Source organism: Salvelinus sp. IW2-2015, linkage group LG26 (assembly GCF_002910315.2).
Source record: "Salvelinus sp. IW2-2015 linkage group LG26, ASM291031v2, whole genome shotgun sequence".
NCBI lineage: Eukaryota > Metazoa > Chordata > Actinopteri > Salmoniformes > Salmonidae > Salvelinus > Salvelinus sp. IW2-2015.
In genome coordinates, this window is record NC_036866.1 from 37182805 (window position 1) to 37309180 (window position 126376).

At 42.6% G+C, this 126376-nt stretch overlaps 2 protein-coding genes across 3 annotated transcripts; one reads left to right on the forward strand and one right to left on the reverse strand.

The window, feature by feature from the left end:
* Positions 1–52770: 52770 nt before the first annotated feature.
* Positions 52771–97964, forward strand: LOC111952555 (protein arginine N-methyltransferase 8-B-like). Its single transcript, XM_023971366.3, has 10 exons — positions 52771–53751; positions 55512–55745; positions 56652–56807; positions 65161–65224; positions 79487–79629; positions 79855–79942; positions 81412–81527; positions 89296–89446; positions 93740–93861; positions 95394–97964. The coding sequence occupies exons 1-10, from the start codon at positions 53683–53685 to the stop codon at positions 95475–95477; spliced, it is 1227 nt and encodes a 408-aa protein (XP_023827134.1). The 5' UTR covers positions 52771–53682; the 3' UTR covers positions 95478–97964.
* Positions 97965–98078: 114 nt separating this feature from the next.
* On the reverse strand, positions 98079–119828 carry cracr2aa (calcium release activated channel regulator 2Aa). 2 transcript variants are annotated; one of them, XM_070435280.1, is made up of 18 exons: positions 119755–119828; positions 115119–115541; positions 111090–111201; positions 110672–110873; positions 109310–109456; positions 108300–108390; positions 108091–108186; positions 106788–106975; positions 106607–106678; positions 106285–106333; positions 106058–106146; positions 105269–105623; positions 102926–103055; positions 101855–101936; positions 101417–101531; positions 100890–100991; positions 100321–100397; positions 98079–99761 (listed from the first exon to the last, which is right to left on the reverse strand). In XM_070435280.1, the coding sequence occupies exons 2-18, from the start codon at positions 115332–115334 to the stop codon at positions 99674–99676; spliced, it is 2211 nt and encodes a 736-aa protein (XP_070291381.1). In that variant the 5' UTR covers positions 115335–115541; positions 119755–119828; the 3' UTR covers positions 98079–99673. The 2 variants fall into 2 exon arrangements, with proteins under 2 accessions (XP_070291381.1, XP_023827135.1); XM_023971367.2 differs by lacking the exon at positions 119755–119828 and adding an exon at positions 119258–119461.
* Positions 119829–126376: the final 6548 nt, after the last annotated feature.

The window sequence follows — 126376 nt, forward strand, 5'->3', positions numbered from 1 at the left end:
TTTCCATACACACAACAGCTGTTAGATACTGCTACCCGAGAGATAGCTAGAGGCTAGCTAGGGCTGAACTGGCTGTGATAGCTACTAGCTTGCTAACTAACTGCTAGTAGTTAAGTCACTTCAGTCGAGAGGGGATGAAACATTGGCTAACGAAACATGTAATTTACACTACTAGCATTAATTTACACTACTAGTCATTCTCAAAACTTTTGGCCACAACTGTACATTGCAATATGAATGTCAATATGCACAATCGGCTGACTGGGGAGGTGATTTCCCGCAATAAGAGCTATGGCGCTAATATTTGTGTAAACTCTTCACAGTTGTGTTCTGTGGGTGTCACCGAGTAGACCGATACCCCATTTCATTTCACCACATTCCAACACTCCAGCCTTGTTTCACATGATCTAGTCTAAATATGGTATGATTCCATCAATTGTAACTATTTGTGCCACTTTCAAAGATGGACTTTTATTTTGAAGGTGAATCGCAAATTCCACTATTGTGGCTTACCGGTCCGGTCAAGCCTCACTAGCCAGATTAAGCTAGCTGGCTGCTTATAACGTTAGCTACAGTAGCTAGTTGGCTACAAATGATATAATCATGCTAGCATTTTTTTATGCACCTTCCAAATGTGAAATTAGAAGACAAAAGGACACTTTCTTAAGCTGTTCCCCTATGTCCTCTTGGTTGTGAAGGTAAGGAAGCTAGCTAGCTAGTCTCGTTCCCAGAGACTTCCGCCCAAATGCACACTTTATGGGGGTCTAGAATATGAAGTAAACAGGGACTTCAATGCTTCCCACAGTTGTGCCAAGTTTGCTGAATGTCATTTGGATGGAGGACCGTTCTTGATACACATGGGAAACTGTTGAGCTTGAAAACCCCAGCAGCGTTGCAGTTCTTGACACACTCAAACCGGTGTGCCTAGCACCTACTACCATACCCCATTCAAAGGCACTTTAATCTTTTGAGCTAGAAGTAAAAGTAGAAATTTGCAGAGGTGGGACCAAGTCATTGTTTTACAAGTCACAAGTAAGTCTCAAGTCTTAGCACTCAAGTCCCAAGTCAAGACAGGCAAGTCCGAGTGAAGTCTCAATTCAAGACTAACAAGTCTAAAGTCAAGTCTCAAGTCCTAAACTTTGAGTTTCGAGTCCTAAACAAGTCATAATGTGCTCTTCACCAAATGTAATACCACTTCATATTTTTGACAAGAGTAATAGTTAGTATATTACATTTACACAAATCATGAATGCTTTTAAAAATATATATATTTATTACTTTCCAAATAAACTTTATATTTCCATGGAAATACATGGGTAGCCATGAGAGAGACCCCCCCCCCCCCATAGTGATCAACTATCGAGGATCTTTGGGGCGCAATCAGGCGATGTAGGCTTGTACACAATCGCCCAATCTTAACACACACACATGCACACACACCCTCTCTGTGTGTGGTTACAGTAGGCTAACGTATGTCAATGGTTTTAGGAACAGCAGTAACAGGCAGGATTTAGGCTACCAACTGCCTAGCCAGTTGTAGCTCAATCTTGGGTGCAATGATCACGCTACCACACTGACTGACTGTGTGGAAGCTCGTTGATTTAAAGCTACGTTAGCCTACATGCTACACTAGCAAAGTTATAAATTATATAGCTGTCGGCTATACTATCCACGACTTACCGTTCTTTGTGCAACTTCAAATGTCAAACAAAGTTGGAGGTTGATGCGCCTCCGTCTGTCATTTTCTTCCTGCATGTTTTGCAATTTGCAATCCGTTGATACAGCGTCTTTATATCTGAACATAATCATTTTGGGTATCATCTTTCCAAGGGCTCCATCTGAATTCACCCACCGACGTTTCTCTGCAATGCCATGCTCAACTTTTTCTCAGCTGGCACAATTTGATTGGCTGCTGTCGGATTCAAACTGTAATCCGTTAAATGAAGAGTTGATGCGCTGCACGCTTTTTTAAATAGCATAATTTTAAATATTTGGGCTTGGGGAGGGTATCAAGTCAGTTCGAGTCAAAGGCTCAAGTCCAAGTTAAGTCATGAGTCATTGGTGTTAAAGTCAAAGTCGAGTTTCAAGTCATCATATTTGTGACTTGAGTCTGACTCGAGTCCAAGTCATGTGACTCGAGTCCACACCTCTGGAAATTAGCATTTCAGTTGTTAGCGGAGCTGTTTTGCAAGAAAATGGCTGAGATGACAATGTTATTGGAGTTAGAATGTTAGATTTGTCTTTTTAATTTTAAGCTAACTGTAATTGAAGTTGGTGGTTACTATTGGTTTCAGATCTGAGGCAATAGAAAAACTATCCATCATGTTTTGTGTTTTGGCAAGGAGTCGGTGTGACGTCACGCATCCAAGAAGCCTCAACCAATCACCCAACAGATATTGCTGACTTTGCCTCTGGGTATCCACCGAAAGGATATTTTGCGAACAGATATGTGATAACCCAGCATCTCCCAAAAACATATGTTTTATGGTGTCTGACAGAGTTTACATAAATCAAATGTATTGCATTTTATAAAAATAAATACATACATTTCTTTACATGGTGTGATAGCTGATACTTTTTCTCTAACAAAATATATACAGGTAATTGCCATAATAAAGAAAACACTTGAGTAAATGAGGGATTCATAGTATATTGAAAGCAGGTGCTTCCACACAAGTGTGGTTCCTGAGTTAATTAAGCAATTAACATTCCATCATGCTTAGGGTCATGTATACATTTTTTTTATTGGCCATTATTTTGGCTCCCATGGCCGGAAGAAGAGATCTCAGGGACTTTGAAAGCGGGGTCTCAAAAGAGCATAGGGAGTTGAAAGGGTGTGTGTGTGTCTCAGTCACCAGAGCTCAATCTAATTGAACACTTATGGAAGATTCTGGAACCACCTGAGACAGCCTTTTTCTACCAACCTTAACAAAACACCAAATGATGGAATTTCTTGTGGAAGAATAGTGTCGCATCCCTCCAATAGAGTTCTAGACACTTGTAAAATCTATGCCGAGGCGCATTGAAGCTGTTCTGACGGCTCATGGTGGCCCAACACCCTTTATTTTGTCAGTTACCTATTTTTCAAATGTTGTTAATATTTAGAAAAATATTTAGTATTTGAGTCCCATCTTTCCAGAATCCCTGAAGTACATCCACTTCTCTTGCATGGGTACTGGATGAGATAAGACACTCAAAGGGCTGTTCCTTGACCATGTACAACAACACACCACTGTCCAGAAGCACATAACGCCTGTATGAGCCCATACCAACATCCTCTAGTAATGTACAGTATGTGGATGCAGTGAAGTAGAGGGAGGTGGTGGTGGTGTGGGAGGATTAAGAGGAGGAGAAGGAGCAATGTAGTTCATCTAACTCCAGTAGGCCCATGTCAATTAACACTAAGTGTAACTCTATTCTTGCCCATGTCTCCAGTTGTGATGTCTCAGCCTCATGACCGACCAGGCCAAATTTAGAAACACATCCATAATGTATTCCAAGCCCTACCATACTGTAATGCACTGTTGATTGCCCCATTAATGATGTCAGCAATGGAAAAGTCAATGAATGCTGATCGTCCTGTGTTTGTGTAAGGCAAGAATGGAGTGGTGTTTGAATACAGAGCTCTGTATTCCTTGGCACGGGCTGGCTCAATATTCACACCACTGGTCTGTTAATCTGGCTGCTCCTAATGCCTCTCTGAGAAACCTCATCAGGCCATCTGCAGAGGAGGCACCATGAGGCAGCCATTTTGGATCTGTGTGGTCCAGTGACTGTATTTGGTTGTCTTCACTCTAGTGCTGTAGACCGCCAAGCCATTAGCAAAGCAATGCACAAACTGAAGTGAATAATGCAGTGTTCTCTTCATCCAGGCATTTCAATGGGCATTTTAATGGTGGGGTCCTCCTCCGCTCCAGTAACAGTCTGCTGAAACAATCCTTTAAAAGGGCCCCTTTAGAGTGCTGGAACCACAGCCTGGCAGCTAGGGAGAGGTCAGCAGGAATTCCCGCTGGGATCAACTTTTAATGCCTCCCCACATCTACCACACAGGCTTTTACGGGTCAGACAAGCCTTGTTTCCTGTCCGCGGTGGAAAGATATGTTTTCAGCCTGCCGACAGGGCCCCTGCGCTTATCTCTGCACACGCCCATCCTCTACCATGATTTATTTCCAAGTGAATCTGATTGATTGGTGGCAGGGGTCTGTGCCTACATACTTGGTGCAAAACTATGGAAAGGGTCCCCACACTGGCCACAGATCTCCGGCGTACATTGTTTTTGATCATGTCCATATTGGAATCAGGCTGAGGAATTGCACACTTCCATCTCTCATTGGTTTTACCACAGCAATGCCTCCCCATGCCAGACAGAAGAGAGTAGGGAGAGGGATATGGAAAAAGGCAGTTGACATTAAAGGTTCTCGATTTCAATCAGAGCGCTCAACGAGGCTGCGGTTCGGTCCCCCAAACACACTGTAGTAACCTGTCAGTGGTCCACAAACTAGCATACTCACTAACGACATGACTGAACCACTGCTTTGATGAATTTAATATGCAAACAGTCATCTCAAATCACCCCCAGTCTCTGATGATCATTGCTGGGAGGGACTTTTTTCCCCCCAGCACAACAAAATAAGATAGAGGCATGCCCAGTTCTATGCACCCCCACCCCCCAATCAAGGGTTTTAAAGTGGGTGTATGATGGGTGGGGAGTGGTCAATCTCGCTTTAACCAACTTGTTGAACATCTTGGCCATGTTCTGTTATAATCTCCACCCGGCACAGAAGAGGGCTGGCCACCCCTCATAGCCTGGTTCCTCTCTAGGTTTCTTTCTAGGGAGTTTTTCCTAGCCACCGTGCTTCTACACTTGCATTGTTTGCTGTTTGGGGTTTTAGGCTGGGTTTCTGTACAGCACTTTGTGACATCAGCTGATGTAAGAAGGGCTTTATAAATACATTTGATTGATTGATTGTTAAGAATGAGGTGTCGGAAAATGTCCATTACAACTTCTTCTGTGTCATTGTGTGTGGTGTAGTGGCTGTGACCTGTGAGTGTCAGCTGTGGAGGAAAGGAGGGGGGGAGACAGAACTTGATAAAGATGATCGCAAGGTAAACATTTCTCATTTGAATTTATTGAAGATATATGATGTATGCAGAGCTAATTGCCACTGGAGACAGCTCCAGGGTCATGTCTGTAGGCGGCAGATAGAGCTGTGGGCAAAGAGAGGGACTTTAGGAGAGCTGCTTCACACCCTGCTACTGGGGGAGGATGACAGGGCCAAGTCTCCCAGTTTGGCCAGATAGACCACAGAGAGGTACATTTATCTCAGCCTTTAGCCTAAAAGTCCTTTAGAAACAATGAAGGAAGCACAACAATGTGAGAAATCTTGTCCTGCAGCATCAAGGTAAACCTCTGAGTATCTGTTTGACAAAATGTGATGAAAGTATCTACTTTTCCAGGACAGGTAACAGCACTTTTCTGTTCTTAAAGAATGAAAAAAATCTAAATGATTCACTTTCAAGCAAGCTTTACCTATAGACAGTTACTTAATTATACCCGTGTGGCAGTAGGCAGGTGTAGAGGGTTGAGACGGGAAGATATTTAGAGGAGGAAAGAGGCTGAGACTAGTCCTCCAGAGCAAGGCAGACAAGTGGACACACTCACTGAAGCACATTTCATTCTCCCCCAAAATCCTTAGCTACTCCTGCGCCCCAACCTCCCCCCAGACCCACCATCCACTCACTCCCATTCCCCTTGCCCCGACTCAAGTGAAAACACATCTGTCATCTCCTTCTTAGGTTTCCAGCTCCACTCCCTCTGTCTGCCTCTCTCTGTGTTTATTCAGACTATTCTGTCTGGGACAGTGAATGGAATAATAATCCTGTGGTCCCATTTACACTGTGACTTCTGCACTGTGTGTCACTTGCGGTGGCTGAGTCACTCAATATGTTACTTCTAACCCCTTGATGATTGGAACTGCTGTATATTTCACAAGACAGATGGCACATACAGTAAACCATGTTTGTTATTTCCATGTTAAACTTAAGCTCTGCTTTGTTTGAGATTGGGTGGGATGAACATAAACCGTTTTTTTGCATCCCACACGCCCATTCTCTCTACTGAGAGCGATGGGGATTGATTTATAAAAGTGTATGGATAAACAAAGCGATGGGTTATATGTTTAAGAGGAGGCGCGGGATTCGCTGCATGTGCCCAATAAAAAGTACACATTACTGACTTGTAATTGGAACCAGTACAAATGATGTTCCTCTGCTTGTCTATGGGCTGTTTTCATTTCCAATGTTGGATGCTTCCCTCTCTGAGGTTATCTGTGATGCTGTCTAATTACTCCAGTGATAAAAGTGATGTTGGATATTGAGTAGGCCTAGGGCTGCAAAGCTACCGGTAATTTACCAAAGTTAGCAGCATCTTCAGTAAGTTTGTTAATTGACAGGTCATCTATGGCGATATATGGTAACTTTTATACTTGAATAACTTTTATTATGATTTTTCAACGCTGATACCGATTAATCGGCCGATTTTTTAAATATTTATTTATTTATTTATTTGTAATAATGACAATTACAACAATACTGAATGAACACTTTTAGTTTAACATAATATAATACATCAATAAAATCAATTTAGCCTCAAATAAATAATCAAACATGTTCAATTTGGTTTAAATAATGCAAAAACAAAGTGTTGGAGAAGAATGTAAAAGTGCAATATGTGCCATGTAAAAAGCTAACGTTTAAGTTCCTTGCTCAGAACACGAGAACATATGAAAGCTAGTGGTTCCTTTTAACTTGAGTCTTCAATATTCCCAGGTAAGAAGTTTTAGGTTGTAGTTATTATAGGAATTATAGGACTATTTCTCTCTATACCATTTGTATTTCATATACCTTTGACTATTGGATGTTCTTATAGGCACTTTAGTATTGCCAGTGTAACAGTATAGCTTCCGTCCCTCTCCTCGCCCCTACCTGGGCTCGAACCACGAACACATCGACGACAGCTACCCTCGAAGCATCGTTACCCATCGCGTCACAAAAGCCGCGGCCCTTGCAGAGCAACTACTTCAAGGTCTCATAGCGAGTGACGTCACCGATTGAAACGCTATTAACGTGCACCCCGCTAACTAGCTAGGGAGTTGATAGGCTTGAAGTCATAAACAGCTCAATGCATGAAGCACAGAGAAGAGCTGCTGGCAAACGCACGAAAGTGCTGTTTGAATGAATGCTTATGAGCCTGCTGCTGCCTACCACCGCTCAGTCAGACTGCTCTATCAAATATCAAATCATATACTTAATTATAACATAATAACGCACAGAAATACGAGCCTTAGGTCATTAATATGGTCAAATTCGGAAACTATCATTTAGAAAACAAAACGTTTATTCTTTCAGTGAAATACAGAATCGTTCCGTATTTTATCTAACGGGTGGCATCCATAAGTGTAAATATTCCTGTTATATTGCACAACCTTCAATGTTATGTCATAATTACGTAAAATTCTGGCAAATTAGTTCGCAACGAGCCAGGCGGCCCAAACTGTTGCATATACCCTGACACTGCGTGCAATGAACGCAAAAGAAGTGACACAATTTCCCCAGTTTAATATTGCCTGCTAACCTGGATTTCTTTTAACTAAATGTGCAGGTTTAATAAAATATACTTCTGTGTATTGATTTTAAGAAAGGCATTGATGTTTATGGTTAGGTACATTCGTGCAACGATTGTGCTTTTTTCGCAAATGCGCTTTTGTTAAATCATCCCCGTTTGGCGAAGTTGGCTGTTTTTGTTAGGAATAAATAGTCTTCACACAGTTCGCAACGAGCCAGGCGGCCCAATCTGCTGCATATACCCTGACTCTGTTGGACAGAACGCAAGAGAAGTGACACAATGTCCCTAGTTAAAATAAATTAATGTTAGCAGGCAATATTAACTAAATATGCAGGTTTAAAAATATATACTTGTGTATTGATTTTAAGAAAGGCGTTGATGTTTATGGTTAGGTACACATTGGTGCAACGACAGTGCTTTTTTCGCAAATGCGCTTGTTAAATCACCCGTTTGGGGAAGTAGGCTATGATTCGATGATAAATTTACAGGCACCGCCTCGATTATATGCAACACAGGACAAGCTAGATAAACTAGTAATATCATCAACCATGTGTAGTTAACTAGTGATTATGTTAAGATTGATTGTTTTTCATAAGATACGTTTAATGCTAGCTAGCACCTTACCTTGGCTCCTTGCTGCACTCGCATAATAGGTAGTCAGCCTGCCACGCAGTCTCCTCGTGGAGTGCAATGTAATGATCGGTGTACAAAAATGCTGATTACCGATTGTTATGAAAACTTGAAATCGGCCCTAATTAATCGGCCATTCTGATTAATCGGTCGACCTCTACTTTGCATGGTTACTATTTCGGCTCATTTCAGTTTATGTGAAAAACAAGCAAGAATCATTTTACCAACTGAACCGCTGTGAAATATCTTTTCCATAACCAAAAATATTGTATTTTCAGCTGTTGAAGCTGGAGTGCAAATTTGAAAAAGACGCAAAAACTCAATGTAAGAACAGGAAGCATAGACATATTGTACATAGAAAAGATCTACCGCTTCTTAGACTTGCTTTCAAAGCCCGACGATCCCGCTGAGGCGTGGGAGCCTGACGAGCTGACTGAGGCATAACATGGGATGTGAGCCTGATGAGACAGCTGAAGCGTGGGAGCCTGACGAGCCGGCAGAGGCATGACGAGGGATGGGAGCCTGATGAGACGGCTGAAGTGTGCGAGCCCGACGAGCCGGCTGAGGCATGACGAGGGATGGGAGCCTGCCGAGCCAACCGAGGTAAGGAAACCTTTCGAGCCACCTAAGGCATGGAAGCCCGACGAGCCAGCTGAGGCACCCCCGGTTCCATCGGCGACGGCAACCGGACCCGATGTTACCTCCAAAAACAAAAACCACGAACTCCCTGATGCTTCAAATAATGGTGTCAGCATTCTAAGGACAGACGCTGGAGACGAGAAGCAAGTACTTGAGTGGCGCAGCGGTCTAAGGCACTTCATCTCAGTGCTAGAGGTGTCACTTCAGACACCCTGGTTCTAATCCAGGCTGTATCACAACTGGCCGTGATTGGGAGTCCCATAGGGCGCCGCACAATTAACCCAGCGTCGTCTGGGTTTGGCCAGGGTAGGCCGTCATTGTAAATAAGAATTTGTTCTTAACTGACTTGACTAGGTAAATAAAGGTTAAATAAAAGTACAGGGAGTGAATGTTTAATGAAACAATGGACATATAACAAAACAAGAACAGTGTCTGGACAGGGGGAACAAAATGACATTACGACAATAATGCTGACACGGGGAACAGACAGATATAGAGGGGCAATCAACAAAGTGAAGGAGTCCAGGTGAGTATTTTATTTTTTAAATAGCTGGCTAAGGCTAGCATGCTAGCTAGTTACATTGACAGCTGTCAGTTAGTGCCCTATTTGTTGTTATTTCTCTGCTACACGTGGAAATCACCCCAATGCCTTTAAGGTGGAGCCTCACCTATGTGCCAGCCATTCCTGCTGCATGTGACAGAGTACTGTGGGTCTTGCGAACAAATGAGGGTGCAGCTGTACATGAACCAGCAGCTCTGCTCACAAATGCTTGCCTGTCTCCTGGATGATGTATTTGTCTAACCAAGCAGAAATACACCTGAGCGGAAGGAGCATCTTCAAACCAGAACGTTCTCAGCATAAGGGAGGAGGATCAGTCCGATGAAATGGCATACTTTCATCGAGACAACAAGGCTGCTGGGAACGTTGTTCTGGGAATGTAACATTTTAGGTTGCAGGCAGGTTCTGAGAATGTTTTACTATGGTTCCTTGAAAGTTTTCCTGGGAGGTTTTATTAACGTTCTGAGAACGGAAATTATAGGTTATTTGAAGGTAATTCTGAGAACATTCTCAAACATGTTGTGAATGTTTTGAATTAAATTGAAAGGTTATTTGCAGGTTTTCCAATAACTTCCTTAAAACTAAACATTCACACTGAGCTAAAGGGTAGAGCTGCCGCCTTCAAGGTGTGGGACTGTACCGACTCTGATAACGTATCCCGAGTGAGCCATGTTTCCGTGAAACAGAGAATGTTACAATCTTTGATGTCTCTCTGGAAGGCAACCCTTGCTCGGATTTCGTCTACCTTGTTGTCAAAAGACTGGACATTGGCTAGTAGTATGCTCGGGAGTATGCTTACCAGAAGACCGCTCAGTCTGCCCCTCCTGCGGCGCCGTTGTTCTGGGTCGCCTGCTGGGATCCGATCCATTGTCCTGGGTGGTGGACCAAACAGAGGATCTGCTTCGGGAAAGTCGTATTCCTGGTCGTAATGTTGGTAAGTTGACGTTACTCTTATATCCAATAGTTCCTCCCGGCTGTATGTAATAAGTCTTAAGATTTCCTGGGGTAACAGTGTAAGACATAATACATTAAAACATCAAAATTCTGCATAGTTTCCTAAGAACGCAAAGCGAGGCGGCCATCTCTGTCGGCGCCAGATGTATTTATTCGGTTCCTCAATGGTACCGACTGAATCGTCTTTGTACCTACCTGGACCCAATAAATGTAGTCTAATCTTGGTTGTCAAAAGAATAAGTAGATAAAAAGTCTCACGCGAGTATAATGAATAAAGGATTCACACGCGTATAAACGAGAAAAGGATTTACATACAAGTATACAGTATGAGTCAACAGTTGCCATGTGCTTTCTGTAAATATACAGCCAAGCGCGCTCGCATCGGTGTATTCAGTTGCTAAAGTTTGTCCCATTTACAGCACAGCAGAGAAAAAGTGCACAGACGTGCTGCAGTCCTACTAAAATGTTTCAGTTTGGCTTCGTTTTTAAAAACTTGACAATTAATATTCAAGAAACTAAAACAGCAACAAAAAAAAGAGTTTCTGAACCAGTGTTAAATTGAAGAACCGAAACCGCCCGGTACCATTCATAAGTCCTACCCAGTCATCTTTGGCTGAGTACAGGGGTGGAGGAGCAGAGCAGACCAGAGAAGAGGGTGGTAGATCAGGGAGTGATAGCCAGCCTAGGTGATATGATGCAGGTGACCCAGGCAGTGGCGGTTCTAGCTTGTATGGCTCCCTGGGCGAACCCCTACCCACAACAAATAAAAAAGAACCACTCTGCACTGACTGTCATTTTTATTCAGACATTTAGAACAACACAAATGAATAATCGTAACATTTAAAACGATATAAATCTAAATATATATACAAAAATAAGACTCATAAATATCAAAAAGAAGTAACAAAGACAAATAGAAACAAATTGTGGTATATAAATACAAATAACACTATTACACTATTACCCTATTGCTAACAAAAAGCACACAAATAAAACTAAATTGCACAAATCCTATATCACACAAATACACAAATAGAATAACACACTTATAAAGAAGAGAAGCTGATTATTACACTATTGCGCTTCAAACAAGAAACACACAAACTAAATTGCACAACTAATTTCATTACTAATTGCATTAGAACTGTACAAAGTTAGAGGTGCGCTATTTGATAGATTCCCCCGCTCCCCCTACCTCGGGCTTCCAGTGGGGAGACCTGAGGTCAACCTACCCCCGCCCCCTCCCCATCTCGTACTTCTGAGTGGGAGACCTTCCCAGGCAGTAGCCTGCCTAGCTCACAAACTAGAATCAGGGCACCCACTCCGACAAGGTTAATTGACCCACAGTTCCACACAGTGACATGATATCAGTGACATGACGTGCAAATAAGCGATAGATAACTGATCATGCAAATGTCACCATTCGGAATATATATATATTTTTTTGTGCGGGCACCCCATGCCGCCCCCGGCAAGATGCCGCCCGGGGCGGCTGCCTATGTCGCCTATGCCTAAATCCTACACTGCCCCCAGGGAAACCTTTAGAGCGGCAAATCTGAATTTGGAAATCTAAAGAATCCTGGTGACACAATTCTTCAAAGGAAACCCCAGGCCAAACCGACTGTCATTGGGTATAAGGATGAACTGGCAGACGAGCAGCTTGGTAGTTTCACTTCCTCATCACCGTCACTGACAGGCAGACGTTCTCACTGTATGTGTACTGTTGCATTTATTAACATTGTCTAACCAGCTGTGAGATGATAGAGATGACTGAATGGATATAGGATATGTATTGGATATGCCAACAGCAAAACTAAGAAAATAACAGCATATAAATCAACCTTGCACATATAGAAACAAGACATTTCACTCTTCTGATATGGAAAGAACATTTAGGCCTGTTATTCATATCCCAGGCAGAGTCATATTTCATTCAAGAAGATTGTGTCACCCTTGTGTCGAGAGAAACAGTTCTAGTTTCACTGCAATGCAAAAAAGGGAGAGGATGAAAGATGAAAGTGCCCCCCCCACAGCCAAACACAGATAATAACCAGGATGATCAGGTGGGATGTTACAGTGAGGCACACAGGTGTCCTATTCCCAGGCCCAATCTGAACACCGCAAAATGATTAATGACTGTATGCACCTGGCCAGATAAGGGCCAGTGTCTGCCTCTGCAAATGATCAAAACTCAGTAATGACAAAAATGTATTTAGGAGACTCGCATAAGAAATCCCTTCCTCTTTCAATAGATAAGACATTCCCACTAGACTTTGCTGATAGTTTTCTGAGACACATTAGAAGACTTGCCTGTCTGTTTAGCAGTCAGTACAATCGCTCTAGCCTGTATTCAACTGTGAATAGTCCCAGCTTGTCAGAAGGTTGTCATGGTAGTACCGCAAAACATTGCTATTATAAAAACAATTCAACACGAGATTTGTCGAAAGTGTTTTACAGGTCATATCTTTTCCAAATAGGAGAATGGAACTACAATAATGTGGCAAATATGTGTTAAATACTGTTACAGTACATGATGTTAGGGGTTTGATGCCTAAATGGGCTAAATATACTGAATGTACTATGTGCGTCTCTGTGAGAAGTCTTCAAAGGTCATCACCTTCATACTGAAGTTGAAGGTTTTGGAAGTTGCTAGAAGCTGGTATTTGCTTTAAATAAGTGTTTGCTATATAACTCCTATTCTAACCCTGAAGGAGAATATTGGCTAAAGATACACACAACAAAACTATAAATTCATAGAAATGACATTCATAGAAATGACAGACAACCGATTTCATCCTCAAGAAGTTTGGTGACATTAACCTGCCTTTGACATTGACCTGCCTTGTTTAAAAAGTGTACCAGCAAAATGCTGTACTCTCTGATGCTCTGAGAGGCTGATCTGTACTACTCACAGCTAATGCCCAACATTGTCATCATATTACCTTCTCAGTAGCGAGCGAACCACATCCCTTTTCCTAGTTGACCAGGAAGCCCTTAAAATGTCACCAGGAGAGGAAATATTAACCATCAGAAGTGCTGATATTTAGCCATTGGATGCCAGGCGGCCTTGATGCTGCTTCAGCCACTGCAGCTGATTGTTGGGGTGTGGGTGAATTTTATTTTATGAGACTGCTAGATGGGGGAGTCTTAGCTGCGTGAGACGTTTATCATTGGGGCCCAGATTGCACAAGATCAGGTTTAAGGGCTCTAACCTTCCGAAGAAGCACCCTAATGCCCCTTGATGGATGATAACGTCAGAGAAAGTCACTGCTGTCTGAGAGAAGTGCTGTCTGAGAGAAGAAAGATGGAGACAGAGAGACAGACAGTATTACTGCCATAGCTGTACGGTATTCTGACAGTGTGCACTTTCTCATTCAATTCATTAACTTTTAATGATATAATGCCTAGTATAGATCATCATCAAAGGAAAGAAAGGGAGACAGAATGTTGAAATAGCAAACTTAATTCCTTTAAATAATATTTATCCTGGACCTTCTATCAATATTTCAATTTATTGAAACACTGTAACAGTAAGCTACAGGGTGAAGTTATGCAGATAAGCCATCCTTTTTTATTGCTCAGAGACTGTTTTCCTTTCCATCCCTGGTATAAGTCTTAGACAGACAGACCCTCTCAATCCCTTCAATGGCCCTCCTGGGATGGCTCTGATTTGTTTGATCTGAATTTCAATTCCTAATCCCCCCCATCATCCCCTGTCATCTCTACCCACCAAACCCCATAGGTTACCTAGCCTAGTTCTTATCTCTCAGAGCCACCGTTCAGCTTAGACGTCCCCCTCATCAAATCAAATCAAATCAATTTATATAACCCTTCTTACATCAGCTGATATCTCAAAGTGCTGTACAGAAACCCAGCCTAAAACCCCAAACAGCAAGCAATGCAGGTGTAGAAGCACGGGGGCTAGGAATAACTCATCCTGCTCCACAGACACACACACTGACAATCCCATCAATATACACATCAGTGGTGCCGTCTCGCTCCTGGATCTATCTTTCTGTGACAAAAAGGATGTAAAGTCTATAGACCTGACTTTCATGTCCTTGAATATAGCCTAGACAGGACTTGGAGTTTCAGTTTGTTACCTTTACACTACATTCAGAATCGTTATAGGTACTGCATTTGAATAACTAGCATCAATACCCTCTATACTGAATCTCTACTTCGAGTAATTGGGAGAGTGGTATCACCTTTTATTTTCTGGGGGCTAATGAAACAGCACCCCCTCTGACTCAGTATTTGTAGCCTATCTATCTGATGCTGTTTGGTCAAAAAGAGTATGAAACTATTGTTGCCCGTAGAATTGAATGAAAGGGAAGCCAGCGAGCATTTGGCCTCCCTTGAAAAAACAAGTATAAAATAATAGCCAATCAGCATTGAGTTAAACTGAGTGAGCTTTGGTCCTGTCGCAACAAATAAAAGTGTCTAGATGTTGACGGCTAATGTTAACTAGCTGGCCTGGCGCATCCTTAACCATGAAAGTCAACATGTTTTTGAGTCAATATGTTTTTGAGTCAACATGTTTTTTCTACTACACACACACACACACACACACACACACACACACACACACACACACACTACTGTAGAGCATGTTGAGATATAAAGACTGGGCCTATAGCTAACCTTCTAATTCCTCTACATCCTTATGGCCACNCACACACACACACACACACACACACACACACACACACACACACACACACACACACACACACACACTCGCACAATGTTGAAGTTAAAATGGTACTGGAATAGTGGAGGCAGCGCCTGTTTTCTTTGCGACTTGCGGTAACTTCCATGGATCTAAGTCAATAGTTGTTTAGTAGAGCAAAACAGTTGGCGACATTCATTTTCTTGACCATGCTGCAGGTCATGTAACTATTTGTTACATGCAATATGTTTTGTGGACTTCACCGTACAGATGTTGCTCTCCAGTTTTGTGATGAAACAAAGGTGTGGTTGAATTTATTCTGCCACTGTGTCTTCTTATTGTCTCGGCCTTAAGGCATCAGCATGCTTCAGTTTGGGTGGCGCCTAGTCGAACTCAGTTAGGCGAACCGAACGATTGTGCTCGCATACTCCCTTAAAATACCTAGTACTGGTTGTCCATTTTGAGACACCGTAGCCAGTATACACTTCCTCAAAATAGTCAGAATTAATCTAAGATAACTCATACGTTTTTACGTTTTTGCCCTTGGAGATCTTAGTCGCACAATTTTACATCTAACTAAGATGTTTGGTGCAGTATTTCTCCATGAAAAAAAATGCATGATAACAAGTCGTTTTCATTGAATGACAAACAAAGACTTTATTGAAGAATCCCTACTTTTGACCAATTACCGACGAAGAGGCATAGACTTCGGCTACCGACTTCGGCTTTCGGCTACCGACTTCGACTACCGACTTCGGCTTGCCTCGAGAATTTTTGTGTGCCCGAACAGCCGACAAAACCCTTACGGAAGTCCAAAACAAACAAAAAAGTCACAAAATGTCATCATAATATACAGCATGCACAAACTCTTCCAAACTGTCTTCTGTCTGGGAAGCATGAAAACGCCTTTAGGCCTATATATCACATTGTCAAGGCACATGCACTAACAGGTTATAGAGCAAATTACGCAAAAGGTTGTAATATGGCTTTTTTTCAGCCTTGGCTTCCCTGGTGATTTTACCTACTGCTACTGATAGCATTTGAAATAACTTCAAGTAGCATTTGAACCCAGGCCTGCTATGGACGAATGTGCTTGCTGACGCCTGTTCTCATCCTCACCCCGTTCTTACTCTGATCCCCAGCAGTTGGTGCTCTGCTCCCGAGATCGCATTGAGAATTCATTAGCTAAGTCACATAGGAATGCAATCACCCTGATGGGAACTTGACAAATGGCAAAACACGGGTCTGTGTGTTTTGTTCGAATGTAATGGAAATGAATGGGCCACACAAAATGAATGAAGATTTCAGCTTCATTCCAAGGTGTCTGACTAGAAATGAGCAGTTTTCCAGGCTTTTCATCGCAGCATAGACCCACCTACTGGACCATCATCTCAGGTTGAATGTTCATACTGACCTGGATCTTTTCATTCTACTATGTGTTGACACAGGCAGCCCAATTCTGATATTTTTTCACTATTTGATATTTTGATCTGCTCGAAAAGATCTGATGTGATTGGACAAAATACCAATTAGTGGAAAAAAGATCAGCATTGGGCTGCCTGTGTAAAACCCTAAACTTCCTGCAAAATCCAATCAGAATAACTTTGAAATTAATAGTCAAAGCTACACATGGCATGGCCAGTACTGATGACATTCTGTCTAAATTTGTGTTGGTGCATTTAACCTTGAAACAAACATGAAGGGGCCCAGGACATGAATTGGCCAGTTTTAAATCATTATAATTGTTACATGACTCTATAGTGAGTCATAGCAAACACGGGGAGTGCCTGGAGCCCAGTCAAGCTCTGATGAACATGTGATTTCAGTTTCACTGAGTGGTTTGGATTGTTAAGGGGGTTATACCAACGGAAAGTGCCACCATTATTCTTGTATAATGGCACTACTTCCAAAAAACAAAGCTCCCTTCCCTAATGTTGGGTTAGGACTCATTGGTGGCTCATGGCTCCTTCTCCCATGTCTCACGGCAAACAATGGTTTCTGGCAGGCTAGGAATGTTTTTTCCCCCACTGGGTAGTTCCAGTACTCTGAACAGCATGCTAACCAGGGCCTCGTTTCCCAGAGACTTTGTATTAAGATCTTTGTTAGACATCTCAATTGTACATCTCACCTCCAAGATGGCAGAAGTTTGGCGTATTGGCAAGCGTTTTTAAAAATCTACGCTTTTATATGAACGTTTATAGATACTGGCCCTTTTTGTACATGAAGTCGATGTCCTTTTGACAAAGTATGCGGTTTTAATCAGAAGATCAGGTTCGAAGACCAGATAGGCACTACTCATTTTGGCCACAGGAAATACACCCTATTTAACACGTTTGTATATTCCAGCAGGCACTGTCCCTCCAAAAGGGCGTTTTTTGGTCGGGGGAAAACGCCAAATAGAGGGTGGAAACCTAATAATTACACTATGCCTGTTGCTGTTTGGAGATGTCCATTAGTGCCCCGGCCTGTTGTCTAGCGATAAATCCATTCGCTATAATAGAGAGGGTCAGAAGGGAAGGAGCAACGACCATCTCTCTCAAATGCCAGCGCGAATCCTGGAAGGAGCTTCATTGCGGCGATTGGACTGCACAGAGTCAACACTCATCTCAAGTGAACAATTTCAGCTGACAGTTCCAACAGAGACCTTGACTCTAAAACAGGTGTTTTCCAAGTCTTAGAAGTCTTCTTCATAAGATTGAGGATATTCGCCTACTCTCTAGTAACTGTAAGGTGGGAGTGCTTTGCTTTACCGAAACATGGTTGGATGGTTGGATAAAAAACGCTGAGATTGAAGTTGAATATGATGTAGTAATTACAGGAGACTGCAGTCGCAAAGGCGGGGAGTTTGTATTTATGTAAGATCAGATATTGGATTCAACTATAGATCAGGTTTAAACCATGACGCGATTAAAGCTGTGTGGTTGGACATTTTTAAATGTAAACCTATTATAGTTGGAACCTGTTATAGACCACCAGATCAGTACAAGTTTTATGAGTTGTTGGAGGAGACTTGTTCCAACTGTACAGACTTTGGTAAATCAGAGGTTATTGTTACTGGTGATTTTAATACAGATATGCTCAAAAAGGGCCATGCTACTTTTAAAGCTCTTAAGAATTTAAAAAATATTTTTTCTTAATACCAGCTGATTAATGAGCCCACCAGGGTCTGTCCTTCTACCCAAACCCTCATTGACCTTGTGTTGGTGTCGGATAGATCAAGGATATCAGACAGTGGGGTTGTAAACTATGGGCTCAGTGATCATTCCATTATTTTTTGTAGTAGGAAGGTTCAGAAAACAGTTTTTAATTGTCATAACTTAATAAAAATTAGGGCTATGAAGAATTATAGTGCAGATATTTTTGTTAATTGTTTGAGCAAATTGGACTGGTCTGCTGTATTGAAATGCAATGAGGTAGAGAATGCCTGGGGCCATTTTAAATCATTGTTTTTACATGCTGTAGATAAGCAGGCTCCAGTTAAAAAGGTTAGAATTAAGCAAAGAACTGAACCATGGATAAATTATAACATTTTAAAGGCAATTAAGCGTAGAAATGAACGCTTTCTGGAGTTTAGGAAATACAGGGCAGATAATATATTTATAGACTATAAGAAATTAAGAAATTAGGTCAACAGGATGATACAGAAGGCCAAGAAATAATATTTTAATTACAAAATAAACTAAAAAAGAAATGTCCCTTTTTCAGGACCCTGTTTTAAGATAATTCGTAAAAATCCAAATAACTTCATAGATCTTCATTGTAAAGGGTTTAAACACTGTTTCCCATGCTTGTTCAATGAACCATAAACAATTAATGAACATGCACCTGTGGAACGGTCATTAAGACACTAACAGCTTACAGACAGTAGGCAATTAAGGTCACAGTTATGAAAACTTAGGACACTAAAGAGGCCTTTCCCACTGACTCTGAAAACAACAAAAGAAAGATGCCCTGGGTTCCTGCTCATCTGCGTGAACATGCCTTAGGCATGCTGCAATGAGGCATGAGGACTGCAGGTGTGGCCAGGGCAATAAATTGCAATGTCCGTACTTTGAGATGCGTAAGACAGAGCTACAGGGAGACAGGACAAACAGCTGATCGTCCTCGCAGTGGCAGACCACGTGTAACAACACCCGCACAGGATCGGTACATCTGAACATCACACCTGCGGGACAGGTACAGGATGGCAACAACTGCCAAAGTTACACCAGGAACGTACAATCCCTCCATTAGTGCTCAGACTGTCCACAATGGGCTGAGAGAGGCTGGACTGAGGGCTTGTAGGCCTGTTGTAAGGCAGGTCCTCACCAGAAATCACCGGCAACAACTTCGCCTATGGGTACAAACCCACCGTCGCTGGACCAGACAGGACTGGCAAAAAGTGCTCTTCACTGACGAGTCGCAGTTTTGTCTCACCAGGGGTGATGGTCTGATTCGCATTTATCGTCGAAGGAATGAGCGTTACACCGAGGCCTGTACTCTGGAGCGGGATCGATTTCGAGGTGGAGGGTCCGTCATGGTATGGGGTGGTGTGTCACAGCATCATCGGACTGAGCTTGTTGTCATTGCAGGCAATCTCAATGCTGTGCGTTACAGGGAAGACATCCTCCTCCCTCATGTGGTACCCTTCCTGCAGGCTCATCCTGACATGACCCTCCATCATGACAATGCCACCAGCCATACTGCTCGTACTGTGCGGGATTTACTGCAAGACAGGAATGTCAGTGTTCTGCCATGGCCAGCGAAGAGCCCTTATCTCAATCCCATTGAGCACGTCTGGGACCTGTTGGATCGGAGGGTGAGGGCTAGGGCCATTCTCCCCAGAAATGTCAGGGAACTTGCAGGTGCCTTGGTGGAAGAATGGGGTGACATCTCACAGCAAGAACTGGCAAATCTGGTGCAGTCCATTAGGAGGAGATGCACTGCAGTACTTAATGCAGCTGGTGGCCACACCAGATACTGACTGTTGATTTTGACCCCTCCTTTGTTCAGTGACACATTATTCAATTTCTGTTAGTCACATGTCTGTGGAACTTGTTCAGTTTATGTCTCAGTTGTTGAACCTTCTTATGTTCATACAAATATTTACACATGTTAAGTTTGATGAAAATAAATGCAGTTGACAGTGAGAGGACATTTCTTTTTTTGCTGAGTTTAGTTGAAAAATGGGCACAATCAGAGTAAATGATGGAAGTGTCTGAAGCTGTTAGGTTACAGTAACAGATTAAAGACCAACTTGTAAGTCGCTCTGGATAAGAGCGTCTGCTAAATGACTTAAATGTAAATGTAAATGTAAGACCAAAGCTCTCAATCTCTGCTTGGACATTGGAGGAAAGGTTACATCAGATAAGACCATGGTTGCAGATAGTCTGAGTAGCTATTTTACAACTATAGCTAATACATTAGTTAGCAAGTTACCTTATCAACCAGGTTGCTATGGGGAGAGTCATTTCCAGCAGTTTTACTCACAGCAGGCTATTCAAGTAGATGATTTTTCATTTGAAAAGGTGTCTGAGTCAACTATGCTAGAGAGGCTGAAAGAACTTGACCTTTCCAAAGCAACGGGCCTTAACAACATTCCTGACAGATCTCTAAAGGATGCTGCGGTAATAATCACCCCCTGTGTAACACACATTGTGAATCTGTCTATTGAACTAGGGTGTTTTCCCAGTGAATTAAAACTTGCAAGGGTCATTCCTTTATATAAAAAAGGGAATAAGTTAGGTCATGGAAACTTTCGGCCTGTCTCAATCCTGTGTGCTTTATCGAAGGTCATGGAAAAGATTATATTCAAGCAGATTGACAGTTCTATTTCCTTACATAACCTATTATATGAGCTCCAATCTGGCTTCACGAAATCCCATTCCACTAACACCTGCCTACTATATATGACTGATCACATAAGGAAGGAAGTAGACGGAGGGAAATTTTGTGGTATGGTTATGTTAGATCTCCAAAAGGCGTTCGATACAGTGGATCTGTCACGACTTCCGCCGAAGTCGGCTCCTCTCCATGTTCGGGCGGCGTTCGGCGATCGACGTCACTGGCTTTCTAGTCATCGCCTCTCCATTTTTCACATGTCCATTTGTTTTGTCTTGTCCCATACACACCTGGTTTTCATTCCCCAATCAATCTACATGTATTTAGCCCTCTGTTTCCCATCATGTCTTTGTGTGTAATTGTTTATTGTTATGTGGTTTGTCAGGCGCATTACTTTTGTTATTTCCGTGGTTTTGGCACTTAATGACTTGTGCTGTCATTAACGGAATTAAAGTGCGCCTGTTTGCTACACTCTGCTCTCCTGCACCTGACTTCGCCTCCGCTACACACGCTTAACAGGATCATGAGATTCTGTTAATCAAACTAAGAGCCATGGGCATTAACAATGTAGCAGTAAAATGGGTAAGCTCTTACCTGCAAGGAAGAAAACAGATGTTGGATGTGGATGGGACCCTGTCTAAACCCAAAATCTTGAACTGCGGGATACCCCAAGGGAGTGTGCTGGGTCCACTTTTATTTATATTGTATATAAATGATCTGAAATCTGCCTGTACATGTGACCTTTTCCTATATGCAGATGATTCTGCACTGTTGGTTTCCCACAAAGACCAAAATGTGGTTGAGAAATCCCTCAGTGATGAACTTCTTATGTCATTAAATGGCTATATGACAATAAGCTGTCGCTTCACCTTGGAAAAATAGAGTCCATCTTGTTAGGGTCCAAAGTGAAACTGAGGAAATCACCAGATTTTAAGGTGGTGTAGGTGACATAGTAGTCGCAGCAAAACAAGTATCTTAACTATCTTGGATGTGTGCTAGATAACCATCTGACAGGAGTGCATGGCACAAAATGTTATTGCCAAAGTAAACCATAAAATTAGGTTCCTGGCTAAAACCTCCAAATATTTGGATAAGAATGCAATGGGGACATTGGCAGGGTCTCTTGTTCAGTGCCACTTCAACTATGCATGCTCTTCCTGGTACAATAGTGCCCCCAAGATATAAAAAAATTAATTGCAGACATCTCAGAACAAATTAGTCAGGATTATTCTTAAACTTCCAGCACTTACGCATCTTGACTACTCCCACTTTGAAAGCCTTAGATGGCTTAAAGTGGAGCAGAGAGTTGCTCAGATAAAATTGTGTCTTGTACATAAGATTGTGCACAGTATGGTCCCCAGGTACTTATGTAACTACTTTAACTTAGTAAGGATAACCATAACTATTCAACTGGAAGGAGTGAAACTGACATGGTTCCTTTTAGATTTAAAAGTGGTAAAGGGAAAAAAAATGTATACTCGGCTGCCGTTCTTTGGAATAATCTTCCAAAGAATTTTTAAATGTATAAGCTCCATAGGTAGTTTCAAGTTCTCACTGAAAATAAATGCTTAATAGTAGTATGTCTCAAAAGTGAGTGGTAAGATTAAAGTAGGTGTCAGAGGGACATGCCCAGGATAGCATATGGTCTGCCTTTTTGGTGCCTGTGTGGTGTGTGTTGTTGTGTTGTGTGTGTGTGTGTGTGTGTTGTGGTGGTGTGTGTGTGTGTGTGTGTGTGTGTGTGTGTGTGTGTGTGTGTGTGTGTGTGTGTGTGTGTGTGTGTGTGTGTGTATAGACAGTTGAAGTCAGAAGTTTACATACACCTTAGCCAAATACATTTAAACTCAAGTTTTTCACAATTCCTGACATTTAATCCTAGTAAAAATGCCTTGTCTTAGGTCAGTTAGGATCACAACTTTATTTTAAGAATGTGAAATATCAGAATAATAGTAGAGAGAATGATTTATTTCAGCTTTTATTTCAGCTTTTCACATTCCCATTGGGTCAGAAGTTTACATATACTCAATTAGTATTTGGTAGCATTGCCTTTAAATTCTTTAACTTGGGTCAAATGTTTCGGGTAGCCTTCCACAAGCTTCCCACAATAAGTTGGGTGAATTTTGACCCATTCCTCCTGACAGAGCTGGTGTAACTGAGTCAGGTTTCTAGGCCTCCTTGCTCGCACACACTTTTTCAGTTCTGCCCACAAATGTTCTATAGGATTGAGGTCAGGGCTTTGTGATGGCCACTCCAATACCTTGACTTTGTTGTCCTTAAGCCATTTTGCCACAACTTTGGAAGTATGCTTGTGGTCATTGTCCATTTGGAAGGCCCATTCGTGACCAAGCTATAACTTCCTGACTGATGTCTTGAGATGTTGCTTCAATATATCCACATCATTTTACATCCTCCTGATGCCATCTATTTTGTGAAGTTCACCAGTCCCTCCTGCAGCAAAGCACCCCCACAACATGATGCTGCCACCCCCGTGTTTCACGGTTGGGATCGTGTTCTTCGGCTTGCAAGCATCCCCCTTTTTCCTCCAAACATAACGATGGTCATTATAGCCAAACAGTTCTATTTTTGTTTCATCAGACCAGAGGATATTTCTCCAAAAAGAACGATCTTTGTCCACATGTGCAGTTGCAAACTGTAGTCTGGCTTTTTTATGCCGGTTTTGGAGCAGTGGCTTCTTCCTTGCTGAGCGGCCTTTCAGGTTCGGTTGATACAGGACTCGTTTAACTGTGGATATAGATAATTTTGTACCTGCTTCCTCCAGCATCTTCACAAAGTCCTTTGCTGTTGTTCTGGGATTTATTTGCACTTTTCGCACCAAAGTAAGTTCATCTCTAGGAGACAGAGCGCGTCTCCTTCCTGAGCGGTATGACGGCTGCGTGATCCCATGGTGTTTATACTTGCGTACTATTGTTTGTACAGATAAACATTGTACCTTCGGGCGTTTGGAAATTGCTCCCAAGGATGAACCAGACTTGTGGAGGTCTACAATTTTATTTCTGAGGTCTTGGCTGATTTCTTTTGATTTTCCCATGATGTCAAGCAAAGAGGCACTGCATTTGAAGATAGGCCTTGAAATACATCCACAGGTACACCTCCAATTGACTCAAATGATGTCAATTAGCCTATCAGAAGCTTCTAAATCCATGACATCATTTTCTGGAATTTTCCAAGCTGTTTAATGGCACAGTCAACTTAGTGTATGTAAACTTCTGACCCACTGGAATTGTGATACAGTGAATTATAAGTGAAATAATCTGTCTGTAAACAATTGTTGAAAAATGACTTGTGTCATGCACAAAGTAGATGTCCTACCGACTTGCCAAAATTTGTTAACAAGAAATTTGTGGAGTGGTTGAAAAACAAGTTTTAATGACTCCAACCTAAGTGTATGTAAACTTCTGACTTCAACTGTATATATTAGCGATTGATTGTTTATATATTAAGGGTATGTGAGACAAGGAAGATGTACCTGTCCATAGTTGTTTATTAGGAACGGAAATTGTATTAATTATCGGATGTTGTGAAACAAACAACCATTGTGTTTGTCATTGTCTGTTGTCATTACAATCCCCGCCTAACCTTGTTGTATTCCCCCTTCCCCTTTCCCTCTTCAAAAGGACCAGGCTATCTGTCTGACTGTGGCTGCCGATAACTTCAGAATGAAGTTGACTACAAATACAAAGTTGCCAAAGTATTTGCAATTGTTACAAACAAGTGAAGGATAAAATGATGCTTCAAATGAAAACCGAGATGACTGCATTGAAAGATACGTAGGCAATTTCAATCACATTGAAATCAATTATATGTTCAATCCATTAAGTTCGATTTTGCACATACGCTACTATCTGTAATTTTTGCCTCTATGTGTTTCATGATGTGTGACATGATGTAATGCATTATTATTGTGTTAGTATAATAAGCCACCTCAAAAGACTATTTGCTGCCATAGGTGGTAATATCGCTCCAGGCGCTGATCCGCAACTGGGAAACGAAGACCTGGTCAGTTTAGGATAGATTGACTTCACTCATGGGGCCATCCTCTTTTTGAGTTCACCTACCAAACTGTCTGTGTCTGAACTCAATCCACACTGTGGGCCTGCTGATACCGGTAACACTGTACTTGAAGAGGGTATACAACAGTAATTCATATGAAACCATTCATAACACCTTTATGAGTGTTGCAATCATTCATTCAGTATCATTTGTATTTTTACAGCCACAGTACCCAACGTAGTTGCCCTAAGAACACAAGAACACATGTACACTGAGTTTACAAAATATTAGTAACCTTTTTTGATGTCACTTGTTAAATCCACTTCAATCAGTGTAGATGAAGAGGAGGAGACCGGTTAAAGAAGGATTTTCAAGCCTGGAAGAGAATTGAGACATGGATTGTGCATTTGTACCATTCAGAGGGTGAATGGGCAAGACAAACTATTTAAGTGCCTTTGAATGAGGTATGGTAATAGGTGCCAGGCGCACCGTTTTGTTTGTCAAGAATTGCAACGCTGCTGGGTTTTTCAAGCTCAACATTTTCCCATGTGTATCAAAAATGGTCCACCATCCAAACGACATCCAGCCAACTTGACACAACTGTGGGAAGCATTGGAGTCAACATGGACCAGCATCCACATGGAACGCTTTCGATACCTGAGGGCACAAAGGGGTGCAACTCAATATTACACTCAGTGTAAGAGTTCAGAATTTAATAAGATCGTCTAAGTCTTGATCATTCGTAAGACTGTTCAACCAGTGGCTTCCCGACACATTGAAAGATCACAAGAGGGAACAGAACACTCATGTTCTTTGACACAAAAAATGTAAGTGTCTGTTCCAAATGTTAGTCTTGCACATTCTGCTTCTATGATCCTTCTTATTCCCTGGTTGAAGTGACAAATACACTATATATATACAAAAGTATGTGGACACCCCTTCAAATTAGTAGACTTGGCTATTTCAGCCACACCCGTTGCTGACAGGTGTATAAAATCGAGCACACAGCCATGCAATCTCCATAGACAAACATTGGCAGTAGAAGTCAGTTCCTCAAATTTCTGCTCAGCCAAGAAGTGGTAGGCCACACAAGCTCACAGAACGGGACCGCTGAGTGCTGAAGAGAATAGCGCGTAAAAATCAAATTTGTCATAATTCTCAGTTATTTGATTGAATGGGATAAATACTCTCTCCTCCCTTCAAAACAACAGGTTTGTGATCTGCGTGTCTATGGGACCAATGCAGCATACGGTAAGAGAGCACTGTTGACAAATGTTGACATTTTCAGTGGGTGCTGCTCTGTTTTCTTAGAATGAGCTGGTGGTTTCAGTGTAGGTACAAATAGGTCACGTGACGACTGCACAGGAAAGTGGTTTAACAAAAATAAAAGCATTGGTATGTATGTTTAAGGAAGATCTGCATCCCAATTCAGAGGGACTGAAGCACACTGCACCTCAGAAACGATAATTGTAGTGGGAGTGTGTAAATGTGGCTGTGAACACCTTCAGACAAACTGATGAGCCTGGCTATGGGACTCTCAAACAAAATAATCCAAAGGTCAACAACAACAAAAAGTTCAGACTTCAGCTAAGCTAGAGAAGGGAGCTGATGGGTGACTGTCGAACAGAAGTCAAGTCAGACTGTTCAGATGTGGTAGGAAACATTGTTCCCCGTTTTGCACTCGAGGACTCCACCTTAAAAAAAAAGTTATGCTATCTAGCTCCCCTCCTTTGTGTCCCTATGGAAATAGAGCTGCATTATTAATACAACTCAGCATAGCTCCTCTGTAAGTTGTAGCATTAAAGGAGCCAGTGGTGGGTTTATGCCCAGATTTGTTCTACTACAGCGGCCCATTTCCACGCATGCAGCTGGTTCATGAAATATGGATAGGGGGCTAAAGCACGGCAAGGGAAACACTAACTGGGAGGGGAAGCACTAACTGGGAGGGCTAAAGAACGGCAAGGGAAGCACTAACTGGGAGGGCTAAAGAACTGCATCAGTGTGAATTTCATTTTACTGGGAGGACTAAAGAACTGCAAGGGAAACATTAACTGGGAGGACTAAAGAACTGCATGGGAAACATTAACTGGGAGGACTAAAGAACTGCAAGGGAAACATTAACTGGGAGGACTAAAGAACTGCATGGGAAACATTAACTGGGAGGACTAAAGAACTGCATGGGAAACATTAACTGGGAGGGCTAAATAACGGCAAGGGAAACACTAACTGGGAGGACTAAAAGAACGGCAAGGGAACACTAACTGGGAGGGCTAAAGAACGGCAAGGGAAACATAACTGGGAGGGCTAAAGAACTGCAAGGGAATCACTAACTGGAGGGCTAAATAACTGCAAGGGAAACACTAACTGGGAGGGCTAAAGAACTGCAAGGGAATCACTAACTGGGAGGGCAAAGACCGACAAGGGAAACACTAACTGGGAGGGCTAAAGAACTGCAAGGGAAACACTAACTGGGAGGGCTAAAGACCGACAAGGGAAACACTAACTGGGAGGGCTAAAGAACTGCAAGGGAAACACTAACTGGGAGGGCTAAAGACCGACAAGGGAAACATAACTGGGAGGGCTAAAGAACTGCAAGGGAAACACTAACTGGGAGGGCTAAAGACCGACAAGGGAAACACTAACTGGGAGGGCTAAAGAACTGCAAGGGAAACACTAACTGGGAGGCTAAGAACTGCAAGGAAAACTAACTGGGAGGACTAAAGACGCGACAAGGGAAACACTAACTGGGAGGGCTAAAGAACTGCAAGGGAATCACTAACTGGGAGGGCTAAAGACCGACAAGGGAAACACTAACTGGGAGGGCTAAAGAACTGCAAGGGAAACACTAACTGGGAGGGCTAAAGAACGAAAGGGAAACTAACTGGGAGGGCTAAAGACCGACAAGGGAAACACTAACTGGGAGGGCTAAAGAACTGCAAGGGAATCACTAACTGGGAGGGCTAAAGACCGCCAAGGGAAACACTAACTGGGAGGGCTAAAGAACTGCAAGGGAAACACTAACTGGGAGGGCTAAAGAACGGCAAGGGAAACTAACTGGGAGGGCTAAAAAACTGCAAGGGAAACATTAACTGGGAGGACTAAAGAACTGCAAGGGAAACATTAACTGGGAGGACTAAAGAACTGCATGGGAAACATTAACTGGGAGGACTAAAGAACTGCAAGGGAAACATTAACTGGAGAGGACTAAAGAACTGCAAGGGAATCACTAACTGGGAGGGCTAAAGAACTGCAAGGGAAACATAACTGGGAGGGCTAAAGAACTGCAAGGGAAACATTAACTGGGAGGGCTAAAGAACTGCAAGGGAAACACTAACTGGGAGGGCTAAAGAATGCAAGGGAAACATTAACTGGGAGGACTAAAGAACTGCAGGGAAACATTAACTGGGAGGACTAAAGACTGCATGGGAAACATTAACTGGGAGGACTAAAGAACTGCAAGGGAAACATTAACTGGGAGGACTAAAGAACTGCATGGAAAACATTAACTGGGAGGACTAAAGAACTGCATGGGAAACATTAACTGGGAGGGCTAAATAACGGCAAGGGAAACACTAACTGGGAGGACTAAAGAACGGCAAGGGAAACACTAACTGGGAGGGCTAAAGAACGGCAAGGAAACACTAACTGGGAGGGCTAAAGAACTGCAAGGGAATCACTAACTGGGAGGGCTAAATAACTGCAAGGGAAACACTAACTGGGAGGGCTAAAGAACTGCAAGGGAATCACTAACTGGGAGGGCTAAAGACGACAAGGGAAACACTAACTGGGAGGGCTAAAGAACTGCAAGGGAACAACTAACTGGGAGGGCTAAAGACCGACAAGGGAAACACTAACTGGGAGGGCTAAAGAACTGCAAGGGAAACACTAACTGGGAGGGCTAAAGACCGACAAGGGAAACACTAACTGGAGGCTAAAGAACTGCAAGGAAACACTAACTGGGAGGGCTAAAGACCGACAAGGGAAACAAACTGGGAGGGCTAAAGAACTGCAAGGGAAACACTAACTGGGAGGCTAAAGAACTGCAAGGGAAACACTAACTGGGAGGCTAAAGACCGACAAGGGAAAACTAACTGGGAGGGCTAAAGAACTGCAAGGGAATCACTAACTGGGAGGGCTAAAGACGACAAGGGAAACACTAACTGGGAGGCTAAAGAACTGCAAGGGAAACACTAACTGGGAGGGCTAAAGAACGGCAAGGGAAACTAACTGGGAGGGCTAAAGACCGACAAGGGAAACCTAACTGGGAGGGCTAAAGACTGCAAGGGAATCACTAACTGGAGGGCTAAAGACGCGACAAGGGAAACACTAACTGGAGGGTAAAGAACTGCAAGGGAAACATAACTGGGAGGGCTAAAGAACGGCAAGGGAAACTAACTGGGAGGGCTAAAAAACTGCAGGGAAACATTAACTGGGAGGACTAAAGAACTGCAAGGGAAACATTAACTGGGAGGACTAAAGAACTGCATGGGAAACATTAACTGGGAGGACTAAAGAACTGCAAGGGAAACATAACTGGGAGGACTAAAGAACTGCAAGGGAATCACTAACTGGGAGGGCTAAAGAACTGCAGGGGAAAACATTGCTGGGAGGGCTAAAGAACTGCAAGGGAAACATTAACTGGGAGGGCTAAAGAACTGCAAGGGAAACACTAACTGGGAGGGCTAAAGAACTGCAAGGGAAACATTAACTGGGAGGGCTAAAGAACTGCAAGGGAAACACTAACTGGGAGGGCTAAAGAACGGCAAGGGAAACTTAACTGGGAGGGCTAAAGAACTGCAAGGGGGAATCACTAACTGGGAGGGCTAAAGACCGACAAGGGAAACACTAACTGGGAGGGCTAAAGAACTGCAAGGGAAACACTAACTTTGAACCGTTGCTTCACCAGTAGTGATTTTCACATTTGAATGAGGACATTATGGTAAATAACTATCCTACAAGTCATATGTTGTATCATTCTATAGGTTTTGTCTCATCCAGGCAGAACTGTGTGACTCACTTGATGGATTGTCAGTAGATATTCCCGAACATCATCTGTAGATTCTCTCCACCACCTCGGCCTTAACTTGAGGGGAGTCGGTTAACTGGACTCTCCCAACACCCCAAGCCATAATGAATGTAGTGTGACAGGAGCACCAGCGATGAACGAGAGACTTAATTAGCAAGCCTGTTCATCACAGCAAGAAATTAGGTTTTGTTTAGGAAGTGTATGTGTCTATTCTGGGGTCACAGCCATTCCTGCTTCCTGCAGGATAAGCAATTATTCTGTGTGTCAGTGGTGCTTACGCTCAAAGGAAACTCAACTCAGGCAGCGTGGCCCTTGGCAAAAGTGGTTATTGGCTGTGTGTGTGTGTGTGTGAGTGAGAGAGCACACCTGTGTGCATTTCTGTGAATGTCTGTGTGCATGCATTTCCATTAGAGGTCGACCGATTATGATTTTTTCAACGCCAATACCGATACTGATTATTGAAGGACAAAAAAAGCCGATACCGATTAATCGGCCGATTAAAAAAAAAGATGTATTTATATATATATTATTTATATATATCATACACACACACATTTTTGTAATAATGACAATTGCAACAATACTGAATGAACAATGAACACTTTTATTTTAACTTAATATAATACATAAATAAAATCAATTTAGTTCAAATAACATGAGAACATATGTTAAAACGAACCACCAGCTTTCATGGGTCTTCAATATTCCCAGTTATGAAGTTTTAGGTTGTAGTGCAGAAAGCAGAGCTTGTCTGCATGGTTCCCTGTCAGTCTGCTCCTCCGCGAAACACAGACCTTATTTGAAGTAGATCAAGACATTCTCTATGGAAGCATGAACGGTAAAATAACGAAGGAACCCCTTTCAAGTTCAGCCGCAAGTTATTACAGGAATTATAACGCGTCGACTATTTCTCTCTGAACCATATACCTTTGACTAATCGGAAACTATCACCTCGAAAACAAAACGTTTTTTTCCGTTCCGTATTTTATCTAATGGGTGGCATCCATGACTCTAAATATTCTGTTACATTGCACAACCTTCAATGTTATGTTTAATATTATAAATTCTGGCAAATGAGTTCGCAAAGTACCAGGCGGCCCAAACTGTTGCATATACCCTGGACTCTGCGTGCAATGAACGCAAGAGAAATGACACAATTTCACCTGGTTAATATTGCCTGCTAACCTGGATTTCTTTTAGCTAAATTATGCAGGTTTAAAAATATATACTGTGTATTGATTTTAAGGCATTGATGTTTATGGTAAGTACACATTGGAGCAATGACAGTCATTGATTGATTGTTTTTATAGATAAGTTTAATGCTAGCTAGCAACTTACCTTAGCTCACTGCATTCGCGTAACAGGCAGGCTCCTCGTGGAGTGCAATGTAATCAGATGTTAGAGCATTGGACTAGTTAACTGTAAGGTTGCGAGATTGGATCCCCCGAGCTGACAACGTTAAAAATCGTTAAAAATCGTTAACGTTAAAAATCGTTAACGTTAATACTTAAGTAATATTAAAACCAAATACTTTTAGACTTTTACTCAAGTAGAGTTTTACTGGCTGACTTTCACTTTTACTTGAGTAGCTTTCTATTATCTCTATACTTTTACTGAAGTATGACAATTGTTTACTTTTTCCACACTGCATTCGAGTGACTCCACAATAATGATTTAAATGACAGAGTGAAAAGAAGAATAAAAATACTCCAAAAACATGCATCATGTACGCAACAAGGCCCTAAAGTAATACTGCAAAAAACCCAGCAAAGGAATACACTTTTTGGCCTAAATACAAAGCCTTATGTTTTGGGGCAAATCCAATACAACACATCACTGAGTAACTGTCTCCTTATTTTCAAGCATGGTGGGAGCTGCATCATGGTATGGGTAGGCTTGACATCAGCAAAGACGGGGTTCTCAGGATAAAAAGAATGGGATGGAGCTAAGCACCGGCAAATCCTAGAGGAAACATGCTTCAGTCTGTTTTTAAGGGGGGGGTGGGGGTGGGGGTGTAAGTTGAGCCATTTCTTTACTTTCAGCATCACTCCATCGAGGGAAATATATAGTATTATTTCTAACGAAGATCTATGTCAATGCAACATGTAAAGTGTTGGTCCCATGTTTCATGAACTGAAATACGTACAAAAAGCTTATTTCTCTTAAATGATATACACAAATGTGTTTACATCCATGTTAGTGAGCCTTTCTCCATTGCCAAGATCCACCTGGCAGGTGTGACATATCAAGAAGCTGATTTAAACAGCATGATTACACAGGTGCACCTTCTGCTGGGGACAATAAAATGTAATTCTAAAATGTGCAGTTTTGTCACACAATGCCACAGATTTCTCAAGTTTTGAGGGAGCGTGCAATTGGCATGCTGACTGCAGGAATGTTAGTCAAAGCTTTTTCCAGAGAATTTAATGTTAATTTCTCTACTGTAAATAGCCTCCAACGTTGTTTTAGAGAATTTGGCAGTATGTCCAACCGGCCTCACAACCGCAGACCACTTGTCACCATGTCAGCCAAGGACCTCCACATCCTCCATCTGCGGGCTCGTCTGAGACCAGCCACCCAGATAGCTGATGAAACTGTTGGTTTGCACTACCGAAGAATTTCTGCACAAACTGTCAGAAACCGTCTCAGGGAAACTCATCTGCGTGATCTTGACCTGACTGTAATTCGGTGTTGTAACCGACTTCAGTTGGCAAATGCTCACCTTCGATGGTTTCAACTGTACCGGGCAGATGGCAGACAGCGTGTATGGCATCGTGTGGGCAAGCGGTTTGCTGATGTCAACGTTGTTAATAAAGTGTCCCGCCAATATCATGCAACTTCGCACAGCCATTGAAAAGGAGTGGGACAACCTTCCACAGGCCACAATCAACAGCCTGATCAACTCTATGTGAAGGAGATGTGTTGCGCTGCATGAGGCAAATGGTGGTCAAACCAGATACTGACTGGTTTTCTGATCCACGACACAACTTTTTTGTCTTTTTAAAAATTTTAAGCATATTTTAACACAGGCTTAACACCTTACAAACGCTTTGTACTTTTTAAAACACATTTAACATAGGCCAGGCTCTGTTGTTACCTCATATCCCAGCGATAATGACTTGCACTATGTCTGAAAAGAAAACACTTTCATTTGCTCAACTTGCCATTGGTTCAACTTACCCCACGATTTTAACTATATTAGCCCACACAACTACAAGGACACACTTTTATGTTATGTTTAGGACCTCGTGTTGAAGTTGATCTACTTTGGTTTAGATACAAGCATCATGAAACCTCTAACACAAATGAATTTGACTTGGTGAAAATCTGTTTTTTGGACCTAACATGCTTACCACTTCTTCCATGTGGTTTATTCCTTCACAGACTCCATGAAATTACCTCTTCCTAAATATTTGGTCAAATGATTCATTTTGTGTATGGTTTCCTAGAAACAAGGGTCGCTCAACTTACCCCTTTGACTGAACTTACCCTATTCTCCCCTACACCAGACACTCGGAGAGGAATTCACCGTTCAGCAGGACATTAACCTACAACACAAGTCCAAATCTACATTGGAGTTGCTTACCAAGAAGACAGTGAATGTCCTGACTGGCCAAGTTACAGTCTTGTCTTTACATCTGCTTGCAAATGTATGTCAATACTTGAAAATTGCTGTGTAGTCATGATCCCCAACACCTTGACAGTGCATGAATAATAATAAATAAAATGTGCAAATATTGTACAATCCAGGTGTGCAAAGCTCTTAGAGATTTACCCAAGAAGACTCACAGCTGTAGTCACTGCCAAAGGGGATTCTAACATGTATTGACTCAGGAGGGTATAGTAGTGTTATAGTAGTTATAGTAGTGTTCCATTTTTCATTAATCACATTTTTTATTTTTTATTACTTTGACAGAATATTTTGTGTAGATCATTGACAAAAAATGACAGTTAAATCCAGTGTTGCAATGCTTTCACTCCATCTGCACTGAAACCTGTATTTGTTTGATTTAATTGTTTGTATTGTTTGATGTATCCTCCCTCCATTTTGTGTTGAGCTAAAGCTAACGTGGTTCATGGAAACTGAGATTGGGAGAAAAATATATGAAGTTGTGACCTGTCTGTGACCTGTCTCAGAACCTCCCATGTTCTTCCACTCAGACCCTAAACTAAAATAACCTGTGTTGCCTATGGTACAGTAGAACTGTTATTCATATCTCCCTATGCTCTAGGGTGTGTGTAGTCAGATCTATGGTACTGAATTAAGTTTAATCACAGCCCTCTCGGCCAGGGTGTACCATTTGACTTTGTAGGCAGGGTTTGGGAATTGAATGGAAAACATGGAATGGATACATACACTCGGGCTCCCGAGTGGCGCAGCAGTCTAAGGCACTGCATCTCAGTGTAAGAGGTGTCACTACAGTCCCTGGTTCGAATCCAGGCTGTATCACATCCAGCCATGATTGGGAGTCCCATAGGGCGGAGCACAATAGGCCCAGCGTCGTCCAGGTTTGGCTGGGGTAGGCCGTCATTGTAAATAAGAATTTGTTCATAACTGACTTGCCTAGTTAAATTAAGATTAAATTAACATATGTCTGGTATATATGCCCAGATTTCACCTATACAGAGCTGATTATTTCCTTGAACTCTGTAACAAATCGAAAGGAGGCGGTGTTCGCTTCTACATCATTTAATGATGTCACAACTTTTGAAATCATGTTCTTTCGATCTGGAATCCTTTTTCATCAACTGCAAGCCCTTCTATCCACCACAGGAATTTGCCTCCGTAATCCTGGCGAGTGTTTACATCCCGCCCAACGCATGCGAACACACAGCACTACGGCTACTTGCTGACCAGATCACAGAGGCGGAAGGGAAATACCCGGATTCAGCTCTTACCATCCTGGGCGATTTTATTCGTACCTTTTTGAGAGATGAGCTGCCCAGATACAAACAGCTGGTGAAATGCCACACTTGAGAGCAGAATACCTTGGATCGTGTATACAGCACAATTCCCCCCTGGGGAACTCTGATCATGTGATGCTCCAACTCATCCCCACAAAGAGAGGCTGAAAACCGCCACGCCTATTAAGAAAACAGTGAGGAAATGGACTAGTTAGGCCATAGGGGAGTTAAAGTACTGCCTGTACTCAACTGATTGGGACATACTCTATTTATAAACCCTGGTTCACTGCTGAACTTAGAGCTCTGCGCTCAGCCAAAGAGGTGAAACATAGGAGCAACAACAAAGAGGACTATAGAACTATCACAAAGGGCCCTCAGCCATCAAGATTCTCCTCAGCCATCTTGCCCCTCAGCTGGCAACACCCTCAGCCATCAGGTCGCCACCTCCCCTGCTGCCATCCTGCCCCAATCCCATCTACTTCTTATTCCCCCTCCCCCTTCCACCTCCCCTTCCCCCGTCATTACAGAACATGAGGTGAACAAGCTCTTCAAGAGGAAAAACTGAAGGAAGGCTGCAGGCCCGGACCGGGTCTCCTCAGCCACACTAAAGCACTGCACTGTCCAGCTTCCCCCTTTTCACTGTCATATTCAAGTCTCTGGAACTATAAACTGTACCAGACTGCTTCAAATCTTCCACCGTCATCCCCATCCCGAAGAAACAAAAGGTGACCGGCCTGAACGACTACAGACCTGTAGCACTCACCTGATGAAAACCTTTGCGCACATGGTCATGACCCATCTCAAAACCACCACAGGCACCCTCCTTGACCCCATGCAGTTCGCCTATAGAGCCAATAGGTCAGCTGACGATGCTTTCAACATGGGCCTTCATTACATCCTCCAAAACTTCGACAACCCAAGGACATATGCAAGGATATTGTTTGTGGACTTTAGCTCAGCCTTCAACAAAATCATTCCGTACCTGCTACAGCACAAACTCCCAACATCTTTCAGACTCCCTATCACTCAGCAAGGGGGTGCCTCATGGTTGCATGCTCTCCCACAGTGGCAGATTTAGGCATAGGCGAAATGGACAGCTGCCCAGGGCGGCATATTTTTGGGGGGCACCCACACCCCCAAAAAATATTATAAAATTAAATAAACGTCACGTCAATGATATCATGTCACCGTGTGGGACTGTGGGTCAATTAACCTTGCCGGAGTGGGTGCCCTGATTGTAGTTTGTGAGCTAGGCAGGCTACTGCCTGGGAAGGTCTCTCACTCAGAAATACGAGGTGGAGAGGGGGGCGGGGGTCGGTTGACCTCAGGTCTCCCCACTGGAAGCCCGATGTAGGGGGAGCGGGGGAATCTATCAAATAGCGCACCTCTAACTTTGTACAGTACTAATGCAATTAGTAATGAAATTAGTTGTGAAATTTAGTTTGTGTGTTTCAAGTTTGAAGTGCTATAGTGTAATAATCAGGTTCTCTTCTTTATAAGTGTGTTATTCTGTTATTCTTATTCTATTTGTGTGATATAGGATTTGTGCAATTTAGTTTTATTTGTGTGTTTTTTGTTAGCAATAGGGTAATAGTGTAATATTTCGATTCTCTTTTTATTTGTATTTATATACTACAATTTGTTCCTATTTGTCTTTGTTACTTCTTTTTGATATTTATGAGTCTTATTTTTGTATATATATTTAGATTGATATAGTTTTAAATGTTATGATTATTTATTTGTGCCCAGGGAGCCATACAAGCTAGAACCGCCACTGCTCTCCCCCCTCCTCTACTCACTTTACAGCGCTGGAGGTGCAAACATTGTCAAACAACTCAAGTTTGCTGATGACACCACCCTGGTCGGTCTCATCTCGGACGCTGACGAGTCCAAGTACTGAGGTGAGGCTGACTGACTGGTGGCCTGGTGCAGTCGCAACAACCTGGAACGCAACATAGTCAAAACCGTGGAGATGGTGGTGGACTTCAGAAAACGTCCCACAACATCTCTCCCCCTCTAGATTGATTTCTCAGCCGTCAGTACGGCCAAGCCATTCAAATTCCTGGGGACCATAAATCTCTTACGACCTCAGGTGGGAGGACAACATGACAGCGGTGACCAAGAAGGCTCAACAGAAGATACTATCTGCACCAGCTGAGGAAACTCAAACTCTCTCAGACAATTCTTGTTCGGTTCAACACGTCAATCCCCACCTTTTTTATCACTGTCTGGTTTGGGTCTGCGTCTGCCCACTGCAAGGGCAAACTGCAGCTCATCATCTGGTCTGCGGAGAAGGTCATCGGCTGTCACCTACCCTCGATCAAGGACCTGTACGCCTCCAGGACAAGGAAGAGTGCAGGTAAGATCATTGCCGACCCTGTCCACCCCGGACATTTCCGCTCTGGCAGATGGTTCAGGTCAATTATGAACCATAACCACGCGCCAGCTGAACAGTTTCTTCCCCCATGCTGTGACCCTCATAAACAGGCCATCGAGCTCCTAGGGTTTTAAGTGACTTTGCATTGGGCCCATTACGGGAAGTTGTCATCAATGACCTCAAATACTAATCTGCACAACACTGTATATGCTCTGTAAATATTTACCACGGCAGAATCCCTCCCTCTGCTTATATCCCCTCTGTAAATTGTATATTCTTACTGAGTGTGATGTTTTTGGTCAGTGAAATATGCAGTGACTTCAGTCTTTCCATCCTCAGCAGTGGCATGGTGACACAGCAGCATACATTTTGGGCTGGGCTGTAATAATCTACATAGTGCTGTGGATGGTCTGGCCATTCTTTTGGACCGTGCCATTTATCTCAGCAGCGACAGCCTCACTCCACAAACATACAGACCTAATTCTGGGAACTTAGGAGGCTACTAATAATTAGCCTTTTCAATTAATGCTCCCGAAGAAACCAGACTAGCTTTACATCAACAGGAGATGAAACCCAAATTATTTTAAGAGTATGCAATGATATGGGCTTCTAAGGCAACTACAACATCCGTTGCTGTGAAAGTCAACATCACGTTGACTCATTTCAATGGCGAAGCACACACACTTTATCATTAGCTCTAATCACAGATATTGGACGGATGCCAGTCCATGCCTGCAGGCAACAACTGTAGCTAAAAACAGACCTGTAATTAAAAATGTCCATGTATCCACAACACACAATGAGATCTCCAGACAACTACTTTGTTCTGTCAAGCTCAGCTATCCTCCAGTGGGACTGAATGACAGCTCAATCCAGTTTTAGCTAGCTACAGTCTACACTGAAGAACACTGTGCTCCATTTAACAACAACAAATGACCACAGGGATTTACCAGAGTCCCAAAACTCAGAGGAGGAAGGGGAGGACCATCCTACTCAGTGAATTTCATAAAAAGTGTATAACATTAATGTTATCCTTTTTAGATACACTATACTGAATATATTCACATCACCAAATAACTGATTAAAACACAATGTTTTGAAATGGTCTGCAGTAGCATCAACAGCGCCCTCTAGGGTATCGCCATGGTGTACCCGGAGGACAGCTGTGTTCCGTCCTCCTCTGGGTACATTCTTCAATACAAATCCTAGGAGGTTCATGGTTCTCACCCCCTTCCATAGACTTACACAGTAATTGTGATGACTTCCGGAGGACGTCCTCCAACCTATCAGAGCTCTTGCAGTATGAACTAACATCTTGTCCATCCAATCAAAGGATCAGAGACTGAATCTAGTACTGAAAGCATAAACTACAGCTAGCTAGCACTGTAGTGCATAAAGTGTGGACAGTTTTGAACAAATTATTTTCTCCCAAAATGAAGGTTCAGCAGAGAGAGAGTTAGCCATTATTTCATTGTATTTTTTTTCTTAGTTTACCTTTCACTTACTTGTCTAAAGCAGCTTATTTAGCCTAGTCATCAACCTGACTCAAAGAGTGAGAAATGCTATTTATGTTAGCTAGCAGGCTAAGGCTATTTAACACCTGCATCTGTTCCAAGTCAAGGTAAGAGTTTGGTTTTATTAATTTATTGCCACCGGGGCAATAAACTGTAACTGCTAAACTGCACTGTGTAATTGTACTCATGGATTGGATTCTAGGTTTACTAATGGGTTAGTTCTAGTTTGTTGACCATAACATTAATATGATATTAATATGATGTAAGCTGTGTACCAGTTTAGGCTGTTGTGGTGACCGTATTATTGCCACACCGGCAGTCATGAGTCATGACCGCAGCCAAATTCAACGTGACCATTGAGCCACGGTAATATCCTTTTATGCACTCTGGACATGCATTGGTAGTACCCAACTAGCTAATGACCAAAATTAAATAAATTCTAGTAATCACCTTTGAGTGTGGACTGTATTATTATGCATACTAGATGGACTGCTTACCTTATGCTCCAAACGTTCTAGTCTGGGAGAGAACGTATAGGCCTAGGCGATGCTGTTGGTTCATTCATTGTGTAAGGCGGCTTACAGAGTTAGCCAACAATGATAGGGAATTTATATTTGATTTTGAATAGCCTAGTAATAGGGAGAAAAAAAATCATAATTAATAGGCTGACACATTACCTTTAGCTACAGAATTTCTCACCACCGTGCGTTTCCATCTCCTCCTCTTTTTCCTTCATTGCTTTCTCAAGCATGCAGAGATGAGGGTTGTTAATTAAATATGTTTTGTTGTGAAAACATGTTACTGTCGATGTTCCTGAACAGATTTCACTTGGTTTCCAAAATTAAGCACTAGGTAGCTGCAGGAACATGGTTTGAGAGCCCATTGCATACAGAGTTTGTGCGGAATATCACCTGTCACACAGCGAGAGTCTGCATGCTCCTCAAACAGTGGTTGATGCATGAAGTGAAATAAGTGTTGTTATAAGCCCAGACATTTCTATATGCAATCCCGAGTGAAAGCAGAGTTTTGATGGTTGCCACTAAAAAGAGGAGGATCCCAGCAGCTACTATAGTTCTCAGCTGCACTGCTATAAACCGGAGTAGCTTCCCGGCATGATTTAAACTGCATACGGATTACATTTATTTTCCCCCTACCCCTGTTCTTACCCATTCTAAATTGAAACGAATTTGACATATTAGTAAAGACAAGATTCAATTGAGAATAGTCTGATGGGTGAAAATATGATCACTTGATGAGAGAACAGAGTGTGCAGCCTGATGCAAGGAACAGAGCGCCAGCTTTTTTTGCGAAATTATCAAATAGTCAATAGCCTATAGTCTCATCGTGCATTTTTGATTTCCTTAGTCATTCTAAGGTTTGTATCATTCACAACTACATTTGTCAAATAACTCAATCTAGTGTTTCAAATCATCACTTTTACACTCAACATAGCCCTTCATATTCACATTCGCGCCGGAATGGGAATAATATATTTTCTTTATTTTATATATATTTTTTAAATGTATCCCTTTTTCGTGATATTCAATTGGTAGTTACAGTCTTGTCCCATCGTTGCAACTACTGTGCAGAATCGGGAGAGGCGAAGGTCGAGAGCCATGTGTCCTCTGAAACACGACCGTGCCATGCTGCACTGCTTCTTGACACACTGCTCGCTTAAGCCAGTTGCACCAATGTGTCGGAGGAAACACTGTACAACTGCCGACTGAAGTCAGCAGGCATGCGCCTGGCCCGCTAAAAGGAGTCGCTAGAGCACAAAGACATCCTCTTCCGGCGCCGAAAAGAGATGGCCGCCTCGCTTCGTGTTCCTTGGAAAATATGCAGTATTTTGTTTTTTTACGTGTTATTTCTTACATCGGTACCCCGGGTAATCTTAGGTTTCATTACATACAGTCGGGAGGAACTACTGAATATACGATTAACGTCAACTCATCATCGTTCCTACCAGGAATATGACTTTCCCGAAACGGATCAGCTGACTTTTGTATCTTCTCCCACCAGTATACAATGGATCTGATCCAGCCGCGACCCTGTGCGACGCCGAAAAAGGGGAAACGTGCGGTCTCGTGGTCAGGCTTCGGAGACGGGCACATCGCGCTCCACTCCCTAGCATACTACTCGCCAATGTCCAGTCTCTTGACAATAAGGTTGATGAAATCCGAGCACGGGTAGCATTCCAGAGGACATCAGGGATTGCAACGTGCTCTGCTTCACGGAAACATGGCTAACTCAAGGGACGTAACGGAGTCGGTGCAGCCAGCTGGTTTCTCATGCATCGCGCCGACAGAAACAAACATCTTTCCGGTAAGAAGAGGGGCGGGGGGTATGCCTTATGATTAACGAGAAGTGGTGTGATCATCATAACAACACACAAGAACTCAAGTCGTTCTGTTACCTGATCTAGAACTCCTCACAATCAAATGTCGACCGCATTATCTACCAAGGGAATTCTCGTCAATCATAATCACCAGCCGTATACATTCCCCCCAAGCAGACACATCGATGGCCCTGAACGAACTTTATCTGACTCTTTGTAAACTGAAACACACACCCTGAGGCTGCATTCATCGTAGCTGGGGATTTTAACAAGGCTAATCTAAAAACAAAACTCCTAAATTCTATCAGCATATCGATTGTGCTACCAGGGCTGGAAAAACACTAGACCATTGTTATACTAATTTCCGCGACGCTTATAAGGCCCTCCCCCGCCCCCTTTCGGAAAGCTGACCACGATCCATTTTGTTGATTCCAGCCTACAAACAGAAACTCAAAACAAAAGCTCCCCCGCTCAGGTCTGTTCAACGCTGGTCGACCAATCTGAATCCACGCTTCAAGACTGCTTCGATCACGCGGATTGGAATATGTTCCGCATCGCGTCCACACAAATATTGACGAATATGCTGATTCGGTGAGCGAGTTCATTAGGAAGTGCATTGACGATGTCGTACCCACAGCAACGATAAAAACATTCCCAAACCAGAAACCGTGGATTGACGGCAGCATTCGCGTGAAACTGAAAGCGCGAACCACTGCTTTTAACGGGCAAGGTGACCGGAAGCATGACCGAATACAAACAGTGTAGTATTCTCTCTCGCCAAGCAATCAAACAGGCTAGTCTCAGTACAGAGACAAATCGAGTCGAAATTCAACAGCTCGACACAAGAGGTATGTGGCAGGGTCTACAGTCAATCACGGATTACAAAAGAAACCAGCCCCGTCGGGGACCAGGATGTCTTGCTCCCAGACAGGCTAAACAACTTTTTTGCCGCTTTGAGGACAATACAGTGCCACTGACACGGCCCTACCAAAACCTGCGGGCTCTCCTTCACTGCAGCCGAGGTGAGTAAAACATTTAAACGTGTTAACCCTCGCAAGGCTGCAGGCCAGACGGCATTCCCAGCCGCGTCCTCAGAGCATGCGCAGACCAGCTGGCTGGGTGTTTACGGAATATTCAATCAATCTTATCCCAGTCTGCTGTTCCCACATGCTTCAAGAGGGCCACCATTGTTCCTGTTCCAAGAAAGCTAAGGTAACTGAGCTAAACGACTACCGCCCCGTAGCACTCACTTCCGTCATCATGAGTGCTTTGAGAGACTAGTCAAGGACCATATCACCTCCACCCTACCGGACACCCTAGACCCACTCCAATTTGCTTACCGACCCAATAGGTCCACAGACGACGCAATCGCAACACCACTGCACCTGCCCTAACCCATCTGGACAAGAGATACCCATGTGATGACTGGTTCATCGATTACAGCTCAGCATTTAACACCATAGTACCCTCCAAACTCATCATCAAGCTCGAGACCCTGGGTCTCGACCCCGCCCTGTGCAACTGGGTCCTGGACTTCCTGACGGGCCGCCCCCAGGTGGTGAGGGTAGGTAACAACATCTCCACCCCGCTGATCCTCAACACTGGGGCCCCACAAGGGGTGCTTCTGAGCCCTCTCCTGTACTCCCTGTTCACCCACGATGCGTGGCCATGCACGCCTCCAACTCAATCATCAAGTTTGCGGATGACACTACAGTGGTAGGCTTGATTACCAACAGCGACGAGACGGCCTACAGGAGGAGGTGAGGGCCCTCGGAGTGTGGTGTCAGGAAAATAACCTCATACTCAACGTCAACAAAACAAAGGAGATGATTGTGGACTTCAGGAAACAGCAGAGGGAGCACCCCCTATCCACCGCCGGGTCAGTAGTGGAGAGGTGGAAGTTTTAAGTTCCTCGGTGTACACATCACGGACAAACTGAATTGGTCCACCCACACAGACAGCGTTGTGAAGAAGGCGCAGCAGCGCCTCTTCAACCTCAGGAGGCTGAAGAAATTCGGCTTGTCACCAAAAGCACTCACAAACTTCTACAGATGCACAATCGAGAGCATCCTGTCGGGCTGTATCACCGCCTGGTACGGCAACTGCTCCGCCCACAACCGTAAGGCTCTCCAGGGGTAGTGAGGTCTGCAGAACGCATCACCAGGGGCAAACTACCTGCCCTCCAGGACACCTACACCACCCGATGTCACAGGAAGGCCATAAGATCATCAAGGACAACAACCACCCAAGCCACTGCCTGTTCACCCCGCTATCATCCAGAAGCGGAGGTCAGTACAGTGGCATCAAAGCAGGGACCGAGAGACTGAAAAACAGCTTCTATCTCAAGGCCATCAGACTGTTAAACAGCCACCACTAACATTTAGCGGCCGCTGCCAACATACTGACTCAACTTCAGCCACTTTAAAAGGGAATTGATGGAATTATGTAAAATGTACCACTAGCCACTTTAAACAATGCCACTATGGAATACTCGTGATTCATACATCACCCAGTGTTCGCCTCTATAGTTCAGATCTTTAAATTAATCTTGTAGCTCTCTCTCAGTCCATATACTGACATCTCTGCCATCTTATCATGCGAATTATATCGTACCCACTGAGCGCATATTTACGACGTTTATGCCACTTTCAATGTTTATTCATACACCATACCATACTGGATTTCGGATCAACTGTATCCAAGCCTAATATACGCTACTTCCCAACAAGCGGGATGTCAATACACATCCTTGTCATCTTGCACATGCCGTTCTGTACCACCACTCATTCATATATCTTTATGTACATATTCTTTATCCCTTTACACTTGTGTGTGTGTGTAAGGTAGTAGTGTGGAATTGTTAGGTTAGATTACTGTTGGTTATTACTGCATTGTCGGAACTAGAAGCACAAGCATTTCGCTACACTCGCATTAACATCTGCTAACCATGTGTATGTGACTAATAAAATTTGATTTGATTTTGATTTGACATCCAGCCGGCCAAACGCTCCCCTAAGCCAGACGACACTGGGCCAATTGTGTGCTGCCTCATCAGTCTCCCGGTCACAGCCGGCTGCGACACCGCCTGGGATTGAACGGGGGGGTCTGTAGTGATGCCTCAAGCCTTAGATGGCTGCGCCACTTGGGAGGCCCTCCTTTCTTTTTTATTAATTTAAGTTAAATCATATTATTGTTAATAAAATCATATCATATAAATTAATGGCACTGAACATATTCTTGTCAGTTAATAGAACTAGCCTAGAGCCTATGGATGGCGCATAGCCAGATAACATACAGTAGGAAATCAATTTTCTTCATATCATAATATTTCTTTAGACCTGCATAAAATAATTAATGGACTCATTACGATGTTGTATATTAAATGGATTTATTAGTATTTTTAAATACAGATGTTTGCATCAGCGGCTTGTATGAGTGGTGGCCTGGAGATGCAAAACATGTTTATATGAATTAACCGTCAATTACCGTGAGACTGGTAGTCGTTTGCAAGACAATAACCGGCTGACAAAATGTTATGACCGCCACAGCCCTAGTAGTGGTTAGCGGTTATGGTATGAAGGTTTGGCTTGGAGAGGTTTTTGCCCCACAGACAGCTGTTGTGTTGTGCACTGAAGTCCACAAGCAAAGGGAAAAGGTGAGAGGAGAGCACGTAGATGCGAGAAGGAATTATTGGCTACAATGAGCAAAGTGATGATGCTGTATGTGGCTGCTACGAAAGTGAACTATGTGTGCGGGTGACACATTCCGCCACTTTTGTTGCAAAACGTTTCTTAAATGGAAGCAAACAGAACAAAATTGGGAGGGACCTACCTGAACTCGTTTTAGATGCAAACCGGAACGTTTAGCAACTGTTTGACTAATGATTACACCCCAGATCAGCTAGATGCAGGCAAAAGTGTATAAAGCTGTGCCACTGTCTGTCACCTTGACAATTCAAATTTGTCTCTCGGCCTGTGTTATAAACTGTTGTTATAAACTTTAATTTGTAGGCTAGGTTGTAGCAACCTCATGATAGGTATAGGGAAAATGTGAGTATCATGTAGTAGCCTAAACCTGTCAATTGTGGAGTTAGGTGAATAGAATATAAATGACAGTCATCCAATATGCAGTAATAAAAATCATCCTCTCTAATCTTGAACGGCACGAACCGCTACTGGTGTGTGAGCATTTTAAACTAAAGCTAGCTTCATCTTTTTTGGAATCCTGTCATCTTTTTAGAAGGGTAGCTCTCATTGTAGATGTGTCCATGCAAGATGAATGAGCCGGGTAAGAAACGCTATAAAAAAATAAAACTATCTGTATCTGTTCAACTATATTCCACTGACAAACAACAACAATATGAGCACCATCTGAATGAGCACCATCTGAAGAACCAAACTCTCATGACTCCTGCTCTCTCTCCTGTTTAATATGGAACACCTCTGCAGCTGTCAAACAGTGCAGGGCTCGCTCCCCAGTGAATGACATGGCTGAGTGAGGACACATGGAGAACTAACTCTCACAGAGAGTGCTCATGAATAACAACACTGTAGAGGCCCTTTAAGTTTCACCCTTTGACCCACCACATAATGTCCTAGTTAGCAAACTTGCCCCTCTGTGTAATACACAAGTTAGACCAGTAAGGGTGTATCAGGAAGTACCCCAGAGGGCTTGAAGGCGGTGCTAGCAGATTTCCCAAGGAGGGGCGAAGTTTGCAGGCTTTCTTTACTGTATTTACTGTAGGTCTTCTCATCTGGAGTTATGGTTATAGTGCTAGAAATGTGAAGATTATAACTGGAGATAATATAGTGTCACCACAAAATACATAACCAGATTACTTTATTCCAAGAATGTTCTAAGACAAAATATAAAAATATGTATTTCCCCCCCACCCCTTAGCAACAGATGAAGTGAAGCCTAACCACAATGACGTGACAGCATAGCGTAGCTAGCGTAGCATATCATCGGTGAAGAGCTGCTATTTCAAACCTGACACACACAAAAGGCTTCTTATTACTTTATGAAGGTCCAATCTTTCATTGGGATTGATACTGACCACCATTTTCTGTCCATTGTAAATGGATGGTTCCTGATTGATGTGTAAAATAACAAGTGGAGCACAAACCTATGGCAAGAGTGAGTGAGAGAGACATGAGTGACGTAACTGTTGGTTCCAAGCCAACCGTTGCTTGGTACCAGATGGCAACGCCTACTGTATCTGTTGGTCAGCAGTGTGTGCGTGTGTCTCTGCGTGAGTGTGTATGTGTACTTGATGCAGGACGGGGGATGGCACCCTTAATCACAATGTAAGCTCTCTTTTCCGTTAAGGCAGATCAGCAAGTGCATTTATTAGCCTTGAAAAAGACAATGGAATAAGTTGGAAAGAAGAGCTTATGTGTGAGACTGCTTTGATAATGCTTTGATATATAGGCAGGAAACAACAAATGTATATATGATCAGTTGTTCACAAATAAATAAAAAGAACAATAAACTGCAGTCTATGTGCTTCCAGACAGCTCCCATGCACCCTGGGATGCCAAGTAAAAAAAATGGTTCTAACCAAACTAGTCTAATGTCTCTAATTTGCTCATATTTTCTGTCTTTGTATGCGGCAGTCACACACCACTCTGTGCTATTGATCTTGAGTCATTTGAACAAACAAGCCATACACCTCAACCTAGAGTTTAGCAGTCATATCTTTGTATCAAGAATGTCAAGGTCGAGGTTAGGCATATGTAGGTAAAATACTGATCACAGATTTGGCACATCATTGTGCACGTGTTGTTAAACCATTACATATATTGAGGCAAAAATTACAACCAGTAGCCTACAATTAGCTAAATAAAACTAAATAAATTAAATATATATGCCTATGTAGACTATATCCTATAGACCTACTGTAGTATGTACAGTTGAAGTCGGAAGTTTACATACACCTTACCCAAATACATTTAACCTCAGTTTTTCACAATTCCTGACATTTAATCCAGGTAAAAATTCCCTGTTTTAGGTCAGTTAGGATCATCACTTTATTTTAAGAACGTGAAATGTCAGAATAATAGTAAAGTTAATGATTTATTTCAGCTTTTATTTCTTTCATCACATTCCCAGTGGGTCAGAAGTTTACATACACTCAATTAGTATTTGGTAGCATTGCGTTTAAATTGTTTAACTTGGGTCAAACGTTTTGGGTAGCCTTCCACAAGCTTCCCACAATAAGTTGGGTGAATTTTGGCCCATTCCTCCTGACAGAGCTGGTGTAACTGAGTCAGGTTTGTAGGCCTCCTTGCTCACACACACTTTTTCAGTTCTGCCCACAAATGTTCTATAGGATTGAGGTCAGGGCTTTGTGTTGGCCACTCCAATACCTTGACTTTGTTGTCCTTAAGCCATTTTGCCACAACTTTGGAAGTATGCTTGGAGTCATTGTCCACTTGGAAGACCCATTTGCGACCAAGCTTTAACTTCCTGACTGATGTCTTGAGATGATGCTTCAATATATCCACATAATTTTCTTCCCTCATGATGCCATCTATATTGTGAATTTCACCAGTCCCTCCTGCAGCAAAGCACCCCCACAACATGATGCTGCCACCCCCGTGCATCACAGTTGGGATGGTGTTCTTCGGCTTGCAAGCCTCCCCCTTCTTCCTCCAAACATAACGATGGTCATTATGGCCAAATAGTTCTATTTTTGTTTCATCAGACCACAGGACATTTCTCCAAAAAGTATGATCTTTGTCCCCATGTGCAGTTGCAAACCGTAGTCTGTTTTTTTATGGCGATTTTGGAGCAGTGGCTTCTTCCTTGCTGAGCGGCCTTTCAGGTTATGTCGATATAGGGCTTGTTTCTGTCTATAGGCTGGGAGCAACAAAATGGAGTCGTGGTCAGCTTTTCCGAAGGGAGGGCGGGTGAGGGCCTTATATGCGTCGCTGAAGTTAGAATAACAGTGGTCTAGGGTTTTGCCAGCTCTGGTAGCACAATCGATATGCTGATAGAATTTGGGGAGCCTTGTTTTCAGATTAGCCTTGTTAAAATCTCCGGCTACAATAAATGCAGCCTCAGGATATGTGGTTTCCAGTTTACAAAGAGTCCAATGAAGTTCTTTCAGGGCCGTCGATGTGTCTGCTTGGGGGGGAATATACACGACTGTGATTATGATCGAAGAGAATTCTCTTAGTAGATAATGCGGTCGGCATTTGATTGTGAGGAATTCTAAGTCAGGTGAACAAAAGGACTTGAGTTCCTGTATGTTGTTTTGATCACACCACGTCTCATTAATCATAAGGCATACACCCCCGCCCTTCTTTTTACCAGAGAGATGCTTGTTTCTGTCGGCGCGATGCGTGAAGAAACTAGGTGGCTGTACCGACTCAGATAGCGTGTCTCGAGTGAGCCATGTTTCTGTGAAACAAAGAAGGTTACAGTCTCGGATGTCTCTCTGGAATGCTACCCTTGCTCGGATTTCGTCTACCTTGATGTCAAGAGACTGGACATTGGCGAGTAGTATGCTCGGGAGCATGTGTCCGTCTACGGAGCCTGACCAGAAGAACGCTCCGTCTGCCCCTTCTTCTATGGAGTCGTTGTTTTGGGTCGCCGGCTGGGATCCGATCCATTGTCCTGGGTGGTAGGCCAAACATTGTCCTGGGTGATAGGCCAAACAAGGAAAGTCGTAGTTGACGTTGCTCATAGGACATCTAGGACATGACAAAACAAAAGCTAGTATGAAAACTTAGCTAGCTACCAAATGAAACTGGATGCTGTGGGCAGGTTAGCATACATGGCTAGAATAGCCAGGACAACTATATACTGTAGACTATATGCACGTGTGAAACTATTACTGTATGCAAAATGGCCCCTGGCCTCTCTCGGGACTGTTTTCCACTGAGGTATAATAACAACTGGACACTGCGTCCAAGATGTCCGCCTGTTGTTTTCAAGGTAATCTACTCACGTTCGCAATGGCGATTGATTCATGGACTGTCTACAGTGCATTCGGAAAGTTTTCAGACCCTTGACGTTTTCCACATTTTGTTACGTTACAGCCTTCATCTAAAATTGCTTAAATTATTTTTCCTCTTCATCAATGTACACACAATACCACATAATGACAAAGAGAAAACAGGTTTTACGATTTTTTTGCAAATGTATTAAAAATTAACAGAAATACCTTATTTACATGATATTTCAGACCTTTCGCTATGAGACTCAAAGTTGAGCTCAGGTGCATCATGTTTCCATTGATCATCCTTGAGATGTTTCTACAACTTGATTGGAGTCCACCAGTGGTAAATTCCATTGATTGGACATGATTTGGTAAGGCACACACCTGTCTATATAAGGTCCCACAGTTGACAGTGCATGACAGAGCAAAAACCAGGCCATGAGATTGAAGGAATTGTCCGTAGAGCTCCGAGACAGGATTGTGTTGAGGGACAGATCTGGGGAAGGGTACCAAAAATGTCTGCAGCATTGAAGATCCCCAAGAACACAGTGGCCTCCATCATTCTTATATGGAAGAAGTTTGGAACCACCAAGACTCTTTCTAGAACTGGCCGTCCGGCCAAACTGAGCATTTGGGTGAGAAGGGCCTTGGTCAGGGAGGTGACCAAGAACCCTATGGTCACTCTGACAGACTTACAGACTTCCTCTGTGGAGATGGGAGAAACTTCCAGAAAGACAACCATCTCTGCAGCACTCCAGCAATCAGGCCTTTATGGTAGAGTGGCCAGACGGAAGCCACTCCTCAGCACATGACAGCCCGCTTGGAGTTTGCCAAAAGGCACCTAAAGACTCAGACCATGAGAAACAAGATTATCTGGTCTGATGAAACCAAGAATGAACTCTTTGGCCTGAATGCCAAGCGTCACGTCCGGAGGAAACCTGGCATCATCCCAACGGTGAACCATGGTGGTGTCAGCATCCTGCTGTGGGGATGTTTTTCAGCAGCGGGGACTGGGAGACTAGTCAGGATCGAGGGAAAGATGAATGGAGCAAAGTATGATGAAAACCTGTTCCAGTGCGCTCAGGACCTCAGACTGGGGTTCACTTTCCAACAGGACAACGACCCTAAGCACACAGCCAAGACAACGCAGGAGTGGCTTTGGTACTAGTCTCTGATTGTCCTTGAGTAACCGAACCAAAGGCATCTCTGGAGAGAACTGAAAATAGCTGTGCAGCGATGCTCCCCATCCAACCTGACAGAGCTTGAGAGGATTTGCGGAGAAGAATGGGAGAAACTCCCCAAATACAGGTGTGGCAAGTTTGTAGCATCATACCCAAGAAGACTCAAGGCTGTAATTGCTACCAAAGGTGCTTCAACAAAGTACTCAGTAAAGGGTCTGAATACTAATGTAAATGTGAAATTTCTGCTCTTTTTTTAATACATTTCCAAAAATGTCTAAAAACCTGTTTTTGCTTAGTCATTATGGGTTATTGTGTCTAGATTGATGAGGGGAAAAAATTATTTAATCCATTTTAGAATAAGGCTGTAAAAATGTGGAAAAAGTCAAGGGGTCTGAATACTTTCTGAATGCACTTTCTGAATGCACCCGGGTTGCATCCGGTTTATACGAACCAACATCATATGAGCAGCGCAGGAGCAGGAGCAGCGCAAGCAGCGACGACGTCATCCAAAAACATGGCAGACATTGGATGAATATAAAATGTTAATATCTTCAGCGATGAGTGATGAAAAAAAATGGCCTCAGCAACAATTATTTGAATAATTCAATGGATTTTGTTTGTGCACAAAGGTGATGACTAAAGTGTCTTATTAGGAATTTTCAAATCTGACTTCTCTATGTGGCCATGTATGGAAATTCAATTTTTTTCCACACCCCAGCCCAATTCCTCAAAGCTGATTAGTCTGTTATGGTTTTAGGTAGGTTGTGAGATTGATATTCAATCTCATTTTTACCACTCGGTTACATCTACATAGAAGAAAGTACATTGGATGTGGGCCATCTATTCTATGGCACATAATCATTAACCTCAAATCACTGCAGACTAAAACAACCGTGTTCTATGAGCAACCATTTTGTTTTAGATCATAGCATCTCATAAAAAATGACTTATCACCAAACTCCAAATTAGGTTACATATCATTATCAGGCCTAAAAAATGTATAGCCTTAGAGCCAGGCCAAATAAGTGCTGTGTAGGTCAATTCACAGTTCACTGAGCTGGAATGAACTCGCTCACAATTCACTCTGTTTAAACAGAGTATACTAAAGCCAGCCTGGGTCAAGCCAGCCAAACAGAGGAAGAACGGAGCAGGTAAAGAAACAGAGCGAGAGAGAGAGTGGGACGAGAGAGAGAGGTGAATGACTAAATTTGAATCCTCTTTTCAATATTTGTTCAATAGAATGTATGCTTTACTATAGGCCTACACCTGTTTTGCATACTCACAAGATAAAAAGAATAATGTATTACACTATACAGAATAATCTCAGTGCATAATTTTTTGAAAAAATACAGATATTAACAAAATATACAAAAAACTAATAAAAAATGGACACATCTATCTATAGATCTGCAAGGTGCAATCAGTGACTGTATGCCAATTGTTTTTGGGGGGTTTCCACAATCGTTGATGGCGTGCAGCATGTAGATTTGCACAAAATGTCAGTGAGCATTACAGAAATATCCCCCTGTTGTACTCTCCTACACGGGTACTCCCACTCCCTCCTGTGAGAGTGCAATGTTCTGGGACTACCACGCAAATGTGGAATATTTTGGAAATATCTCTAGGGACTAGGGGGAGGTGCTCTAAATTTCGGCATAAAAATGTCACTGTTAAATGGGAGGGAACACTTCTCCAATCAGAACATCCTGCAGAGGTAACTGTGAGACAACAGCAGGAGTCAATAGACAGCTCTGAGCAATGTCAGTAAAAAAGAGGCTAATCATTCAAACTCATTGTTTTTCATCATTGTCATTCCTTGTTACTTTGCTTTTTTATCAGACGAGACGATATGATATTTTCAGTAACAGTCGTTTGCTAATGAAAAGGCGGGTATATAGATCAGGGGAAAGAAGAAGAGGTAATTGAAGCAATTTCAGCGCATCACTTTTAATGTAGCCTCTTATGGGGAGAATGGAGGACAGCTGACACAATGAGACTGTCTGTCCTCTGCTGAGAACTGTGTTCAGAGAAATAGACAGTCAGATGGACAAGACACTGATCTAGCATCAGATCTGAGGAGCAATAAGACTTAAGCCAAAGGGCTGGCCACCATTTGAACACAATCTGTCCCCACCAATCGGTTCGATAGTCAAACATTTTTCAAGGACCTCAAGTGCGTGGGTGTGCATGTATAGTTGCAGTATCTGGGTTTCAGGGTGTTTTTGCAGGCTTTAGTACACAATTTCTGTGCTCAATGCATGGTGTGTGCAGGGGCCGTGAGTGGTTTTGGTGGCAGAGGTAGGTATTGCCTGAAAAGAAACAGCTTTTACTCAGTCAAATTGCACACCAAAAAATCCAGGAAAGCTCAGTCTTGAGCAGCACCACAATATATACTTGCAAAGGAATGGAATAGCTGAATAAAAATGAAAGAAGTAGCTAAATAAAAAATTGAAGAGGGCAAGCAAAATGTGTCATCCCTTACTTGTCTACACAATCATTTTGCCAAGGGGGGGGGGCTGTCTCTTATACACATCTAGATGTGTATAAGAGACCAGTTGTGGGGAGGGAGAGGGAGCAGGAGAACCTCACTGACTAGACACCTATTCTCTCACTGAGGGGTTTGAACTAATCTCAAATGACAGAATCAACTGAGAAGGTGAAAAACCAAACCCGCGAGCAGCATGCACTGATTTCACACGCGCACTGAGGTGGTGGTGCCTTCTGTTTCAAGTATCAAGGCTTTGAGCATCCTGTCATATCTTCACATTCAAACTGAGAGTAAAGTTCAATTTTCCATATGAGGCTGCCTAGCAATTCGACAAAGTGGAAATTAGATCAAGCAAAGCGTGAGCCCTTCTATGTTTTGGAGCTGCCTGCGCTGAAATGGACTCTTCTACAGTAGTTATTGCGTTATTCATATGCTTAAATAGGCAATGCTTGCAATATAATCTCGTGGAAAATAAAATGGCATGAACATCTGTAAGGGGTGATCAAGAGTTTGACAACCCAAAGTTAAGGAAATAACATGGTGCCTGCTTTTCTCCAAGACATCACAGCAATAGGGACATGGGTCTCTATTTTTAGACACCAATGTTCCGACCATAAATTAACAACTTGCTCCTAAATGTGATCTAATAGTGTGCGTTGCACCTGATCTAGAGTAGCCTACATCGCTGGAGAACATGGAATGCCGTTTACCTTATTCATTTTCCTCAAGTATTGCAAAGTGATGAGAGGTTTGCCGTATACTCTCCTAGAAAGCGACATGGGAGACATATAACTTTTGCACAATGGAATCCAGAACACTTTTATCTGCTAATAGAGGTCGCTACTCCTGTGAGACTATGTCGTTTTTTTGTCTTATAAATATAATTTCACAGCAATTGTGTCTGTAAATTACAAGTTGAGGAAAAGTGTGGATAAAAATAACTCCGACGAAATCCTTTCAAAAATAATAATTTCATCCTATCGAGACCAAATCTCCTGGGCTTTTATGGGAATTAAACACTCCTCCCGCTGTATGCTGCTCAGGGGGAAAATGGCGGAGTCTGAGAGCACTGAGGTAGGTGTGCAATCTTCGATTAATTCATAGGCAAAGCTACACAACAACGTGAGTGATGAATAGTTCACTGCGCTGTTACTGTCAGGTTAATTTCTCATTTCAAGCATGGAATGCACATCGCGCACAAGTGTATGCTGGTACTTCTGCAATATATGTGTTGGTATTCTTTGGGTCCACTTTTGTGCAACATAGTCTATGCCCTGTAAAATGTCTGTACCAAATGGCACGCTCCACTCATACAATATTTTTTATCCTAAGCATACAGTGACTTCAAACTGTTCATTGACCATTAGTTGAGTTCCGTAAACGTAATTGTTTCGTGTGACACTCTGTTTAATAGGAGCTACCCTAATGATAGCCTACTCGTGTCTGGCACTAATTATTTTGTCTGGTTCGTAATCCAGAGAAAGGTTGCATTCGGTCAGTCACAGGTCAAGATTCAGAGAAACGTGATTTAAGGCGCGAAGCTCGCGTTTATAGCTCGTGCGCTGTCCTTGTTGCTGTAGCAACCTCAAACTGGAACGGCTATCTTTGGCTTGCTCCTTTGAGTGGACCATCCGGCGAAACGCATAGCCGCGGATTGTAGGGGTGCACCCTCTGATAAATCACAATAAAAAACGAATTTATATACATATTAAACATTCCACCAAATTACTGCACTAGGCCTTTATTACTCCCTGCATGAGCATAGAGGAGAAAAATTATCATCAGCAGAGCCGAGAGTTTACTTTAGATGTAGTTAACATGAGAATTGTAGCATTCTCTGCTTGAGAGTAAAAGTTTGAGGAACAGAAGATAGGTGGTGAAAAAAGATGACTGTGCTACCCATATAGTTTTAATACCCTTTTTTCCCCCCTTGTCTCTGTCTCTGTGTTTGTTTTTGTCCATCTGTGAAAGTAATGTTTGTTGCCATGTAGCTTTCTGCTTACCCAGTATGTGAATAGGTTATTCTGTGTGAATGGAGCCAGTGTTTGGAGCTGCCTGTTGCTCCGCCCCCTGTTGACAGACCATCCCCATTACTAGGCAAAACAAGGACAAAGACAAAGCTGCACAGTCAGAGTGGCTGCCGAGCACAAGACTGAGGAGAAGGACTGACTCTCTTTAACAAGGCCAGATCAATATCACTGATAGCCATGAGAGTGAAATCTAACTCTTAAGATATATGTGCACCAGGGAACAGAACATGACATGGGTTGAGTTGAATGCTCAAATGAGTTTTTCCCCTTTTTCCTCTCTTGATAATATGTCTGGAAGGGAAGGAAATCCTGGATCCTTTTTCTTCCGCTGAGCTATGGGCTGATCAGACAGGCTTCTGTCTGTGCTCTCCCAGCAGGCATTAAAGGTGACAATCAGAGTTTTACAGGCACCCCTTCTGTGTAGAATTCTGTATCTTCTGCTTTCCTCAGACAGACTGACAGACAGACATCCTGTCAATACTGTTAGTGTTGTCTCTAGACACATACGCTTGATCCACTCACCTCTGGGGCTCCATGGGAAAGCCAATGACCGTTGAAAGAACAAATGAGAGAGGAAAATAGCAAAGAATATAAACTGCTGCAAGATCTGTTCTTCCCACAGATTGTGAGGTGAATGCAAAGAGTGTTGTCCTAACACAAAATCAATTCATTGGGTTTTACAGTTTTATCATCATACAGTATGTCCTTCACCCACTATTTCTCTGTAGAAGACCTGACTTTTAGAAATCTGCTCCGGCCCCATGATGTCTTTATTGTGTGTTACCATTCTCTAAAAACCCTTAGCAACAGCAGCAGCCACAGCCAATCCGCATCATCCAATCTCAGCGCGTGCAGCCCACCTCGCTGCCCAAGCCTGTGCCCTTCGTCCACCATGTCCCGCGGCCGCCCCATACTCCCCACGCTGCCCCCCTGCCTAGCTGCCCTGGCCGGGGGAAGATGGCCAAGTTCCTCAACCCTGAGGAGATGACCTCCAAGGACTACTACTTTGACTCCTACGCCCACTTTGGAATCCATGAGGTAGGGCTGCCCAGGGGCTGTATGCATCAAGCCTCTCAAACTTAAAGTAGTAATGCTGATCTAGGATCAACATAAGATTAGACGGGGGGTCTTAATTTTAGATGAGCCCTCATACTATTTTTTATTATTATTAGTATTAGTATCATTATTATTATTGTTATTATTATTAGTATCATTATTATCATTATTATTATTGTTAGTATTAGTATTATTAGTATCATTATTATTATTATTAGTAGTAGTAGCAGTAGTATCATTATTATTATTATTTCATTATTATTATTATTATCATTATTATTATTAGTATCATTATTGTTATTATTCTACTTTAAGATGCTTTGTAAATATACTCTCAGTTCTTACCAACTGTGTTCTTACATGACTCTATGTAAAGTTAGTTCCACTAAAGGCCAGCCCACATTAGACCACTTCACAGAACTGCAGCTCTTCCCTAGAGATGTCCAACTGTTCCAGGGTATATGGGAGGAGGGTGTCAGAAGGGTAGAGAGCATATTTCAAGTAAGACCTGTGAGATGGGGTTTGTTCTGTGACATTTTTTGAATTTACTAGGTCAGATTGGTTTTTATAATTTCTGCTCTGTGAATGTTCCTGACAGACAGAGAAAGAGAATGGTTGAATTGACTTAAGAGGGATATGCAGTAACCCCACACTGTTTTTCAATGTGGACCAGTGTGTCTGAAATGGAAGGGTGGGATCACAGTGACTGGCGGATTCATATTTAATATACTGTATTTCATCCACTCACACTACACTAAGTCTACGTTCATATTGTCATGGAAGTTAATATGGCTTTGATTGAAAAGCACCTTGTTTTTCACCTTGATACACTGTTAGAAGTGGTTTTGACATCTCCCACCCTGACACCAATCATTTGTCACTGAACAGGAGATGCTGAAGGACGAAGTGAGGACGCTCACCTACAGGAACTCCATGTACCACAACAAGCACGCCTTCAAGGACAAGATCGTCCTTGACGTCGGCAGCGGGACCGGCATCCTGTCCATGTTTGCAGCCAAGGCGGGAGCCAAGCACGTGTACGGGGTACGAGAAGCTGCCTCACTCCTTGCTCCCTGTCTGGCCTCGGACTAGAATGTTATCAGGCAGAACCATCATAACCGACAGCATCAGGAAATGCTGTGAAGCCTAGCCTGACAAGCCGCTTGCTCTCCCTCAGATGCGTGCGTCGCGTGAGTGTGTGCGTGCGAGCGAGTGTGTGTCTGTGTACTTCTATCTTTACATGTGTATACTATGCATATGCACATATATTTGTTTATAAATGTATGAGTTTGTCACGGTGCAGACTTGGTTTACCTCAGGAGGTTATTTGCTGTCTGCTTGTCAGGCAGGTTATCTGGATAAGCTCTCTCTATTTTAGAGCTCTCAGATGCTGTGTTGTGCATTGTGGAGTAATTTCCACTCTAGGCAAATCTGTAAATGCATGCTGGATTTGGGCCAGTAGCTTGTTGACAACCCGGTGGTTCTCATTTAGTACTTTGGTCTTGGACAGGGTTTTTTGTCAGTTTGTGTAACTGTGTGTGTGTGTGTGTGTGCGTGTATATATTTATTGTTCTGGCAATAATCACAAAGAAATGTCATTGGGAGGAAGGATGTTTGACATGCTTTTCACATTTGTATCACAAGTGATATTTTTTTTAAATAATGACAATTGGCATTTTTAGACCTACAGTGCCTTCGGAAAGTATTCAGACCCCTTGACTTTTTCCACATTTTGTTATGTTACAGCCTTATTCTAAAATGTATTAAAACGTTTTTTTCACCTCATCAATCTACACACAATACCCCATAATAACAAAGCAGAAACAGGTTTTTAGAATTTTTGCTAATTTATTACAAATAAAAAACTGATATCACATTTACATAAATATTAAATAATATAAATATTCATATATATATATAAATATTCACCCTTTACTCAGTACTTTGTTGAAACACCTTTAGCAGAAATTACAGCCTTGAGTCTTCTTGGGTATGACACTACAAGCTTGGCACACCTGTATTGGATGGATGCCAGGTTGGATGGCGAGCGTTACTGCACAGTTGTTTTCAGGTCTCTCCGAAGATGTTCGATAGGGTTCAAGTACGGGCTCTGGCTGGGCCACTCAAGGACATTCAGAGACTTGTCCCAAAGCCAATCCTGTGTTGTCTTTGCTGTGTGCTTAGGACCATTGTCCTGTTGGAAGGTGAAACTTCGCCCCAGTCTGAGGTCCTGAGCGCTCTTGAGCAGGTTTTTATTGAGGTTCTCTCTGTACTTTGCTTCGTTCATCTTTCCCTCGAACCTCACTAGTCTCCCAGTCCTTGCCACTGAAAAACATCCCCACAGCATGATGCTGCCATCCCTATGCTTCACCATAGGAATCCTGCCAGGTTTCCTCCAGACGTGACGCATGGCATTCAGACCAAATAGTTCAATCTTGGTTTCATCAGACCAGAGAATCTTGTTTCTCATGGTCTGAGAGTCTTTAGGTGCCTTTTGGCAAACTCCAAGTGGGCTGTCATGTGCCTTTTACTGAGGAATTGTTTCTGTCTGGCCACTCTACTACCATAAAGGCCTGATTGGTGGAGTGCTGCAGAGATTATTGTCCTTCTGGAAGTTTCTCCCATCTCCACAGTGGAACTCTAGAGCTCTGTCAGAGTGACCATCGGGTTCTTGGTCACCTTCCTGACCAAGGACCTTCTCCCCCGATTGCTCAGTTTGGCCAGGTGGCCAGCTCTAGGAAGAGTATTGGTGTTTTCAAACTTCTTCCATATAAGAATGATGGAAGCCACTGTGTTCTTGGGGAGCTTCAATGCTGCAGACATTTATTGGTACCCTTCCCCAGTACCCTTCCCCAGTCTCGGAGCTCTACGGAACATTCCTTCGACCTCATGGTTTGGTTTTTGCTCTGACATGTACCGTCAACTATGCAGCCTTATATAGACAGGTGTGTGCCTTACCAAATCATGTCCAATCAATTGAATTTACCACTGGTGGACTCCAATCAAGTTGTAGAAACATCTCAAGGATGATCAATGGAAAGAGAATGCCCTGAGCTTAATTTCGAGTCTCATACCAAAGGATTTGAATACTTATATAAATAAGGTATTTCTGCTTTTTATTTTTAACACATTTGCAAACATTTCTATAAACCTGTTTGCGTTTTGTCATTATGTGGTGTTGTGTGTATATTGCTGAGGATTTTTTTTCAATGTAATCCATTTTAGAATAAGGCTGTAACGTAACAAAACGTGGAAAAAGTCAAGGGATCTGAATAAAAATATTCCAAAACATGCATCTTGTTTGCAATAAGGCACTAAAGTAAAACAAAGAAATTCACTTTATGTTCTGAATACAAAGCAAATCCAACACAACACATCACTGAGTACCACTCTTCATATTTTCAAGCATGGTGGTGGCTGCATCATGTTATGGGTATGCTTGTCATCGGCAAAGACTAGGGAGTTTTTGAGATAAAAATAAATGAAACAGAGCTAAGCACAGGCAAAACCCTAGAAGAAAACATGGTTCAGTCTGCTTCCCAACAGATACTGGGAGATAAATTCACCTTTCCACAGTACAATAACTTTAAACAAAGCCAAATATGTACTGGAGTTGCTTAGCGAGATGGCATTGAATATTCCTGAGTAGTTTAAAGAATAGTGTGCAAATATTGTTCAATCCAGGTGTGCAAAGCTCTTAGAGACTTACCCAGAAAGACTGGCAAAAGTTATTATAACATGTATTCACTCAGGGGTGTGAATACTTATATAAATGAGATGTTTCTGTCTTTCATTTTCTATAACATTGCAAATAATTTTTAAAACATGTTTTCACTTTGTCATTATGGGGGATTGTGTGTAGATGGGTGAGACATTTTTTATAAATCCATTTTGAATTCAGGCTGTAACAAAACAAATGTGGAATAAGTCAACGGGTATGAATACTTTCTGAATGCACTTGCTAGGGAGACAACCACATATCAGCATCAAATATACAGGATACCAACATTCAATATCAGGTAAATAATTAATAAATTGCGTTTTGCAAGAAAAACATTTTAATTCATACCTAAAATCGATTAATAAAACATCTGAGAATAGTAATATTTTACACACACATGAAGGTACCCATAAGCAATCATTTCTGATGACAAAACACAAATGTGAAAATTTGGTCGATATAGCGTTTTGGAAATAAACTCTTCAAATGTAAAAAGTATGTCAAACATCCTTCCTCCCAATGAAGTTTCTACGCTGGTGTGGAATCGCCCAGTGGTACAACTAGGCTATGTGCAATTACACTGAGTGTACAAAATATTAGGAACACCTGCTCTTTCCATGACATAGACTGACCAGATGAAAGTTATCATCCCTTCTCACCTTCACCTTAAATCCACTTCAATCAGTGTTGATGGGGAGAAGACAAGTTAAAGACGATTTTAAACCCCTGAGGCAATTGAGACATGGATTGTGCATTTGTGCCATTCAGAGGGTGAATGGGCAAGACAAAAGATTTTAGTGCCTTTGAACGGGGTATGGTAGTAGGTGCCAGGCGCACCGGTTTGAGTGTGTCAAGAACTCCAACTCTGCTGTCAAGAACTGCAATGCCTTGTATGTCAGGAATGGTCCACTTCCCAAAGGACATCCAGCCAACTTGACACCACTGTGGGAAGCATTGGAGTCAACATGGGCCAGCATCCCTGTGGAACGCTTTTGACACCAGAGTACATGCACCTGATGAATTGAGGCTGTTCTGAGGGCGTGTGTGTGTGTGTGCGTGCGTGCGTGAGTACGTACGTATGTGTGTGTATGTGGATCATCTGGTCAAATTACTGTTCTTCCAATACCGATACCGTGTAACACTTAGTTGAACAGTCTGTATGCAGATATGTGCCTGCCTTTAAGCCAACCTTGTGGAATTTATTCCTTAGAGGTAGCTATGTGACAACTGGAGACTGTCTCTAGGGAGGAGGAGCTCGGTGACTGCCTGTGGGTGAGAGATAGATTGATGCCTTCTGGCACCACTGGGAGCTGGGAGGCAATGTGAGGGGCATACAGATCTCTGTGGGTGAGAGCGCCCACGCAGGCATGGCACTGAAGGTAGGTGCCTGTCACTGTCTTCGGCAAAGGGAGAAATCAGTGCCAATTAGTGTGAGCTGACACACACACACACGCGCACACACACACACACACACTCACAGGCTACACATTATCGATGGCATTCTCTCCTCTACATGCCATTTTACAGCAGGCCAGGCCTGGGGAAACAGATGTGTGTGGCCAGTGGTGGCAGGCTGGCAGCTGACTGATTACCATGGGCACTGCTACTAATGGGCTGTAGAGGTCCAGCTGTGCCCAGGTTGACACCTCCAGAACAGCAATGCACAGAGAAGGCAGGCCACAGCTGTGTCCTACCCCGGCTTAACCAAGGGCTCCAGCATTAGCCAGCTTCACCCTGTCGCCCTGTCCTCTCTGTTTTCCGGAGAATAAATGGGTAGTGTAGAGCATGAATCACCTCGTACAGCTCAGAGATACTTGCAGGGTTGGGGAGTAACTGATTACATGTCTTCGATTACATGTAAACTGGTCACAAAAAAACTGTAATAAATTACATTACCAGCAAAAATATTGTAATCAGATTAGAGATACTTTTGAAAAACAAGATGATTACTTCTTGGATCACTTTTAAATTCAGAAAGGATGTTTGCAAAAAGTACATTATGACAACTTTCTGTTTTCTCAATGACATTCAATTCAGCATTGAAAAAACACACAAGTTTAAGTATGTTCCACCTGAGCGAGTCTGACCAGATGTCAGAGACAACTATGATGACACACCAAATGCGTTTGATGGATCCTTTTTGTCTTCTTGTAATGGCTCTTAAGGGGAAAGTAATCCCCGAAAAAGTTACTAAAAGTAATCAGATTCCATTAATGAGTTTCAGTAATCCAAAAGTTACATTGCTGATAACATTTTTTGATAGGTAACTAGTAACTGTAAGAGATTACATTTAGAAAGTAACCTACCTTACCCTGGACACAAGCCCATAGTGGGAGTTATTTAGCGTACATGGGAGTAGAAGTCTATACCTGCAGAATCCTGACACTTTCAAGGTTTAATATTGATCAGTATTTATATTTTTTTTTCACCTTTATTTAGCCAAGTAAGCTAGTTGAGAACAAGTTCTCATTTACAACTGCGACCTGGCCAAGATAAAGCAAAGCAGTGTGTCACAAACAACAACACAGAGTTACACATGGAATAAACAAACATACAGTCAATAATACAATAGAAAAAGTCTATATACAGTGTGTGCAAATGAGGTAGGATAAGGGAGGTAAGGCAATAAATAGGCCACATTGGCGAAATAATTACAATATGGCAATTAAACACTGGAGTGATAGATGTGAAGAAGATGAATGTGCAAGTAGAGATACTGAGGTGCAAAGGAGCAAAATAAAAAATAAAAATAACAGTATGGGGATGAGGTAGTTGGATGGGCTATTTACAGATGGGCTATGTACAGGTGCAGTGATCTGTGAGCTGCTCTGACAGCTGGTGCTTAAAGTTAGTGAGGGAGATATGAGTCTCCAGCTTCAGTGATTTTTGCAGTTCGTTTCAGTCATTGGCAGCAGAGAACTGGAAGGAAAGGCGGCCAAAGGAGGAATTGGCTTTGGGGGTGCCAGTTGAATATACTGCTGGAGCGCGTGCTACGGGTGGGTGCTGCTATGGTGACCAGTGAGCTGAGATAAGGCGGGCTTTACTATCAAAGACTTATAGATGACTGGAGCCAGTGGGTTTGGCGGCGAATATGAAGCGAGGGCCAGCCAACGAGAGCGTACAGGTCGCAGTGGTGGGTAGTATGGGGTTTGGTGAAAAAACGGATGGCACTGTGATAGACTGCATCCAATTTGCTGAGTAGGTGTTGGAGGCTATTTTGTAAATGACATCGCCGAAGTCAAGGATCGGTAGGATAGTCAGTTTTACGAGGGTATGTTTGGCAGCATGAGTGAAGGATGCTTTGTTGCAAAATAGGAGCCAATTCTAGATTTAATTTTGGATTGGAGATGCTTAATGTGAGTCTGGAAGGAGAGTTTAACAGTCTACCGACGACTAGTTTATTTGAGTTATCCTCATTTTGTAGTTGCCACATAAGTCAGAACCGTCCAGAGTAGTGATGCTGGGAGGGCGGGCAGGTGCGGGCAGCGATCGGTTGAAGAGCATGCATTTAGTTTTACTTGCATTTAAGAGCAGTTGGAGGCCACGGAAGGAGAGTTGTATGGCATTGAAGCTCGTCTGAAGGTAGGTTAAACAGTGTCCAAAGAAGGGCCAGAAGTATACAGAATGGTGTCGTCTGCGTAGAGATGGATCAGAGAATCACCAGCAGCAAGAGCGACATCATTGATACAGAGAAGAGAGTTGGCCCGAGAATTGGGTTGGCACCCCCATAGAGACTGCCAGAGGTCCGGACAACAGGCCCCCCGATTTGACACACTGTACTCTATCTGAGACGTAGTTGGTGAATCAGGCGAGGCAATCATTTGAGAAACCAAGGCTATTGAGTCTGCCAATAAGAATGTGGTGGTTGACAGTCGAAATCCTTGGCCAGGTCGATGAATACAGCTGCACAGTATTGTCTCTTATCGATGGCGGTTATGATATCGTTCAGGACCTTGAGCGTGGCTGAGGTGCACCCAAGACCAGCTCGGAAACCAGATTGTATAGCGGAGAATGTACGGTGGGATTTGATATGGTCGGTGATCTGTTTGTTAACTTGGCTTTCGAAGACCTTAGAAAGGCAGGGAAGGATAGATATAGGTCTGTAGCAGTTTGGGTCTAGAGTGTCCCCCCCCTTTGTAGAGGGGGATGACCACAGCTGCTTTTCAATCTTTGGGAATCTCAGATGACACGAAAGAGAGGTTGAACAGGCTAGTAATGGATCTCAGACGATACGAAAGAGAGGTTCAAAGAGAGGGTCCAGATTGTCTAGCCCGGCTGATTTGTAGTGGTCCAGATTTTGCAGCTCTTTCAGAACATCAGCTATCTGGATTTGGGTGAAGGAGAAATGGGGGAGGCTTGGGCAAGTTGCTGTGGGGGGTGCTGGGCTGTTGACCGGGGTAGGGGTAGCCAGGTGGAAAGCATGGCCAGCCGTAGAAAAATGCTTTTTGAAATTCTCAATTATCGTGGATTTATCGGTGGTGACAGTGTTTCCTAGCCTCAGTGCAGTGGGCAGCTGGGAGGAGGTGTTCTTATTCGCCATGGACTTTACAGTGTCCCAGTGTCCTAACTTCCCTGAAAAGTTGCATATCGCGGTGGCTATTTGATGCTAATGCAGTACGCCACAGGATGTTTTTGTGCTGGTCAAGGGCAGTCAGGTCTGGAGAGAACCAAGGGCTATATCTATTTCTGGTTCTACATTTTTTGAATGGGGCCTGCTTATTTAAGATGGTGAGGAAAACACTTTTAAAGAATAACCAGGCATCCTCTAGTGATGGAATGAGGTCAATATCCTTCCCGGATACCCGGGCCAGGTCGATTAGAAAGGCCTGCTTGCTGAAGTGTTTTAGGGAGCGTTTGACAGTGATGAGGGCTGGTCGTTTGACCGCGGACCCAGTGCACACGGCATGACTGTGTCCCTGCTTTATTCATGTGAAGGCTTTCAATTGGATTCTCTAAAGTTGATAGAGGAGTGTCTTTATTATATAAAAACTTCTTTATTGTATAAAAACGAAATTTTTGTCAGTTCAATAAATCAAGCATATTGGAAGTGCAGTGGGCACAGTTAGGCACTCCTGGTGGGGTTTCAGTCTATGGGCCTCGGGCCCCTAAAGTGTGGCCATTGTGAAATCCAGACAGGACGGCAGAGCACCACTGACATGGGGTGAGCTGCTTTTTTTATACAGGCAGAGATCAAGCTGTGCAAATGTGACATTTTACTTGAGACGCCTATCTCGCTGTGCTCTCTCTGTGTGTGTGTGTGTGTTCGTGTCAGTGTGCATTGTGAGTGTGTCTATGTTAAAGGGAGAGAGAGAGAGAGCGAGAGAGAGAAATAAAAGAGAGAGAGAGAGAGTGAGTGGGCGAGAGGTTCTTCAGGTCCTGCTTCCATTGGGAGGACTCCGGGCAGGCGACTTGTGAATAACCTGTACTTGGCCCATTACCTGAAGTACGCAGCTCTGACAGCTGGGCACAGGAATGGACAGACTGTTATATTCTTTGTTTCTTTAACTCTACTGAAGAACACTTCAAGTTCTGGACTCCCAGTGCTAACTACCGTCTCAGACCCCACCTGGTTGGACATAGTTAGAGAGTGGCATATTCAAGCATCTCTTTACTTTGGTGATCACTGGTATTAGTGGCAAAATGTTTGAAATTATTTTTGTTTTGCTTTTTCCCCAGATTGAATGTTCCAGTATATCGGAATACTCTGAGAAAATCATCAAGTCTAACCACCTGGACAGTGGTAAGAGCTGAAGGTCTTTCTTATTCACTGTGCCTATTCACTATTCTCCTCAGAGATGCAGTACAACAGGGATGTGTGGTAGAGTGTCTGAAAGGGGAGGATTCACCAAGAACATGGGAAGTTGTCCTTCTGTGTGCGATAGGTTAATTTAAAACATAATATGAAGGTAACCTCTATTCTCACTTATCTGTAGTACGGTCATATTTTATAGGGGAACAACAACACATTCATACAAAATGGTCACTCAGCTATCAAATCAAATCAAATGTATTTATAAAGCCCTTCTTACATCAGCTGATGTTACAAAGTGCTGTACAGAAACACAGCCTAAAACCCCAAACAGCTAGCAATGTAGGTGTAGAAGCACAGTGGCTAGGAAAAACTCCCTAGAAAGGCCAGAACCTAGGAATAAACCTAGAGAGGAACTAGGCTATGAGGGGTGGCCAGTCCTCTTCTGGCCATGCCGGGTGGATATTATAACAGAACATGGCCAAGATGTTCAAATGTTCATAGATGACCAGCAGGGTCAAATAATAATAATCACAGTGGTTATAGAGGGTGCAACAGGTCAGCGCCTCAGGAGTAAATGTCAGTTGGCTTTTCATAGCCGATCATTCAGAGTATCTCTACCGCTCCTGGTGTCTCTAGAGAGTTGAAACAGCAGGTATGGGACAGGTAGCACGTCCGGTGAACAGGTCAAGGTTCCTTAGCCGCAGGCAGAACAGTTGAAACTGGAGCAGCAGCACAACCAGGTGGACTGGGGACAGCAAGGAGTCATCAGGCCAGGTAGTCCTGAGGCATGGTCCTAGGGCTCAGGTCCTCCGAGAGAGAGAAAGAAAGAAAGAAAGAAAGAAAGAAAGAAAGAAAGAAAGAAATTATTAGAGAGAACATACTTAAATTCACACAGGACACCGGATAAGAGGAGAAATACTCCAGATAACAGACTGACCCTAGCCCCCCGACACAAACTATTGCAGCATAAATACTGGAGGCTGAGACAGGAGGGGTCGGGAGACACTGTGGCCCCGTCCGACAATACCCCCGGACAGGGCCAAACAGGCAGGATATAACCCCACCCACTTTGCCAAAGCACAGCCCCCACACCACTAGAGGGATACCTTCAACCACCAACTTACCATCCTGAGACAAGGCCGAGTATAGCCCACGAAGATCTCCCCCACAGCACAAATCCAAGGGGGGCGCCAACAGCTTAGCTAAGTTGCGATTTAAGCGCTAACAAAATAATAGCAGCATAAACAAAGTGGCACCAGCAAAATATATCTAATTAAATATGGATGGGGTAATTGAGTGGACCAGCTCATTTGTAACAGCCAGTGTGTTTTGGAAAGCTTTTGGCAAGCCAAGGATAGAGTGAAAACTGGGACCAAGCCTGGGGGGGAGGCTAAGTGTTCATTTCATGCTGACAAATACTTCCTTTCTTGGAGAAACTGTATTCAATTACTTCCAGTAGGAGAACAAAAGTGATTGTCGCCAACTCATCTCAGCCAGAGTGAGATTCCGCTCGTTTTCTTTAACCTCCAGCTGAGCTGATTTACATGAGAACACTAAGGGCTGGCTCTGCATAGGGATAGCTGGCACTCGGATACCATAATATATGATGTAATAAGTGCTCACCACTAAAAGTGTGTCTGAGATCTTTTGTCAGTGTTCGTATGTGACAAAATGGCGTCACGGCCAAATAATAGAGTGACACATCGGTAACACTTTACCTAAAGGGGGTATACATAAGACATTCATAACATCTTTATGAAACCAGTCATAACACCTTTGAGTGTGGCAGTATCATTCATTATAATGTGGTACTTACTGTACGTTTGGTCTCTACCAGACATCAAATACACTGAGAAAGTCAAAGCGTATCCAAAAGCACTTCAGCCCACTTGAACAAAAAGGGGACTTGATAATCCCAAAAAAGCTTTCCTAACCACAGGATACTTCAACAGGTGACTATGCCAGCAGCATACCACCCTGCATCCCACTGCTGGCCTGCCTCTGAAACTAAGCAGGGTAGGTCCTGGTCAGTCCCTGGATGGGAGACCAGATGCTGCTTGCTGTAAATGGTGTTAAAATTCCAATCCCAAGGCATTGATGGGAACATTGCCCTGTGTAGGGTGCCCTCTTTTGGATGGGATGTTAAACGGGTGTCCTGACTCTCTGTGGTCACAAAAAAATCCCATGGTGCTTATCGTAAAAGTAGGGTTGTCATCCCCGGTGGCCTGGCTAAATTCCTAACCTGGCCACATTATCATCCCCCTCATTCCTAATTGGCATATATCACTCCTCACCTGATAGATGATGTGTAGTGAGCATTCTGGTGCAAATCGGTTGCCATGCATCGCCCGAGTGGGTGCTACACATTGGAGGTGGTTGAGGTGAGCTTCCCCCTTAATTTGCAAAGTGTTTGGGTGTCTCAAAATCGCTATACATGTCCAATCAATTAATTATCCCAGAGAAAAGAAAAGGAGCTCTGCATAGATCTGTGTATATTGAAACAGACAGGCTTGCATTTCAGTAAGAGGCTTTCATGAGAGAACGAAAGAGTCATTGCTTTGATCAGAGCTAACAAGGTTGTGATTATGTCATTTGCAAGGACAAGCACACCTACTGTACAGATTATTTCAGGTAAACATGTGAAAAAAGCCAGATGGTTCTTTTGTTGTTTGTCAACTGTTGCGATACATTTTGGACAGTGTGCTAGAGTTGTTTGTCTTGGTGTTAGAATGATTTGGGGTGTAGGGTTAGGGGTAGAGGGTAAGGGTCAGCTGATTTTTTTTTTGCCCTAGCACTACACAGCTGATTCAAATGATTCATCAAAGCTTGATGATTAGCTGATTATTTGAATCAGCTGTGTAGTGCTATGGCAAAAACCAAAATGTGCACCCCCTGGGGTCCCGAGGACCAAGTTTAGGAAACCCTGGATTAGAGTTATGGTTGGTTCAATTCAGCCAATTCAGGAAGTAAACTGAAATTCCAATATCAATTCTAAATTTCATCATTGCCAACAATGAGAAAAAAATCTGAATTGGAATTTCAGTGTACTTCCTACATCGAAATGGAATTGGGTTAGGTTTAGGGTTAAGGGTTAAAGGATTCGGGTTAAGGTTTAGAGGGTTAGGGTTTAGAAGAGACCGGTATAGCTCCCCCTGCAGGAGCAATTCACATGGGTGTTCCTGCTGGCCCAAATCATGGGGGACCGGTGGGAAGAGGGCCTTGTTGAGAATGGGCACATGACCCTGGGCACAGTGATCTGGGACAAACACCGACATTACATTGGGGTGAATAATAGGCTCAATAGTGAAGCATGTGAGTTACTAGTCAGTATCAGGTTTTGAATTAAACACTCTTGGCATTTTCTCAACCAGATTCACCTGGAATGCTTTCCAACAGTCTTGAAGGAGTTCCCACATAAGCTGAGCACTTATTGGCTGCTTTTCCTTCACTCTGCGGTCCAACTCATCCCAAACCATCTCAATTGGGTTGAGGTCGGGTGATTGTGGAAGCCAGGTCATCTGATGCAGCACTCCATCACACTCCTTCTTGGTCAAATAGCCCTTACACAACCTGGAGGTTTGTTGGGTCATTGTCCTGTTGAAAACAAATGATAGTGCCACTAAGCGCAAACCAGATGGGATTGCATATCGCTGTAAAATGCTATGGTAGCCATGCTGGTTAAGTATGCCTTGAATTCTAAATAAATCACTGACAGTGTCACCAGCAAAACACCCCCACACCATCACACCTCCTCCATGCTTCACGGTGGGAACCACACATGCGGAGATCATCCGTTCACCTACTCTGCGTCTCACAAAGACACGGCGGTTGGAACCAAAAATCTCACATTTGGACTCATCAGACCAAAGGACAGATTTCCACCGGTCTAATGTCATTTTGCTCATGTTTCTTGGACCGAAGCAAGTCTATTCTTCTTATTGGTGTCCTTTAGTAGTTGTTTCTTGGCAGCAATTCGACCATGAAGGCCTGATTCACACAGTTGATTTTGAGATATGTCTGTTACTTGAGCTCTGTGAAGCATTTATTTGGTCTGCAATTTCTGAGGCTGGTAACTCTAATGAACTTATCCTCTGCAGCAGAGGTAACTCTGGGGCTTCCGTTCCTGTGGCGGTCCTCACGCTAACGTCCCACATATCCCAGAGAGGTTTAAGAAGGAAAGAAATTCCACAAATGAAATTTTAACAAGGCACACCTGTTAATTGAAATGCATTCCAGGTGACTACCTCATGACGCTGGTTGAGAGAATGCCAAGATTGTACAAAGCTGTCATCAAGGCAAAGGGTGGCTACTTTGAAGAATCTCAAATATAACACTTTTTTGGTGACTACATGATTCCATATGTGTTATTTCGTAGTTTTGATGTCTTCACTATTATTCTACAATGCAGAAAATCATAAATGTGATATGTGATAAACGGCACAAAAGGGTCATGACACCAAAAAAGTGTCAGTCAGTCAATCGGTCATTCATATAGATGATTTGTTGTGCAGTTTCCCTTACCTTGAACTCAAGCTCCAGCTGTGCTTTTCTGTCCTTGGCCTTCTCTTCCTCCTTCCTGGCTTCCTCCTGAGGCTTCTCCCTGCCCTTACTGGCAGCTTCATTAAATAGTACCCACAAAACACCAGTCTCAACATCAACAGTGAAGAGGCGACTCCGGGATGCTGGACTTCTAGGCAGAGTTCCTCTGTCCAGTGTCTGTGTTCTTTTGCCCATCTTAATCTTTTATTTTTATTTGCTAGTCTGAGATATGGCTTTTTCTTTGCATCCTGGAGTCGCCTCTTCACTGTTAACGTTGAAGCTGCCAGTTGAGGGCTTGTGACGCATCTGTTTCTCAAACTAGACACTCTAATGTACTTGTCCTCTTGCTCAGTTGTGCACCGGGGCCTCCCACTCCTATTTCTATTCTAGTTAGAGCCAGTTTGCACTGTTCTGTGAAGGGAGTAGTACACAGCGTTGTACGAGAAATTCAGTTTCTTGGCAATTTATCGCATGGAATAGCCTTCATTTCTCAGAACAAGAATAGACTGACGAGTTTCAGAAGAAAGGTCTTTGTTTCTGGCCATTTTGAGCGTGTAATCAAACCCAAAAATGCTGATACTCCAGATACTCAACTAGTCGAAAGAAGGCCAGTTTTATTGATTCTTTAATCAGCACAACAGTTTTCAGCTGTGCTAACATAATTGCAAAAGGGTTTTCTAATGATCAATTAGCCTTTTAAAATTATAAACTTGGATTAGCTAACACAACGTGCCATTGGAACACAGGAGTGATGGTTGCTGATAATGGGCCTCTGTATGCCTATGTAGATATTCCTGCCGATAATCTGCCGTTTCCAGCTACAATAGTCATTTACAACATGTCTACACTGTATTTCTGTGATTTCTGTGATATTTCTTGTGATCTCCAAGGTGGCTTAGCAGTTCAGACGTCTTTTTCTGTTCCGTATTGTTCGTGTCCTGTATATATATATATTTACACCTTTCTTCGCATATCTTTTATCTATTTTATTATCCAAGAACTCAACTACAAAAGCTTTCCTGCAAAATCTTTCCTGCAACCCGCTTCACCAATTACAAAAAGTATTATTTACCTCAATCTGAAAATCCATCGTGGAAGCTAGCCAGGGGCTAATTCAGAAGCTAGCCTGAAAGCTAACCAGAAGCTACTCCGATAGCTAGCCAGAAYCTAATCTGTAGCTGCCCCGAAATTAGCCGGTTTGCTGGCTAGCGTTGGTGTTTCAGCTGCCCACGTTTAGTGGTCATCAGCTATTCCTTTAGCTCGATAATCTACCGGCACTTTTGTGCAACGCGACTCGGACCGGAGCATTCCGGGACTCTTTTTCTCTCAGTTTCCCCGGATTCCAGCCGCAGGCTCTGGACACTTGCACCTTGATTTCGCAGCTAGCTAGCTGCAAACCGTGTGACTATTGGCTTACGTCGACCCCGGAGCAAACTCAAATCATTCTGGAGCTAGCCAGCTGAGGAGTTCCATCACCATCCGGACCCGTTTCTTTTGTTGCTGCTGCAGATACGGAACCCCACCGGGCCTTCACGACTGACTGCCGCGACTGACTGCCGACGTTATCTGCCCGAGGGATTTATCCAACTGGCACCTCCGTCCCGACGTTACCTGAACGCTCATCTGAGGCCCGCTAATCGTTAGCTGTCTTATCGGCTGCTATTTGAACAAGTATATCGGACAACTATTATTATTATTATTATTTTTTTATTTTTTTCCTTGGGTCACATATCTATTATTGCCAATTTGGATTGATCCCTCTACCACGCGGAACCCACTACAACGGAACCCCACTAACCTACGACGGAAACGCACGAGGTATCTACAAACAGACCTCCATCCTATGCTGCTACCGATAGCATATACCCGGCCAGCTGTCTGGATCGCCACGACCCCAACCAACCTCTACTCACTGGACCCTATTGATCACTCGATTAGCATGCCTCTCCTTAATGTAAATATGCCTTGTCCATTGCTGTTCTGGTTAGTGTTTATTGGCTTATTCACTGTAGAGATTCTAGCCCTGCTCTCTATACCATAATCCAACCTCTCAGTTCCCACCCCCACATATGCGATAGACATCACCTGGTTCAAATGATGTTTCTAGAGACAATATCTCTCCATCATCACTCAATACCTAGGTTTACCTCCACTGTATTCACATCCTACCATACTTTGTCTTGTACATTATTCCTTTAAACTATTTTATTAGCCCCCAGAAACCTCCTTTTTACTCTCTGCTCTAGTAGCTCTAGGCGACCAATTCTCATAGCTTTTAGCCGTACCCTTCCTACTCCTCCTCTGTTCCTCTGGTGATGTAGAGGTGAATCCAGGCCCTGCAGTACCTGGCTCCACTCCTATTCCCCAGGCGTCTCTTTTTGATGACTTCTGTAACCGTAATAGCCTGGCTTCATGCATGTTAACATTAGAAGCCTCCTCCCTAAGTTTGTTTTTGTTCACTGCTTTAGCACACTCTGCCAACCCGGATGTTTTAGCCGTGTCTGAATCTGCTTAGAAAGACAACCAAAAATTCAGACATTTTCATCCCAATTACAAGATTTTCAGACAAAGATAGAATGGCCAAAAGGGGCGGTGTTGCAATCTACTGCGAAGACTGCTGCAGAGTTCTGTTTATACTATCCAGGGTCTGTTCCCAAACAATTTGAACTTCTACTTTTAAAAATCCACCTCTCTAAAAACAGTTCTCACCGTGCCGCCTGCTATAGACCAACCCTCTGCCCCAGCTTGTGCTCTGACACTATATGTGAGACTGATTGCCCCCTTCTATCTTCAGAGTCTCGTGCTGCTAGGCGACCTAAAATTTGAAACATGCTCAACACCCAAGCCACCCTACAATCTAAGCTTGATGCCCTCAATCTCACACAAATTAATCAAATGAACCTACCAGGTACCACCCAATTCCGTAAACACGGGTACCCTCATAGAATATCATCCTACAAACTTGCCCTCCAAATACACTCTGCTGTTTTCAAACCAAGATCTCAGCGATCACTGCCTCATTGCCTGCATCCGTAATGGGTCAGCGGTCAAACGACCTCCACTCATCACTGTCAAACGCTCCCGAAACCTTCAGCGAGCAGGCCTTTCTAATCGACCTGGCCGGAGGTATCTGGAAGGATATTGATCTCATCCGTCAGTAGAGGATGCCTGGTCATTTTTTTAAAATGCCTTCCTCACCATCTTGAATAAGCATGCCCATTCAAGAAATTTAGAACCAGGAACAGATATGCCCTTGGTTCTCTCCTGACATGAACTGCCCTTAACCAACAGAAAAACATCCTATGCCGTTCTGCATTAGCATCGAAAGCCCCCGTGATATGCAACTTTCAAGGGAAGCCAGAAACCAATAACACAGGCATTTAGATACAGCCAAAGGCTAGCTTTTTACAAGCAGAAATTTGCTTCCTGCAACACAAATCAAAAAAGTTCTGGGCACCGGTAAGTCCATGGAGAATAAGAACAACCTCCTCCAGCTTCCCACCGCTCTGAAGCTGGGAACACTGTCACCACCCGAAATCCACTAAATAATTGAGAATTTCAATAAGCATTTTCTACGGCTGGCCATGCTTTCCACTGGACCCCTACCCCGGACAATAGCACTGCCCTCGCCCTCTGCACTCGCCAGCCTTCCCATTTCTCTTTCTCCAAATACAGTCAGCTGATGTTCTAAAATGAGCTGCAAAATCTGGACCCTTACAAATCAGCCTGGCTAGATAATCGGACCGTTTCTTTCTAAAACTACTGCTGAAATTGTTGCACCCCTATTACTAGCTCTCAACCTCTCTTTCGTGTTCGTCTGATCCCCAAGATTGGAAAGCAGCTGCGGTTATCCCCCTCTTCAAAGGGGGACACCCTTGACCCTAACTGCTACAGACCTATATCTATCCTAACCCTGCCTTTCTAGGTCTTCGAAGCCAAGTCAACAAACAGATTACCGACCATTTCGAATCCCACCACACTTCTCCGCAATGCAATCTGGTTTCAGAGCTGGTCATGGGGTGACCTCAGCCACGCTCAAGGTCATAAACGATATCGTAACCGCCATCGATAGAAACATACTGAAGCCGTATTCATTTGACCTGGCCAAGGCTTTGACTCTGTCAATCACCACATCCTCATTGGCAGACTCGACAGCCTTGGTTTCTCTAATGATTGCCTCGCCTGGTTCACCAACTACTTCTCTGATCGAGTTCAGTGTGTCAAATCGGAGGGTCTGTTGTCCGGGCCTCTGGCAGTCTCTATGGGGGTGCCACAGGGTTCAATTCCTTGGACCGATCTCTTCTCGTTTTCATCAATGATGTCGCTCTTGCTGCTGGTGATTCTCTGATCCACTCTACGCAGACGACACTATTCCTGTATACTTCTGGCCCTTCTTTTGACACTGTGTTAACAACCCTCAGCGAGCTTCAATGCCATACAACTCTCCTTCGTGGCTCCCAACTGCTCTAAATACAAGTAAAACCAAATGCATGCTCTTCAACCGATCGCTGCCCTGCTCCTGCCGCGCCCTGTCCAACATCACTACTTTGGACGGCTCTGACTTAGAATATGTGGACAACTACAAATACCTAGGTGTCTGGTTAGACTGTAAACTCTCCTTCCAGACTCACATCAAACATCTCCAATCACAAGTCAAATCTAGATTGGCTTCCTATTCCGCAACAAAGCATCTTTACTCATGCTGCCAAACATACCCTTGTAAACTGACCATCCTACCATCCTCGACTTCGGGTGATGTCATTTACAAAATAGCCTCCAAAACCCTACTCAATAAAATTGGATGCAGTCTATCACAGTGCCATCCGTTTTGTCACCAAAGCCATATACTACCCCACTGCGACCTGTACACTCTCGTTGGCTGGCCTCGCTTCATCGTCGCCAAACCCACTGGTTCCAGGTCATCTACAAGACCCTGCTAGGTAAAGTCCCCCCTTATCTCAGCTCGCTGGTCACCATAGCAGCACCTACCTGTAGCACGCGCTCCAGCAGGTATATCTCTCTAGTCACCCCAAAACCAATTCTTCCTTTGGACGCCTCTCCTTCCAGTTCTCTGCTGCCAATGACTGAACGAACTACAAAAATCTCTGAAACTGGAAAACACTATCCCCTCACTAGCTTTAAGCACCAGCTGTCAGGCAGCTCATAGATTACTGCACCTGTACATAACCCATCTACAATTTAGCCCAAACAACTACCTCTTACCTACTGTATTTATTTTATTAATTTATTTTGCTCCTTTGCACCCATTATTTCTGTCTCTACTTTGCACTTTCTTCCACTGCAAACCACCCATTCCAGTGTTTTTTTTTTTTTTTTAGTTTTTATTTACTTGCTGTGTTGTATCACTTCGCCTCCATGGCCTTTTATATTTTTTATTTATTTTACATATATTTGTTTGCCTTCACCTCCCTTATCTCACCTCACTTGCTCACATTGTATATAGACTTATTTTTTTTTTCACTGTATTATTGACTATATGTTTGTTTTACTCCATGTGTAACTACAGTGGGGAGAAACAAGTATTTGATACACTGCCGATTTTGCAGGTTTTCCTACTTACAAAGCATGTAGAGGTCTGTAATTTTTATCATAGGTACACTTCAAACTATGAGAGACGGAATCTAAAACAAAAATCCAGAAAATCACATTGTATGATTTTTAAGTAATTAATTTGCATTTAATGCATGACATAAGTATTTGATACATCAGAAAAGCAGAACTTAATATTTGTACAGAAACCTTTGTTTGCAATTACAGAGATCATACGTTTCCTTAGTTCTTGACTAGGTTTGCAACACACTGCCAGCAGGATTCTGGGCCACTCTCCTACAGATCTTCTCCAGATCCTTCAGGTTTCGGGGCTGCCGCTGGGCAATCGGACTTTCAGCTCCCTCCAAAGATTTCTATTGGTTCAGGTCTGGAGACTGGCTAGGCCACTCCAGGACTTGAGATGCTTCTTACGGAGCCACTCCTTAGTTGCCATGGCTGTGTGCTTCGTGTCGTTGTCATGCTGGAGAGACCCAGCCCGACCCATCTTCATGCTCTTACTGAGGGAAGGAGGTTGTTGGCCAAGATCTCGCGATACATGGCCCATCCATCCTCCCCTCAATACGGTGCAGTCGTCCTGTCCCCTTTGCAGAAAAGCATCCCCAAAGAATGATGTTTCCACCTCCATGCTTCACGGTTGGGATGGTGTTCTTGGGTGTACTCATACTTCTTCTTCCTCCAAACACGGCGAGTGGAGTTAAGACCAAAAAGCTCTATTTTTGTCTCATCAGACCACATGACCTTCTCCCATTCCTCCTCGTGGATCATCCAGATGGTCATTGGCAAACTTCGAGACAGGCCTGGACATGCACTGGCTTAAGCAGGGGGACCTTGCGTGCGCTGCAGGATTTTAATCCATGACGGCGTAGTGTGTTACTAATGGTTTTTCTTTGAGACTGTGGTCCCAGCTCTCTTCAGGTCATTGACCAGGTCCTGCCGTGTAGTTCTGGGCTGATCCCTCACCTTCTCATGATCATTGATGCCCCACGAGGTGAAATCTTGCATGGAGCCCCAGACCGAGGGTGATTGACGTCATCTTGAACTTCTTCCATTTTCTAATAATTGCGCCAACAGTTGTTTCCTTCTCACCAGCTGCTTGCCTATTGTCCTGTAGCCCATCCCAGCCTTGTGCAGGTCTACATTTTATCCCTGATGTCCTTACACAGCTCTCTGGTCTTGGCCATTGTGGAGAGGTTGGAATCTGTTTGATTGTGTGTGGACAGGTGTCTTTTATACAGGTACAAAGTTCAAAACAGGTGCAGTTAATACAGGTAATGAGTGGAGAACAGGAGGGCTTCTTAAGAAAAACTAAACAGGTCTGTGAGGCCGAATTCTTACTGGTTGGTAGGTGATCAAATACTTATGTCATTCAATAAAATGCCAAATTAATTTTTAAAAATCATACAATGTGATTTTCTGGATTTTTGTTTTAGATTCCGTCTCTCACAGTTGAAGTGTACCTAATAAAAAATTACAGACCTCTACATGCTTTGTAAGTAGGAAAACCTGCAAAAATCGGCAGTGTATCAAATACTTTTTCTCCCCACTGTATGTGTTGTTGTATGTGTCGAACTGCTTTGCTTTATCTTGGCCAGGTCGCAATTGTAAATGAGAACGTGTTCTCAATTTCTACCTGGTTAAATTAAAGGTTAAATAAATAAAATAAAAATAAATTTCTGACCAATTTGATGTTATTTTAATGGACAAAAAAAATGCTTTTCTTTCAAACAAAGACATTTCACAAAGTGACCCAAAATTTTTGAACAGTAGTGTACTTAATGAGTATATACTGCATACTATCAGTTCATTTTTGTATACTGTAAACCAGGGTGTCAAAGTCAAATGGACGGAGGGCCAAATAAAAAATTTAGCTACAAAGCCGAGGGCCGGACTGTTCGAATGTTCATTGAAAATTTTTTAAATGACGCATATTGTCTATCTATCCATTCATTTACACATCTTGACACCTCTTCATACAAATCATCCCCGTAGTTTGTGCATGCATAGGACGTAAAGCCAAAAACTCCCTCTGTCACGCTTAGGCTGGAGTCCACTCCGCGGATGAAAATTGACAACTGGGCAATGTCAGAAATGTCGGTGCTCTCATCCACAGCCAAGGAATATGCAATGAAATCTTTTCCCTTTTTCACAAGCTGCTCTTTTAGATTGATGGACAACTGGTCTACTCTCTCGGCAATGGTGTTTCTGCTCAGACTCACATTTAAAAAGAGTTGCCTTTTTCTGGGCAAACTCGTCAACAAACTTTAATCATGCAGTTTTTGATGAAATCCCCCTCCGTAAATGGCCGGGCTGATTTAGCGATCTCTTCTGCCAAAATAAAACTGGCCTTGACAGCAGCCTGGCCTTGTGATTTGGCTTTTTTGAACAGAGCCTGTCGAGATTTGAGGCCTCGTTTTAATTCCTCTGCCTTTTGTAGCCTTTGTTCCATGTCCATATTCTTGTTTTTGTCCGCGTGTTTCGTTTCATAATGTCGTCTCAGATTATACTCTTTCAGTACCGCCACACTTTCTCCACACAGAAGACACACACAGGTTTTCCAGCTACCTCCGTGAACATATACTCCGACTCCCACCTTGTTTGAAACCCCCGGTTCTCAGTGTCCACCTTCCGTTTTGCCATTTTTGATGGGTATCTGAAAGTTAATTTTACTGTGATGCTGACGACTGCTGTGCCAATAAATATTGAAATGAAGCAGCCTACTGCTCGGTGCGTCACCGTTGCATTGTGGGAAATGTAGTATTGGTGCGTGTAAAAGATCTGCGGGCTGCCGGCTTGCTGCGGTCTGCGGGCCGGTTCTAATAATAAATCAAGATCATCCCAGGGGCCGTAAAAAACCTTCTCGCGGGCCGGATGTGGCCCGCGGGCCTTGACTCTGACATATGTGCTGTAAACGAACGGTATCCTTTCAGTTGAGAGTACTAGCGCATGTCTACTGGAAGTTGATGCTGTTGCTATGCAACTTCATGCTAGCTTGTTAGCGTAAGAAATTACTAGCTAGACATCTTACGACTTCATTAGCAATGTCCATTGAGAATGCACAACGACTATACCACTTAGCTACGTTAGCTAAGCTAAGCTAATTTAAATAATCAAATCAATAAATGTTTTCCTCCATCTGTATTTGATATTTCATTATTTGTATCCATTCCTATGTTAATCCCTAAATGGCTCATCGGCATGCGATGCACTGTATGTGGCTTGAGACAGACATACACAACTATGTAATAGTTCATATACTGGCAAGTTTGATGTATTAGTATCCACTTAACATTAGGTAGCTAGCTAATATACATACATACAAGCATCTGCTGTAATGATATGCTATGCAGTTTAAGGCTAGTAGTGTAGCTAACAAATAATCAGCCAACATAACATGTAACATAATATATTTGAAAAGTAATTACTTTTATATTTAATTGCTCAACATTTACTTAACATTTGTAATAATTAGTTAATGCAATTAATATTTACATTTTGTATTTACATTTGTATCATCTCTCATTGGACTTTCTTCAAATCTGCAAATGTTGCGAAGCCATGCCCATTTTCTTGAAGAATTGCATTATGGGGCCTAAAAGCACAGCAATAGTGTCCACTGCTTGTATATTTCGAAATTTGGCGAATTTAGTATGACATCCGGAAACTTTTGGCATACTAACTATATCCATGCTATGACCAATAGTACTCAATACATTTTTAGAAAAACAGTATAACTTTACACGCATAAAAACTGTGGATGGAAACGTGCTTAATGATTAGAATCTTTCTGTATGAATGTATCTTCCCAGCTAGCAAATACTTTTCTGAGAACCATGTTTCTTACAGCTTGGGTAGAGCATGTTGTTCTTTGCTTATTTTGCATACAACCTTCCCACAACTTTCTGGATTAAAATAAAATAGAAATTGGTAATGTTCTAGGAATGTTCTCCAACTGGTTTGACATTGAGAATGTTCTCAAATTGTTCAGAACACTTTAAGAAAGTAAGTTGAGACCCCGACTGAGTTAGAAGCAGAGCTTAAGTGATGGTGTTCTGTGCTGTGCTGTTGACCTCCTATGTACTCTTCACATAGACCTAATCTGATTGGCTCCATGGTAATGGTGTGTTATGGTATGTCTTGCAGTTATTACTATCTTCAGGGGCAAGGTGGAGGAGGTGGAGCTGCCAGTGGAGAAGGTTGACATCATCATCTCAGAGTGGATGGGCTACTGTCTCTTCTACGAGTCCATGCTTAATACCGTCATCTTTGCAAGGGACAAGTGGCTGGTAGGCGTGTTTGTGTGTGTGTGTGTGTGTACATATGTGTGCGTGCACATGCATTAACCAGACATGCTAGCAGAACGAACAACGCTCAAACCTCACAGACTTAACCAGGGATGAAAACCATAACCTGGCCCGGTGTTTGGTTCTTCTCACATGCAGCACAGCTGATAAATGACATGTCTTGTGTGCAGGATTGATTGCAGGGTGTTTTTTCCTCCCTCTACACAGAAACCCGGCGGTCTGATGTTTCCCGACCGTGCTGCGCTGTATGTGGTGGCCATCGAGGACAGGCAGTACAAGGACTTCAAAATCCACTGTGAGTGTGTTTGTGTGTGTGTATGTTTAGTTGGCCCTGGGCCCTCACATAAGTCCTGCTGCCCCTAACTCGCTCTCTATTCCCAGGGTGGATCTTATCTGGCTTATGTTTCTGATTCGCTAATAGACCGTGAATGTAGAACAACCATAGCAGCACATGCAAAATAAAGACACACACACACACACACACAAACACACACATTAGTGTTGGTGCATTTTTACTTTTCAAAGACATAAGTGATGATTGATCTGATATTACAATTCAACAAGCCTCTCCATCTCTGTGCTAGCCCACACTAAAGCTCTCCTGGAGGATTTGGTGGAATTGTTCATCTTCATTTCAGCACAGAGACCAGAGACACGAGCCATGGCAGCAGAACAGAGGACAAGAAGGAGAAGCAATACACGCACCAACTCCACATACACACCGCCACAACTAGGGAATTACACACCATGAGACAGAGCTCCTTAGGCTTACAGAAACCCAGGCCACATGACTGAGCCCTGAAGAGAAGTCCAGCTAGTGCTGTTTCGCTCTCTGCGTGTGCAGAGGGATGTTTTAGGGAAAGATTTGAGAAAAGATAGAAGACGATTGGGGCACATTGTCCATGTTGGGCCCAGTCTGGTTCCAACAAACAAATGCTTATACTGTAGATGCCTTTTGGGAAGGGATGGCATGCTGGATCACTTAGTGCTCTAAAATAATGTTCTGTCGTCCTGAGAGAAGGGTTGTATTCATTAGGACATACCATAGCAAAACATTTTGCAATAGAAAATGGAATTAGCATTTCTTGTTCTTGCCTTGCCTTCCTGTTTCAGTCCATTTTCTTATGTTTAATGCTTAAGGAATATGACCTAGGACTAGACTACTTCAGTTTTAGGGCATGAGAATGCACATCAACAGCTGAGGTGCGACCTGCTCATTATTCCTTCCTTCTCCTATCGTTAAACTTAAGTGGTTCCACTTTAATGGGACACAATAGAGATGCTTACACACACACACTATCCTATCTTAAAGATGCACTTCGGGATCTAAAATTATACAAACATTTGACAGTCCATCTTTAAGTACTGTGGCCATGCATAATCTATGATCAGTTAGCCTGAGGAGAAAATATATTAGGGAAGAGAAGGAGAATCTCTCTGTTTACTGCCATGCACTGCACTGCAGTGATGGTTAGCCGGCAAAGTGCAACAGAGTCTAAGGAAGTTGTCTACCCGACCTTATAGAAGGGCAATGAAATACTGTAAATCTGACCTAGAGAGGTTGGAATACAAATGTTTCTGAAATGCCCCTCAATTCCCTGTTTAGTCCACTACTTTAGACCAGAGTCGTTGGGCCCTGGTCAGCTACATAGGGATTAGGGTGCCATATCGGATAGACACAATGTATTCCTCCCTCTCTAGGGAGGACCTATGTAATAGCCCTTCTTCCACAAAGGTGTTCCATAATGCACTGTGTTTCCACAGGGTGGGAGAATGTGTATGGCTTTGACATGACCTGCATCCGTAACGTGGCCTTGAAGGAGCCCCTGGTGGACATAGTGGACCCCAAACATGTGGTCACCAACTCTTGCCTGATCAAGGTCAGCTATGTCTTCACTTCACGTGTGTGTGTGTGTGTGTGTGTGTGTGTGTGTGTGTGTGTGTGTGTGTGTGTGTGTGTGTGTGTGTGTGTGTGTGTGTGTGTGTGTGTGTGTGCGTGCGTGCGTGCGTGCGTGCGTGCGTGCGTGCGTGTACAGTGGCAAGAAAACGTATGTGAACCCTTTGGAATTACCTGTATTTCTGCAGAAATTAGTCCTAAAATTTGATCTGATCTTCATCTTAGTCACAACAATAGACAAACAAAGTGTGCTTAAACTAATAACACACAAATTATTGTATTTTTCTTGTCTATGTTGAATACATCATTTAAACATTCACAGTGTAGGTTGTAAAAAGTAGGTGAACCCTTGGATTGTCCCTATGATTGTTCAAAAGGGGTCCCCCACCCGTCTCTTCTACTGTTGCTCTCCTCTGCTGTCACCCGGCATCCGGCGAACTGTCGTGTAGTCCTGAACAGAACTACAGAGCTCACTCCGCTTCCACTCGCTCCGGAAGATGTTTACTTGAAGATAGGCTATCCAGTGTAGTCGAAGGTTCTCAGTTGTGATGAGAGTAGTAGAATACGTTGGTTTGAAGAGTAGTAGAATGGTCCCACTTAAATTCTCTTTTCTAGATACTTTACTTAGGACAGCTCATCAGCCACACCAGTGATTGTCCGGGAGGTGACATTATTGTCTCTACCTCGTGTTGAGATTTCAGAGTTCAAACCATTTCGGACGTGAGTTGCAGCTAAAACGTCTCTCTGGTCTGATATGTTAATTCTTAACGCACCGTTTTATGCAGTTCATTCAAAAGTGGCTGTTCGTGAGGCTGAAATGCTCTCTGACCTCACTCAAGGGGCGGTGACTACTCACTTGTACAAAGTTATAGAAACAATTTCCTCTTATAGTTTCTAAGATCACATCCCTCTCTTAACAAATACACTTACATAATTTTTCATATTTCATACACAACGTAAAGGATGGAGAATTCGTACATATAGTGTATTTACTTTTCAAGTTACAGTATGTCCTTTATAACATTTTGAATGACATCAGAAAATAACAACCGAAATTACATTATTATTCTTTAGGTCGCCTCTGACCATTCCCCAGTATTCGCTTTAAAATGTGTTAGAGTTTCGTCGGGAAACGTCTGTGGAACAAAGGCACATTCCTGTGTGAATTTGGAGAGGGAGATAGCTTAAAAGTTCTGATCCTTGATTTACAACAGGGTGTGAACTGTTACCTCCCCCCCCCCCCCCCACAGAGGAGAGGGGTCATCCACTGTAAAGCTGATCCGACCCATCTGGATCCTCACAGGACAGTCATGACACTGTCTATAGACACTATTACATGCATATATATACAGTGACAGTCAAAAGTTTGGACACATCTACAGTTGAAGTCGGAAGTTTACATACACATTAGTCAAATACATTTAAACTCAGTTTTCACAATTCCTGACATTTAATCCTAGTAAAAATTCCCTGTCTTAGGTCAGTTAGGAACACCACTTTATTTTAAGGATGTGAAATGTCAGAATAATAGTAGAGAGAATGATTTATTTCAGCTTTTATTTCTTTCATCACATTCCCAGTGGGTCAGAAGTTTACATACACTCAATGAGTATTTGGTAGCATTGCCTTTCAATTGTTTAACTTGGGTCAAACATTTCGATAGCCTTCCACAAGCTTCCCAGAATAAGTTGGGTGAATTTTGGCCCATTCCTCCTGACAGAGCTGGTGTAACTGAGTCAGGTTTGTAGGCCTCCTGGCTCACACACACTTTTTCAGTTCTGCCCAGAAATTTTCTATAGGATTGAGGTCAGGGCTTTGTGATGGCCACTCCAATACCTTGACTTTGTTGTCCTTAAGCCATTTTGCCACATCTTTGGAAGTATGCTTGGGGTCATTGTCCATTTGAAAGACCCATTTGCGACCAAACTTCCTGACTGATGTCTTGAGATGTTGCTTCAATATATCCACATAATTTTCTTCCCTCATGATGCCATCGATTTTGTGAAGTGCACCAGTCCCTCCTGCAGCAAAGTACCCCCACAACATGATGCTGCCACCCCCATGCTTCATGGTTGGGATGGTGTTCTTCGGCTTGCAAGCTTCCCCGTTTTCTCCAAACATAACGATGGTCATTATGGCCAAAAACGTATATTTTTGTTTCATCAGACCAGAGGACATTTCTCCAAAAAGTACGATCTTTGTCCCCATGTGCAGTTGCAAACCGTAGTCTGGCTTTTTTATGGCGGTTTTGGAGCAGTGGCTTCTTCCTTGCTGGTTTCAGGTTATGTTGATATAGTACTCATTTTACTGTGGATATAGATACTTCTGTACCTGTTTCTTCCAGCATCTTCACAAGGTCCTTTGCTGTTGTTCTGGGATTGATTTGCACTTTTCACACCGAAGTACGTTCATCTCTAGGAGACAGAACGCATCTCCTTCCTGAGAAGTATGATGGCTGCGTGGTCGCATGGTGTTTATACTTGCGTGCTATTACTTGTACAGATGAACGTGGTACCTTCAGGAGTTTGGAAATTGCTCCCAAGGATGAACCAGACTTGTGAGGTCGACAATTCTGAGGTCTTAGCTGATTTCTTTTGATTTTCCCATGATGTCAAGCAACGAGGCACTGAGATTGAAGGTAAGCCTTGAAATACATCCACAGGTACACCTCCAATTGACTCAAATTATGTCAATTAGCCTATCAGAAGCTTCTAAAGGCATGACATAATTTTCTGGAATTTTCCAAGCTGTTTAAAGGTAAAGTCAACTTAGTGTATGTAGTAAACTTCTGACCCACTGGAATTGTGATACAGTGAATTATAAGTGAAATAATCTGTCTGTAAACAATAGTGTCATGCACAAAGTAGATGTCCTAACTGACTTGCCAAAACTATAGTTTGTAAACATGAAATTTGGTTGAAAAACGAGTTTTAATGACTCCAACCTAAGTGTATGTAAACTTCCGAATTCAACTGTACTCATTTAAGGGTTTTTCTTTATTTTTACTATATTCTACATTGTATAATAATAGTGAAGACATCAAAACTATGAAATAACACATAGAATCATGTAGTAAGCAAAAAAGTGTTAAAGTATTCAAAATATAATTTAGATTTTAGATTCTTCAAAGTAGCCACCGTTTACCTTGATGGCAGCTTTGCACATTCTTGGCATTCTCTCAACCAGCTTCATGAGGAATGCTTTTCCAACAGTCTTGAAGGAGTTCCCACATGTGCTGAGCACTTGTTGGCTGCTTTTCCTTCGCTCTGCGGTCCAACTCATCTCAAACTATCTCAATTGGGTTGAGGTCGGGTGATTGTGGAGGCCAGGTCATCTGATGCAGCACTCCATCTCTCTCTTTCTTGGACAAATAGCCATTACACAACCTGGACACCTCCAGGCATCATCAATTGAGATAGTTTGTTGGGTCATTGTCCTGTTGAAAAACAAATGATAGTCCTACTAAGCGCAAATCAGATGGGATGGCGTATCGCTGCAGTAGCCATGCTGGTAAAGTGTGCCTTGAATTCTAAATAAATCACAGACAGTGTCACCAGCAAAGCACCCCCACACCATCACGTCTTTTCCTCCATGCTTCCTTTTGGGAACCACACATGCGAAGATCATCCGTTCACCTACTCTGCGTCTCACAAAGACACGGCGGTTGGAACCAAAAATCTCAAATTTGGACTTATTAGACCAAAGAACAGATTTCCACCAGTCTAATGTGCATTGCTTGTATGTTTTGGCCCAAGCAAGTCTCTTCTTATTATTGGTGTCCTTTAGTAGTGGTTTCTTTGCAGCAATTCAACCATGAAGGCCTGATTCACGTAGTCTCCTCTGAACAGTTGATGTTGAGATGTGTCTATTACTTGAACTCTGTGAAGCTTTTATTTGGACTGCAATCAAAGGTGCAGTTAACTCTAATGAACTTATCCTCAGCAACAGAGGTTACTCTGGGTCTTCCTTTCCTGTGGCGGTCCTCATGAGAGCCAGTTTCATCATAGCTCTTGATGGTTTTTGCGACTGCATTTGAAGAAACTTTCAAGTTTTTTAAATGTTCTGGATTGACTGACCTTCATGTCTTAAAGTAACATTTCTCTTTACTTATTTGAGCTGGTTTTTGTGACTGCACTTGAAGAAAGATTGACTGACCTTTATGTCTTAAAGTAATGATGGACTGTCGCTTATTTGAGCTGTTCTTGTCATAATATGGACTTGGTCTTTTATCAAATAGGGCTATCTTCTGCATACCAACACTACATTTTCACAACACAACAGATTGGCTGAAACGCATTATGAAGGAAAGAAATTCCACAAATTAACAAGGCACACCTGTTAATTTAAATGCATTCCAGGTGACTACCTCATGAAGCAGGTTGAGAGAATGCCAAGAGTGTGCAAAGCTGTCATCAAGGCAAAGGGTGGCTACTTAAAGAATCTCAAATATAAAATACATTTTGATTTGTTGAACACTTTTTTGGTTACTACACAATGTGTTTTTTATAGTTTTGATGTCCTCACTATTATTCTACAATGTAGAAAATTGTAAAAATAAAAACCCCTTGAATGAGTAGGTGTGTTCAACTTTTGACTGGTACTGTATTTATTTTTCGGACTCTGACATGGTTCGTTCTGAGATTTTTGTGTTTGTGTGTATTGTTAGATACACTGTTGGAGCTAGAAACATAAGCATTTCACTGCACCTGCGATAACATCTACAACATTTGTGTACGCGACTAATAAAATGTGATTTGATTTGTATATGTGGGTAGGATTTGTTGAGGCCCAGCAGTGTGAAAGCCTACAGTTTAATCAGAAAGCATTGACTCAGTGTTGTCTCTGGGCTCATGCAGAGTGGGATTTACATAACCAGTGATACTGTTATATTTATAATGGGCCAACTGCTGAGATCTACCCCTCAGAATAAATAAAAAAACATGACTTTAAAAACATAAGCTCATTCAACATTAACCTATTAAAAACCATTCTGTATCAATGAGGTTTGTGCAGTGGGCTATAGGCTGAATACATTTAATTGCATATTGGCTACACTTGATTTGCCCTGCCAATGTTATTAACCTCACACCATTTTAAAATAATATTTCAAAACGTGATGTACAGGTAATAGATCATTTGTTGTATTACTTCTTGTGAGGCATATATTGAAATCATTAGCGTTTTTTAAATTTTGCTGGTGACTGATGGTGCCTGTATGTGATGGTCAGTCTCAGCGGATGGAAAGTGGGAGGGAGATGGAGTGTGTGTGAGAGTGAGAAGCCCCTTAAATTGAAATTGAAAGAGAGCAGCGGATAGGCCTCTCACCGTCCCTCAGCTCTTCCTCCCTCCTCTGACTGACCACAAAAGGGACACCGTCTTCCATCTGATGGCGAAATTCGAGTCACACTTTATTTCTGACTCATGCACAAATTCATGTTGTTACTCGTATGACCAGGGAACGTGAAATCCTCCTCGATATTGGAAAGACACAAGTCGCTAATAACAAGACAAGTCTATCGATACACTTTGTAAAGCGAGTGGATGGGGAGCACATTTAATATCTTATAAAAGTGTTGAATAAAGTGACAGTGTTTAATAAAATCTTAAACATGAAGTCAATCATAAAAACAGCAGACATTGCTGTATTCGTTGACAGTCTCTCTCTAGTTATGGTTTTTAATGTTTCGAAATCAAATCTCACACGTTAGAGTCGACTATCAACTTCGCTGTGGGCTCGTAGAAGCTGCAAACAAAGTGATTTGATCTCATTGGCCAGCCGTAGCCTATTTGCACTTGATTTGCTCTCCGGGCCCGCCGTGTAGGCGGAGTTTGTACCTTCAGACATTAAATGGTTGAAAATGGGAACACTTCGAGTACCTGGCTCGCAGGGCAGCTGAATCAAGTACAAATAAAAAATGTGTCCTTTTTGTTTGGTGATTGACTGACTAGGAAAGGCATGGAGATCGCGACCGGCCGGTTGGTGATCACTGGGTTACAGTAAAGGGACAGTAAACAATCCACATACCAATCCCAATTCAGAGGTGTATGACCTCAGCTGTAACTAGACAATATGTTACCGTAACGTGATCCTTCAATCTGAGCCTTCTGGCCATGCTGGCCATCCTTCACTACTAGGTACAGGGATTGTTCCATTTATGATGCTATGCATCTATTCCCATGTCTAGACCGCTAATTGTGTATTTTGTCCGAGATGCCCTTCTTATCTCGTTTATTGATTGGATTGTTCTGCCCTTTTCTCAGTTCAGATGTTACATAACTAAAATGTGTTTCTATTGTTGCTATCTAAAGCCATTAGACTGTAATAATAGGAAGCAGGGAAATAATATTTGAAACAGTCAGTGTTTTATATTCAAGATTTTGACACTGGTGCCTTATTTGTCCTTCGCGCCTGTAAGATGAAACCCCTTTGAAAATGACAACCCACTCACAAGCTGTTGCATGTCTTCTAAATGGATTACAGGATGAATCATGTCATTAATCTTGTACACAGACAGTGTGCAAAAAGGAGCTTAGGCTGTTAAAAAGATCAAATGAGTGCCTCATGTTCAGAACTTTACCTTTACTGTGAGTGAGAAAGAGAGAGCTGAATTGAATTGTCGTCCTGCACTATAAAAATATGACTTTCAGGAGTTTGTGGTGCATGAGTTTGTGGTGCACCAAAATAAAGAGTTTTTACTCTTATGGAAGCTGGAATTTGTTTGCAAAAGATAGCAGGGGAGCTTGACTTTGTATTGCGCACTCTTTTTTATTTATTTTTACTGCTGATCGCGCGATACATAAAAGTCATTTTTCCACTGCAACTATGTGGGTCTCACCAGAACAGAGAGCTGTGTTTCACTGCCATATGCTCTCCTCTCTCTCCTCTCTCCCACTGCAGAATCATGAGGCATCAGATACCCTGTTAAAATATGGGATATGAACCAGGGGAGGTCTATAAAGGAGCAGGACACCAGTACAATGCTACCCTGACAATAGTTACTGCCTTGGTTCTCCAGCCAAATGACCCCATCTTCTCCTCGTTCATCCCCCCTATAGTGGGGTTTCCTTGGCTGGTCCCTCTGGGGGGAGGGGGTGCTGGGGTTTGGTTTCAGCTGCGTGAACCTTGAACCCAAAGGGAGAGGTTGGAGCAGAGTAGCAGAAAGCAGAGGCCTCATCCTTGACAGAGAGAATAAGGGACTCAGGGATAATACAAGACACAATGCTCAGAGGCACCGCCACATAGATCATATGACATGCATATAAGACCTGCACCTGGACACACTCACACCTCTCATCTCCTTACAAGACTTACTGTAAGACTTGACCAGCCTCCCATGGCACACTGCTTAATGGCCACCCACAGAGGAAGAGTTAGGCCTACAGATGTAGAATCTTAATTTGACCTGTATTTTCACAGCAAAAAAAATCCTGCAGCAACATAATTTTGCTTGATCAGTGGTTAGGCTATTAGCTGGTCCAAATGAGGGTACATGAAAAGTGGAATACTGTTAATATAACTGTGTGTTTAGTATGGGTTTTCAGTGAATTTATGTAAGTCACGAAATTCTCAGCAACAAAAGAGTGATACAATTAAAATCCTACATCTGTACATGTACAATGTAGAAACCACTGTGTTGGCAGTGAATGGTGTGAATAGAACCCCAATCACTATGGATTCTGTATGTGATTAGCATTAACAATGCAAGAAGTAGATGTAACAGAGCAGTGTGGTTATTCTCTCTCTTCAACAGGAGGTGGACATCTACACAGTGAAGACTGAGGACTTGTCCTTCACTTCAGCCTTCTGCCTTCAGATCCAGAGGAACGACTACATCCACGCCCTGGTCACCTACTTCAACATCGAGTTCACCAAGTGTCACAAGAAAACTGGCTTCTCCACCGGTACGTCCTCAACTCTCTTTCTCTTCTCAGTGTTGTTCTCTCTCTCTCTCTGATTTTTCACATAGGCTTATATAATATATTATGAACTGGGTGCTTCGATCCCTGAACGCTGATTGGTTGAAAGCCGTGGTATATCAGACCGTATACCACGGGTATGACAAAACATTTATTTTTACTGCTCTAATTACGTTGGTAACCAGTTTATAATAGCAATAAGGCACCTCAGAGGTTTGTGGTATATGGCCAATATACCACGGCTAAGGGCTGTATCCAGGCACTCCGCGTTGCGTCGTGCGTGGTTTTTGTTTTGCAGACTAGAGTCAGCAAAAACACTACAGTGAATACTGTAGTTTTACTGTAGTATACTGTATTTTTTTTTACAGTTTACTATAGTAGAAATACTATAGTAAAAGAACTGTAGTAAATACTATAGTAATTAATGTAGTGTTGTTGTGGATTATAGTATACTGTAGTATTTACTGTAGAGTTTTTGTGGACATTACTGTATTATTTACTATAGTGTTTTTGTTTAATAATCTTTGACATAGAAGTGGAGTCTTTCTCCTTGATGAAACGTACTGGAGAAATACTAAAATACAAATTGTTCACAACTTGTAGGTAGGTAATTCTGGGGTCTGAATGGATAATTCAGCATTCCACTCTTTTCTATAACCTGTATGGAACACAATATGATCTATACTTGGCATGTATGTTTCTCACTTATGGGTGGCACAAATTGGGATATGGGGAAGGGCAATGGGCAGGGTACTGTATATGCAAATTAAATACTGAAGTACTTACAATAGCTAAACTGTTGTGTTTTGCGGACATTACTGTAGTATTTACTACAGTGTTTTTTGTGTGAATAATGCTGTAGTTTTTACTATAGTATTCTACAACATTCTATAGTAAATACTATACACGATCAAGGGATACTACTGTGTGTAGTGTATTATTCTACAGTATACTACAGTTTACAATAGAATTCTATAGTAAGTACTGTAGTATTTTTTTCATGTGGGAGGCCAAGCTCCCTGCCATCCAGGACCTATATACTAGGCGGTGCCAGAGGAAAGCCCCAAAAATTGTCAAAGACTCCAGTCGCCCAAGTCATAGACTGTTCTCTCTGTTACCGCATGGCAAGCGGTACCAGAGCGCCAAGTCTAGGACCAAAAGGCTCCTTAACAGCTTTTACCCCCAAGCCATAAGACTGCTGAACAATTAATCATATGGCCACCCAGACTACTTACATTGACCCCCCCCCCCCCTTTTTGTTTTGTACACTGCTGCTACTCGCTGTTTATTACCTATGCATAGTTACTTCACCCCTACCTACATGTACAAATTACCTCGACTAACCTGTACCCCTGGAAATTGACTCGGTACTGGTACCCCCTGTATATAGCCTCGTTATTGTTATTTTGTTGTGTTACTCTTTTTATAATTTTTCCTTTAGCTTATTTGGTAAATATTATATAAACTCTTTCTTGAACTGCACTGTTGGTTAAGGGCTTGTAAGTAAGCATTTCATGATAAGGTCTACTACACCTGTTGTATTCGGTGCACGTGACAAATAAAGTTTGATTTGTTTTGATTCATTAGCACTCTTTTTACTGTAGTACTAGCATCTCTCCAGTTCACTGTGTCGTTATCAGACCAGCTCCTGACAGACCCAGGGTTTCATCCTTTTAATTGGCAGCAGCAGCAGCAGATTACAGGCTAGGAGAGTCCTGTTGCTCCCTGCCCGCCATCCTCCCATCCTCCCTGTGGGTTCCATCCCGATCTGTATTCACAGACAAAGACCCCCCTTTAATGAGCTCTTTGATGAGTCAGAAAGGCCTGGAGTACAACAGCAAACACTGATACCACTGGAAATTAGAAGACATTTGAGTCCCCAGTTGATTTGCATGACCCAGAGAAGTTGTGTGATGAGCTAAATTCATTTAGCAATAATCGTGTTTGGATTTGTCTGTGAGCGACCTCTAGTGGTGGTGTGATGTTATCGCTCCTCTGTGATTATATGCATAATGTCTACAGTAGTTTGCCTTCATCAGAGTTTGTGATGCAAATAGGAGACTTTAAACTGTGACCTGCATTATGCAGAGGCAGTGGCTAGATGACCATGTGTTGTCACTCTTAAAAGTGGACAATGTCTTACTTTTGACCTCCAATCATATACAGATCTTCCAGCTCTTCTTGTATTGATTTGAGCCTGTCCATCAAACCAAATCACCTTAGCAAATGCTAAACCCTGCTAGCCTCACTGAACCTCTGATACACATCTAAATGCGCACATGGAGGCCTAAGTCCTCTATGGCCATTGATTTCCTATATTCTCCTGTAGGACAGGTATTTCTAGTTTCAAGTTTATTCGCCACATGCACAGGATACACCAGGTGTAAACCAGTACAGTAAAATTCTTACTTGAGAGCTCTTTCCCAACATTGCAGTGATTATATAGATAATAATAGATAATAGAACAACACAAGAAGTACGATATAAATTGAAGAAACATGAGAATGCAAATATATACAGGTATCTTATTCAATGTACAGGGGTACTGGAGTGGTTGAGGTGGGTTTATACATAAAACGTGACTGGTAGTAGGATATACTATACATGTAAACATGGATGAAAAGTGACTGGTAGTAGGAATATACTGTATAAATACTTATGGTAATACACTAATGGTAATATATACAGTACATGGAAAAAGAGCACACAGAGAAACTCAGACATATGCTGTATGCTGCTGGAAAATATCACCCATTGAACCACCACAACAAACACAGCCTTATCTATTCCGTTCAGGTTCCCACTGAGTACAGCTTTCATAATCTGTGTGTTTATGCAGCATGATCAGCAACTCAATTTATCCATGAACCCTCAAACGGCATGCCTTTAAAGTCTGAGGTACAAAGTTATCCCAGGACAGCCGGCTGAAATTCGATTAAAGTTGTATTGACCTTTGAGCCTTGGCCAAGCGGTAGTTTAACAGCGCAGGCACAGGTGGGCGCACGTTGTTTTGGGCGGGGGTATTGGCTATCAGCAGTATGCAGCTGGAGTGAAGCTGAGACACACAAATACAAAACACACACACGCATGCACGCATATCGTTTATAGACCCACACAAACACACATGTACAGTCAGGTTCAAAATGATTGGCACCGTTGATAAAGTTGAGCAAAAAAATACTACAAATACTTAGCTATATTGTAGGCTCCAAAATGTTTGTTATTATATTATTTTAGAATACAATTGATCAGAGAAAGAGATTTTGTTTAACAAGTCATATTTTATTTTCTCAAAAAGATAGGGGTGAAAATGATTGGCACCCCTGTTTTCAATGCATTTCAATACCTCACCTTGCGAGGATAACAGCACTGAGGCATTTTCTAAAATGTTTTATGAGGAGAACACAATGGGAGGGATCTTAGACCATTCCTCCATACAGAATCTTTCCAGATTTTCAATATCCTTTGTCTGCTCTTATGGACTTCACTTCACTTCAAACAACAGGTTTCCAATGGGGTTCAAGTCTAGAGACTGAGATGGTCATTGCAAAATGTTGATTTTGGGGTCAATTAACCATTTCTTTGTGGATTTTGATGTGTGCTTGGGGTCATTGTCTTGCTGGAAGATCCACATGAGCATATACACACGAGCACACATACTGTACGCATGCACAAACACACACACACTTCAACTAGCAGAATGCATGTGGGCGAGGTAATGGGAGAATGGAGATTGACAAGGACAAACGTCAGTAGGGAGGGTCAACTCAATCAATTCCTCTTATCTGTCTATTATATCAATGTCATTTGATATCCTGATTTGAACCAGCATTTTAGCATGACCGATCCTCAGTGCTGTATCTACGCTTGTAAATAGCATGATGATATAGTGAATCACCTATATTCACAGTCAGAACCATGGGTAACATTTTTTCTAAACTAAGAGATAAAAAAAAAACGAGAAGAAAAAACTTTGTCTAATGTTACAAAAGTTGTGTCTTGGTGACTAATAAGTGCATCAGAGGTCCAATGTCAAAGGTGAAAAGTTAAATTTATGTTTGTTTTTGTTGGGGGTCAAAACTTTGGCTCATGATTGTTTTGGTTTTAAGGGTCAGGGGTCGTGTTCACTCTAAGAGCCAAATGAACTCTGCGCGCTTCACTTGAGTTTCTGAACAAATCTCCCATTGACAATAATGCATTATTTATGTGAAAATATGAATGAAACATACAGATCTGAAGTTCAGATTTGGCCCTAACTGCATGCCTGTCTTCCTACAGCCCCTGATGCTCCGTTCACACACTGGAAACAGACAGTCTTCTACCTGGAGGACTACCTGACCGTAAAGAAGGGCGAGGAGATCATTGGCAGTATTAACATGAAGCCCAACGAGAAGAACATAGTGAGTGTTCTGGGAAACTATGACCAGTAAAAAGCCATTCACTTTGAGACACTTATAGGGGCAGTTTCCAGTCTTGGACTAAAAAGCAAGGTTCAATGGAGAATCTGCATTGAAAATGCTTTGTAGTGCAGGAATAGTGTTAATAGTGTTCGGGAAACCGCCCCATCTAGGGACCAGAGTCCTGGGGCCTCATTTGTCAACTGTGCATACATTTCATACTAAATTCTGGCGTATATGAGCATTACATCCCCGCCTAGCAATTGCCCTCTATTTACCTTTTATGGTAGCAGAAACGTCATCATTTACTGTATGATTTGGAAATGTTGGAACTGGGCAATGACCGTTTCTAAAAGAAACACAACGGCAAATTTGATGACATTTCTGTAGAGGTGTGGATAGAACGTTTTAATATTTAGCAGTGACTTTTTCAAACGAAAAATGCATGCTCCCAATAGCAAGTGCCAAACACTGGCCGCACATTCTGCAAGATTGATTGTCTATTCGAACGATTGTAAAGTAAATGCTACAGCCCACACTTCTATGCAAAATGAAAATTGTTCTTTAATAACTTGTTGATCAATAGATGATTGTATTTCTCCTGCCGTGGTATAGGCTTTGAGATGAAATAGGCTATGATGTCGCGCTCCTATCGCACACCAATACTGTAGCCTACCCATACTGTCAAATAGTTTAAATAGGGTACCAGTCTATTTACTTTCAAGCATGCTTGGCTATTGAATGAGTGACGGATGAATGGTAGCCTAATATGTGTTGTGTGGCGAGAATAAACAAGTAATGTAAGAAAAGGAGATGTCCTGCAATGTGATTATGATTTAGGCCTATTTAATAACATTTGAAGAAACATACGCCTACCTACATGCTGCTATGTGATCTCCTTACCAACGGCAAATGCATCATTACGTTTGAATGTTTTTATTAGCCTACCCGTGTGCGTAAAACACAATTTCCCCCAATACAATTGTCCAACCATTAGAAGTTGTGTGTACGCATGGTCTGAGCTGTGCGTGGAGATGCACACTTTTCCCGTCAAGTTCAAAAAGTATAAATACCAACCTTTGCGGGAAGACTGGCGCATGCAAGGTTTCGAGTTTATTTTGTGCACACGCACCTTTGATAAATGAGGCCCCTGGCCCCTACCTACTGTATGATAACTAGACACTGGCCCAACAGGGATAGGTAGAGGTCATACATACATTTGTACTTGTCTAACAAAATAAAGTCAGAAGGTCAAATCAAATCATTTCAGGCAGGCGAGGCATTTAAACCAACATTATATGGCTAGAAAGAAACCCAATTCCACCACTACCTCTCCACAATAGACTGCTTGTTTGAACTTCAATCATCATCTTTTTGATAGAGGTCAAAGGAGAAAGAGCACTAATCACTCCCAGACCAAACAGCAGATGAGGATAGCAACAGCGTCAGTTCCCCACTCCTGATTGAACACTCACTTAGATTTCTCTCTTTTATTCCCCTGGTGAATTACCTCTCTCTCTCTCTCTCACACACAGCGTGACTTGGACTTCACCTTTGAGCTGGATTTCAAAGGACAGATATGCGAGGCAGCCATCTCCCACGACTACAAGATGCGCTAGCTAGGTGTCCAATAGGGAGAAGCCGGCGCGCAATGCCGCCTGCAGCCCTACAAATACACAGAGGGAAAGAAGAGGCACTCCTCTCGACAACAGACAATAATGAGGATGGGATGGAGGGAGGAGAGGGAGTGCATTGGAGGGATCAGAGAGGGTGGGATGGAGGGAGGAGAGAAGTGTGGATAGAGGTAGGAGATGAAGGGATGAGAGAGGGTGGGATACAGGAATCAGAGAGGAGATAGAGAGAATAGATGAAGGGATGAGAGAGGATGGCTGGAGAGAAATGGAGCGATAGGCTAGATCAGAGGAGGCAGGCTATGATGAGAGAAGCTCATCAGTGCAGGGGTGGCACTCCAAGCAATATCAACATGCTCACATTGACACCTCTAACTGGCACTTTACTGTTAGGCCAACTGTTCAGAGGACAACTTTGAATGTAACACCTTATGAATTCAAGAATGTTCTAGTCATTATGAATGTTACTGTTAATGTTACTGTCATTATGAATCTATACTGTATGTGAGAGGTGGCAACCAATGTTATCTTCTACAGCAAGTTTGGAGCCCATATAATCAATTACTGTATTTTTCAGGAACTTCACATTTATATTGCATATAATAATACATCCTACAGCCAGTAGTTTAGATTTTTCTTCAAATAGGCTTTTTAAATTACCCAATTTTGCATGTTTAATAATAATCTTCATATCTGGTAAAAGTACAGTAATTGAATATATCAGAAATTCAGTACTGCATACTGTATTGTGTAAGGATGTGAATATATGTAAATGTGTATTTGCAGTCAGGCGACGTACTGTAGCTTTTCAGGTGGGTGCAAAATAACAGTATGAGAGCTCACACATTTGCACAGTTTGCACTCCAAAGTGGTGGTCTGTGGTTTCTGTTAGCGCTGTGATGTCAACATTGTAACAAGTATAGACCGGGGCCCTTGTCTAGATGCCTGCAAAAGCTCCTGGCTACAAAGCCTACATTTCTCCAATCCTCCCTAACTCTATTCTATAGTGCTATATTTCTCATACTATAGATAATTAGGTAATCACGATTTTCAACAATAACCATGATCTCTTAAGTTCTGTAATTGATAATTGTAGTTGATGTGGACACACTGAAACCACACCAGGGGAAGATCTTAATTCCATAATTCTCATGTCTTCTTGCCTCACCTCCTTCTCAAAACCCATTGGATGAGAAAGCCAGAGGTCCCACCCCTCTGACCATCTCCACTGGGGTTTGAGATGCAGACGAGGAGAGAGGACACGAATATGATGCAATTGAGATCGCTCCCAGGAAGTGGTGAGTGCGCTGCAGCATTCAGTGGGCGGGGCCTCACATCATTACAATTTTTTTCTCTGGCTCCACTGATCTCGGGTCTGCAACTGGCCTGGCCTCAGAGCCTAGCAGAAATCATCAGTTAGTCCCGTCCTTAGATCAGTAGCAGTGTTCATTCTGGCCTCTCTGTTCGGCGCGTCAGTTGACAGCAGCTCCTTCCCTTAACCTGTGCTCTTACTAAGGTCGTCGCCAAGGCAACAACTGGAGTTGTCCTGCAGTCCAACTGTGACCTCCCCTCACAGTTGTGTAGTACTGTTACACCAGAGTTGTCAAACTCATTCCACAGAGGGCCGAGTGTCTACAGGTTTTTCCGTTCAATTAAGACCTAGACAACCAGGAGAGGGGAGTTCCTTACTAACTAGTGACCTTAATTCATCACTCAAATAGAAAAGGTGGAGCGAAAACCTGCAGACGTTCGGCCCTCCGTGGAATGAGTTTGACACGTGCGTTTACACCATCCTTCCTTTACGCAGCCAAGATCCTCACTCCCAGTCCGCTCACTCTCCCATGCCTTTCTGTGAAGCTCATCAGCACAGCACTTATGACTGTTCAAAAGATGTAGGTCATGCCATGTATGAATAGACCAGTGGCTAGTAATGAGTGAGTCACATTTGATGGATGTACAATCTATTCAGTAAAGGGTCTGACTATTTTCAGTTTCATGTTGAGCGCTTACTTGTGAGAGCATAGATTTGTATAGTATTCTATTGTAGATGCTGTGCTATACATACAGTAGATGAATAATAAACTAAACCTGTAGATAAACAAGTTGATACTGGATCAAAAGCAAAAGTAGTTAGTCTAACTTTAATAGAATCCATTGAATCATTTTCAGTAGCATGCATACAAAACTTGTCTTTGGAATTAAGTCAGTGATTTAAGCTAACTTTCAGGTTTGGCCTTTAGCAGATCTAACACGACTAGTGTTATTCCAGTTTACCACTCATGGCATTCAGTTGGTTATTTACACCAAGTACTAAAACAACATGGTTGCCACTATTTCATGTCAGCTACTGAAATTGTGCTATATGTGTTAATTTGGTATGACAATTCTGAGTTGAAAAAGTTATATTCAAGCTTTGTATTGTATTGTTAATTTTACCTCCTGTCATGTAACAGTTAAATAAAAGTTATCGCTCAACATTGTCCACTAGGTGGCATCTGAAATTCAAGTTTCACAATTGCATCCACTTTCCTACTTCAAGGAAGTGGTGTTTTAATTGGTTAGATTATTTAATTTAAAAGATCACTGAAATATACAATATCTGTTTATTATTCAGAGAAACCATACAACATTTTTCATATTTACATTTTCACATACATTATTGTGCAAGAACACAGGCCCAGTAGCGTGGCGCAAATGCAACTGAATTGGTTCATTTAGAGTAGTCATGGTGCTATGGCACACTGTCAAATACACAAGGAATACTCTCTATACCGGAGGGCTCCAAATGACGATTTCTCAGTATCCTTCAACATCACAGAACATACAGCACGTATCTAATACCTCCAATGTCTCATACGTATCTGAGGATCTTTCCAGGTGCAGTGATGGCATACATTGCAATGTGTTAGATTTAAAATGGAACATTTGTTCAAGGATACTTGGCACAATATACATTTTTATGGAATTATTAGGAGAAACGTTTTAGTGCGCAAACAAACAAATACTTCTAAGAGAAGGCAAATCTCTTGGCAAAACTAAGCAAACAACTACAGTACAAAACTCCTTCATAGAAATAACACTGTGCCAATTACATAAAAAAGCCAAATAGTGGTGACGGTTTATATGCAAACGCTTTGAGAGAGGTATAGTATGTCAGAGCTTTACTACCTTCCACTGTCAATGCAAAGTGTAAAACAAACATTTGTGTAAAAGGAGAAGCTGCCAATTAGACTTTCTAGACACATACAGATGTAGGATCTTCACTTGATCACTGCTGTTGCTGAGAATTTCTGTGCCCCAGAATTGACAGATTCACTAAAAACTCACACTAACACATTATATTAACAGTATTGCACTTTTCATGTAGCCTAATCACGATCTAGCAACATTACATCGGCAGAAAAGTTAATGGACTAAACGTTCAAATCCTGTTGCTGCAGGATTATTTTGCTGCGACAATACTGGTCAAATTAGGATCCCACATCTGTAGTTGACTTCTGGTAAATCATCCCAACATTACATATACAACACAGTAAACCTTATTACATTTGAGGGATAAGCTAATCTATTCATCAAATTGATCTGAGATAAAGTCCAAATCTGACAAATGTTATAACCCTTCTCTACTATTGGAAAATGTTAAATTGGTCCTGAATGAAATTCAGATTTCACGAAACCTAACCCAACTATTAACAAGGTTTACTTTTATTTTTTCAGTACACTTTTCAGACAGTGTAAACTGTACTGAATTAAATATAAAAGTAGTATAGTTACTGGTTTTGACTTAGCTAGTTGAAAATAAATTTATTAAAAATAAGTTGTCATTAGGAAAATCAATATTTTATTATTGTAGTGCAAGACTGTCTTTTAAAAAATTTCATTATCCATGTATGGCAGTGTCAGCACCTACCCTGGCCCTTTCATCGTGTGAAATTCTAAGACATTTTTATTATTATTTTTCCCCCCTCAGAGGTGTTTAAAAAAAAAAAAAAAACAGATTCAAGAAACAGGTGTTCTGGGTGACAGTGAGAGTAGGTGGACTGGGTGACAGTGAGAGGTATTGTGCTGTAGATCTTTGAGTTCTTAAGGAACTCTAGTCAGAATATACTGTATATTTAATTAGGTGAGTTCACCATCACCTTGTGTGTTGAGAAGATAGAAGCTAGCTAGTAGCATTCTTGTTGCTAGCAGCAGGACCTCTTCTTATGTGAAGAGCTGTTTACCAGTTGGACCGTCTTCTCTTTCTCTCTGTCCTCCTGCTCTTTCAGAATTCTAGGGGACACAGAAGAGATTTTACTCAGAAATGAGCCAACGTCACATACTGTAGGTTAATTGTTTATTATTGAGTGAGAACCCAACATAAACTACATTGCAATAGACTTGACTAAAGAAATTACACAATATTAGATTCCGATACTATTATTGAAGTTGGGAGAATTAACTGCTAGGATAAAGTTGTTTATTATGTGTGTTAAGTGTATATTTAGGAATGATAAGATTGGTCATTGTTTTCCTTTCTTTCCCTGTACTTGTTAATATCAACAAAGAGTTTTTTTGTACCTCCAGACACACTGACACATTTGGCCTAAAGTGAGTTGTCAGATTTCACTGCAAACCACATAAAGCCTAGCTTGGATGAAGCCCAAGCAAACAGTTATTACATTTTTGGCCTGACAGTATTAAGCATATTTTCCCTTCGTATAGCCTTGCTAATGGCCAAAATCGAAATGACAAACAGTCGTGTTAAGACAATAGTAAATGTGGAAGTAGTAAGACTCATGTCCTGTTAAAACGCTGGGCAGAATCCCACACAGCGCTTAACTTAACTCACCTTGCCAAATGTACCAGAGAGTCTACAACGTTTTGTCCAGAGCAAGCACTGCACTCATAGAAAATCAACTGGCAGTCCTGCAAAGGAGATTTGATAACTGTCATTAGCAGATGAAAAACAGGGCAGTCAATGGGATGTACAGTACAGTGCTCTGATTGGAACTGGCTGTAGTAGGTCGATCACGCTCTCCTCTTCCACACAGCCTCCTACTGAGGCCTGTTTAGTAACATTAAAGGTAATCATTGTCTGGACTAATGGCCATTGGAGCAAAATGAAAAATAAGAGCAGCTCGACTGATCTAAGGCCCTTAGCAATTATCTATCACCGTAGAAACTACAGACCCAAATGGGAAGGAAAAAAATGGAATATACAAAATTATAGAGGGATGATAGAAGTCGAAAAACAACTCCTAGACCTTTAAGGCCCACACACACATCTCGTAAAATTTTTTTTATAATATTTGTTGCTTTTACTTATTCAGTGAGAAGATGGCCTACTACTTTGTGGCTGTGGGCACTGAGAAGCCTGCGGGTTGAAGACAACACCCAGGGAATTGCTGATAGACAGACCTTGGCCAATTTCTCGCCTACTCTCGTCTGAACCTCCCGCTCGCTCTCCTTGTCCGTTTTGTTTCCCAGCAGCATGATGGGAATATCCTCGCCGGCCCCCTCCTGTGAAGAGAGATGGAGATGTTGGGCACTGATGCACTCCATTAGGGCTAGAACCTCAGCAGTCTCTTTCAGATACCCAGTGGGTGGGCAGCATTCAGCGTGGCAGGTTTTTAACATCAGTGTTACACTGAGCAAGGTCACGGACAAATCTATATTCACTACATGTTGCATAACAGTAGTACATAACACACAATCCGTAACGATAATGAATGGTAACTTGTATCATGCCGCTTTACAAATATCCAGTAAGAATTACAATAATTAGCGCATTTGATCTGATATTGTATATAAAATGTTCTGTAAGCCTACATTGAATGTGCTATTGAGCAGGAGGAGGCTCTCCGTATTATCTACCTTTCTCTGAGCTTGTATGTGTAGGCCTGCTATTTCAGAGGTGAGCAGTGAAGTGTCTGGGCTCGTCTTACCTGTACACTGGTCAGCCACTGTCTCACCGCAGTGAAGCTCTGCTCATCAGTGATGTCATACATGACTACCACACCGTCAGCTTTGCGGAAGAACTGCTTGGTGATGCTGCGATACCTGAAGGGGTGGAGAAGGAAAACTGAGAACTCCCCCATTTGTACATTATCCTCAAGCACAACAAAATAAGTATGGAATTTGATCTTATACTAAAAATGTTGTCTCATTAGATACTATTTTCAAGTGTCATGTGCAACATGGTCTCATTAGAAAATAATATAAAATAAAAAAAGGGAAAAAAAGACATTTAAGCACTGCAGTAATATTTCACTTCACTGACATTAGCAACGTGCCATACAGCATAACTGCATGTAGCAAAACAAAAGCTGCTGAGGTAAAAAGTTGAATGTGTGTAAATTCACTTAATATGGTCAAGCTCCCACCTCTCCTGTCCTGCTGTATCCCACATCTGCAGCGCCACCTTGCTGTTGTCCACCGTTATCGTTTTCACACTGTAGTCTATGCCTGTTGATGCAGGATGGACAAGATAATATTCCTCTGATTTAAGTCACCTAAGTAATTTACTAGATTTTGCCTTCCAATTATGTTTTTTCTTGTAATTTTCTGTCAGTATTATTTTTTAGAAGTGCTGGGTTTGTAGCAAGATAGAAAAGGTTAAACATGATGAAAGGAACCAACAATTGATTTCCGGGCAAATTTGGTAGAACAAGGAACTTCAAAAGGATATGTCCTTCTGAGTTTTTGAAATGTTACTCCCATCCAATATTTGTCCCCTGTGCTCAAATAGAAAAGGAGAAACATGTTTTTTTGTGAATGATTGCATCACAATTGCATCAATGAGAGTATATTGCCCATTGTTCTAGAGGGACCATACAATCCAAAATCCATCTGACTCTCCTAAAAATGACTATTTTCAGAATCAATTTTTTTTTGTGTGCTTCCAAACAGGGTCTAATAGAGAGGAGATTAGAGTTCTGGAGCTGTTCGTACTAGGATTCAGAATAATTCAGTATGCTCGCAATCAGTCAAGGAACAAACTAGGTTTGGGTGTGTAACAATCTACTGTACAACAGAAAGCCCAATTGGAAGTATCCAGTTATGGTCTGTGTGAATGCAAGTCAGTCAATACAACAGTACCACAATATGGTTTATCTGCTTAGGCTGTTGCCTATGTAGTGCAAGATCAACACAACAGTCGGACCTCCACAGTGTAAGCAATCGGTATTTAAAAGAGCTTAATGAGTAAAGCCAGTGTGAGGTGTGAGAGGGAGGGTGAGGTCAGCCAGCCACATGTCTGTGGGCTCAGCTCTGCCCTGGGTCATGTTGATTAGGACACACCGTATCAAAACAGTTTGCAACATAAAACTAGAGATTCTTATTCTTAAGTCCAGGTAGTTCCTCCTGGGTTTCTGTCCACTTTGTTCCATTGGTGCCTAATGAAAACCCTGCTCTGCTGTAGAAAAGGAACCCTGGAGAGGCCAGCCACTACTCACCCACGGTGGCAGAGGTGCCTGGGTAGAAGCAGTCGTCACAGAACCTCATGAGGAGTGAGGTCTTCCCCACGCTAGAGTTCCCTACCAGCACGATCTTAAACAGGCGGTCCGGGGGTGGCGCTGCACCCTCCTGGAAACAACACAGAGAGATAAAGCAGAGGGAAGAGGTAATTCTATAAGTTTCATTACATGTTGCCATACTCCTTTTTGTGCTTAAGTTAACTTTCCCAAAAGTAATAAGCAAGATATTTCAGATTGCGGCTATCCAAATCGATATATGCTGGGAGAGGGTATACTAAAACGATGACATGGCTCTAGCTGATGCACCAAATATTTGAGCAACATATTTTAGCATATTTTGAATACATCATATAGCCCCTAAATCTAAGTCCACAACACAACTACTATCCTATAAAATCATCAAGTTGTAAAGTTCTTGAAATACAGTGCATTCGTAAATTATTCAGGCATATACGTTAGCCTTATTCTAAAATGTATTCAATTCATGTTTTTCCTCAATCTACACAATACCCCATAACGATAAAGCAAAAACAGGTTATTAGAAATTTTAGCAAATGTATAAAAAAAATGTAAAACAGAAACATCTTATTTACATAAGTATTCAGATCCTTTGCTATGAGACTGAAAATTGAGCTCCGGTGGATCCTGTTTCCATTGATCATCCTTGAGATGTTTCTACAACTTGATTGGAGTCCACCTGTGGTCAATTCAATTGATTGGACATGATTTGGAAAGGCACATACCTGTCTCTATAAGGTCCCACAGTTGACAGTGCATGTCAGAGCAAAAACAAAGCCATGAGGTCGAAGGAATTGTCCGTAGAGCTCCGAGACAGGATTGTGTCGAGGCACAGATCTGGGGAAGGGTATAAAAAAAACATCTGCAGCATTGAACACATTCTTAAATGGAAGTTTGGAACCACCAAGACTCTTCCTAGAGCTGGCCACCCGGCCAAACTTTGCAATTAGGGGAGAAGGGCCTAGGTCAGGGAGGTGACCAAGAACCCGATGGTCACTGACAGAGCTCCAGAGTTCCTCTGTGGAGATGGGAGAACCTTCCTGAAGCACAACCATCTCTGCAGCACTCCACCAATCAGGCCTTTATGGTAGAGTGACCAGACGGAAGCCATTCCTCAGTAAAAGGCACATGACAGCCCACTTGGAGTTTGCCAAAAGGTACCTAAAGGACTCAGACCATGAGAAACTAAATTCTCTGGTCTGATGAAACCACGATTGAACTCTTTGGTCTGAATGCCAAGCGTCACATCTGGAAGAAGCCTGGCACCATCCCTAAGGTGAAGCATGGTGGCAGCATCATGCTGTGGTAAGGTTTTTCAGCGGCAGGGACTGGGAGACCAGTCAGGATCGAGGGAAAGATGAACGGAGCAAAGTACAGAGAGAACCTTGATGAAAACCTGCTCCAGAGCACTCAGGACCTCAGACTGGGGCAAAGGTTAACCTTCCAACAGAACAATGACCCTAAGCACACAACCAAGACAACGCAGCAGTGGCTTCGGGAGCTTGAGGATCTGCAGAGAAGGGGAGAAACTCCCCAAATACAGTTGTGCCAAGTTTGTAGCGTCAAGAAGACTAGGCTGTAATCGCTGCTAATTGTGCTTCAACAAAGTACTGAGTAAAGGGTCTGAATATTTATGTAAATGTGATTTAAGTTTTGCAAAAATTTCTAAAAACCTGTTTTTGCTTTGTCATTATGGGGTAGTGTGTGTAGATTGAGGGGGGGAAACAATTTAATCAATTTTAGAATAAGGCTGTAACTTAACAAAATGTGGAAAAAGTTAAGGGGTCTGAATACTTTCCAAATGCACCGTTATCTTTTTCACACTGTAGTCTATGCCTGTTGATGCAGGATGGACAAGATAATATTCCTCTGATTTAAGTCACCTAAGTCATTTAAGTCACCTAAGTAAGTAAGTTCCTAGATGACATTAAATCATGAAAACCTCCTGAAACATTATTTCAACACAAATAGCTAAACCTGTTGCCAGGGAAACTGTGGGGTCAAGTCACTAAGTGAAAAACCCAACCCTGTGACCGCTGTTCTCCTATCTCAGGTCTGCTCAGAGAAACAGGACTTTGAGAACACATTGTGCTGTACATTCACCCCTCTCTATACGGGTCAGGAGAACCAACAAAAACACTGACCTATAAACAACCCTGAAGGACTGAAGAGGAAGGCAAGGTTCTTTTAAAGGGAAGGTTACTAGGCCAACTGACACCTTCTCATTCTCTATTGATCAGAGACAAAACAAAGCCTGTCCACATTATGACCAATCAACCTCGTCTCTGAGCACACAAGTCTTACGTTCACTACGGTCTCCTTGCCGACAGGCTGACCCCTGGGGGATGTAGGCGTCTCTGACTCTCTGGTGTCAGCTGGCTGCTGCTCCCTAGTCGGAAGAGAACTTGGAGGATATATTGAGTTCATCTGCAGCTCTATGTGTTCTTCCTCCTCCCCGTCTTCCTCTGCCTCCTCGCTCCACTCACAGAGCTGGGCATGGAAGTCGTCCTGCAAGAGCTGGGGTAGGTGGTCCTCCTCTATGGAGATGATCCTCTGTAGGGGTCTGTGGGGGGGTTTGGAGGCTACCACATCCTCCAGGCTGTAGCCATTCACTCCCCCCGGGCTCTTCTTAGAGTGGGGGAGCCCTACCTCTTCCTCACTGGAGAGACAGGGATGAGATGGTAATTGGAGGGACAAATGTGAATTGGCTGACAATTGCTTTTTTTTTTGGAACATAACGGTATGGCTGTAGAATGTGAATTGACTCGCATATTTATATAAGCATTTGCATATTCAGAACAATGTAAATACAGTACGGACATGTTCTGCACAGAGTTACAACTGCAGCCCTATTGAACAGCTTTCTGTCCTACATTTGAATTCTGTGTCATGTGCTTTGTTCTACTTTGTGTAATTCCATCTACTTAGAAAATATGAATCATTCACCATGAATAACTACTCAAGCTACAGTCAGTCATACTGACGTGTGTATTGTAGGTGAATTGAACATTAGTATAAATGAAGGCCTCCACGACTGAATCAGACAGTATTCACTCAATTTGTATTAAAAGCATTTCAGAGCAAACGGTGTACCATTTAAAGGCCTTTTTGTCAAAGGGATTCAGAGTATTTGATCCAGGCCTCGGGTTCCAAGCAGGATTTTCAACAGTATTCCTCAGTTTCTGCAAAACAAATTTAAATCTACAGTTTGATTGCAATTAGATTTGATAAAAAATGTTTTTACGATAGGATCTATCAAACAGAGCAGACAGACATGGGATTTCACAAATGGACAATGAAAAATGCATGCGAATACTTACTTGATACGAGGACATATCTCGTTCATCTCGTAAGTGTTTGTTCATTTCCCTGGAGACAATATAACAAGGAATGGGTTCATTGCAAAAAATATAAATATTTTCTAAGAACAAGTGAGAAAGCGCTTCGAGGAGTTTGCCTGAGGTCAATGCTATATGCTTTGCTATCTGCTCGATGGATGCGTGGCCTTGGTTTGTAGTGAAAATAACATTGTACACTATTGTACACTTGGAGAACAGTGGCCCCTGGACTGATATAACCCATTGCCCCTGGACATAATATAACCCTCTCTCCTAGTGTGTGTCTGTCCGTCTCCACTCTTACCTCAGCAGGTCAAGTTGTTTCAGCAGGCTTGCTCGCTCTCTCTGCAATCCCTCTGTGACCTGGTACATTTCCCTGTGTTGGAAAACAAATCCACATATTTGTGTACTGTGGACTCACAAGGAGACCCAATCAGGATCCCAGACAGTCAGCTAGCCAACCAGCCACAAACAAGCAGACTTACCTCTCCCTCTCCTTGTGCAGGCGTGACGACTGCTCCTGCAGGAGGCCCAGCTGCTCCTGTGCCAGGGTCAGCTCCTGACTGGTGTGCTCCAGCTCTTGGGCCAGATCCTCATTGGTCTGCTTCAGCTTCACATTCTCCACCTTGGTCACGTGCTGCTCGCTGTGCAGCTCCCGACACTGACACTCCAACTGGGGGAGGGGGACACACGGGAGAGGGGCCACGGTCACACAGAGGAGACGGGCAGAGGGGACAACATACAAAAACACTACGGCCAAAAGCAGACGCCATACGAAATGCACTTTCATCTGATCATATACAGCTTTAAAAACACAATTTCCCAGACACTACTATGCAGTAACAATCATAGTCTGATCGTCCTTAGCAATCAGTGTCTATTGTGTGATTGCTACAATACACCGTGCATTGATGAATGGAAAATATGAAACGAGCGATATCTTCCGGCCTGGTCTGACCCACACACACCCATTAAATCCAGGAGCTGTGTGAGGACACACATAAGGCTGCTGTCTGACTGTAGCCTCAAACACTACTATCACTGTTCTACATATATAAGCCAAAGTGCTCCAACAGGGGATCTAAAACAATATATGATGAGGCTAGCCAGCATAAGGTCTGGATGCCTCCTTTACAGAGACTGTGTTGGCAGCATAGAAATATAATCTCTAGAACAGACATTCCCATTAAAGTCAATGTTCTGCCATTCTATTTCCATGGTCGGCAGAGAGGAACATGGAATGTGAATTACAGACATAATAATTAGAGGCACTCGGGTACCTCTGAGAGAAAGCCTTGGTGCCTTGGGTACAGTAGGAACTAATGCCTTATTCCCCTTTGTAGAGCAAATGAAGAAGTACTGGTAAGACTAATTGTTGCCCATTAGTTTACTCCAGTTAGGGGAGGTAGGGGAAAATAATACATTTTGGAAATGATGCAGACAATTACATTGATGGAAGCCACAATCTGCAATATTAAAGCTAATCTCCACCTCCCAAATTTTTTAAAAATGAGACTAATTTCCAATGGACAAATTAGTCTTAAAAGCTTCAGTGGAGTTCTGTTTGTGAGTGTGTCACGGTTAGACATGATCATCTCTTAGTTTCCATTAAAGAATATGCTGCAGACAGACACTCAGCAACAGCTCTTAGAGTCTAATAATAACTGGTGACAATTCGGTCACCAAAATTAGATTTGATCAAAAATAATAAGTTCTGTACAGTGCAAATCTACCCATCAGTGTGATGCCTGTGATCATCAAGGACTCATCATTCGTGTCCTGACTCACCCGCCTCTGTTTCTGGAAGATCTGCTCCAGCTCCCGCTCCTTACTGGAGAGCTGATGCTCTAAGTCCTGGCTCCTAGACAGGAAGCGTTCAGAGTCCTGCAGGGGGAGAGAGAGAGAGAGAGCGCGAGGGAGAACGAGAGAGCAAGAGGATCTTCCCGAAAACTGAGGTTACCAACAAGGCGTATGCAGTGGGAGATCTCTTCCTTTACCTGCAGGAGGATCCTGTCCTTCTCATTTTTGATTTGCTGCTCCATTTCTTCATATAAGCGCTGGATCTCGTCGTCATGTGTTGCTGCTTTTCTGTTCGGACGTAGAATTATTTTACATTTTTGGGGGGGTGGGGGTCTTGTTAATGCTAATAAAGCATTTTCCATTAGCTTTGGCAGCACATTAAAAAAATGGGCCGCTCAAGCGTTATCAAATGTTTAGTTAAGATTTCAGTCTGCCATTTCAAATCATACAGTAGGTCAACTGTAAGCTAGCACGACGCATTCTGAACAGGCACAGCAACAAATAACAGTTTCAGGGTTGCTTTTCAGCTATGGGAAACTGTGTGATAATGCACCACTATGGTACAAAAGCTAAGCTGTGCTCAGTTGAAACATGACATGATAAACAAGTAGGTAGAGATTGTCAAGTAGTACTCCTTTGCGTAAAATTGCCATGAACATTGTCCGTCACAATTTGGAGAAAGTGGGAGATTTGGGAGCACATTCACAAGCACTTAATATTGCTTTGTAGCTGGGAGGTTAGCCACATCCCAACGGTGGAGTAAAAGTTTGTTTCTCCCACACTGTAAAACTTTAACACTTTCTCCCCTCCCAAGGCAGCACTAGCTCTTAACGTGTGGAATTTAGCAGGCTTAACTAAGGACTACAAATCTGTCAGTCAGAAAAAGCTATACTTTTAGTAAAACATTTTAAGGGAAAAAACACAGATAACTGGGGACGATCATTCTATAGATGCACTAATGCAAAAAAGGTTTAAATGACATTCATATTGTAGCAAGCACATACAGTAAGCTACTTTGCCCTTCGTTACTAGGGCAGAGGTTATCTGTAAAGGAACATTGAGCTAGCCTGGTCCCAGATCTGTTTGTGTTGTCTAGCCAATGACTTTTGGAGTTGGCAAGACAGCACAAACAGATCTGGGACCAAGCTACAGTGAGCTACTAATTGCCCAAATTCTACCAATACCTGATGAATGGCGATATTTCTACCTTTTAAGGGCGCTCTCCATCTCCCTCTTCTCCTGGTTGGCCTCTTTGATCTGGAAGGTGACRCTGGCCAGGAACTCCTCAAAGTTGGACAGGAGATGCGGCTCATCTCTTCTCAGCTGGGCCCACAGACTACGCACCTCACCAGGGCTGATGGGAAGGGGGTCAGAACAAAGATAAGTCTGAATGACAAGACCTGGAATACAGTCTGTACTGAGGTACTTCTTGGTGTGGGAAAAAAAAAAAGTACTTTTAAGTCGAATTATACTTTTAGGCAATGTGAACAATGTAGGCAGGCAGGCAGTGGGTAGCTGTGGGCTGCCTGCAGCCGTGCTGACATATTTATGCAAAATTGACATTTGGTCAAGATGATCTTAGCCTAGAAAATCCCATTTCCTGTTAGTTGAAAATAGTGCTATTTTGATACAACAGTTTAAACGCAATCTTTGTCTGTGCCATGGTCTTCACGTCAGTGTTCAGATAACGACTGGAATACATTTGTCATTTTTTGGCAGGGCCATATGTGGAAAGACCAATTGAGAAAATCATCTGAGAAAATCATCTCATGCAATGCATGTTTGATGGATCTCTGTTCATTGAAATTTGGACTGATTGATAAGACTAGCAGGCCTCTGGAAGACTCCTAAACAAATATGGAAACTTTCTAATCCTCACAGTAGAGTTACATGCCGTGTCAACTTCAGGAAAACACACCGGAGGTTGAAGCAAATTGATCTGATGTAAATTGTCAGCATTCCATTCTGGTTCTAACCCAGGTTTGCAGACAGTCAATAGGATGTACTTATCAAGTTGACATCCTCACCTACTACCGTTTACTATTATTGAGCCACATTTGTTTGCTGAAGGTGAGTCTAGTCATGCATTAAATGAGGCCCGGCTCTCTCGTTTCTCTCCTCTGAATGCCTGGAGTTCAAAAGGCCAAAAGCACTGGTACCAGCACCCACCAATGTCTGGAATACATCCACAGACATGAATGTCAGTGACTATAATGATTTGTTCAAGGTTAAATAACCCAACTCAACTTAGACTAACTTTTCCTATGTGAGGTTTTTTGGGTAGACGACAGTGACCTCAGGTATTTCATCTGTTTTCTACTTAAACATGTCTGTAGACTTTATGCTTGTTTGTTAAGCTTATAGAATTTGAGAAATATCAAAGCAAGCAGATTGAAACAGAATGGCTAGCACTACTATGGAGCGGCAACTTAGCGCTTTTTGTTTGGCACAGCTGACTTTAATCAATCTAATCCTTCTAAAGGAAAAGACTGGTCATTTGAGGGCATTATTGAGGGTTGGGACAAAGATTCACATAGTATGGACGTCACAGACAAAAACAAACACTCACTCCTCAAAGACATTGCTGGCGCCCAAGCTCTCCATGAGCATGCAGAAGTGCCTCTCTTCCTCGTCCTCGCTGCCCATCAGCCTCTCCTCCCACTGGGTCTGGTAAAGGGAGTCTGGGGGGCCCTGGTTGGCTTCCTTGGCAATGTGGCTAGCCTCTCCCATCCCTTCTGTTACAGAGATCCTTCGGCCAAACAGGAACTCACCTGGAGAAATAGAGAGTCCAGGAGATGATTTATAATACCCTTTACTCCCTCTCTTTCTATATATCTATACCTACTCAGAGCTGCATAATCTGCTTGCACTAGCACAGTTCATGTTATTATGTGGAAAGGGAAGATGCATCAAATCAAACTACATCACTTTTTCAAAACAACATGCATAGGACAGTAGAAAGTGAGAAGAGGACATAGTCAACGTACTGAACCCTGAGGAGAACTCCTGCAGGGTGAGGTATCCGTTGCCGTCAGAATCCAGGGTGTCGAAGACATTCTCCAGCTCCTCTGCACTGAGGGGCAGCTGTCCATGGAGCCTCTGCGGAGCAGGACACAAAACACAAATCAGGTGCCATGGACACAACTGGGGACCTGAAGGACTCAAGAGTCTTTACGTTAAAGAGACACCGTAATTGGGGGAGAACATGCTCATAGTAACGGAATAAATGGAATTGTATCAAACTCAAAAAACACACGGCTTCCATGCGTTTCACGCAGTTCCAGACATTATTACGAGCCATTATCCCTCAGAAGCCTCCTGTGCCAACAATACAGTACAACAGCTGCCAGCCAAGCACAAACACCTGGGAACACATTCAACAGTATCATCAGAAGAGACGGTCATCTACCCAAATACAGGAGAGCAGATGTTCTTCCTGTTCATAAAGTGTAGGATGGTGTATCATTTGCATTCACACAACTGACGTAACGCAAGTTCATGACAAAAAGGAACCGTTAACAACTAGGACAGGCTGCTCCATAAAACGTTTATATTAATAAACTTGAGACATTCATCCGTTCAGATTGAACTCAAAACATTATAAAAATGAACATTTCTGCCCAAAGTCAAAAACAGTCAGTCAACATACGCCCAAACCGCCATTTACACGCCTAGGCCAAGCAGTGTGTGAAAGCAAACAGACTCTGAAACCCTGAAAATAAGCAGTAAAGACCACAACGATGCAGAAAAGCCAAAGCTCCGCCTCACCTCTGTGAGCTGGGCATGTCTATGTTTACACCGAAACCACTTGTGAAATTTGTGGTAGGAACTCCTTGTTAAACTCTCTTATCTGGGCTGAACACATCCCTTATGTCAGCAGACAGATCACAGCCGGAGACACCACTGCCACCCTCTTGGTCACGGTGTGAGAAACATTGTAAGGCTGTTTGTGCAATCAGCAGAAAACGACACGCGCACATACAGGGTAATGCTGGCAGTCGCTAGAAAACATTCATGAAATGTAAAAAAATGTAAATAAAAATTGATGTGTTCATAACTTTGCCAAATTACTTTATCCACTTTGCCCTTATGGATAAACAAGGTAAGCCTAATCAGGCATAGTAAATACCCGACTAAATCTAAATCCAACTTGCATATGGCAGAGAAATACATTTCCAGTCGGGTCGTATAAGGATAGACCAGCAGAAATACATTTCCAGTCGGGTCGTATAAGGATAGACCAGCAGAAATACATTTCCAGTCGGGTCGTATAAGGATAGACCAGCAGAAATGCATTTCAGTTGCATAACACATTCACGCAGACAATTGTAATGTATTATACAGGAGTGCACACAGTTATGCACTGACGTTATTACAAAACATTTTGGGGGGCTGATTTCATTACTTTCACAACTCATAAATGAACACGGGGAGCGGGTATAGGGAATCTTTTTGTATATTTCCATAAACATTGGATCAAAGGGATCTATTCTATTGAGACTCTCGTCACGGCGTGGGCTCACAAGTGCTCGATCAAAGGAATACTCTGCCCATCGATGAATATGTAAGAAGCGTTTGGATTTGCACAGTCACGCAAATGAAGTTGCTGTATGACAAAGCACGGCTCTGTGTGGCTCTTCGCTGCCCGTATGTGTTGTGGGTTCCTGTCACTCTTTCACATGCTCTCCTGAATAAGATAGATACAGGCTACGTCCTCAGAATCATCTCTAATGAGCACGCCACAGAGACATAAACGTGTCCCATTTAATTCTATGGAGCAAACGCAGCCCCTGTCCTCCACATGCAGCCTTGTGAAATGACCAGATTGTTGTCTCCAAATCTAACAAAGGGTCTACGGAGGATTTGTTGCAGTTGTTAGGTTTGGCATTATTTAGCCTAATGTACAGTGCCTTCGGAAAATATTCAGACTCCTTCCCTTTTTCCACATTTTGTTATAAATCAATATTAGAATAAGGCTATAATGTATCAATCTACATACAATACCCCATATTAATAAAGCAAAAACAGGTTGACATTTTTGGTAATTTATCATTTAAAAAATATATAGTATATAGTATTCAGACCCTTTACTCAGTACTTTGTTGAATCACCTTTGGCAGCGATTACAGCCTCGAGTCTTCTTGGGTATGACGCTACAAGCTTGGCACACCTGTATTTGGGGAGTTTCTTGCATTCTTCTCTGCAGATACACTCAAGCTCTGTCAGGTTGGATGGGGAGTGTCACTGCACAGCTATTTTCAGGTCTCTCCAGAGATGTTTAATTGTGGTCAAGTCCAAGCTCTGGCTGGGCCACTCAAGGACATTCAGAGACTTGTCCCTAAGCCACTCCTGCATTGTCTTGGCTGTGTGCTTACGGTCGTTGTTATGTTGGAAGGTGAACCTTCGCCCCAGTCTGAGGTCCTGAGAGCTCTGGAGCAGGTTTTCAAGGATCTCTGTACTTTGCTCCGTTCATCTTTCCCTCGAGCATGTCTCCCAGTCCCTGCCACTGAAAAACATCCCCACAGCATGATGCTGCCACCACCGTAAGGATGGTGCCAGGTTTCCTCCAGACGTGACGCTTGGCATTCAGGCCAAAGAGTTCAATCTTGGTTTCATCAGACCAGAGAATCTTGTTTCTCATGGTTTGAGATTCTTTAGGTGCCTTTTGGAAAACTCCAAGCGGGCTGTCATGCACCTTTTACTGAGGATTGGGTTCAGTCTCGCCACTCTACCAAAAAGGCCTGATTTGTGGAGTGCTGCAGAGATTGTTGTCCTTCTAGAAGGTTCTCCCATCACCACAGAGGGACTCTGGAGCTCTGTCAGAGTGACCATTGGGTTCCTGGTCACCTCCCTGACCAAGGCCCTTCTACCCAGATTTGGCCAGGCGGCCAGCTCTAGGAAGAGAGTGGGGCTTCCAAACTTCTTCCATTTAAGAATGATGGAGAGCACTGTATTCTTGGGGACCGTCAATGCTGCAGAAATGTGTTGGTATCCTTCCCAAAAACTGTGCCTCGACACAATCAACTCTGTGAGCTCTACGGACAATTCCTTCAACCTCATGACTTGGTTTTTGCTGTGACATGCACTGTCAACTGTGGGACCTTATAGAGACAGTGTGCCTTTCCAAATCATGTCCAATCAATTGAATTTACCACAGGTGGACTCCAATCAAGCTGTAGGAACATCTCAAGGATGATCAATGGAAACAGGATGCACCTGAGCTCAATTTCGAATTTCATAGCAAAAGGTCTGAATACTTATGTAAATAAGCTATTTCTGTAAAAAAATATATTTTTATGAATTTGCTAACATTTCTAAAACCTGTCTTCGCTTTGTCATTATGGGGTATTGTGTGTAGATTGCTGAGGATAGAAAAAAAAAAAAAAAACATTTTAGGATAAGGCTGTAACAGAACAAAATTTGGAAAAAGGTCAAGGGGTCTGAATACTTTCCGAAGGCACTGTATGCTATTGTCAACAGCAGTCATTCAGATGCCCTGACAAAAGCCTAAATTACAACAATGAGCTATGGGATCTGGTGCATAAGTTAGGATACATCCACAGAGTAATCCACAGAGTATCATGTATTCTCTATCAGAGTAGTTCAAAGGAAACAATTATGCTAGCACTAGGCTGGGCCAATTCTTACTGGTTTCTCAGGGTAAAGAACCTAACAGGAAAGATTAATTATTATTCTGAATTAAGCATCCAGTCCACAGGGGGAAAAGCCTCAAATGGTCCAGAATGCAACTCCAACAAACCCACCACAACTCATGATTGATTCTTGCTCTGAAGGATCAAAACACAGTTCAAAAAACAACTACACCAACTTGCACTGTCAATCAATATCAAAAGTCAGCCATTTGAAATGTGTTACTCTGAAATAATGACAAAAGTAACATCGAGGGTATACATGACTAGGTAACTAATATATACACAGTACTAAGGATGGGAACATGCATAATGCTGGTGTAGCCTAAAAACGTCAATAACTCCCATGGGACGGTTTGATCTCACCTGCATGTCCCGGTGGGTGATGAAGCCTTTGTCCTCGATGTCACAGATCTGGAAGAAGTCCTGGGTCTTCTCCAGCATGGTGCTGTGTCCTGTAGATCTCTCACCGCCTCCAGCCTCACAGTCCTTCCAGTCACACTCGGCCGGGCTCTGGTCCCAGTCTCTGTGCCGAGGAGCACTCCTGGATCTCACTTTGGGGGTACTGGTGAAAGCTGCCATGGCGTGTGTGTGGTGTGGCTCCTCTCGCTCCCTCTCCCCCTACTCCTTCACATGGGTCAGGTGTAGTCAGGTATAGACAGGGGTTGAGAAAAGAGACCCAGAGTAGAGACGCAGGTTCAGGCTGCAGCACAGAGGCTCTCAGCAGCGATGTCACCGCTTGTCATCTCTTAGCAACCGCCTCTTTAATTAGTCGATGAAGCCCAGGCTCTGAGCGAGAGAGAGAAAAGGTAAAATGGATCCCTTCAAAATAACCCTCTCTCTGAATGATGGAGTGTGACATGTCAGACTATGGTGTTTCTTCACATAGCATTTTATGTTGTTCATTTTGGGGTGATAACATAACCTAGGTCTTATTACAATATAATGACTTGTAGTCTAATAACGCAGCCAACTTTAAAAAAACACACAGTACAACAAGCCTAGAAGGAGCGATGCAAAACTCATAGCTCACAAGGAGAAAGATAACCTACTTTGAACGCATCAACAAAGAATGGTGCTAAAGAGAAGTGACCATAAACAGTTTACACAAACAGCCCCAATTTAGGCGGACTACTGGGACAAAAGAGGAGCACCGAGTGTGTAACTAGATATTAGGTCCATCTTCGAAAAACCCATGAAGTAAATTCACAGAGCAGATGGCAGAAGTGCCAAGTTCGAACTTAGTTCCCTCCCCCTATCAGTGTGAAGTAGCATGTTCTCTATCAGAGTAGTTCAAAGGAAACAATTATGCTAGCACTAGGCTGGGCCAATTCTTACTGGTTTCTCAAGGTAAAGAGGCTTGAGTCTCTTTACATCCAGTCCACAGGGGAAAAAGCCTCAAATGGTACAGAATCCTACAATTCTTACAGCACAGTATTATGCAATGCATCAACATAGGAGACTGTTGAACTCTCAATCCAACAAGGTTGACTGTGTGTTGTGCGTCCACAAAAGACCACAGTACTACTGTTCTCTTGGTACGGCACACATTGTGACCACAGCACGTACGAGTGAATGGATTGATGATCGGCGACAAGTTGAGAGGCGGAGGAGTACTTTGGCCTGTCTGGAAGGGCCGTGCATGGAAATATTGACTGGTAAAGCCACACGGCGGTTAGGTCTATATGGGCTCCTGTGTGCACTGGTATGGAAGACTGCCTTAAAGGGGCTGTCCCGCTCTTGTAGGCTGCAGGCTGAGTCACTGCAGGGCAGGCAGAGAACAGACAGCGCACAACCACACATGAACGCCAATTCAGATATACACACACTTCAGACTGTCTGCAGCTGGAATACATGTGCTCCCTATTCCTCCTCATGCTCCAACTAGCTTAATGTTTGATGCTCCGCATCAACATTTTTGGACGGTTATTTTGTTGACAAATCTGCTCACTCCAAAGTAAGAGAAAACCTTGTAGACTAAACCCTGAAAGCCGAACCAGGAGATTCTGAACACTATTAAATATAGAATATGAAATACTTTTTATTGTGCATTGCACTCTAAAAGCTCTGAAGTTGACACTTTTCTTTTGCACAGGACCAGTAATCCTATAATTTTTAATCGCGTGACAACACGACTATCATGAATAGACCTACTCGGTTTATGATCTCGACCGAGAATCTCATCATCCTGGATGCATCTCGACCCACAGGGATCAGACAATATTTGACACGAAGGTTGAAGACTTGAGATCTTATGTAGTGGTCTCCTAACAATCCACATGGCATGATGACACGTCACCAACTCAAACACATAGGCTATTTACAATGCAATGAATGACAACACCCTCTGTTGAATAGAATAAGAGGCCGTGCGTCTTAGCTAGGAGTCTATGACCTACAATGTAGGCTAATGAGAGAAGTAGAACAGAGTAGCATATGCCTTGTGCAGTTTCCATAACAATTGAATTTCAAACAGTCTAAGCTAAATGTTGCTATATGCTATTGGCTTGTTTCAATGGTCAATTTAGGAAAATAATCTGCTGTACTACTTTGCATACAGTTAGCTAACTTATCTTCCAAGTTGCTGCATCAAACCAGAAGTAATTCAGGGAGGCAACATAGGGCCTTCAATGTATGACATTATTTGATTAAGCGAGATACTAAAATAGACAACACTAAATCAATATAGGAAGCAACAACTGTGTAAAGTCAGACATTCATTAATGTAAAAACAACAACAACAATGCACTAAGTTCAACAGAAAATGGTGGTTGCCTACAAATAGGCTGCCTATGAAAGTGACTCATCTCCGGAGCAGAACTCTTACTGGGCTGTCTCTGAAGCACTCAGACTCTGTGCTGCCAGTCTCACTACTCTACTTCCTTTGTTTGAACTATGACAAGAGCCATTTGCCCTAAAAAAATATAACTTCTCCTGGGTGTGCTGGTCCACCAGCAGGTCAAAGTCATACTGGAGCTTATGACCACAGGTAAAGTTATTGAAGAGTACCTGAATGAATGGTCTCCAACCCCTTTTGACCATTTCACTAGGTTAAGCCTAATCAGCAAGTGCTTGGATGTTGAGGTGCAACAAAATCGCAAGAGGGAGCCAACCAACCTTCGCAAGAGACAAAGTCACAAAGCAAACTTTTTTGTAAGACAATTACTGGATTGTGGAAACAGGATAAATGTGTAAATATGCGGTAACGGAGCATTATTCCACCTCCTATCACCCCAATTCATACATCAACGGAATGGGTATACTGTCATTTGACAATTACTTCTCACTATGACATAAGTAACTAGATCAATGTGTGGTAACTAAACTGCTTCCTGTTTTGTTATGTGATCTAATCTTTGTTCTTGGGAGTGTACAAACAAACGCTGGCCTGCCTATCAGGCCATGTGTCAGTCAGTGGTTTCAGCACATCCGACCTGGTCATAGGTTTTTCAAGTTTACCCAGTCAGATAACTGACAATTGAAAGTCACTTCCTGGTTGAGGCCACTTCTCAGTTTAACCATCATGGATAGTGAAAAATTATACAATTCCAACATGGTGTAGTGCAATTGTCTAACAGGTCTGCAATGTAATATTGTGATGCAATGGCAAATCAGTGTTGCAGGTTATCATAAAAGTAATGACTGGATGAAAAATGTGGTTCTGATCTGCATTTTCTAAAGATGTAGACTAACCTTTTGAGACAGAGATGCCAAAATCAATGAATATTAAGTTTAATTATTTGACCTCTTATTAACAGGTCATCAAACCAGAAGCGTTTTCATTACGCCGATTTTGTTGCAAAACGTAAAGGGACCTAGCTGAATTTGTCCAATAGAAATTTGTTCGGACTAATGATTAGGCCTAGACCCCACGGCATGTGAAACTTCCAGTTCACAACACGGAGAAAAAAAATCACCAACACCACTACTTTTAGAACAACTGGGAACTCGGAAATCTCGACTTCAGTGCATTAAAGACAACTGGGATGTCGGAAAAACGAGCTCCGACTGAAAAATATTTTGAACGGTCATCCAACTCGGGAATTCCAAGTCGGGAAACTCTGGCATCTTTCTAGTAACGACTTTCCGAACTAAAGATCACTGACGTAATAAATTTGACTTTTTTGTTGTTGAAGTTATCAGTTGTCTTGAAAGCACCAACAATAAATCTAATTGTATTGGTCGCATACACATATTTATCAGATGTTATCGCGGGTGTAGCGACATGTTTCTAAAATAAAAAGCATTCTTGTCACTTCAGCCAAAAATAACATATTTAGTACTAAGGTAAAATAGAAATGAGAGTTGTCGACAAAGTTAACAAAGAGTGACCCTTCTCAAACTGTTAACGTTACCCGCCACTTGAACCAGAATCTATGAGGAGAACGTCTCCCGTAAACCCAGATTCTGGTTCACCCGTCACTGCAGATAGTTGTCCAGTCCAACTAGCTAGCTAAAGTAGGCTACTTTCTAAAATAGTAAGCGAAAGTAAAGTAATACATTACCATGTGTTATTGGAAGGCACTAAAGACAGTCAAACGTGTATCTGTCACAACTTCAACAAGCTGTATTTCCTCTGTTAACATAACTGGAGGAATTTCACAGACCTGCCTGCGGGGAGGGACTCAATGTCGATTCGCGTCTGTAGATATAGGGCAACTCCATGGCAACAGTGTGACAGACTCAGATTCTTTACTTTGAAATGTTATTTCAAACTAAAATCAATAATTGCAGTTAAACGAACCACATCTATGCACAAGGACTACTTTTAACAATTTTCACTGAACATTTGTACAAAAACTTTACTTGAAGAACAATGCAGATGCAAAGTTTAGTAACAGTGAGTGTTCGTGCCATCATTCTGTTACCAAAATGCATCTGCACTGTTATTCAAGTATATGTGTTGTAAACTTTTCAGTGGAAAGTAGGGTTTGTTTATATGTCCAATAAAGCCATTTTTTAAATCTCAATATCAAATAATTTCTGGGTAACAATTACATACCTTACTGTGACTGTTTTAAATTAAAATGGTCAAAAAGAAACAAAAAAAAAAAAAGCTTCTTAGCAAAGAGAAATTTATCAAGCAAGAATTTTGCTAGGACTGTTTGGGAGAGGAAAACTGAAAACTAGCTGTAATTGGCAGAGTGGTTTAGAACTCTCTTTCTTATTGGTCTATTCTAATTCACCAGGCTTGCCAAAACTCCATCACACCAAAACAGGCTCAATTTTCAGGTGGTCGTTTCAAACAGCTCTTTATTATAATTTTCACAATTTCAGTATTATTCCAACCTCATAGTGTAATATATATATATATATATATATATATATATTTTTTTTTTTTTGTTGTTGTTGTTGACTGCACTGGGCCTTTAACTTTGCAATCATTGGTTTTTGTTTGACACATTTTAAAGTGAAAATCTGAGTCTCAATGTCACTCTCTTACCATGGATTGCCCTATAGTAAACTTTATAAGTGCCATATTTGACTACCTGTTTTTTTAGGTGGGATTATCTGTCTAGAACAGGAATGTCACTCTTTTCCCACATCACTAGCAAAACAGGTGATTAAACTAATTGCATTCTAAACAGAAGATCATGATTAGTTGATTATTCATGATTAGTTGATTATTAGAGTCTGGTGTGTTAGCCAGGGCTGGGGAAAAGTGAGACACCAGTGAAGACCCTAAGGACTGGAGCTGCCCATCCCTGGTCCCGAACAAATCCCGTGCAGCAGCTGGACTTTCTCAAATCATAACGCAGTGTGCACTATCCAGAGTAGAAGAAGAAGAAGAAATTAATGACATCATAATCAGACCATGACCTCTATGATCTGTATGCCTCAAATTTGCAGCTGAATCCCATTCACAGCTGGCAACTAATTACAGAGGCTGATTAATTTACAGAGCGCTATGACAACCCTGACAGTTTTCCTCTTCAAAGCCATAGATACCTTTGAAATGCTTATTGACATGGGCAATAATTTATGTTCACTTACTCTTCTCCTCAGACGAGACAAGCGTTATAAATAAAATGGTCACTATGTTGATGAATAAAACAATAAGTTGTTGTATAGACATTTAGGCCTACTCCATCTCAAAATAAGGAAAACATTCAATAACCAGAACATTCTTGGAAAGAGTTTCCTGGATTTTGTCCAATCGACAAAAGCTTATGTCCTCTTGGCTTGCAATGATGCTCCATATGGGATGCTGATGCTTATATTAAGATGCTGACAAGTTGTGCCAAATGAAACAACACCTCAAATTGATGGAACTTAATCATTGTATAGACATTTGGTCTAGTAGTGAGAACATGACAGAATAGCTAACTAAGATACTCATAATGAACAAGGTGGGTTGTAATGTCACACTCAATGTATTTTTGTTATTTTTTACAGAATGGTACAGTATTTGTGTGGTGACTGTACTCAGCAGATCAGAGGTATGAGTTGTAATGCCGGCAATGTTCAGATGAGGGCATTAGAGGAGCATGTACAGTACCATACAGCCCGAAAGCTCTAATGTATGTACACTATAGCTTTCGAGAATTAAGTACAGAACAGTATGGTAAAGGCCTTTGTGAATAGGAAACCGAGATGTTATGCATCTTTGATTCAAGGCATTGTTTTTGGAAAACTGAGGTTTGTGCCGAGCATCTGGAAACTGCATTAGTTTTTAATGTGGAAGAACATATTATCATCAAAACAGAATTATACCCTCTTAAGTTAACTGGACCAAGTCTTTCATAGCCTTTAGTGAGAATGAATTTGTCTTTGAGAGAATCAAAGACCAATAAATCAGAGTAGATAATGGTTCCATGGTTCATGATGGCTATGAAACTGTATCTATAGAAATGTCTAAATAGGTCAAACTTGGCATTCAGTAGCAGTATTACTTGCAGGCAATTAGCCAGGCTTGGCAACTGTATATACTCTGACAAAATAACTCATTTAATTTACAGTAACACTGGCATGTATCCATAAACAACTTTTGATTACATTTGAACTTTTGACGCTTGATCGTTATTTAAAATGTGAATGTTCATCAACTTGCCAAAAGTGCTGTTTTATATGTGGCTGTTTCACAGATATAATCCAATACATGCTGCATGGATTAGTCTTGTGACGGTGGGGTCTCCACTTCAGGCAAGCAGCCTGATGCTATAAAAATGTGTCTGCTCCATCTCACAGCAGCCAAGCAGGTGTAAAAATACTCTCTCCAGTCATGTCTGTCACTGGACTAGACTAGGCCTCTAGAATGTTCCACATATTTTGTGATGATTAAGGCCCTAGAGAGCTTTGAACATCTTCTAAATTGTTGTTTTGTGAGTCTGGTGCTGCTGACAGATACAAGTGGGATTCCAAATTAGATTCTAAAGCCAGATGCATGTATGGAGTTTTGAACAAAAAAGATTGTCATTGCAAGAAAGTACACAGACAACTATTTTAGGATGCACATCACTGATGAAGATTATGATGGCGACTGCACTAGAAGCTAGGCTACAGGCCTCCTCTATATCTTGCTTACACAATCGATGGCTGTGAAGAGCACCAGTTTCCGCTGTCTTCCAAGGGCTCAAGGTTTACAGCTTTGACTCATCCAGCCCTAACACCCCGGGAGGAGCTCAGGAGACTGAAGAGAGGAACAGGAAGTTCTAGAAGTCATCTGAAGCTTACCAAAGAAAGGCACTACTAGACCCCTGGGAGCCCTCACTGAGTGGAGAGGAAAAGCAGACCGCAGGAAGAGAGTGACAACGCTGCCAGGCCAGGGTCACACCGCACGGGTGTAAAGGGCGTGGAAGGACTGACATCACACTTGGAGTCTCCCTCTGTCTTGCTGAGAATGAGAGGGGCAGTGGCCAGGGTCTTAGGACCAACCATGGTATCCCTGTTTCAGGAGAGGCTACAGGAGAAGAGCCCACTGCCCTTTTAATCTGCTACATCACAAAACAGAAAGACAACAATATAAACCATGTATAAAGAGCAACCCATGCCTAATTGTTTTAGTGTACCACTGCAGTCTCTGCACTGCGAATAAATAGTCTGGTCACGAAAGGCTGGTCATGGCTCACATCAACACCATCATCCCGGAAACCCTAGACCCACTTCAATTCGCATACCGCCCCAACTACCCTCTGTAGTGCTTACGGTCGGGTGCAGAGCAGTAGCCATACCAGGCGGTGATGCAACCAGTCAGGATGCTCTCGGGGGTGCAGCTGTAGAACATTTTGAGGATCTGGTGACCCATGCCAAATCTTTTCAGTCTCCTGAGGGGGAAAAGGTGTTGTCATGCCCTCTTCACGACTTTCTTGGTGTGTTTGGACCATGATAGTTTGTTGGTGATGTGGACACCAAGGAACTTTAAACTCTCGACCCGCTCCACTACAGCCCTGTCGATTTTTTTATTTACATACATTTAGCCACTAAGCTACAGTACCAGTCAAAAGTTGACGCACTTACTCATTCAAGGGTTTTTCTTTATTTAGACTTATTTTCTACATTGTAGAATAATAGTGAAGACATCAAAACTATCAAAACTGTCAATGTGTTTATGAAATATTGGAAATATGAGGAATCATTTGCTTGTTACCACCCCTAGGTGGCAATCTTTAGCAGTGATAATCATAGTCGGTGGCAGAATTTTCCGTTGAGCACCCGACAATGGCTTCCATGCACTAACTCTGATGTTACCCTGCAAGTGTCATTTTTATTTTCTTCCATTTATAGTTTAGCAAAATGTTTGACTTAAAGTGAATGAAATAAATATATTAAGTGAATAAATCTACACTAAACAAAAATATTAACGCATAATGCAACAATTTCAAAGATTTTCTGAGTTATAGTTCATATAAGGAAATCAGTCAATTTAAATAAATTAATTACGCCCTAAAATATGGATTTCACATGACTGGGAATACAGAGCATCTGTTGGTCAAATATACCTTCAAAAAATGTCACGCCCTGATCTGTTACACCTATTCTTGTGCTTGTCCCCACCCCCCTCCACGTGTCTCCGATCTTCCCCATTATCCTCTGGGTACCTATACCTGTGTTTTCCGTCAGTTTGTCAAGTCAACCAGTGGTTTGTCTCAGCTCCTGCTTTTCCCCAGTCTCTCTTTTTCCTCGCCCTCCTGGTTTTGACCCTTGCCTGCACTGTCTCTGAGCCTGCCTGTACCTTTGCCCCACCTCTGGATTACCGACCTCTGCCTGACCTGAGCCTGCCTGCCGTCCTGTACTTTCGCCCCCACTACTCTGGATTACCGACCTCTGCCTGACCTGAGCCTGCCTGCCGTCCTGTACTTTCGCCCCCACTACTCTGGATTACCGACCTCTGCCTGCCTTGAGCTGTCGTTTGCCTGCCCCTGTTGCTATAATAAACATTGTTACTTCGACACAGTCTGAATCTGGGTCTTACCGTCAAACCTGATTAAAAAAAGGTAGGGGCGTAGATCAGAAAACCAGTCAGTATCTGGTGTGACCACCTTTTGCCTCATGCAGTGTGACACATCTCCTTCGCGTAGAGTTGATCATGCTGTTGATTGTGGCCTGTGGAATGGTGTCCCACTCCAGATTTTTATCGTTTTACTTCTGACTTGTATGATTAACCATGTGACAATGATTTTGACAAAGGACAATGTTATTGAAATTAAACTGTTCCACAAAAATGCCTATCTATTTTTTTTTTATTAATAATACCTGGCACGCAGATCAGTAGAAATGGTAGGATAAATTGTACGCTTCCCCAAACTTGAAACTCACGAACCACCTATGGTTTTTAATATAACGCCCATCAAAAAAAATGAGTGCACGCGCTTGAGGTCCCTTGCGAAAATGTGCCTGCCTATGGAAATCAAAGGCCCGTCCCACTGATTAGTTCTGGCGCCGGCCCTGCGTAGACGGGGTAGACCCTCCACAAGCCAGCACCGCTTTGGCACTCAACGAACAGGCAGTGTTTCTGGTGGGCGGAGACTGTAACGTGGGGAGACTTAAAGCCGCTCTACCTCACTTTTACCAATTCGTCACAGGTGCCACTATGGGTGCTGAAAGTTTGATTCTACCCACAGAAATGCATACAAGGCCCTCCCTCGTCCTCACTTTGGCAAATCTGACCATGACTCTATTTTCTCCTGCTTCCTGTTCACTTAAATACGGAAGTGGTCTGATGAAGCAGACACAAGACTGTTTTGCTAGTACAGACTGGGATATGTTCTGGGTTTCATCCGAATGCATTGAGGAGTTTACCACAGTCACAGGCTTCATCAATAAGTATGTAGACTACGTTGTTCCCATTGTGACTATATGAACATATCCAAACCATAGATTACAAACAATATCCGCGCTAGGCTAAAGGCTAGAGCTACCACTTACAAGGAGCGGGGAGTGGACAATATAGGAGAAAGGTGTAATCCTATTACACCAGCTCCAATGTTTGACATATGTGGCAGGGCTTGCAGACGATAATGGATTACAATGGTAAACCCAGCCGTGAGATGCCCAATGATGCAGAACTCCCAAACAAGCTAAATACCTTTTATGCTCTCTTCGAGGAACACAACACCGAGTCTTGCGTGAAAGCCCCTGTTGTGTAGCCCTTTACAGGTTGAAAATTGCAGATTTGGACACTAAGCGCCTACATTGGAACGCCGTGGCTGTACAGTAACATGCTATACATGACGCTAGAGCTCTGGTGAGGCCTGTCCCCTCCAAGCACATTACCAAGTTTGGGACCCTGGGACTGAACACATCCATCTGTAACTGGACCCTGGATTTCCTGACTGGCCGGCCCCAGGTGGTGATGGTAGGCAACAACACCTCTGCCACGCTGATCCTCAACACGGGGGCCTCTCAGGGGTGTGTACTTGGTCCCCTCCTGTATTCCCTGTTCACCCATGACTGCATGGCCATGCACAACTCCAACACCATCATCAAGTTTGCTGTCGACCCGACGGTGGAAGGCCTGATTACTAACAGTGATGAGACAGCCTACAGGGAGGAGGTCAGAGACTTAGCAGTGTGGTGCCAAGACAACAGCTGATCGTGGACTACAGGAGAAGGAGGGGAGAGCACGCCCCCATCCAAATCGACCAGGGATGCAGTGGAGCGGGTCGAGAGCTTCAAGTTCCTTGGCGTCCACATCACTAAGGATTTAACATAGTTCACACACACCCGCACAGTCTTGATAAGGGCACGACTGTGCCTCTTCCGCCTCAGGAGGCTGAAAAGATTTGGCATGGGTCCTCAGATCCTCAAAAGGTTCTAGAACTGCACCATCCAGAGCATATTGACTGGCTGCATCACTGCTTGGTATGGCAAATTCACCACCCTGCACTACAGAGGGTGGTGTGGACAGCCCAGTACATCATTGGGGCCGAGCTCCCTGCCATCCAGGACCTCTATATCGCAAATTGACAGACTCCAGCCACCCACGCCATAGACTGTTCACTCTACTACCGTCCGGAGCATCGGCTCTCGGACCAACAGGCTCCAAGACAGCTTCTACTCCCAAGCCATAAAATTGCTAAGACTGCTAAATAGTCAATTAAATGGTTACCCGGACTATCTGCATTGACCCTATCTTGCATTGACTTTACGCACACTCACAAGACTATATACAGTATACACACGAT

Coding starts and splice junctions, on each gene's coding strand:
- LOC111952555 (XM_023971366.3), top strand. CDS start 53,683: ATGGGAATTAAACACTCCTCCCGCTGTATGCTGCTCAGGGGGAAAATG. Junction 55,746..56,651: donor CCCACTTTGGAATCCATGAG/GTAGGGCTGCCC, acceptor GTCACTGAACAG/GAGATGCTGAAGGACGAAGT. Junction 93,862..95,393: donor AGCCCAACGAGAAGAACATA/GTGAGTGTTCTG, acceptor TCTCACACACAG/CGTGACTTGGACTTCACCTT.